At 36.7% G+C, this 144,179-nt stretch overlaps 1 protein-coding gene across 5 annotated transcripts; it reads left to right on the top strand.

The window, feature by feature from the left end:
* The first annotated feature begins 46,314 nt into the window (after nt 1-46,314).
* Nucleotides 46,315-117,181, top strand: GABRG2 (gamma-aminobutyric acid type A receptor subunit gamma2). Of its 5 annotated transcripts, XM_086471029.1 has the most exons (11): nt 71,451-71,592; nt 73,478-73,545; nt 74,511-74,731; nt 79,043-79,125; nt 79,828-79,965; nt 92,391-92,421; nt 99,988-99,998; nt 111,092-111,244; nt 113,349-113,554; nt 115,382-115,405; nt 116,906-117,181. In XM_086471029.1, exons 2-11 carry the CDS (start codon nt 73,504-73,506, stop codon nt 117,179-117,181), a joined length of 1,185 nt encoding a protein of 394 aa, XP_086327155.1. In that variant the 5' UTR covers nt 71,451-71,592; nt 73,478-73,503. The 5 variants fall into 5 exon arrangements, with proteins under 5 accessions (XP_086327153.1, XP_086327154.1, XP_086327155.1 ...); XM_086471027.1 differs by lacking the exons at nt 92,391-92,421; nt 99,988-99,998 and adding an exon at nt 46,315-46,421 and having other exon boundaries at nt 71,444-71,592; XM_086471028.1 differs by lacking the exons at nt 92,391-92,421; nt 99,988-99,998; nt 115,382-115,405 and adding an exon at nt 46,315-46,421 and having other exon boundaries at nt 71,444-71,592.
* The last annotated feature ends 26,998 nt before the right edge of the window (nt 117,182-144,179 follow it).

Here is a 144,179-nt window from a genome sequence, read left to right as displayed (position 1 = left end):
ATTCTCTGCTGATAGTGGATCTGCTCCCTGCAATCCCAATGCAGGGGAAGTTCCACTGACTTGACATCCTTTCTCAACTTTACCTCCTGAATTAATATAGCTGAACTCTGATTTTTCAGTGAATGGGACTTTTTGGAACCATGATTTACTGTCAGCCCTATTGAGGATGGAGGGACCTCATTGCATCTCCTTTCCAGCTTGCTCAAGCACACCAGCTTGCAAAGGCCATGTCAAACTTCATAATTACTATCCCCACACTCTCTGCTGATGAGAAGAGTGAAGAGGAGGAAGAGAAGAGAGTCAATACATGGTGGGGACAGATGAACTGGAAAACACAGTGGGAAACAGTCTGTGAGAAATTTGGCTAAGGAACTTTCAAAAAGCAGTAGAGTACATCTTATAAATGGGGAGTTTATTTGCACAGATCTACTTCAAGACAACTTACCTAATATTTGATGTATAACTGTTTTAAATTTGCCAACTATTTTCCTTGCAAAGAATTTTCTGAATTAAAAACAACCTTTCCAAATACCTGTGATCTCTGAAAGAACAGGACAAAACTCTCACTGTTTTCCCGATTTTAGGTGTTTCCTGCTCTGCGCCCCCCCCCCAGTTTTGAAAGGGTGATTTTGGGGTATGAAAGAAGGGAGGAAAAAATTATCTTACAAATATGTTTGCCAATGGTTAATAATTCACTTGAGTAGGTGACCCTGATAAATTTGAACTCCCTTTCAGAAGCAGGGAAAAATCCTTTAAGGTATGTCTGTGGATTTTGCTACTTTTACCATTCTCCAACCAGATGTGATGTTTCCCAATATAGATTTTTTTTTTCTTTTTAGCACCAATTTTATCTTGCGATACTACAGATACAGAGCAGAAAGCAGTTCATTGTTCATTAATCCCAGTTCACGTTGCCACATCCCTCAAACAGCTGTACTAGAAGAAAGATCCACCACTTCAGCATGGCAATCCTAAGAAATTCATCAGCTTATAAATAGCACCAGCAAAATGCCTTTTCAGTTTTAATCATTTTGAAGAAATGTAGCTAGCTCATCATTTGGCAACTCAAAATTACAAAAACACCAAAGCAGCCAAGACCCCAAACGATGTAGGTTTTATTTCTAAAATTTAAAATACTTAAATTATTCAGTTTCTTTAGGAAAAAAATGTTACTTAGTATGTTTACTTCCACACACAGAACTGAGGTGGACTTTCCCTTATTATCCCCATTTCACAGATTTTTTTCAACTAGAAAATCAAAAAAGTAGAGAAAATTGTGATTCTACTGAAGTCAGCTACAAATTGTCATTGACTTTGAGAAAATTTCATGCTTCAAAGATGATTACATGCATATAGGTGTAATGTTATTCCTGAATTTCCTGTATCTCTGTAGGAGTAGGAAGGAAGCATAAACAGGTAGATTGATCTTCACATTTCTTGGACGGTCCTTCTTCAAAGGTTCTTATATCTTTGAATTTTAACTTTGAAGTGTTTAGTTTCAAGGGAGAAAATATGATTATTCTCTGTGACACTTTAACCGTCTTAAGATTTTTTTCAGAAGTGTTCTACTTATAGCAGTAAACTAATTATATGCGATTAGAACATAGTAGAAGACGCAGAAAAAAAGCAGCTGATAGAAAGCTACAAAATCATAATAGAAAGAAAGCATAACTATTTTTAAATACAGAATTCCATCTTTCAGTCATGATTTTTTTAAACCCTGCATTGTATAAGACAATTAGATAATTTAAGGTTGCCAAATGAATATAAATGGATATTTATATTGGATATTTATTAATGGAGTTGTGGTCAAAGGAGTTGAATCCAGTTGGCAGCCGGTCACAAGTGGTGTCCCTCAGGGCTCAGTGCTGGGGCCACTCCTATTTAACATCTTTATCAATGATTTGGACGAGGGCATGGAGTGCACACTTAGTAAGTCTGCAGACGACACCAAGCTGGGTGGAAGTGACAATCTTGAGGGTAGGGAAACTCTACAGAGGGATCTAGATCGGCTGGATCGATGGGCCAAGGCCAATTCCATGAGTTTCAATAAGGCCAAGTGCCGGGTCCTGCATTTCAGCCACAACAACCCCCTGCAGTGATACAGGCTTGGGGAGCAGCGGCTGGAGAGCTGCCAGGCAGAGAGGGACCTGGGAGTATTGATGACAGCCGGCTGAACATGAGCCAGCATTGTGCTCAGGTGGCCAAGGTGGCTAGCGTCATCCTGGCCTGTATCAGGAATAGTGTTGTCAGCAGGAGCAGGGAGGCGATCACTCCCCTGTACTCTGCTTTAGTGAGGCTACACATCAAGTACTGTGTGCAGTTTTCCTCTCTACAAGAAGGACATTGAGGTGCTGGAGAAGGCACAGAGGCGGGCTACCAAGCTAGTAAAGGATTTGAAGCATGTTTCATACGAGGAACAGCTGAGGGTTCTGGGGCTGTTTAGCCTGGAGAAAAGAAGGCTGAGGGGAGACCTTATCACTCTCTGCAACTACCTGAAAGGAAGTTGTAGTGAGGTGGGGACTGGTCTCTTCTCCCTAGTAACAAGCGATAGAACAAAATGGCCTTAAGCTTCACCAGGGAAGGTTCAGGCTGGATATTATGAAGAATTTCTTTACTGAAAGGGCTGTCAGGCATTGGAACAGCCTGCCGAGGGAGGTGGTGGAATCACCATCCCTGGAGGTGTTTAAGAGATGGGTAGATGTTGTACTTAGGGACATAGTTTAGTGGTGTTGGTAAAGCTAGGACAACAGTTGGACTCAATGATCTTGAAGGTCTCTTCCAACCAGAACTGTTCTATGACTCTATGATATACATGTATATTTTAAATGAATTAACTTACAGCTTTGTCTTTGCTTTTCATTAATATTCTAGCAAATGGCTAATAGAAGAAAAGTTGCAGAAGCTGCAACAGTAATATGAACGTTACAGAATATTAATAAAAATGTGGTCATGAAAGCAAAGTCATGTATACAAACATCTATCAGAAAAAAATTCTTTGTATTTTCCCTATCTAAAGAGAAGTACATCTATATCTAAGTATTTGGGGTTGGATCAGTTAGACTAGAAACTAAGCAGAGCTGAAGCAACTTCAGCATGTTTGTGTCATTTTTTAGAAATTCACTATTTCTTTTTTCCTTTTGAAATGAATTCTAACACAGTTTGAGCCCAACTGAGGTAGTAGCAATGGGATACACACTGAGTGAGAGACCCAAATGACCTAGTTAAGTGGCCAATAGTGACATCCTGAAAATCACGTGTATTAATCCCCAAGCAATTTCCAGCCATTCACTTAAACCCCAAAGCCTCATGATGTTTGGTGTGCAAATACATACATGATGGCCTCCCTCGAAAAATTATTGGAGCCTACAGGAAAGGTGGGGAGGGACCCTTTATCAGGTAGTGATAGGACAAGGGGTAACAGTTTCAAACTGAAAGAGGGGAGATTTAGATCAGATATTGGGAAGAAGTTCTTCACTGTGAGGGTGGTGAGACACTGGCACAGGTTGCGCAGAGCAGCTATGGCTGCCCCCTCCCTGGCAGTGCGCAAGGCCAGGCTGGATGGGGCTGGGAGCAACCTGGTCTGGTGGGAGGTGTCCCTGCCTATGGCAGGGGTTTGGAACTAGTGATCTTTAAGGTCCCTTCCAACCCAAACCATTCTATGATTCGCATAAGAGAGAAGATTCCCATTTGTGTAGTTTCACCAATTTCAACGAAGCTAAGCTCATTTACCCTCTCAAGTCTCTACTCCACCACTGCATATCAAATAATGGCAGGACTCGTACAAGAAAGGAAAACATGGCATGGTAACATTCATTAGTTAGGCTGAACATGGCTGTTTTCAACATTGCATTTACAACTGATATTGTCCTTTAAAGTTCCTACAACACATACAATTATGGAAGCACAATTTTTCTATTACCATTAAGGAAGAACCTTGGGAAACAAGACAAAGACCCTGCTGTCAGCAGAGAATGTCTCTGCCACTCTTCACTCCTTGATGCGAAGGCTGGTATTGAAAAATGAAAACAGTAGCCCGAGGGCTGGGAACGTCATCTGTCTTCATTAACCACCATCTCTAGTGCTATGGACTCAAGATAGCCTGAGGGGAAACAAAGTGCCACAGAAAAATCTCTTCCAAATAAATCACATTTTTAAAGAAACAAGCCAAGCACTCAAACAAATGGCAGCCAGCTGCTAGTGTTAAAAAAAGAAATCCAGCCTTTACTTTATACGTGTACTTTTCAGCTTGTAATGGGAAATTATTGCCATTTGGAAGGAAAACCAACCAGCAATAACAACCCCATTCGGCCTCGTCATACACTATGTCACAAATCAGAGTTTCTGGGGACAGGTATATAGTTTATTGTTCTCATCCTGGACCAGTCAAAAAATTTTACACATAACCATAGGTGTGTGTGATAAAAGGATTTTAGCACTGTACAGTTTGGTGGTTGCTTTCCGATCTACATTCCTAGCAAATTTAAATGGTGATGTTAGGTTAGAAAATTATTCCTCTTAAAAATAGTTCATATTTTAATTGTAGGAAAGCTGAATGAATGAACGCTGCTAGATGATTTCACAGAGAGCAAAGGGACTACCATAACCTTCAAGTCTGACTTCATGCAAAGTGTGAGAGGGCTTTACTGAGGTTTCTCTGCTTCAAGCATACAATTTGTTTAGGAACACGGATATTTCTTCTGAATCTTCAAGTATTGATTTCTGATTTAAAAAAACGCCAGAAACTGTAAGATATGGAAAATCACCTTATCTTCCCAAGCTAGGTTCTCTAGAGAGTTAACTGGCTACCCTATTAAGACATTATCTCTGATTTGCAACCTAGGTTTATGCTGTTATATTTTCTGCATATAACCCCAGTGGATTAGTCCCCTAGTATTCAGATTTTTTATACATATGCTTAATGTTTCTACCATGACTATTTCCATCTACCTTTTGTTCTCAGAAATAACTCATAGCTTTCCTAACTCCTTTTAAGAAAAAAACCTGAGCTTTTTAGTGTATTAAAAAACCCAAGAAAAAACCCTCAAAAGTTCAATAAAGTGTGTTGAACAAGATTTAACAGAAGACTAAATACTGAAAAAATTTATTAGAATTTTTTTTCCCCATTCTGTTTGGTAAAACCCCTTTTCTAGATTATATAGATCTTGGTAGAGTGACTGGATTTTTGCCAGCTCAATATTAGCTGTCTAATCCCACTTAGCTGCCAAATCAAATGCCAAATATTTCTGCCTACTCATGACACCGATGATTCCTTTAGGATAGTTGACTGATCTTTCAGCTTCAAGTGCGTATGCTGTTTTCTCACTTTGAGGAAGTTACGGTAAAGACCAGAAAGGTATCTGAGCTGAAGTACTCCATTTAGAGAGAGATGCTGGCATGTTGCTCATGATGAAAAATCATTGTTCTTAGAACACATTCTTCTCTGGCATCCACCAGAAACATGACATCAACAACAAACAGCTGTTATCTCCTGGCCTCAGAAGAGAGTGAGCTGTGCTAAAAAAAAAATATATATATATATATTTAAAAATGACTAATTCTTAGTTTGTGGGTTTTAGCTGATGTGACAGTCACCTCCGTATGACTGTGTTTCAGTGCTCTGCGCAGACATACCACTTGCTCCCACACCCAGCGTGTGGCTGGGGAGATGGTTGCCTACTAGCTTAAACACTGCTTGTTGCAGAATTGTCCCTGAATATTTTCTAGTTTTCAAAAAAACACCGTACTGCCACTGGGCTATTAACTATCACCATCTTCAGATATTCAGTAAAGACACACCATCCTTACTGTGCTTCTAATTCCAGCTTAAAGTATTTGAAACAGCAAAAAACCAGCAGTTTCTTTTGCTGAATGTAGTCTTGAAATTAATTCTTAAAATAAGACTGGCTAACCTCCCTTAGCTTAATGAAATGAAAGCAGGATCTGATAAAAACACCGAATTTGGCAGGAAGATGAAGTTTTTACTTTGTAAAAAAAATTGTTTTCTGGCATTATGACAAACTGCCAAAGAACAGATGAGCTTCTAAAATATCAGTCTTTTTGGATCATATTTCCCAAAACCTCCAGATTAAACAAGGAATCTTACAGTGTGGCACTCCAAAAGTAGCTATTGCTATAGTTTGCCAAAGACTTTTCTGAAAAATACTTTTCTATATGTATGCCTGGTTCTTTTGTAAGCCTGTTGTTTCTAAAACTAAGGAAGCTGGTCTGAGAAGGGGTAAATCAATAATTTGACCACAGCTGCATTTATTTTACAAACAGAAGTATCTGCTAAATCATGTGTAAGCTGCTAACTAGCATCAGCACCAGAAACAGGTTTGCCCTGGCCAGGGACACTGCATAGAGCTGTTGGGAATGCCCAAGAATGAGGTCAAGACACAAATGACTATGACTTATTTCAAAATGACAACTTTTCATATTTTAATCTAAGGTTCAGTCATACTTAATCTAAAATCTTGCTTTGCAATTTAGGGTTTTTCTTCCCACTTAGATATTTTTTAAAAAATCTTCCCAACACCTAAGCAAACAATAAAAAAGAATTTCGTATTAACTAGCCCCAACATTTCTCATGGCACTGAGGAGCCTACATCTGGCATTACTTTGGCTATACTTGCTCTTCAATCACAAATTCCCACTGCATTTATAAAAACCTGGCAGCATCATGATCTCTATTCCCAGCCAAGTTGTAGGATGGGTGCAGGACTGGCATTGTGTCAGCTCACTTCCTAATACTCTTTTGACCTCTCAAGACTTAGTGAAATGGTTCAGCAAGCAAAAAAGCTCACTCTATGCCACAGAAAGAATAAAGCAGACATGAGGCCTGTCCTTAGAGGCTTATAATTTCCCTGGGGACCCAAGAGGAGACTAACAGAACTTGCCTTAACCAAGAAAGCCATTGACTTATCAGTCTGCATGTGAGTGAAGAAGACATACTCAAAAGATACAATGGATGGGTGTATGCAAAAAGATATGCCTTATATGTATTACGTCTCGTTCCAAGTTCTCTTTTTCTAAAAGTTTTGTCTGGTACTCTGATAAAATCTAGTTTTGAAGCCTACATACCTCTTTGGTCATTCTGAGTTGCTCACTGCAGAAGATAGAGTCTAGGGACTCCAACTCAGAGCTCTGCCCAAATTGAGTCTTAGCACAGACACTTTATCACAAAAACACGTCAATCTTGCAAAAATTCAGCATTGATAAGACTTTGTGCTGTGGAAAAACTGAGATATAAATCTGGAAATGTGAAGACAAGGCATGTTCATGAAAGCACACCACAAACATTTAGAGAATAAATCAGCTCCTAATAACTAAAGCAAACTGGAATGGTGTGCTACTTGCTAGATCAATACACAGTTAAAGAGTTCCAGCCTTAGACTGTCTAAAAAAGTGGAAGAAAAGGGTAGTGTGTGAATAGGTGAACAGAAAACTGAGTGATCTGGACAGGTCTCAGTAGATCAAGTGAAAAGCGAGAATTCAGTGCATGGTGCCGTCATCCTCATTCACTGCTCTTTAAACTAGGTTGCCTTTTACACTATGGACAAAACCCGACAATAAAACCAAGAAGTCTGACAGGCTGACTCAAGCAACAAGTTCAGCGGCTTTCCAGTATGTTTTCCATTCTCTATGTCTGGATCTATCTGCTATGGTCAGAAACAAAAAAAAATCAGCTGACAGTTATGTCAAAATTCTCTGTCCCATACGTCTCACATTTAGACACTTCAGGTGAAGTGGGAGTCCTTTAAAGGGGAGTGAGGTGCAAGGGGAAGTCATCTGCAAAAGTGACAAAAGTAGAACAAAAATGACATGAAATAAAAATGCAAATCTAATCACAGAAGTGGTACATGGTAAACTGCAGACTTGTGAAAAGAGTTGTTGATGCAGAGTTGGCGTCTTTAAAAGGTTCAACTGTTTCTGTCAAGCTAATGGCACAATTATTTTAAGTAAAAGTGTTTCTATAGATGTGAAACTTGCAATTCCATTAATCAGCTTATGATTTTTGGAGATTCAATCAGATAATTTGATCTTTGTTCATGTCTAAAACATAGTGTACCGCACTGTACTGCCTTTTATGAGCCAAGCCCACCTCCTCTTATTCTTGCAGATATTTCTACTAAATTAAATGAGGAGGAAAAAATGTTCAGTAGAAACCACACTGCACAAAACACTCTTTTGGCAAAAGGTTTGATCCGAAATACTCTGAGTCAAAGTTTGCAGTTTTATTTCTACCACATTGAAAACTGAAACTACAGCCAGCCTGATTCAGGCCACTATTTATAAAATCATACAGCAGTGACATTTAGACCTGAAATGTTGTTTATTGTCATGCAGGAAGTGATTATACAGCAAATACCTTGTCTTGACACTGCTTGTGGGACTTGGAAGATTTTGCTTGTCTCAGCTCCTTTCCAGTTGAATCCTGTTCTTTATAGAACAGAAAAGCCTAAAGCCAGTCTCACTGCAGTCAGGATGCTAGCTGAGGAAAGACACCATTACCTACAGGGTATACTGGAAAAGGTAGTATTTTATTTACAATATGTTAACTGTTGGAATGGTCATCAACAGCCATGATTTCTCATGACTGTGAAGTTCCAAATGCAAAGTCTGGAGTGACATTTGAGGAAAATAAAACCGTTTTCCCCCCAAACTACGCTGCAAGGTTCTGAGAATCAGTTGCATAAGTGCTTTGAAAAATTGGGAGAAATAACTGTTGCTTGGTGAAGACGAAGGTGACAAAGGGAGGAAAAAAAGACAGACTATCAAGTCAAAAGGGCAGACTAGGAAAAGGTTGCCCAAATGAAGAATGGAATAGCACAAAGGAAACTGTCTTAATAAGAAATTGTATATTAAAAAAACCCCTTCCTTTTCATGCTGCTCAATAGAAAATACAAAGATTGTCATAGGATGAACTGCCAAGTGAGAAGTACATTGTAATTAAATATTGATGGAAGTTTGTAATTAGTAGGTCCCACTCTATATGATTAGTTTTGAAATGAAAGTCATCTACTGCTTTGTCCTAGAATTTGTTGAAGTGACCCATTTCAGTAGTAAAAGTGGATAAGTTAATTGTAGCAAATATTAGTTTAGTACATTCTTTACAATTAATAGAGGAATTAAGTGAACTTACATCTAAGCTATATAAATTTGCTCATTTTAAATTATTTAGTGAATGGTTTATGAACCATAATTACACCGAATAAGAGGTAAATGTTTAAGCTGATCATCTAGACACCTTGGACATATTGACTATGTAAACAGAATGACACAAACGTACCCTAATTCTGTTGGAAGGGACTTCTCCCAAAATGACCAGAAAGGAAGCTTATGTGCCTTTCAAATGGAGATGGTTAAAATTAAACAAATTAATTCTACAGTAAGTCACTCTCTCCATGGACAGAGATTGAAGAATGGAGAGCCTTTCTCTTTGGGAGATGTAGTAAGTTGTAAGGCCTAAAACTTGATATGATTAAACATTAAGGAAATGCATGTTAGTTGTACCACACCCTTGTTTGATGCTAGAAAAAAAATACTTCATGACTATCCTTTACTGCATTTCTAATTCAGATCGTGAAGAACGTATTATCACTACTTCTCACAGACCCAGAGCTGTGGTTGCTGAAAAGCTATGTGCTGACGGAACGGTGTAATCAGCCTGGTCTGGATTTAGTCCTTCCTTCACCTTGTCCTCCAATTTATTTAAATATTAGACCACTAGAGAGCCAACTAGACTCTCATATACTGCTGTAGTTCAGTCAGTTCTCTGTATTTTAAAAGAAAAGTGAAAAATAGAATTGGGCCTACTGTGTCTTAGCTGAAAATCACCAGCTGTCTTCAAACTCTGACGTTAGCAACATATGCCATTTTTATTTATCACAGCCACCCTTCTGGAATATGCAAGAACCAAACATATGTACACATTTTAGCCAGGGAGATAAAAATACCCATGGAAAAAGTTAGTGAACAGATTTGGCTTGTGTTAAATCCGCTTTTCACCTTGCACAGCTCTCACTATGCAAATTAGATAGTGATTATCTAAATAATGATATACGTCACAGGATTCCAAAAGGGGTGGAGAATCTCAATATAAAGCCATACACAGTTCTTTTGACAGCCTTCAGCACAGAGACATCAGGTATGAGCAGCTTTGTGATGATGTCCATCTGTTAAAATAGCCCCTCAGAGATTATCACAGCTGGATGTGAAACAGCAGTCCCCAGGGAGCGCTTATTTACACCTGTGATTGAAGTGCCCAGCAGTAACATTGTGATAGAAAACTGCTTTTGCCGTAACTGCCATCTGTTTCTTTGCCAAGTGTAGTTCCACTGATTCAAATGGCCCCTAAAACTTACTGTACTTCTTTTGTACAAAATATGAAAGTCTTTAGTCACAGCTTGTAGAAATCACTTAATGATAATTCATTAGATTACAATAACTATTTATTTTAACAAGCTGTGATTATTTCAAATTTGTTTCAAGGTGACTTTGCTCTACATCAAAAAGAAAGAAAACAAAGAAATAGAATAAAAGCCTAACAGTCTCTCCCTATCAAACTGCTACAGGCTGCTGTACCCAGGCAGCCCATTCTTTTATCAGTGACAGCTCGAATTAAAACACGTTCATCTGTTTGTTGAGAACATTTTGTCATCTTAGATTAAGGTTCTGTTTTGTCATTCTTACCCAGACCAGTGAGTAGAGGCATGCATTCAGCTGAAGAGGTGAAATAGGACTGGGATCTATAGGACTGGAATCTATAAGACTTTATTATAAGCCAAATATTGAATTTAGCCCAGCCGTCTTTTCATTGTGTAAATGCTCAATGCATACAGATTTGACTTTGCAAAAAGAGTAGCTTTGCACTTAAGTTACTGCATGCTAGTGTAGTCAGAAAGAGGATGTGTTTGTGATCAGCTTACTGTGTCACTCACTCTTTCCAGGAAGACACCTACTCAAAGGAAAATCACCCCAGCTTTTCACACACCTGAAGAGCATTAGAACATTTTTCTCCAGGTATCCATGTATGTATTTCACTCTGTAAAAATCATTTGCAGAAGAAATTCATACTTTTCTCTGAAGCATTCCAAACAAAGCTCTTTCAGATAAATATGTACAAAAGCCTTTCAGTAACATGGTGAGACCATTCAAATTAGGAAACACAGAGTAATAAATACAGGGAAATATCATCTTTTTTTTCCCTTCTCCCCCCCCACTTCTTTTCTCTCTTTGTTAGCTCCATTAGGAGGAGCTCTTGCAGTATTTGGCCTAGATGGGATTCCAGTTTATCTAGTAACATTCGAGCTAATCATTACCCAGTAGAAAGAGGCATATTTAGCTTTAAAAGTCAGAGGGAATACATTTCAAGAAGTGTGACTTCAGCCATACAGCTTTCATTAATATTACCAGCAAACCAGTAAAAAACAAAAACCCACTACAACAAACAGCTCTGCAAATATTTTCGTGTTTCAGGGCATATGCACACCTTCAGACATTGCCACAACACACCAGCCTTAAAAAAGCATCGTGTACATACGTATGCCGGGAACGCAGAAAAATGCTAAATTATGAAATATAGGCAGAGTCACTCATAAACCAAACCCTTTGTGTGACTGCAGTGAAAGTGTATCTTCATAAAAAAAAGTAATGAAACACACTGGCATTGCAAAAAATTACTATGGTATTGCATGGTTCAGTTTCTGGTATGTTTGATAGTTCTATCATATTTTTGATGACATTGAACTGGCAAAGTTCAACGGACAACAATATAAAGGTGGTTCTGAGAGATGAAATGGAATTCATCCAACTCTTACCAAACAAAGCAGAGGAAAAATGTGCAAAGGCTAATTCCTGCACATGCTAGCAATAGCCCATGGGATCACTACACACTGGATGCAGTGATGAGATGACAATCAGTACCAGAACAGATGATTTCAGTACTACTAACTTCAGTAGACTTAAACTATTAAGAAATGAGTCCTGTTACCCAGCGTATTTTCTTCTATACACACAAAATCTGATTCCTCATGAAGAAGGAAACCCCCCCAAAATATTAAGCTTCTGATAAGTTGCTTCAGATGCACAAGTGTGTGTAAATCAAAGGACAAAAGCTGAACGTCTAAGTTCCTTGAAAAGTCAGAGATATGTAAGTGTCAAAACACATATTTTAATGCTATAAAATTACTTAAATTACATAAGGAAGGGTGAACTACAAAATTTCTAGATGCAGCAGAAGTTACTTAAATTTGATTTAATGTTTTAAAAATAATTTTCATAAATATTTCGGTTTTGGCAGTGGTTATGTTCAATGACATACTTATCTCCATCGTGGTTCTTTTTATGTAAACTCCGCTTGATGGCTATGCACCATTAGCTTTTTCAATAAAATAACATTTACTGTACTGTTTGAAGAAAAATAGGTTACAGTGCATCATAAACCTGTCCAGTGTGATGAAAATGTCTAATAAGGTGACATTTCAACTAGCGCTTGAGTTTTCAAAGTTTCTGATTTGAAGAAGCTTATATTTTAAGTTTGTCAGAATAAAGATCAATACTAAAAAAGAATGGTGTGAAAAAACATTTTTCAGTGCTGGAAGCTGTCACATAAATTTAACTTACTGATTTTTTTTTTTTTTTTTTTTTTTTTCTTTTTTAAAAGCTGATACTGTATCCAAGTCTGCAGAAAATTTTCAAGGCAATAGACAGTTTAATTTCAGTCTCAGGACCAGGGTTCTCTTTCCACATCATAAAGACTGAAACATAGACCTCAGCTAGATTAGCAGAATCCTGAATAAGTGGGGAAAAATGCAGGTGAAATTTGATTTAACAGTTCAGTAGCCTTAATGTGTGTGCTTTCCATAATTAACATCCAATTCATCCAATTCATTCACACAACCTAACTGGGGTTTTTTTGTAATTCTAGAGGAAAATTTTTCTAATATTAATCTTACTTTTCCCTAACTGCAAGGGTATAATTTGATAAAGAAAGAACTGACAACTTATGAATGGACAAATACCTAACAGCTACATGGTCTAGACATTTTCTTCTTCAAAATTACTGGCTTACCCATTGTGCAATACCACCTTGGGACATAGAAATCCTTCTTGGTGTGCAATGCAGCAAGGTCTATTGGCTGTTATTCTTTCCAACAGCCCTTCCACACCAAATCAAATGATGCCTCACACTGTTCCGGGGAAATATTGCCGGGCTCAGATGGAGAAAGAAAAATTAGATCAAGCATCTCTCAGCACTTTTCACCCTCTTCAGCTCCTGCCATCTGATGTATTTTACTAAATCTCCACAGATTTCACAAATTTCAATGATTTAATCCAAAAAAGAAAGGTGATGGAGAGCAAAATTTGTGTCAACAGCCTGTCCCAAACTCTGATTATGTTCTTTTTTTCGGATACGTATATGGGTACATTGTGAATAAGTTGCGGGATTTTTTCATATATATATACTTTTTTGAAAAGACATCTTAAATACATTTCTTCATCTTCTACAGCCTAAAGAGGAAGTGACATTTACAGCAAGGAAATTCTAAAAAATCAAGTGTGCAATACTGAACGTCTAATTTCAAAGGCAAGAATGTTCATGTTTTATCTGAAATATATATAAACAATCCTGCAGAATACATAGGAACAGTTTTACAAAAAATAAAACTAAATCCTTTTTAAAGGGCTTCAGTTACTATGCTAGCAAGGACAAACTAAGAATGAGTTAAATTTTAGCCCTGTTACTGAATTCATTTATTCTTGTTGGTTCATAGCAAATTTTTAGTGAAATTTTAACATAAGTATTTGTTGTCTAGTATATATAAACAACAACAATGTTAATTACTTTCTGATGACACATTCATTTTTAAAACTCCAAATATATTGGCTAGACATAAATTATTCATATAATTCAATAATCTCAACATCATTTCTTACATGACAAAGTTGTGAAGAATGGGAATTGCCTAGGTGCTGGTTTTCTACTTGACTCAGTACTATTCCTTTGAAACTCCTGGGTAATTTTATGCTTGATAATATTTTCAGAGCCACCGTTTTCATTAATTAAATAAATGTTTCACAAAGACAATTCTAATAAGAGATAGTATCTTGTGAAACAAGTTAAAAGCATAGGCTAGTCATTTCTGTAATCAAGACTCTTCTCTAATTAGATTTATATATAGTATATGTAGTGCCATTGTCAAACATCAAGTACTATGGAAGTAAAAGTTCCAGTCATAGGAGCATTAGAGCAATTACAGTGTTTTGATTTTTCAAAAGCTTCCAAAATTAAGAAGACAGTGATACACTGCTGCTACTCAACAATTAAAAGTCGTTGACAGAGAATGATAAAGTATAGTATCCTGAGAATCTCTACAGAGTCTTAGAATAAAAGAGTTTAGCAACTTACTGGAAATATTAGGACAATGCAATGACTGTCTCAAAGAGCAAAGGAGAAGACAGTTACAGATGATCTTTTAAAACTTAATTCAAAATAAGCTTACATCATGATGCTTCATATTTCATAGGTTCTGAGCCTGAAATGCTTGAAGACAAACTAACAGTGGGATAATATTACCCTGCAAGTTCATCAGTAGTCATAGTGTTTTAGGAAACCACCATTGTGTTCCTGTTAACCATTTTGTGAAATAAATTAAGGATATTTAACCATGACATTTTTCTCTACAGTAGTTTTCATACCTCAGAGTAGATTTAGTAAAAATTTAAAAGTAAACATTTTGACAGATAAATCTGTCTCCAAGTATGAAAGAATTTGAAAAGTCATGCAAATATGAAAATCTGAGTTTAGACAGAGGCGAGATCCCCAACGTGGTCTGCATGAAGAAGTAATTGTGCAGATAAGATTACACCAAACTAAATTGCAGGAAGGTGACAGTAGAAAGAAAGATGTCAGTGTCTTGTCTTCAAATAATGATATTCATTGCCGAAAGATTCCCCCCCAAAGACAATGATAGCCATACAACAGAGCATTTGTTTGTTCAAACAGGTAGGTTAGAGGCTGACATTATGGTGCAGGATCTCTTGGTTCTGACAGATTATGGAAAAGGTGACTGTAAAGTGAGACTAGAGACAAGTAACTTGTATTTGGTGAAACAAGGAAGAAAAAGCAGATCAAGAAAAACGCAAGGTAATGAAAGCAATTTGTGAGGCAAATGACTTTTTACAGTGGTGTTCTGGATAACTCAACCAAGTGTTTTAGGTCAAAGAAAAAGTAGATTACAGCCACCAGATGCCAGAAAGAGAGAGTGGAGAAGAGCCTTAATGATTGTACAGGTAAGAAAAGCCTATCTTACATAGCTCTGTTCACAATAACCATCGTGATAACTCATATATGAAGGTCTAGATACAAGTCTGAGCAAAAGTGACAGACAGAAGACAAATGAAGGAGCTGTAGTCTTTGAGAAAGGAGATAGCAAAATTGAAAACATGCATGTTTTTGCCTAAAGAGGAGATGGATTCATCTGTGAGGACAAGTCAGGAAAACATGTCATGATTTTACATTGAGCAGGTGGAATCATGTCGCACTGTCATTGCAGAGGTGGGCTGAAATGTTTGTGCTTGCAAATAAGAACCTCCACAAATATGGCATGAAGCTAGAAAAAATAAACCAGCAGAAGTTTGGGGACATATGAAAAAGGTGCTAAGGAAATGAGTGATAGCAGATTAAAAGTCAAGAGACAATGATAGTGACAAATAGCATGATAAATTTGTATTACGAGGAAACACAGAAGTAACTGTTTTGCTCTGTTACATTCCTATACTAATCTAGTAATTCCAAGCCAGACCATCTAATTTCTGAAAAAATCTAATCAAAGGCTTTGACCCAAAGTTCTTTTGTGATATAAAACATTTGACGCTGTTTTTTCATAGTAAATAGAGATGTAAAAATGCATCATCAGTCCCTGTGTGTACGTTGGCAGTATCAGAATTTATTCTGGTAGCCGTATATATGAGCTACTTACCTCTATACAAGATGAGCAGACTTGCTCATGATAAATACACAGAAAGCTTCAAATTAATTATTTTGAAATATTTAATTAATCCAAAATATTTATAAGAAATAACTGCCTGATTATTCTATTGAGTGTAATCTTCAAGTGCAACTGAAGGGACATTGCCCAAAGGACATTCATTGCAAACAAAATGGTAAAAGCTTGCAGTGTTAGGCCAGGCTTTCAAGAAAAAACCAAAACAAACCACAAACAGAGCCCCAAACAGATATTCACACAGGGTGTTAACACATACTCATATATTGTGATTTCACATTCCTGAAAAAAAACGGCAAAACCAACCCATATGACTACCTTAGCATTTGGTAGAAAGGTTTCCAGAATATTGTTAAAGCTGTAGGTCCAAAATATCCCTGATAAAATTTCCTTCATTAAATTAGTGGGAGGTTCCAGAAGACCAAACTGACAATAGTGGAAAGAGATTATTAGGCAAATTAAATGAGAACTGAAGAACGGAGTTTCATGAATGTCTGTTTGAACACTTACTTGATCCCTTGAAAAACATTTTGACATTCTGAGGGTTTTTTTTTTTTGCTATAAAAAACACGTTGGTAAATTCAATTGCTGGGTTAAGTTAAAATAAAAGAGAAACATTGAATCGATTTAATTATTGTAGCTTTGCTGGGTCATGCTGCTGGTGTACAGCCTTATAACAATTTTAAAGATTTAAATAGTCTTTTTTGGAGGCCTCAGAAAACCCTGGTAAGATGGACACTATCATGTTCACTTTATAGATGACTAAACTAAAGCAGTAGTTTTTCACTGTTTTATTGAAGTTAACCAGTGACTTGAAATTGGAGCTAAACCTGGACACAGTGATTTTAGTCCCACACCTCCACTGCCAACCACTCTCCCAGAAAACACATAACAGGAATGCAGATCAATGTTTCTTGTAGTGCTGTTTCATACATTTGAATACAATCACATACTTTTCCTTCAAACATCCTACTTAAGAGCTTGTTGCAATGAGGTTAGACCATTAAACACATTTCAGTGAGATACCTACTCTCAATTAAGTTATACTTGAAAGTGAGTGCAAAAACAGGAATGGGAGCAGAAAGGGTGTTGATTTAAAAGGAATTTTCATCTATGGTGTTCACAAGAGTGACAGCAAAATTACTGAGCAACATCAACGTTCATACATTTGGATAACTTGAGGGTAGTCAGTATAACAGAAACAGTGCTTGTGCTAGACAGTCAGTATACAGACATTAAAGTACAAATGATTCCTAAATCGACATCAGACCTGTTTTTTTTCTGTAATTAAATACATTTTTTTTAAGTAGAGGAGAATGGATTTATGATATAACACATTTTACAAGAGTCTGGAAAGTTTGATAAAACTCCAATTCTTATGGTCAGATCATAATATATATCAAACAAACCATGGTAAATCAATCTGCTATGAAACTCAGAAGTAAAATTTCCTTTATTTTTTGTTAAATTGTGCTGCTAAATCCTTGAAGTAATATCACAAGTCTAATTTGCATTTGTTTGCATGATATTTTTCCATTTCCCATCTCTTTAGCAAAAACATTTGGCCATTCTGTTTTCAAACCACCAGCTACAGAATTCTCCAAGATTATTTTTCTTATTAAGCATCCCTTGATTTACAGTATTGATGTTAAAACTAGGCTATTCTACTTTTTTAAAGATTTATAATCGTAAGCTTAAAGAGAAAATCATTTAAAAAGTATTACAGAGGGAGCTGCTATCCAGTGTTACTTAATTGTGTATTCCTTGCTGAGCAAAGGAGTTGGTATAAAAAAGTATCCTGAACTTAGGTACTGAGAACCACTTAGCCTATGCCCTGATCAAAAAAGGCCGCCTAATCTTCTTGTCTGAAGCTTCTCTGCATTATGTCAATGCCATGCAGGTGTACTGGGTGTAGATGCCAAGGGTGAAGATGCCTGGCATCTTCTCTGAGAAGAGGCCAGGCTTGCCCCGTGCTGGATACAGCCCGTTCTGCCTGGCTCCAGTAGACCCCTGTGGGACAGCGCTGAGCCAGCTGCAGAGCTCCGGGAGCGCACCGGGTGCCACAGCAGTGGCAGGCAGCAGCAGGCAGCGTTTTAATTTTTTTTTTTGTCTTTCTCACGACCTAAATCTATTTTAATTAGCAATACATTAACTTCCCCAAGTTGAGTCTGCTTCACCTGTGATAGTAACAGGTAAGCAGCCTCTGTGTCTTTATTCTGACCTATGAACTTTTCCATCCTATTTCTCCCTCTGGTCAGTTGATGAGGGGGAGCGAGTGAGCAGTTGGGTGAACACATGGCTGCTGGCCAAGGTCAGCCCACCGCAGGGAGTCAGACTTTCAACTGCTTGGTTGCACATAAGGGCTGTGGTTAGACACCCTAGCATAGCCACATGATGTGTTGTTCAGTCATTGAATCATTTTTACTCAGTCTTTTTTAATTCTGTCAGTGAGCATAAACTACTGGTCACAACAAGGAATGTTTTAACTATTACTATAAGCCTAACAAACAATAAAGAGTGAGGCTTTTTAGCAGGTCTAAATAATTCTACTTGCTTGCTATGGATCAAAGGAGTAGCCGTCATTTGGCCCTCATCTCAGAAGAGCAAGGAATACTAAAAATTCAGATATACTCTGAGTGCCTCCATATGAAGTCTGAGGAGCAAGAGAAGTCATAGTAGATTAGAGACAGTAGAGAAAGCTAAAAGATATTAGAGATATTTGAAAGAGAGTATTTGTGGAATTTTTTCATGGATCTTCAGTAGATGAAACACAGCTTTTTTAGTTTTTCTATCAGATTAGGTTTCAACATAAAAAAATAAGATGTAAACAAATATAACAAGCACAGAATTACCTCTGAAAATACGTAATGAATTTATTTCATTTTAAAAATACGTGAAAAGGCGCTTATGACTTCTGCTAATTTAATCAGCTTTTTTCCTGTAATAGTAGCTTCAAGGAAATAATTTTGCTGTAATTTAACATTGATCACACAGTTTGACTTTTCAAAATGGCAGATATTAACTACTTTCTGCATACTATCTATATTTTTCCTAAAAAAGCCCCTTTGCCACAAAGGCTATAGAAAGCAGTCCCAAGACCTGTTGTTAAGAGCTACAGTCAAACTTCTCATATAACATAGAACTGATTGGTTTCAACCATCTGTATAAGGTTTTTCAACTAATACCTGAACTATAATGTCTGTATGTCTTCTAAATGCATGTTATCAGGCTTTTTAACATGCAAATCTACTGCTATGATAAATAGTACTTCTGTTCAACAGGCTGGCTACTGCTCAAGTAAGTAGCCCTGGGTAGCCTCAGGTCCACAGAAAAACGTTACTTGCTCACACTGTGCTAGTTTCTCAAAATACCAGTTCAAAAAGCTACCAATAACATATTTTGCAAACTAACGCCAAGGAAACTAATTCTGCTGCCAGTTTTTTCAGAGACATGCTACTGCTGAACTTTCTTTCACCAAGAAGTCATAGTAAACCAAGCGATCATCTTTAGAAAGAAAATTAAAGACAATTTTTTGAGAAACTAGTGAAAATTAATACATCACTTTCTAAAAAAGCCAGTCCAGATTAGAAGTATTAGCTGCACTCTGTAGGAAAGGAAAGAATAGACCTGTATGTTATTTAAAGAATCATAAAATTAGAGTGAAACATATCAATGAAAAACTTTTTACTGTAGGCTCCTATAGTTTTTCCATCATGCTACTACCAACAAATACAGAACGACAACTGAAATTTGAACACTTGCTCCTTTTAACAGCCTCTAGCCAAGTTCCCCAAAGCCCCACATTGCATTCACAACACTTACCTCTCCCTCCTCTTAGCAATTAAACCCAGATGTCCATTTATTAACCAGTTTCTTCTGGTACCAGTCTTTTATAGACTCTGATGGTTTACCAAAGTGTCTACACCTGAGTATGCTCTCTCTTTCATTGAGGATACAGTCAACCGATTGCAGACATGAAGTTGACGAGACGCTGGCACAGGCTGCCCAGAGCAGCTGTGGCTGCCCCCTCCCTGGCAGTGCTCAAGGCCAGGCTGGATGGGGCTTGGAGCAACCTGGTCTGGTGGAAGGTGTCCCTGCCTGTGACAGGAGGGTTGGAACTGGATGATCTTTCAGGTCCTTTCCAACCCAAACGATTCTATGATCTCTTGATTAGAGACTACTGCTTAGAAGGCAGCCTCTGTCTTACCCACAGATATGTCTATAAACCAGTACTCTACAGAAATCAGTTCCATTGCAAATGACCAGAAGCTGGATTTCCAAGGTATTTAGGAGTCTGAATATAGATATATAATTAGTGCACTTTCCAAGGTACTTCCCCCACCTGCTGCATCATCAAGTTATCAGCAAAATCAAGGACTGATGTGTAGCTAAGTGCAAACAAGTGATACTAATGAAAGGTCCTTTTCAAGACCCCAGAAACAGAAAGAGCTCATATTTTATATTGACCTTATAATTCAACTTGAAGGAGAAGATACTCCATGACCTGAGCAGATTCAATTCATGAGACATCAAAAGGAAAGCAGTAGCTACAGTACAAATGAAACTGTGTCAATTTCTCTACTTTTCCTTTTGGTGAATTCTATTCCTCTTCTCCCTGTTTTGAATCTGAAAATCCCTATTCCCCTCTAATGACAGTTTGTCTAAATAACTTTTTTCTCCTTCTTCTTTAATCAAACTTGCACGCTAGAAACTAAAAAGAATTTCAGTTGGTCAAATTCAAGTCTTAAACATAGAAAAAAGAACTCTACTGATTTCACCATAGTTTTCCTTGCTTATAGTACTTCAGCATTTGGCTTGAGTAATTTTTCAGGGTAAAGCATACATGGAGAAAGGCCATATTATCCACCACCAAATTAAAAATCTCTGTTGTCTCTGTTTTAAGAGAGGATAAGATTATATGGTTGCTATTAACTTTGTCAGCATCAGCAGCCTCATGGTAAATGGCTGGAAATTTCCAGAGCTAATCTAAGAAGTTGCTAAACTTTCCACTGGTGAAAGAACATAAGGACCAATCTGAGGAGAGAGTTCATTCTGGTATTAAGTGAATACTACTACTGAAGATTCTTCACTGTTTCCACATTAGCACCAAATAAATAAATAAATAGAAACTGTAAATAGAGTAAAATCTATGTACTTCTGAAATTAAGAAATGACTTCCTGGGAAATGTGCAAGGGAGAATCCTGATATAACTAAGAGCAACTATTCAAACTTGCCTTGGCAATCAGGTGACCGGTAAATTGAAAGTGGAAGGCTTGAAAATTTATTTTCAGCACAATGTATCCAGTGCTGTGTGTTCTCATTCAAGGTATTTGTATTGCAAGCCTTTCAATGCACTCAGATCCAGAAGAGAGTTCACTCTAAGAAGAAGGCTATGCTCAACATATTTGTGTCCAGAATAAGGTTTCTCTCTTCTATGTGACTAGCATAGCAATAATAACTAAACAATGAAATTCTTGCATTCTGTTCATGACTGAAACTGACCATGAATTGAAATTGTAGACTTTAAAGAAAAAATTTTCACGACAAAATATTTTCTTCCTGTAATACTTAATCATTTATCCCTCCTTGAAGTTCTTTATTATTAAATATTATTTGTTAAATCAAATCCTTAGCCATAAAAATATTTCTTGAATGTTTCTCAGACTTACTGAACTTTTTCCTACCTTTTGATCATTTCCATGTTAAGTGGCAGACAAAAGGGTTTTTTTCCCCAAAGTCTGTTGACTAATTCAGTGAACAATTTCATCCAAAGTATCCTAGAAGAGCACTTATGCACATTGTCTTATAAATACGTACTATTTAGTTATCAGTACTTTTGGTCTATATATTACAAGAATTATCTGGAAAATTCCGGGGCACAAACAATCATTGGACAAAAACAATTCATCAGGAACTGACCTTTAGTATCTAGCAATAATCGCCCCAAAGGAAGCTAAACTTCAATTTAAATGTTAAAGAAAAATGGATTAAAATTCAAAGAATTGTCTCTTTGCATGCATGGCTTTATTCTACCAAGAACAAGTTTTGCCAAAGGAATGAATGAATCAGGCAGACACAGAAATCAAAATAATCTTTCGGATGTCTATTATTTAACAGTGTGGAATGTTCTTTTGTCAAGGTCACCTAGCTGTTGTATATCATTGCTGAAGGGGAACATTAATTAAAATCACTGATGATGAATACTGCATCTTTAGATGTTAATAAATGAAACTAAATGCTTGTTAGATATTCCAGAAGTCAATCACAGCTTTAAATTAAATATCATACTAAATACCCCAAACTGGCACACAGGGCTTTACTAAGACCACGACCGGAATACAAATTAAACAGAATGGTAGATTAATACATCATTCTGAGGAGAAATTTTTTACTTATTTTTCTCCCTTCATTGGGGTAACTCTATTTATTTTTTTTTTCCTTTTTTAAGATAGATTCATCAGCATTATCAACATTTCCCATTAGTCACATACCTAATGAATGAATGGTATGTCCCTGTTACCCTTGAGCATAATACTGTCGTGTGGGTTGTGATATTGCTATGGAACACCATTTATGCCCCCTGCCCTTATAAAAATTAATTTTAGAGCCAGCACATTTTTTTCTCTTATCTCTTTTTATTAGTGTCAAGGTTGTAGGATTCTTCTGGTGACTCGTATTTTTTTGCTAAAATATGAGACAGTCAATGGAGTTCATCTAATTCAACTATTCCACTTTTCATCCAGTACTCTATTGTGATAAGTGCAGGATTTAATATTCAAGAGCATAAAAAGAGCTTTCTTGCACTTACTGCCATATGTGCAAGCCCAACAACATTACCAGGGAATGACAACCACACTGATCTAAGCAACACGCTGTAACATAAAAAAAAAACCACCAGACCTGAATGCTACAAAGATTTAAAGGTTGTGTCTGTTCCCACTAATAATATGTAGTGTCTTTCTCTCATGCTAAGACTGCTTCACTCCAGTTTTGCTGTATAGGTTTCAGAGGAAAAGGCCAGCAGTTAGGTTATTAGTTTATGCCTTGAGGAGCCTGATTTTGATTACATACTCTGCTGTTGAGTTCCTGGTGTCTGAAGGCAAGACAATGGCCCCAGATATCCAATATTAGTCTGTTGTCTAGCTCCTATTGATTTCAACAGACTCTTAGATGATAGTATCTTCATGAATATGGAGATAAGCTTAAAAACATCCTGTTTTTCCTGTGATAGACAGTACATCCCATCTGCACATATAATTTATTAGAGTATTGGAGTCCCAGTGAATTTTGCAGGTAAGTTACTTTCCCAGTTCTTTATTTTTTCCATGTTATGTTAGTACCTGGGACCTAAAGTAAAATCTTAATCCCAAATCCAAATCAGCGAAAGAGCATTACAAAAGACAGATTTTGCCTTAACAGGGAGATATCATGCCCTGAAATGCTTTTACTAAGCTTTAAGAGCTTTAAGTGTCTCAAGTTCTTAGATTTCCTAAGTAATTTCCAGGGCATCGCTTTGTTCATTGAGGTTATTATGCAATGAAATAAAACCAGGGTCTATTTCTAATTTCCTTTCCCCCTCCAGCCCTAAATACTAGCTCTAAATCAGGCAGGTTCACCTTCTTCACTTAATATGCTTGGCTATTCAGCCTCCCTTCTTATTTTGTTAGTTGTTATTTTTGTTGGTTTTATCCTGATATAATTTTAGTCTTTTACTTTTTTTTCCCTCTTCTTCCTCTTAATGAGAAAAAGAAGTATCATTTACCTAGCAGTATCAAAGAGCCAACAGGTAAGAGAAATTACCTGCAATTTAAAGAACAGAGCAATTAATTACCTATCTCTATGTTTACCTCCTTGTACATCGCCTCCCAAGTTCAAGCACGACTGAAGATCATCTGAGTGCATTACAGCTGGGCAACAAGGGCATCACTGAAAGAGAGAACAGCTATAGAGGATGTGATGAAATTACGCTTTCTGTGGGCTGGATTTGTTTCAGGGCATTGTAAAAATAATTCTGTTTCAAAACCCATGGTTAAAGAAAATCTCAGCTAGAAAACCTCACTAATGTTCATTATTATAGAATGGGATTTTTAAGAAAGTACCGGGGAGTAAACTCTGAAGCAATTGAAGTTAATGAGTTTTGCTAATTCCTTCTATAGCTGTGCTCAATTCTTAAAAGTTATCCCTAGTCCAGGACATCAATTTTCAGCTTTCCACATTGCCACCTTTTACAACACCACTGTGTAAGACCTCTGGTGTCTGTGGCAATTAACAGTGCTGGTCCCACACAACTTAGAAATTGAAAAAACCTTTTTCAAAAACAAAAGTTAGGAAATTAAAAAAAGCAGGGAAGCCGGGGGGAGACAAAAGTAAGGACAGTTGTCAGATAGAGCCTCTTTGTTCCCTCCATCCTTCACACAGTCACCCAGACCACTGTTTGGGATACTGTAATTGCCCTTGCACAGACACATGTTTTCCTTGTTGAACCACAAACTTCTGATCTCTCAATATCCGCTGAATGATACACTATTGAATTTTGTACCAGCCAGGCCCAGCTCAACTCTTCCTTACTCCCAGCTAGATATCTCCTAATGACTAAGAAATGAAAATCATTGTGCATTCAGCATACCCTGTCTTGCTATCTACCAGAAGCTCAAACTACCCCCATGAATTCCTGCCCAAGGACTGGGCAAAGCAACAAGGACATGTCAAATCTCTTCATTTACTCGCTCACTGCATAGGAAGAAAGATAGTACGACAGAAAGACCTCAAATTGTTCATAAATAGAAATTTGATAGAAACGAATGAATGTGATTTTCAATAAATTATCTAAGCCCTCAGATAAGTCACTGACCATCTGGCACTTGGCAACATAACTCATGAAACTACTTTGGTGAAGCTGTGGATTGAAATATTACATTCTTTCTCTCTTTTGCTTTTAACTGACTCATAAAGCTGAACAGCTTACAAATTCCGTCACAACAAATGTAATAATGACTCCTATCCTCTTCACCTTCTTAAATTCATTTTTTTAATAGTACTTTTCAGCAATCCACAGTGACATGTTGTAGGTGGGCTAGTACCTCAGAATAACTTTTACATACCTTCTGATTTCATGAAGCATTTGAAATAGAAGACTGTAGGAGGGAAAACCCTTTGCTGATACATTATTTGCAGGTCATGCTGTATATGTTCCTATATAATTGCAAGACGACAATGTTAACAGTGCTAAAATTAGGGATAACATTTAGAAAAAAAAATGCATAAGAGATTTAGCAGTTTCAGCTTTCCAGAATATCATGTGCTTGGCAGTTGATACCAAGAATACAGCAGATAATTTTAAACATAATCTAAAATTGAATTTGAGCTACAAAAAGAACAATCAAGCAACGTACTGCTATAGACATTTCAACAATAATACTATGTTCCCAGCCAACAGAATATAAATTTTAATACGCATATATTTCTCTAATTTTTAAAAGAACCAATGAAGTTAGATATTGACTCGTCAGTTCTGAAGACATAGACTTAAGAAAGCACTTACAATTGATAGAAATTTTCTTTGATGAGTATGACAGCACTGGTAATTTTGGAAATTGCTTCCATCATTTTTGGAGTTTTCTAAAAGTTTGTGTTGAAATACATTTTTAAAAATAAAATAAAATTGTCAACAAAGTTGTGTAAGCAACAGAGAAACATATTGTATTTGAAATGTATAAACAGAAGTTAAGGTGTGCAGACTAATAGATAATTTAAGATTATGTGATATAAAAGAAAAATCTCACTGATAAGTAGAATACATCACTTGTTTTCTTATATTCATCAAATTTTATGTATTTATAGCATTATATACTTCTTTTCTTTCAATTCTTAATCAGGCTGGCTGAACTGCTCTCTCGTGTGCAACTTTGACCTAGTAAAGCTGGAATTCTGCCCTACTGTACTTCCGGGCTAGGAAAGCCCCACTTGTAGACTGCTAGTCCTGTTTGTCTGCTTGACAATTTGACTACTCTCCCCTAACAGTGAAGCATTTCATTCATCTTCCCTGAAGGATGCAAAATCTGATATGTTGTCACCTCTTTGGCTATCACCTGCATGACCGCAATTGTCTTTGTAAACATTCTTGTAACTTGACTGGTATGTTAGATATGTAGAAAAGGGGCAACAAATGCCATTGAAGTCAAACTCCTGCTAGTCCAGACAAGGCCAGAATGTTATTCCACATGTTCCACTGTGGGTTTTTTTTTTTTAATAGGAAGTACCTCATGTAAGCCTGACCTAAGTTTATGAATGTTGCAGATTTTATTGCTACAAGCACAAACAATTAGGATTTAGAGTTCTGAAAATCTAGTACAAACAGCTTCCTGACATTTTTGTAGGTAGGTTACCCTCATATGATAGCAATCAGTTTTCACATTGACTTGAAAATTTGAAATAACTTCCTTTTATAAAACCAGAAATTCTAGCCTTTCCAGCAGAGAACAAAATAAACATATACAAAACAGGAATATAGTGCTCAAAGATCATAAAATGTAAACAGATGAAGCTGTGAATATGGTTCCCTGCTAACAAACTACATCTCTGGTTTCCTTCCATCTATGATTAAGTCTCACCTGTCAAATTAATAAACAGAATCTATCACTGTAGTACCTAAAGCCCTTTATTTGCTGAAAGTAAAATTCAACACATGTGCATCAAAGGAAAACAAATAAACCCATGCTTGAAAAATCCTTCATAAACTGAGTTGCTGCCATTTCTTAGACATACCTATCATTAAGAGGGTTAAGAGACCACATATGCCGTGTTTAACAAAAATTAGTCATACAATGATTTATTAAAGATTTCATAATCAAGTACCTCTTATGTTTTCATAGTATCTTCAATCATATTGAACAAGAAGGGTAACAACTTTCCTTGCATTGAATGGCATTTAGATATAGCGTGAATAACATTTGAGTGGGAAGCCTAAGTGAAAAGAATAATGCTTCCATTTGCTCATATGAGGCTTGTAGAATACATTTTTTAAAACTGACATACCACCTGATGTCACTATGATGGTTCACAACTTCAAAAGAAAGCAACAGGACCAATTGAATCAACACATTCACACTCCTTTTCTTCCCATTGTAGTAGCAAAAAATAATTATTCACAGCTATTGTCAGGATTGCCTCTGGGAGCAAAATAATTCCTCACTATCAAATAAAAAAATGAAGAAAGATACACTACAAGTGATGGAAACATTTAAGAAGAAGGTAAAGAATGAAGTAAAACTCCAGCCCAATTTTCTTACACCTGGCATAGATGCACCAAGTACAGAATTTCTGTCATTATGTCTTGATTTGTACTCTTCACGGAAAACAGAAAATTACGTGCTTGTTGTGAAGAACAGCTCATTTAATCATCAAGATGGCTTCTAAGTGTCACTTAATAATGCTACCAAACTGACAGAGGAAATGATGACTTGATTATAAGTGGCAATTCTGCATACAGTAACTCCTATCATGATGTCATAGTTTTATTAAGAGGATCCAGCTTGATTTTGAGTTAAAGAGAGCACCACTGTGATCCTGTGCACAAGAGAAAATCACAAATGGTTGACTAAGATTGCTCTAGCACTCAGAAGCCTAATCTGATTTAAATTCTTGCTAGTTAATTTATGTGTATTACAATAGTGCTCACAGCTGAGAACAGAACTGGCACATGTAGTTCATGCGTACAAGAACTTGTTATTTCTTCTGAGATCTTACAGTAAACTTTGAAAAAATAAATAAAAACATGCTTTGTAACTGTGTTTTACAGACAGGGAAATGAGACATACAAAGTCTGTGGCAGGAGAGGTAGCACCCAAGTTACCTACCTACTTGTATGTTATTTCCTTCACCTGTTTGTCTTGGATCAAACCTGGAAGTTGAACATCTTTGTTCCTGTTGATTAATATAATAAACAGTATTTACCAGATATTTTCACAGAAGGTAGGTGATTCAAGTTCTATTATTTTTTCCAGCTTTATCTGATTCAGACTGGGGATTAGAAACAGACTGAGGGCAACACTACAGACCTGTTCTTCCTCAGTACAGAAAACCTTCATGGCATGCTTTTAACCTAGTTTTATTTCACCAGTTTTCTTGTAATGTCTGCTCAATCAAGGAAAACAGTTAAAATTGAAGAACAGAACGTATATCCTAAATTATAAGACAGTTTATAGAAGATCATTGGGTATTATTTTTGTGTCATGAACTGAATGGTCTGTTGCAATGAAGCACTCTTCTCAAAAAGCAAGATACAACTACAATAGTTAACATAATTTAGACAGTTACTGTATGGATGATAACTGACCATTTAAAGGCCTTTTTCCACTCGGATCCACTTCTAGCTTCAGTAATATAATGGTAGACACTTCACCTTGCCTTGAGGCTCGTTTATTGTATTTCCACAGGAGTTTCTCTCCCTCTGATAGGATTAACACACTTGCTGGTTCAGCAGAGCCTGAAATAAGTTTATGGGAACATTTCTATCAAAACCAGTTATATTAAACAGATAGTGTTATTTACAGTTGGTTCAATTGCTATGGGAAAATTATCAGTTGGCTCTTGACTTCAGTCTTTTCTCTCTACCACTAGCCTAAGTAAGAATTATTTTGCAACAAAATGAAATTGTCCTCCCTGGAAATACGAGGCCCACAATACTGTGGCCTTGTAGGAGGTGAGCATCTTACATAAAAGAATAGTTGAATATATATATTTGTCTTAATTATGGTACATCACTCCTTGTAGTGTTAGAACATCATCTCAAGAACAAAATAAAATAAATATTGCACAAAGACTAATAAATTAGGTCAGACGTGAAAATGCATTTCAGCTGTATACTAACTAATTATGTACAGATTTATTTATGGATTCATCTGGAATTTGATGAAATTCGATCACTCATTTGGTGCGCATACTTCTGGAATTGATACAAACATTTTTCAGCTAAACTAAGACCAGTTAACAATCACATGGAAAAACAACATCATTCCCTTTAATCTACTCTGAGACATCACTGATAAAGAAGACGTACTTCAGTGCTCAAGAGTACAGTATTGTTCAAGAAGTGAGGGTGCGTATAGGAAGAAAACTTTCCAAAAAGCTGCAGAGAGAAAAACCCACCTTGGTTGAGTCTAGACAGTAAGTTGTGTACCTTTTAAGTTCGTTTCCTGAGGTCTTTTTTCCTATTATGCCTCTGATGTAGCATAAAACCATCTAAAATTAATAGTGTGCTTGATTTTATCAGGGTGGCTACTTTTTGCAGATTCTTGCCTGGTTTTTAAATAGCAGACTATTCACAGCAACATTTAGGAAGAAAGTTAGAACCTATTGCAGGAATGTATCCCAGTAAGGCTAGACGAGTCATCAAATGCATGTGAAAGAATGGCTTTTAAACTGAATTTACCAGCAGTACTCTGTCAGTGAGTAAGCAAGTAGGCCAACGAAATGTCTACAAGAAAGATTATGGAGACTGTGGAAGACAACTGAAATCTGCTTGAAAATCTGAAAAAATCCTGCCATTACTGTTTTAAAGCTTATGAACACTAGAGGTTCGGCTGAAGTGAGGATCTGACTGCCGTCTGATCTTCTGATCTGAGTATAACACAGCTTTATTTTATAATGTACTTTATTTTAGTCCTTAATGTATCTATTAAATGAACCAATGAACTATTCTTCATCTAGATAAACCCCTTTGTCTATGTTTTGTCTGAAATATGCTCTCATCAATGTTTGCCTATGCTTTTAAACAAATATTGGTGGTATAAATGAAAGCAAATCCAGAGGAAACAAGTTGTTGGTTTTTTTTTTCTTGGTATCGACAAAGCTTCTGAAAGTAGAGAGAGAGTTTTTCAGGCAGCTAAATCTGTTTAAGATGAGCATCATTTACAGTACTCTTTAAAATCATCTTAAGAAATTATGTAATTTAATTATCCATTATCTATTTCAAAATACGTCTTTGAAGATATACAATAAGAACATGATATTAAACATAATTACAAAAACAAAATATAAAACTACATAAATCAATCATTTATGCATTCATTCTCATTGCACAGATGAACAAGGCCCACCATAGTTGCTCACAGAAGAACTTTGATTCCTATGACATTTTGACTAGCATATTGTAAACCACATATTCTTTGAACGGCAAAAACATCAAAAGGTAAAGGAAAATGACTATTTATAATGCAGGGGAGCATTATTTTGTTCAAAGCTGTGAATATAATGAAACTATCTGATTTTCCATATGAAATAGGCACAGTCATAAAGAGGTTTATGGCTGTATTCTGAACTGTTGCTCAGGTCTTATCTAAGTGGAAAGAGGCACTGTAGCCAAACTAAATGACTCAGTGAAATGTGTTTGATATTTGTACTAAAATTTACTTTAGACAGGAATGGAGAGATAACATGACTTAAATGAATAACTAAGAAAAGTTTCCTAATTAATAAATTAGTGAAGAACATCTGACTTCAATACTAAATTTTGCCATCTAAAGATGGTAACTCATATTGTGTTTTGGGCCTTAATGGATCCATTAAAATGCTCGATCTTTGATAGGTAAATGCATATTTTAGAAATCCTTTTTAATTTCACTCTTTCTTCATCCTCTTTTCTTATTTATATCTTCAGTGCATTTGTCCAAACTCAGAAAAGGAATCAAGGACCTGAAGGGAACTTTCATTTTAGGTGTAGGCACCTAGGTTTTGATGTATCTCTTGACATGAGTCATTCAGCTTCTGTGTGATCTTGATGGAATCTACATGCTGTCAGCAAGAGATTCCTGATGCTCTTGATTCTGCTTTTACTCCCTGTTTTGACCATGCTGATCAGTTCTGTACTTAGTCTTCCTAAACATCACAATCAGTAGTACAGTGTATGCTCTGCTCCCAGTCTCATCTCAGCTAATCAGGCTGGTAAATGTTTTTGGAGCATATGTAATGAAGAGTGTTTTGACAAATTTCAGATATGGCTGATTTCTCCTTTAAACCAGGCAGGCTTATATATTTCATTTAAAAACCAGCTTCAAAATATTAATTTCCGTTAAGGTTCAAGGCCCGCTTCTGCCTAAATAAGTTCAAATCTGTATTGCGTACCTCCAAAGAGCATATCCTAACCAATTGCCTAAAAGCTAGAGTACTTCAAAATACTTCAGTGTTCTGGATCACAACTTTCTCAGGCCTGATACAATGATTAACCACTATCCCAGATCATTTTCAGAATCATTGCATCTCTGGTACTACTCTTTGCATTTTAAACATGATCTACATTCTTTAATCTTACATGTATAACTGTTTTAATATGATGCCAGTAACAATGTGGCAATCACCTGAGGATCTGTCCAGCTCCCATTTTACATAAAATGAGACAAAAAAAATTTTTGTCTAGTCCCAGCCACTATGTTGAATAACCTTTCTCTGCGCAGAATATGTTTTTCTTTTCACGCAATAAAATAAGAAGTGCTGCCTGAATTCAGCTGGAAGTTTTCTGGCAATGTTACAAAATTTTGGTTAGTAACTGAACTCCTATATAGTTAGATATTGGAGAAATCAAGCATGAAGTGTCGTAGACAGCTTCAAGCCAGAAACTAGATACACTCCTGTTTCCTTTGGAGACACACTCTGGCAGAGTGTCTCTGACAGATATTACTGTGAACCAAATGTGCAAATGAGTCATGCAGATCTGATCATGTAAAATAATAAATATTTTCTTTCAAATAAATGCAAAAGTCTTAAAAAGCCACAAGAATCGGACACTAATAGCTATTGTAGGTAACCTTGCAATTCCAATTTATGCAATTAAACACTTTCATGTTGAAATTGGTACTATTTAGCAGTGTGATTTTCAGCTTTCATATCCATACAAGGCAGGAGAAAACCTTTTATTAAGCTATTTACTTCATTACTATAGCTGAGCTTGGATATGAAAGTATCAACAGAACATTTTTACTATTAAAAAGGTTGCTATTTACCTTTTAGTTTTCCTCCTACCACTTTATGTAATATAGTATCTAAAAATGCTATCTTGGGCCATCTGTTCTTATTCCTATTTCCAGCACACTTTTTTTTTTACTTTTTAATTCCCCTAGCTTAATTCATTTTAGCAGTACTGGAGCTCATTCTGTGACATTTTGCTACAGGGAAAATCCATGTTTATTTCTATACAATTTAATAGACCCAATCAAACAATGAATATGCAAATTCTGGAAATAGCAAGACTTTTGCAAAAGAGAGCTGTGAAAAAAAAGAAAACAGTCTACTTATAAATACAGAACCAAAATGTTAGAGAGCAGCTGTAATGAATGTTATGATGCAGAACAAGTAATATAATTAGCTTCTACGTACTACGGGACACTGCCCAGATCAACAAATAGAATAAAGAAAATATGATTTAATTACACTAAAAAATGAATGGGGACAGAACTAGAACTCTGTGAAGTTTCAAAGATTAATAGTTTATTTGCTGCCAAAAGGAGAACAGAAGTGATGAGAAACATTTGCCTATATGGATGGCATTTCAAGCAAAAAAAGAGAGAATTTTCTATTTCAACATTTTGCTTTCTGTGTTGGGGAGAAGGACAAGAATAAGTGGCAAAAAGCTGGCCTGAGCTTGGCTGTCATTACCTTTGGGATCCTGATGCCAAGAATTTCCCAGCTGCTTAAGCATATTTCTGTCCATACTCTGAAGCACTGTAAAAGAACTAGGGTTGGGAACGTGGTCTGACAGAACACATCTGAAAATTCAGTTAAACCATCCATAAACTAAATGGAAGAGAGTAACTAAGCAAACATGTTGTTATATATAAATAACTCTGGGTCCTTGTGCAGTCAATTGTCTGTTTAAAAGAGTCTAATTTATTTGTTTTCCCAGGATTTCCTTTCACAGATGTTGCAAAAGATTTTTATTTTTTTTTCTCCTCTTTCTTTCTGCGGGACTGTGACCGCAATGTCCATTAGGGAGGATTATTTCGAGAAATAGTCTCTCCATCTGTTGGCTCTTTGAAACAGTGTTAAGCAGTATTTTTCCTCCCTGTAAAAACTGTCCACCTATTCCATTACCGCTGTGCAGCAGTAGCCTAGAATGAACACCTAGGAAATGCAACTGAGTGGAGCAGTCTCAAAGAACAACTTGTGTTTAACTAAAAGTAAGGATGGTCTTATATTCAGAGAGAAAACTATACTCAAAAAACAAAGAGTGCATCTATTAACACACTGGAACATTTGGCCCTTCATATCTCAACAATGCACCCTGTCTGCAAGAAATGCCACTTCTTGTTCTCCTCTCTGGTGAAGTCTTACTGGAGAAAAGTGGGAGCTGGCAGGGTATGGGAACAGCAGTGCTCTTTCTCACCCTTCAGGGAGAATTTGCCCAAGCAGCACTGGGACAGCTGCATGTTTCCTTGCCTGGGTACTCCAAAGCCAAGAAAAAAATTTCACACGTAAAAAACTATTTCAGAGCCAACAGGATAATCAGCCTCAGAACAAGTTAAAATTTTTGAATTTTTGACTTCCCCTATCTTCACTGAGGTATGTGAAATTTCAATTTTGAATCTAAACTTGTGAGCTTTGCCACATCTCTTCTGTGTTTTTCCTAGAATCTGTTTCATAGACCCTGACGAATAATAAATAAATAAATGTTTTGCTGGTGGTTATGCAAATGTGTTATCTCAGAGGCATAAAAAGTTGCTTCTGTCATTCCTCAGTATTGCTCTGAAATGATACAAAACTCAGTTAAGAAGCATCTCTGAAAAAAATAACCATTTCATTTCCTTTTGAATTCTAGTTTAAATAATGGTGCAGGTGTGTACTACAAAACATTCAGATCTAAAAGCAGCAGGTTACCCTTTATTCCTGGATTCACTCTGACATCACTGTTGCTAACACTGACACTCTGACAAAGATGGAAGTGTACAGTCCATTAGTTTCTTGGCTAGTTCTTTGGGAAAAGTATGAAAAATTAAATCAATACTTGCTGAATGAGAAAGATCAAAAGTTTCAGGAATACAAATCTTGGTTTATAGCTTCGGAGATGCTATTCTAAAGAAAGATGAGTGTGCAACATTTAACCAGTAATTAAAAAGTACTTGAAAGCCTCCTTCCAATGGTTCCTAACAGTATCAATTCACTACTGCATTCACTACTGTGTCAGAGGACAGTAGACTTCATTTTCAAGTGGATAAAGATTCCCATTCTCCCATTTAAATTTCTGCCTGGTTCTATGTATCTGACAGTGACAGTAGACACAGGCATACAACTTTTCTCATAGTAGTTGTTTTAACTCCATTTTTCTTGTTTTGCTTTATTTTTTATTAATATTAATTTCAGTCCAAGCCCCTGGAATAATAGCACACACATCTCAAGATCTTCATCTTCAGCTTCTATAGAATCATAGAATACCAGGTCAGAAGGGACCTCAAGGATTGTCTGGTCCAACTTTTCAAGGTAAAAATATAGTTTAAATGATATGGCCCAGCACCCTGTCAAGCTGAGTCTTAAAACTGTCCAATGTAGGGGAATCCATCACTTCCCTTGGAAGATTATTCCAATGTCTAATTGTCCTCATGGTGAAAAAGTTTCTTCTGGAGTCCAGTCGGAATCTTCTCAGCCGCCCAATCACGATTATCACATGATCAATTTTAATAAAAGCACAATTGTTTAATGATTACCATTACTAATAATAATCAGTATCCTAACCTGACCTGACACTATAGTGTTTGGTATGTTCAAATTTATTTGAACTTACTTTTTTTTTTCCAGTTAGTTTTGCTTTAAAATACAGATTAATTTACTGAAGTTCTGATGGGATTGTGTTGAAACATGAACTCATTAGTTGTAACAGCCCCTCTGCTAATAAAGCCTTTACTGTAAGAGAACCGGGAAACTAAACTAGCTTCCTTTGAAGATAAAGGCAGTTTACAGATTATTTTGTTTTGGTTTGGTTTGGGTTTTTTTACCATGAGAAGAAGCCCAATGCACCTAGCATACAAAGTACACACTGATATGCACAGAAAAAAAAAAAGAAATATATCCCTGGGAAGCTGGCAGTTTTGATTTTTTTTTAACAATAAAGAAAATTTTTTATAGTTATTCTCAGTCTGCTTTAGCTAGCAATTTTACATTTTACATTTTGTTGTTAATAAAATTCTGTACCAGAGGAGGCTGGTTGCATCACTGTCAAGTTTCTGGACGACACCAAACTGGGGCATGCTGTCAATGTGCTTGAGGGCAGGGCTGCCACTCAGAGAGGCTTTAGTAAGCTGAACAAATGAGCCAACAGGAATATCATAAAATTAAGCAAGAAGAGATACAATCTACTGCATATGGGATGGATTAATCCCCCACTAAGGTAAGGGCTGGGGACCAGCTGGCAGGGAAGCAGGAAGAAATGGGACTACTGTGTCCTGGCAGTGATGAAGGCAAACAGTAAGGAGCTCATCATTCACCCTTACCTGGCCCTCATCAGACCACATCTGGAGCATTGTGTCCTTTTTGGGGGCCTCAATACAAGAAAGTTATTGATAAACTTCAGCAAGTCCCCAGAGGACCATGAAAGTGGCTGCACATAGAGCAGCTCCCCAGGACCCCCAGGGAGGTGGCTCAGAAGGTAGTGCCAGAGAAAAGGGTCATTAATCAGACCAGGGTAAAAAATAATTTACTATGGGCATAATTAAGGGTTGGAATGAATTACCCAGAGAGGTTGTGAAATCTTTATCCTTGAAGCTTTTCTAGACCTGGCCAGGCAGCCTGCTTTAAATTCAGTCAGTGCTGAGACTGCTTTTGAGTAAGAGGCTGGATGAGAGACCTCATGCAGTCCCTTCCTGCCTGTCATCCGATTCTTATGAGTACATCCCAGCGATGTAGCCAGGCCTCAGGCTTCAGCCTGACAACACGTTACATTTTGTTAATACAGCTTTTTAGAGAGTTTCTGTGTTCTCCGGCCCAGTTCTGAGAGCTTTATAGTGCTGAAAAGAGTCAAATACTGAATTCCTACAGTTTCTGTACTTCCTGTTACTGTACGGCCTGAAATGAGCTCCTGAAGCCTCAATTCATCTGAGAAAATAAACTGTGGAGCCAGTTAAGGACAAAGCTTTCACAGTAGAGGAAATGTTTCTCTCAGTATACACTTGGCTTACTAAGTGGCATATACGGATGATGTAGAACTATATCACTTCATTTTCCCTTGATGAGTCACTGTTTAAAATACATTAAGAAGTTTATATTTTGGGGCATTAGGCTTTTTTAAAACTTAAAACCACAGAGAAACATTGAAACAAAATCTGTTAATATAGGTAAAAGCTAGGATCTAGTCTGCAACTGAGTTCATCAAACAATCTATATTTCATCGGAGAAGGGATGAGTCAGACCTCATATTTTTATTATATGGTCCATGTCATTTATAGGTGCAAAACAGGACATTATAAGAGAACGCTGTGACTCTTTAATATTTACAAAACACACCCACCAAAAGGACAAGCAGACAAACAAAAAGGAAAGAGGAATAAAAGCCTTACATGTCTCTTGCAGTCCCAGCAATTTGAAGCGATTTTCAATGCAGCTACTGTTCTACGTATGTTGTAAGTAATACAAGACGAAATAACATGAAAAGTAATAATGTTCAGGTTTTTCTTAGGACTATTGTCCTGAAAGTCATTACTTAGCAGTGGACTTTCATGTCAGAAAACTGAACTTGAGAGACAGAGATGAAAAGAGGCTATAAACTTTATAAAATATACTTGGAAATCATGTTTTTTCCGTCATTTTCTTTTGATCTTGTAAGCAATACTTCTAATTTCCCATTACTTTCTCTTCATTTGCTTTTTAACTCATATGCCTGATTTCTCATAACCTTTAATATGTGTGGTTTTCTTCATTATTTTTTTCTCATCTAAACCATGAAAAAAGCATGACTTTTTTTTTGTGGCATCAAATGTTTTCATGCCCTTTAACCTACTAAACTGATTAATTTCTATCAGTTCTTACAGATAAAAAGATACGTAGGAGACCACCTTTTTACTTTTGTGTTTAAAAGCTTAACTGAACAATTCCCTGTTTGCTGAATTTCAGCCCATTATTTAACTTATACATAGCACTTCTCTATCAGTCATAGAAAGCAACATTGAAGAGATCTCATATACATATTTGACCTCAGCAAACTCTTCCAGTGTTCTGGCGTTCCTACCATAGGAAGGTTTTTTTGAGTTATCCAAAGATAATTAATCTAAGAAGCTGTGATAAATCTCTATCATCTCACAAAACAGAAATACCAGCTATTCCCTTCCTCATTCCACCAGTACATATTTGAAAATTTGGCATAATTCCTTTCAGACTAAACCGCATTTACCCCATTTTTTCCACTTTATTTTTGTAAAATTTTTTCAAGACTTCTGGCCATTCTGAATGTTCTGAAATTCATCATATTTTTTCAAATCCACTTCTATTTTTTTAAGATCTAACCCTAATTCCTACCATGCCCAACCTCTTCCTGTCTCTGGCTTGGCATCCTTACTGAATATAGCAAGGATATTTTTCATACTAGCATTCGGATCATTAGTTAATATATTTAGTAATGAAAAGTCCAATATAAACACACGATTAATCCTACTCACCACCCACCTGCATTTTAAAATCAAACCATTGAAAATAACAGAACAAATTTCTAGAACTAGGTCATATATCCCTAGTTTGCTCGTGAGACTATCACGCACAATATCGAATGTCCAGAGTCAAAATGTGTAGTCCTTGCTGGCTAGCACATGTGGACTGTTAGCAGGTATCATTACTAATGTGTATTTGTATCCACTGTATGGATGTGATTCTTCAAAATGCCGAAAATTTGTTTATAGATGTCAAAAGAGCTTACCCTGAACAGAAAACATGATCATACTGAGACTTCTTCAGCATTATCTAAAGGCAAAAACATAAACAAAAATAAGCCAACCTTATAACTCATAGACATGAAAAAGAGATGTTGAATACTGTACTGATTTATACTGTTGTGTATCCTTACTCTTGCATAATTAATATAACACTTTAGTCCAGATTTTTTTCTGTTTTTTCTTCTTCCTTAAAAACAGAGAATGGACTGCTTCCTTTCTGCAGGAAAAAAACATTCTTTATAGCCTACTACTTCCATTAATGTTTTGGAGGAAGATATCAAAAGCCATATGTAATGACTATACAGAATGGACATAATCTCTTGGCGAGGCTGCCTGTAAGACTTTCATAGCATAGGCTGCACAGACCTCAATACTCTGGATCCATTCCTGATGTAGGCATTCCCACTCCACTCAACCTGCATAAAAATATATTTGTGCCCAAATGTGTCCTCAGACAAACGGCAAGAAGTTTTTCTTCACATTACTTGGGGAGGAGATACTGCCTTGCTGATGGACATAGACTTTGAATATTGCAGTCATAGGAAATAATGATACATCAAAACAGATCTTAAGATTATGTAAACTGTTACAGGAAATGCTGAATCTAGCATGGAAATACAGACTTTTTGGTCTGTGTAAGAGAACACTGAGTAAAATGTCAAAGCTACAGTGTATGTCAAATCAGATTTTCGATACAAAAGGGATGACAACCCCAGAAAAAGTCAATGAGGCTGGATCTAATAGAAAAAGTGGCATGCTCTGAAAGTTTGCTGTAATACAGATGTTAGAGACCAGTGTCTTATAATACTCCCTGATGAACAAAGTCAGGTTCCATATTTGTAAATCTCACATTTTTACTTTTAGATCTCAGTTTTCTGGTATGAGAAAATCAGAAACAACAAAAATATCTTTACTGAGAAAACAGTGATTACAATTTTGAAAACTGACATTCTGAGGTGGAGCTGTTTTCTGTCAAGTAGTGGCCTTTTTTTGCATTAATGATAAAAAAGGCTACACCTCCTTGTGCAAAGATCTGGACTTAGACAACCATGAGACAGCAGTTAAACAAGCTCTTAATTATCATTAAAGTTGGAGAGACTTGAGCTAGGGCTTTATCCTAGGCATGCATTTCAAGCTGCTTCCTGTGGCCTCTTGTCAGGAATTCGTAAACTTTGCTCTTGTGAAAAATATGTATATTTGTGGAAAAGCTGATAAAATACTTCTTTCTGAAATAAGCAATCACTCCTAAGATAGATGAGGTCTTTTTCTTATGTGGAAACCAAGTGTTGATGTTGTTCTTATTGCATCATAGATTGAGAAAAACTAGTAAACGAATGAACCATGTTCTCCTGGTCTATGAAAATTTTCATTCTTCATCTAGGAATAAAAATAATATTGTAGATGTACACAGTTTAAATGAGCAGATTTGACATCCTCAAGAGTGCTATTTTTTTTGTGAGACTAAATAAGAAGAAAATCTTCATTTTTTTAATTTTCCTAAAACATAAAATTCACACTTTATAAAGACTATTGAAAGACAGAATCGAACAACTAAAGAAAAAATGCACTAGGCTATTCTTCACTTTATCATTCACCTTCATTCACCTATACCTTAACCTTAAATAGAGTGATAGTGAATGCTTCTAATATAATGGCAAACTGGCCATTGGCAGTATGAAATAACTTGAGTGTTGATAGCTCCCTGTTATATATACAGTGCTTTAGAACATTAACAAATCATTTACAGAACACACTAATCCTGCGCATTGTGAGTATACACAGACAAAAACAGGTTTGCAAGCATATTGGTCCATCAAATGTGCTGTTTCTTAGATGGTTTCAAGAACACCTGTTTGGTTTCATTCTAATACACACATATTCAAGTATCAGAACGTAGTTATTGAAAAGCTCCCTTTCAAATTTCTAATGTGCCTTTCTCTTTGGTATTCAGTGCTGCTTCTGTACACATTGTATTTCTTCCTTTCTTGTTCCTAAATAGAGAATATATGCAGTTACAGGTTTACTTATGGCATGCAGACACTGAAAGTTACCTTCCAAAAGAAGCATGCAAGTAGGTTGGACGATCACTGGTCACAATCATACTTGAAACGGTTGAACTAAACTCGTCCTACTGAAAGAACATGTTATGTGAATAGGGCTCCCTCATTCCTCCATGTACAGATTCTGGCATCATCCCAGAAGTGACGAAAGCATTGCCTGTCTGCTATCCCTCACTCTTTACTCTCAGGAGTGAGAGGAGGACAACTCTAGCATTCTCCTTTCCTCTCCAGTTCACTTATTGACTATAGGAAGGAGAGACTGCCTTCCTGGGATGGTTTCAAAAGCCATTGGTCTTAAGCATAGAGATTTAGCACAAGGTATGGGGAGAAGGCTATAGTTTGAACACAAGCGTTTTGACCTAAGCTCTTTATACAGTATAAACGCTCTCAAAATACTGTGTGCAAGAAGCCCTGCTAAAGACTAATATATATGGATATCTATCAATCTGTGACTCCTGAAAATAATGCTTATTTGAAACTCTTGTGGAGCAGAGTCTTCTTGTATGCATTAATAAAACTGTTCAGAAAACAACCATTATTGTATTCCTTAGAAAGTATGGTGATTCTTCACATGAGAATTTAGTGTAATGGAACTGGTTATATTACAGGATAAGGTTATAACTCCAGGTTATACTACAGAATAAGAAAGCTTCCTCACGTCAGTGGCAGGGAGATGAGGAATGCAGTTTGCCAAAAGAGTTTTATGATAAGAGAATCTTAGAAGTTTACAGCACAAAATAGCATTTGTTAAGTCTGTTGCTGTCAGGAGCTTGTAAATTCAAGTACAGGGAGAGAGCCAAAAACTTGTTTTCTTTACCATTTTAACACAAGATCAAAGCATATAAACAAACACAGTATTTTAGGTTTGTCTTTTGGTTGTATTTAGGCTACCAGCATTTTTTCTTGTAAGTCAAATACTCGGAAAGCGATTGCTTGGAGTAGAAACCTGATAAAACAGCTTAAACAAATATCTTTCTGAAAAGATGTTCACTTTCCATAAAACCTGAAACACCACTGCATACGTATTTTAGAATTCCCATTTTTTTAATTGATAAGCTCTAAAATATTTTTTAAAAAAAAAATTTCCCAAGCAGCAAAAGATTTTAGCTTTTTTAAAAAATGCAGTATGTTGAATTCTCTAAGAAGGTGGCTTTAGCTTGATGGCTTTCTTGAAAGAATAGTTATTCTTGCATTTTTCAGTCTTATTTTTTCTTTATTCTACAGCTCAAGTAAATCATCTTAATTCTAATAAATAGCACTGAAACAATTCTTAAATGATACTTTTTCAGTTAAATAATAAAATCCATCTGGAATCCTACTTTGCTGATGTAGGATATCCATCTCCCACACAATGATATGCTACTTGTCCAACTCCCTTCATCCAATATTTACCAGGGAAAAGTAGCAGTGAGATATCAAGAAGTGACTATTTTTAGTTACGTAACAACACATAATTAGATTTAAGTTACATTTGCCAAACCAGGCAGATTTGTATTTGGATACATGATGCAATACAGTTCTGAGTTCATCTACTTAGTACTGATATGAATGTATAGATTTGTGCAGTTGCAGTAACGTTCAGTTAGACTTGACTAAAAAAACTCTTTGAAAGGCCCAGATTTCGTGTCCATTAAGAAGTCAATAATCATCTCTAAACTAAATTATGATTTTAGTCTAGCACTAAAGAGTGCACTTTCACTTCAGTCCACCTCCATACCACTCCTTCCCAGAATATCTGTATTTTGTGCACACGAATTAAAAGAGAACTAGATGTCTAGGTCTTCTAAATGAAATGGCCACCACAGTCCCTTGACTTGGCAGTAAGTAGTCAGACCTGGCAGTTCCTGCTCTAGTACTGAATTTTTTTTATCAGTGAGATAATAAATTAATAAGCTAATAGGAAAACACACACACTCTCCCATACATAACCACAAACACCTAAGTACATTAATAAATGTAGAAAAACACGAGCTACTTTTCTTCTAGGAGTTTTGCAAGGTTCATTTTTAGTTGTTTCCATTTCTTAATATGCATTTACACTCCTATTGATAAGCAGAAAATGTATTAGAAGATAGACCACAGGAAAAACAGAGAGATTGTATCAAATCTTAGAATTCTATCAAAGAAATGTTTTATGTTGGATGCTATTTTCCTCAGGAATGCAGTATAATATATTTCCCCAGGGCTAGAATATGCTAGGAGAATCTTGGAGGAAACCAAAATGTTATCAATGTTATTACTACTACTATAAAATATGTATTTACATAGATTTAAAGAAGTTAATTTTTAAAATATGTGGATTCATGCAGTTGAAAAGACTTTTTTTTTTTTTGTAACCAGGATATTTTATTTCTAGAAAAAAAGAATTTGAAATATCTAATGTATTTTTCTAAGCATCAAAACGTTACTTGATATGTAACCAACAGTCTCCTAAATCATCGCTAGACCATGTAGCTACTTAGATATTTCCTTCTTTTGCTTTAAAGGAACTATCTTTAACATGACCCATAAAAACCAGCTACCTCTTAGCCAAATATTATGCCATTTGAGAGAGAGTGAAATTAGCTTTTTATTTTTTGGTGGTGGTGGCGGTTGTGGTTTTTTGTTTGGTGTTTGTTTTTTTGTCTAAAATCACAAGGAATCACAAGGTGAAACAGAAAGAACTTTCAGGTACAGACATGAGAAAAGAAAAAAGTAATTTTTTTGTGGATGACTTGGCAATATATTGACATTGACACTTTCTTTCTTTTTATTTTATCTTTTATAATATTTTTATTTTTCTTGTGCTTTTTCCACTTGTATCTTTTGTTGTCTTTGTTCATATATGATTTCATATTTGATACACACGGAAAAATAATTTTAGAGTAAGGAAGTGCCATGTTTTCTTTCGGTTTAAAGATACAGACACCTAGGGAACTCAATGGGAGCTGAGAACCTCCTTGAAAATGGACAACCTGTCTGCCAGAGTATAGTAAGATACCCTTGTGAATATTATTCTGGTCTGATATAGAATGCATGTTTTTGGAACAATCACTTCTGTGTTTAATTATTCTTCATAACAACTTTTTTCCATAAAAACTTTAAATAATTTGTTGTGAAGATTCCACATTTGTGCTCACGAGCAAAATACTGCGTGGGATTGGTTTATCACACAAAAGGTGTCAGGAAAACATTTCACACTAGGCAGTGTCCTCATGTAAATTTGGTCCTTTGTAATAATTTATTATAATGGAATTCTAAAGCATCACTGTCCGATCCGAGCTCGTGGGTGCAAAAAGAAAAGAACTCTGTGCTTCAAAGACAACATGTATTCAAGTAGAAAACAGCCTATTAGGTATTTTTTTCTGTAGCAGTTATATCTGCTACAGATAAACAACTTTTTTCCCAGCAAAAGTTATCATCATAACGAGGGTTTATAATATTGAAATGTATTAAGCATAAAACCTAGTTTTGCTTTCTCTTCCTTCAGACCAAGGTTGCAAAGAATTGCAAGGACGATTTTGTATTTGAAATTACTTAAAGCCAAAATTGTTATTGCTTGATTGTTGGTGGGTAAATTTTATGTATCTTGGTCAATGATGTTAGCTCTGATATCTAATATCTGGGAGCACTGAAAAAACTGACTTAGCCTTTGTGTGGTCCATTGACTCTATCAGAGGCTGAAGACCCTAATTGCCACTACATAAGTTGGTGCCTAAATGTCAACTGAACACATCTGAAAACAAAATTCAAGTAGATGCATCTGAGATGAAAAATTGATCATAAAATGTTGATGAAAGTTTTAATATGCAGACACAATCTTCAGTGTACGCTTGTCCATCAAAACCCATTGCTATTCAGTTAACAATGTTAATAGAAGGTACACCTAATAAAATACCTACAGGAATAATCAACGGGCTATGTCTCTGTACATCTTGATGAACTCTAAGAAGTCAAGGACTGGTACTACAGTATCTAACTCCTTTTGATGTACCCTCTGTGTGATGGAAAGCCTGGAAAAAGACTCTTAAGATTTGACACCTGCAGGTTTTTCTTCTGTTGCAGACCTCTTGCCTCTCTCAACAGGAATAATGAACCTCTGGATTGAAACTGCATAACAATTTTGTAGGAAGTCCAGGAACTATTTTCAGATAAGAAGAATACGAAACATTTTGTTGTGGGACAAATTTTGGTAAATAAATTGCAGTGTGAAGCTAACATTCCCTAAGTTACAGCGGATATAGCTTCTGTAGCTAAGACAATAACTACTTGCACAGCTCAGATTCTTAGCTATCAACAGTTGTGATTCCCTCATCAAAATATACACAGCATTGTTAACCTTCAAAGGAATGTTTTGATAACTGACGAGAGAGATTACAGCAATAAAATCACAAAAGTGTCATTTCACAGGTAACTGAGTGAACCACAAGCAAATGCTGATATTTGAATATGTGTACAGATATACACACACACACACTGTGAGAGAGAGCAAGAGATACAGAGAAAACATTTGGAATACTTTATAGGTTTTTATCTCTAAAGTGGCTGTATTCCACAATTTGGTGAAGTGACTTAATTAAGAACAGGACCACTGACTGGAAATAGTAAGAACCAGGTTCATTACCTGTTACTTTGGAAACACTAATAAAAACACAGTGACAGTGTTAGATACGGGCTCAAATTACCATGGAACTATCCAGGGGTCAAGATGTATTTCATTCAACTAATAACATTGATCTATCATTGTTGTAGCTAAATATATCCTGTTTGGAAACAAAAAAAAATTTGCTTCATGGCTGAAGGCCTTATCTATGTTTTTTGAGAATGTGGGACGGCAACTACTTTAACTGGTTTTGCTGGTTACATTTCATTCTGCATTTGCACATTGGGAATAACCAGATTGGCCTGTGTAATGGCACGTTTGAGCAGGATCCAAGTGCAAATTTGGTTCAGACTAGACTCAGTCCAGAGAGAAGTTTTGAAGCTTTTATTCTACTAGGAGCATTTCACTTCCTCTCCATTTAGTGTTCTTTAGAATAATTATTTCTTTATTTCTCTCTTGAGTCTTAGAGAGATGGGCTTTGAACTGAAACAGTATCAGGTCACATCTCCCAGTTCCTGATGATTGTTTGCACATCAGTCTCCCAGTTTATAAACAGCATTGAGGAGGCTCGATGCTGTGTATATCTGCTTTGGGTTTAGGCAGAAAAAATTGGGGAGATAAGAAATTTTTTATTGTAGGTCATGGTCCAAGTACTTGTTTTAGACTGAGGTGCTCTTACTCTAGGAAATCATGAAATTCCCTGAATTTTTTACTTCACTAGGAGCTGCTAAATTGCATTTTTGGACAATGGAACTTGGGATTCTGGTTCCAAAATTTGGCAAAGTCGAGCTTTTGTAGCCATCCAGTGTTTCCCCTTTGGCCAGGAAGCATTTCCTGTGTCTGTGTAGCCTGATTTTATTAGGGGGAGGGGAGATAAAAACCTTGCATATTCCCCCTAATCCTATCACACACTGTATCACCTCATTCATAATGACTCCACCAATGCTGCTTTCCCCATTTCCTGAGTTACTTAGCAACAACCACCCCTCCCTTTTCCACTCCCCCATCCATCCTTTCATTTTTTTCCCCCCTTTGCCATCATGATTTCCAGGCTGTTTAGAAAAATGAGAATGCTCAGCAGCATAGAGCAAGCTTTTCCTTCCAACCTCCCTTTTTATGCCTGCCAAATCCTTCTTGCCTCCAAAATGAAAATCCAGGCTGCCTGCATATGTGTAATCAAAGGTTAAAAAGCACCCTGGCTGGCACCACGCATGTGTTAATCTGTGCTGCAGCAGAGTGCATCATTTCCACTTTGACCTCAGAGTTAATCTGCATTCAGGCAGAAGCTCCATTGCTTTATTCTTTCTTTCATTCTTTTTTTTTTTTTTCTCATTTACTCTTTCTATTGCTTCATCAGATTTTGCTGCATGTGTGTGAGTGGTTCTGTAAATGTGTGCATGTGTACATGTTTCTTCTTTCCTTGACTGTTTTTATTCTATAAGTGTCTGTGGTTTTGTTTTGTTTTGTTTTTTTTTCCTCCCAATTACATTATTCCCCTAGATTTGGAAGCTGCTGCCTGCTGCCTGAGCTGACGTTTTCTGATTATATCTGCAAACGGCTTGTGCAGATCTAATTTCTGTCCCCCTGCATATTAATTCCCGCAGCTGGGCGCAATGTATCATCCCACTGACGGGACCTGGTAGGGAGGGGGGGAGAACCACTACCAAAAAAAAATTAAAGAAGGGGACGGATCCATCTGCAACCAAGAGGAAAGGGGAAAAAAACCTAGGGGGGGGGGGGGGGGGGGGAGAGAGAAAAAGAGATGATTCCTCCAAATCCAACAAGCCTGGGGAGCACTGCATTCTTGAATCCTGCATTTTCTCTCAAAATGATGGTGTGGGCACTTCTGTTCCTCTCTCTCATCCAGTGGTAAGATGTGCTTTCTGATTCTGTTGGGGGGGGGGGGGGTGGGGGGGGGAGAGGGAGGGCTGTGGGGTGAAGAATCTATTTGCAAATTTGCAGAGCTCTGGTGAGAATGCCGGAGGTTTGGATAGTGGCATTACATTCATCTATCTCCTAGCAGCTGAGATCTTACAATGTTTTATTTCTCTTACAATTGTTGTCGCTCTGAAATGGACAGGGAGGGTAAGCAGCGGGTGCGTATGACGGTGGTACATGCCGGGTGTTCCATAGAATTTGATGTCATGTTAATGGAGCCTTTTATCTCCGAATTATTGTTCGCTACGGTGCATGGAGTTATAGTACAGCTGTGTTTTGTGGGCAGAATGTCAGCATTCGTGCTTGTTTTCACCTAAGCAGCCACATCATGGCTGTGCCTGGGCGGTGGGCTCCAGAGCGCCGCACATTTGCTCCCTCTGGAAGGAGCTGGTGCAAGGACTGAGGACCAAGGACAGAGCTGCAGCTCTCCCCCAGCCCTCCCGAGGCGGGCAGCCAGGGCTGCCTGCATTCCCCGGTTACCCAAAGGCTTTTCACCTGATGGAACAAGCAAGGGGATGTATTAGTGTTCGCTGATCGTACTAGATGAATGTTGACAATAGCATTTACCCCCCCACCCTGGCACATGTACTGTTTGAAGATAACCTGTGCATGCTGCATTGCATACACAAACGTAAAGAGGTAAAATCTTAACAGCAGAGGAAGGAGTTTATATGTGGATGAGTAGAAAGTGGAGGGGGGGAAGTGAGTATTGCTGCAGAGCCAAGCATTCTGCTGAACCAGACATTCTTGCAAAAATTTGTGGACTGTGCATTTAATAGGTTAGACGAGAAAGTAGCACTGCATTGCAAAGTACCTGGCCTTTCAAGTGGTAATAGACTTTTCCTCAGAGCTCCATAAGCTGTGTTGTCATTGATACATTAGAGAAGTTAGTGCCCACTCTCTTTTCTACTATCAATGCTGTATTCATACAGGCTCCTCATTCAAATTTACCTTCTTTCTTCTCCCCTCCTTTTACCTGGACACTAACATACTAAAAAGCAGATTGTTCTGTTTGCTTTTTTTGTCTATTTGTTTAAGAAAAATCAGACTTTGTAGCTGCAGTGGTAGGATTGTATTTCTAAGCAAAATAAAAGGCAAAAATTATTGGCCAGGGAAATTAAAAGTTACTGGGTTTTGGAGTAACTTTCTTCAAACAAAAAAGGACTTTGTGAAGAATTCCTATGAAAAGCAACTTAAAATAGTTGAAAATGGAGTAGAAAGTGAAATAAAACTCGGTGAGCCTACCATGAGGGATATTTTGTTACTGGGAGTAAGGCAGGTGTAAGGTATCTCTGACTCTTACAGAATTGTTAGTGATTACTGAGTGAATATAGCAGTGGAAAATGAGCTTTTACAGGATTTCATGAACACAGGGTCTAAGATTATTTTGACATAAGACTTCCACTAAAATAATCCCAGATATTTATTTTAACACACTTCCTTCTTTTCACTCATCTTTCAGAATAACATAGCCTGAGAGGAATTTTGCCAAAATTATTTCATAAGCTTTAAAAGAAACTACATAATGTAAATTAAAGTTTTATCTCATCAAAAGGCTCTATTTTCTGTTCATAGCCATTTGATAGCCAAGATGGCTTCCTCTGACAACTTCCTGACCTCATAATATTAAAGAACACATAATAGACAGAGAAACAATACAAAAAAGCTACAAGTAAAGGGGAAAATTATCCTTAGTGCTTTATGAATATATTTTAAATGAGTCAACACGCAAATATGATTTTAACTCTAATACTCAAGACACTTTTCTCCTGGTGTGAAAGAAACCTTACTATTAGTTTTGGAAACTATAGACCAAGACAAAGTTGCAAAAGTTGAGCTTAGATATGGTCTATTTATAGCCAGGATGAAAGTTTTTCTTTGTTGAAAACTCATCCAAAAAATTCATAAAAACTTCAGAAAGAGGGGAATAGCATTGGAATAGCATTATCTTATGTGTTGCTTGTCTTGGACACAGAAATTCTGAAAGGCCAGTGCAACTAAACACTAATGTACATGCTCCATGTTATGCATGTGAATAAATGTGTTGACATCAGTCAGAATACGCTCAAAAGTTTCGGTATTTGCATAATCTGATCAAAGTAATTGAACACATAGAAATTGACTACCAGTATAATGGAGAAATTTTTCCCCTAGTAATACAAAAAATTACTATATAGAGAAAATAATTGTTGCACAATTGTTGATATTTAGAAGACTGGAGAAATAAGAGGAAAGTTAAGGCATCATTCAGGCATTTATGGAAGTCACTAAAATTCTGACATTGACTTCAACAAACCATGGTTTGAATAAATTCAGAACAAATGTTATATTACAGCACTGCAGTATTTTACCTTTACAATAATTTTATGTATTATTTTTATTACATGCACAGAATACATCCTTATAATTGTGCACACTAAAGTTTTAGGTAGTGCTTTCTTCCAATTTGTTTCTTGACACTCATAACTGTACTGCAAACTTCTTGCATAAAGTTCCACCATCGTCTTATCACTCAGACTGGTGTAACAGTATTGTGCAGTCCATCATATTGACTGAATCTATGTTTTAGTGAAAATGAATCAAAGCAAATTCCAAATTTCTGAAAATTGTGCATCAAAATCTTGGGGTTTAGAAACACTTTAAAAATTTAAATAAAATAGTTTAATATTTGCACACCTCAATATGGGGTTTAACGGGTATTAATTATTTGATTACACTTATTGAACATATAATAGGTAATTAACATGTTACATGTAATAAGCCTCACTCACCAGCAAAGTTTTGATAGATTTCATAGAATAATAGAATCATAGAAGGTATTGGGTTGGAAGGGACCTCTAAAGGTCATCTAGTCCAACCCCCCCTACAATAAGTAGGGACATCTCTAACTAGGTCAGGTTGCTCAGAGCCCCATCAAGCCTCACCTTGAATGTCACCAGGGATGGGGCTTCCACTGCCTTTCTGGGCCACTTGTTCCAGTGATCCACTACCCTTGTATTAGAGAACTTTTTCCTCATGTCCAACCTAAAGCTACCCTTTTCTAGCTTAAAACCCTTACCCCTCGTCCTATCACTACAGACCCTTGTGAACAGTTCTTGCCTTCTTGTAGGACAATCTCAGGTGCTGGAAGGCTGCTATAAGGTCACCCCGGAGCCTTCTTTTCTCCAGGCTGAACAACCCCAACTCTCTCAGCCTGTCCTCATTGAAGACGTGCTCCAGTCCTCTGGTCATTCTCATGACCCTCCTCTGAACACGCTCCAAGAGGTCCACGTCCTTCTTGTGTTGGGGGCTCCAGAGCTGGACACAGTACTCCAGGTGGGGTCTCACCAGGGCAGAGTAGAGGGGCAGAATCACCTCTCTTGATCCACTGGCCACAGTTCTCTTGATGCAGCCCAGGATACACTTGGCCACCTGGGCTGCAACTGTGCACTGGTGGCTCACGTCCAGCTTTTTATCCACTAGCACCCCCCAAGTCTTTTTCCACAGGGCTGCTCTCTAGCCTGTCTTCTCCCAGCCTGTACTGATACCAGCAGTTGCCCCAGCCCAGGTGCAGGACCCTGCACTTGGCCTTGTTGAACCTCATGAGGGTTACCTGGGCCCATCTCTCCAGCTTGTCCAGGTCCCTCTGGATGGCCTCCCTTCTCTCTGGCATATCGACTGTACCACCCAGTTTGGTGTCACCTGCAGACTTGCTGAGGGTCCAGTGGTATAGATTTAAGGCTATACTCTGTACACTATTTACATACAGGTTTTGTTAGTTATTTTTGCATAGTCCTTAGCTTTAAGAAATTGTCAGCAACAATCACATGGACACAGCACAAAGCAATGTCCAGATGTGAAATGTTGGACACTAGTTACTTTTATTTTTTTCACTCATTAGTGCCCAAGTAGTGTCACAACAATGTTTTATGCTGCAGCTAGATACCTAAATCTGAAAACTATCAAGTCTGATCAGAAAAAAGCATAAATAAAGCAATCATTTGAGCACCAAAATAGTTTGGTGCATATGTGAACATATGTATTTTACTAGTAAATTACTGAACACAGAAGTAAATAAAACTGTTTTGTTCTTGTAAAGCACTAGCAGTGTCAGTTGGGTTCCTGCACTGTATGATAAGTGATATAATAACAATGATTAAAAGGGGTATGAATATCTTTGAGCTGAATAGTCATTTAGAATTACTGTAAAGGTTGCTAACATTGGTTTGGTACTCCTGCAGCTGTAGTTATTTGTACACTAGCTTCCAATACTTTCACACAGTGTGTAGCACTAAGTCAGAGGTCCCACTGAAGTCACTTGGAGCATTATTGGAATAAGATGTTGCTCAGCAAGAGACAGTTTCTTAACTAAGGAATGGTCCCTTTTAAAGAAGTGTGATGACAGAAGAACCTAGGTGCTGTTAAATGAGGACTTCATCCTTGTCTATGATACTATGAAATTTAATATTTAGTGCTGACTGGCCTATATACTATAGTGTTTGTTTCAGCAGAGCTGAGGGTGTAGGCACACAGGACCTGCACTCTACTTGAACGTTTCAGGGGTAGCAAGGAGAGCGAGACTGCTTTTGAGTTTTTCCACAGCTGTGCTGCATTCCTGACTGCTATTATCGGTAAAGCTGGTATACAATCTTAGAACCGCTATTATTGTAATAAAAAGACTACCAAAACCACTACTCTGAAGTAGATTTGAACAACTAAGTAAAATTCTCACTATCTCATTATTAATAACTTCATGAGGCAAAAAAGATTGCAGATACTGTTTCCCTACTTGCAAGTATATATTGATTTGAAGGCGTGGGTTAAGCCCTTTAACTTTACTTCTGCTTTAGTGACTATACCACCTAACCATAACCTGCATGCCAAAATTCATGTATTCCAAAATACTGTAATGAATATGCAAAGTGACGTTAGGAAAGTTTGTATGCTTGAAAATCTGACAAGTGAAACTTGTTAATAAAAAACTATAGAAATTAACTACAGAAAAAATAACTTAGGAGATTAATCTACTCTTTTAATGTAGTATTTCCCATATGATTCATATTATATATCTTCTTCATGGCCATCCACATCATGCTTTTGGTCTTAAGTCTAAACCGTCCTTGATTAGTGCTGATCTGGAAAAAATATCTTGTTGATTTGGATTGTGGTTGCATTATTTTCCTCTTTATGCTCCATTTGCTCTGTTGGTATATGTAAAGAAATTCTGTAACAGTTGCACAAAAATTTAAATGGTAAGAAGACTCTGATAGGAGTGAATAGACAAAGAGAAAAGAAACAAATGTCTGGTCAAAGAAAACTCATTCCAAGTCTCAGTCCCAGTACAATTACATTCTTACATACTTAAGAAATTACCTTCACTTTCTCCAACAAAGAACTCAATTGTAAATTGAAGGCAGGAATTATTGAAGGATTAGATAAAGTATTAGATACAGGTGAGCAATAACAGATGCACATGCTTATAGGAAGGTTGTTTTTTTTCATATTCTGCCTCTTATGCCTGCTTAGAGTATAGCTGTACTGATCAGTATAGTACCTTGTAAAGATACGTTCAGGAAAGCTCCAAAGCAGAGGCAGTTTTAGGATCAATCCCTTTGACTGGCACTGTCCCACAATGTGGAGATGCACTAGTTCATTTGAAGCTAGCTCAGTACCCTGTAGCCTTTCCCTTGTTATGTTCAGCCACTGTAGCTATAAGTTTATATATTCCTAGATGCAAAGATTCTATTAGGGTAATCATTTGAATATTTTTTTTAAAGATTCAGCAGAATAACTAGAGCGTACCACAGTTCTCTGCTTCATTGGTACAGTTTGAACTGCTGCTTTACAAACTATTGTACCCGCAGCCCCACTCACAGCCTTATACAGAAAAAGAGGTAGATGATGTGAGAATGCAGTGAAGAACACAATGCAAGCCAGGGGCTTGCTTAATATGAATTCAGTTTTAAAAAATACACACATTAAAAAAATTCTTGACATAGGGATGTTGGAACTGAAGGAGCCTTTTAATTTTCATGCTTCATAGACTACCTACTGTTGTACTTTTTAACAGACATTTATTGCAATATAAATTCCCTTTAACACAGATGGTAAGGTTTGATTGTCCATTTTCCCAGTTATGTCTGCTAAGAAATCAACACCCTATCCTATACCTAATACTGAAAACCTCAGCAGTTTTAGGAATCTCCTCACATGACAGGCCAAGTTTCATCCTCTCAGTAATCCCTGACCCATTGAAGTCAGTCTGTTGCTGAGGGAAAAGCCAGGACCTACACAGTATAAATTCTTACAGGTAGTTATGTGTTCATAAGTAAGAACTGGGAAAAAAAACAAAGTTAAATTATAACTGAGTGAGAATCTCCAAGAAGTGTTTCTCACACTGCATAATGCTTTTATTTTTGCAGAAAGCTCTCAACCTACATTCCAGCTAACAGATTTACAATATCTCTAAACACTTCTTTTCATCATTCCTTCTTTTTTATTCTGTATAGAAGATCAGCTTAAACTTTACAGTCCACTTCAGCCCACAGACTGTAATGTAAATTGATTTTAAGTGGCACATAGGTCTTGCCCTGGCCCTCTGGACATAAAGAAATTTCTCCATTCAAGAGCAGAGCTTGTCTTCTGTGAATGGAAGTTCTGAACAAGAACTAGGGAGACTTTGTGATGGTATAAGAGAAAGAGACATATTTATTTATCTCTTTTTAGAAAAGATATGATATCTGTGATAAAAATGATGTCCAGGTAACTTCACTGGAAGCAGAGGTATGCTTCTGGGCTCTAAGGTGGAGGCTGTTTACTTAGAACAAGATACATTCACTATATGATGAATAAAAAGACTGCAGAAAGTACCAGGAAAGAACCATGAATTGCAGAAAAAAGTTATAGTCAGGTAACAATTATTATTAGGTAACGAAGAGCCTATTTCATAGAACGAAATGGGAAAAAAAACTTCTTGAGCACTAAATTAGTGAATTAGAGAATTAGAAATTAGGCAATACAATTTCACCTAGTGAATATATCCAAAGCACAAAAAAAGGGTGAAGAGCTATTTTAGCTGAAGGAGAGATCAGAAAGGAACAGCAATAAAGTGTCCATTCTAAGTGCACTGCTTTTCTTGGACTTTAGAGTCCATACCATGAGTGACTTCCGATGACTTAAAACTTAACATTCATTACACTCCTCTTGATACAGGGTTATGCTGCTAATAAAAAGCATACCATGAGAGTCTGAATTCACCTAGTGTGTACACCTATAGAGGTATATCGTCTTTATAGGCCTTTTAGTTAGGTGAGCTTCGGGCTCAGAAGAGTTCCGATGCAGGAAGTAGGAGTTCTGCTATTGTTTGAATTGGGTCTAGTTTTCTATTTGTGATGTCCAGAAGTAACCTGCTTGTTTGATTCTTCCAATCAAGAAGAAATTCAGCTTTGCACTAAGCCAGAGGGTGGAGAAAACAGCATTTAATTTTATCTTTGGAAACAAGAAAATATGACTTGCTTTTAAACTTGTCATATGAAGTGATTAGACATTCATTTATATCAGAATGCATAACCATCTCCTTCAATGTGAGAAAATTACAAAAAACTATCTCTTTTTTTTTTTTTCTATCCATATGAAAAAAGAGTGGGAAGAGGGAGATAGTGGGTACATACTTTCACAAGTCCCAGCACCTGCCAACTGGCTGAGACAAACTGAGGTAAGAGTGGCGAAGGTGGTAGATTGAAGGAAGCTATTGAGAGAACAGTGAGGATTTCATCTAGTGTGATTCTGGGGTATTTGTATAGCTGTGACAGGAAATTAATATGCAAGTCTTGTCAGACTGAATATTGGGTATTCAGTCTGACACACAGAGATATCCTCTTATTTATTTAACTGGGTAATATTTTTAACACTACTGTCAAAAAAGGGAGGCTTTAATGCTGCTGAAAACCACTAGTGACTGCATAAGCAGAAGAGAAATGTAGCAAACACCTTCCCATGTAAATGACTACCTCAGCTGCATGTTTTTTTCATGTGACGTCTTAAGCAACATGGAAAAAGTTAAGTAGAGAAGCATTACTTATTTTCTGTTATATAAAGGACACAGAGCACCCAATGAAATTATCATTGGCTGCCTGAAAACTTTTGAAAACGGTTTGCTTCCTAATCAGTGAGGTAATGCAGAGCCTGAAGATTTATACAGATTCAAAAAGAAAAAAAAAATGCTTCAAAGTCCATTAAATATTTTGTTACAGGAAATATCTAGCTGACTGTTTCTAGAAGCAGAGAGATTTTACCAGGGAAGCATCATTATATTTTTGCCCTGATCTTTTGCTTGTAGCTTCTGCTATTGGTATCTGCCAGATGCAAAATTCATGGCACGATATACAGCTGATCTGACCCAGAGTAATCATTACAAGTACCGCAAAGTGATAGCAAGTAATAGAACTTCAGTAATTTGTATAAGAATTTCAATGCAACAAATGATTATCATTAAGGAAGAAAATCACTAATGTGTAAGTCAGATTTTCTTATCTACAGCTTCAGTTTTGGGTTTTTTTCCAATTTAGTGGAAGGACATTTTCACACATATTCGGTAAAGTACAACACAATGCGTAGGCCTAGCTGTGAAATCTGGCCATTGTATATGAAACTAAATATTACCCTTACAAGACAGAACTTTTATCTGTTCACAGACAGCCAGCAAAACATTAAAGAAACAGCATTTTTACAAAACCTAAACTAAAATATACAGATTATTACCAGAACTAAAACATCAATATATGGAAAAAGAACTATTTAAAAGAAATGAAAGATAATAATGATCATTTGGAAGGAATGGAATGAGAAGACATCTATTTTTTATGCTTGCATTAGCTTTTTCCAAATGATGCAGGTAATCAAGTCTGAAATGGTATTGTTTACTGAATGTCATCTTGCACTTTGGTGTGAACCCTTGAGATAAAAGGCTAGCTTTTTTCTGAGCTATTTACCATCTAAGCTTTTTGAACTCTCCATGTTCTACAGAAAAATATCTATGTTCTATACATTGATGAGAAATGCATCCTAAAGAGGATCTCATGCATACCCAAAATAACGTTCTGACAGAATTCCCTGGAAAACAGTGGGTGATAGGAGAAAATGAATGTTTTCCTTCAATAGTGATTCAATGTTATATTGTGTTACACAAATAGCATGTTCTGGTTATATGAAGCTTTTTGTTAATCAGAGTAAGATATCTCCAGATCTAAACAGAAATCTGCCTGCTGCAACAGATTGAGGATTATTTACTGAATTCCACTTTCATTTAACTCCCTTAGATTATTTTTCAAGAGAGAGAAAAATAGATAGGAGAAAGAGAACAATAAAGAACAATTAGTATTAGTGAGATAATGCTAGAAAACCTTACTAAACTAATCAATGTATTATTCAATATATTATTAAGTGATAGTGCACTTCCAGAACCTACTGATCCATGCATATGTTTAATAAAGCTGGAGAAAGTGTATCACAAAACCAGAATGAATTATACTCACAATGGTCAGATAAAGAGATCAGTCACCTCTTGGCCATTTCGGTACATCCTGTGAAAGGGTGATACAGGATGTACTCTGCTTTTCCTCTCCAAAAACTGATGAAGACACAAAAGACTTCACACTGTAGATTAACAGTGAAAAGTCTTCAATCATGTTTCCTCTTCTGCTATCCTGAACAACGTTTCTACTTTTATAGGCCTAAGAACCATTTCTACAAAATTTAGGCATTCAAGCTTCCTCTGTGTGCAGAAAAGTAATCACCTGACCCCCAAAAATCAACGATACAGTTCTATATGCAGATCATTAGTTCATGCTTATTTGTGGCAATGACCAGTATTTTCAAAACAATTGCAAAACCATTGCCCAGACAGCTAGCACACCAAAGGTAAATAAGCACACAAACGTCAGCAAATTAAGAATGCCACCAAATAACTGACATATCATTAAAATTACAGTCAGCTTGACCTTCTACAGATGAATCAGTGATAGGTCTTAGTTACTTAATACAGAGAGTAAGGACTTCAGCTATGAGCCCAGAAAGGCTGCATAGTTGCTGCAAACAGGAGGCAGACCTGAAGGAGATATGGAAGAGAATTATACAGCACTTTTAACACAGTGACAAGAAGCTTGGTATTACTTCAGATGGAAAACCAGTGAAGGGGTTCAGAAAGATAGGTTACAACCAAATTAACAAAGAGGGCAAATGCAGGGCAACCTTTTGCATGAAGCGAAGACCACCTGTGTATGTGTTTTGGAAGTTAAGAGGCCAGGGAAATGCCACACTCAAATAAGAACACAAGCAAGAAAGCTAGTGGTAGCTCTCACTTATGCAGTAAAAGGAGAGAGAAGCAGAGAAGGTAACTCCCTTACTACAATAAGTATCTTTGGTTGGAGGACTGGTCATGCTCTAAGACAGCTTGGAAGAGAAGGTGAGGCATGTGATCCATGTAATAATATCTACAATGCCAAGAAGTGTTGTAGTAGCTAAACTTGAAGACTGAAAAGATACCTTTTGGCTTCCGTATACATAGTCAAAATTATGCATTTTGCTCCTACAGTCTGAGGGCTGTGAACCCAAATATGTTTGAGCATTACAATTTTATTTTGTAACATAGTAAAGGCATCACTATTTTCTTGGAAGGGAAGGATTTGGAAGAGAGGAAGGTTACAAGCGGTAGGAGGACCTACAATCACAAATATTGCTGCTCTTTTATTGGACCAAAATAATTAACTAGTATCGAAGACTGCATTGTATTGAATAAACATATTGGATATTTGTAAGCTCTTTGGGGCAAGGACAATCAACATTACATTCATAATGGCTTTTTTTCATTATATTTCCCTGGTTTCTAAAGGAAATACTAAAAAAAAAAAACAAAACAACCCTCACTAAGCTGCTTTAAAGACATAAACTCGCCCTTAAAATTACTTAAAACCTTAATAAAGCTCTAATGCAGCACATGAGATTAAAGTCACCACAAATCTTTAGGGCCAAATCCTTAACTTCCAAGTCCAGCATAACTAACGAGGCTCTGAACACCATGTTTAAGAGGCATGGGTGAGCAACATGAAAATATTCCTCTCTGCCACTGGTTATTGTGATAAAGATCAAAAATTCTGCCTCCTTGACGTCAAAAGGTTGTAAAACTACATTACCTCTATTTCGTCCCAGTGAGGATAGTGTTTCTTTACTCTCACAACATGCTACCACTGCCTCTAGAGTTCATTTTTCAGAAATTAAATTAAGCAATTCCAAATTATTTGCTATTAATATCCAACCACTTTTATACCCACTTAATGCACTTTAACCACTTAATATCCAATCACTTTTACTCTGGGTATACTTAGTAAGTATTATTTCCATAATGAGTTCCAGAATTTACTATTCAGTCATCCAGGGATTATATGTGTGAAAGCAAACACTATATAGGTTTGATTTTAAAAGGAAATAGAAATAATTTTAGCCTTACAGACTTCAAAAAGTACATTTTATTTTAAGCTTTGAAATAAAATTAATCTTTGGCCAGAAACCAAGAATTTTAGCTCACATGGTAACTTTGAAAAAGATCTAGTATCTGAAGGTTTTTGGAGAGTGTTAGAAGAAAAAATTGTTTGCAGCTTTAATAATGCAATTTGTTAAGGAAGAAAAAATAATAAAAAAAAACCAAGCATGCTATATCTGTAAAATCAATTCTCCTGTATGGTCCCCAAAGCACTATGTCTTTTTATCTCTCTATAGCAGATAAGCAGCAGAGATGATTAAATTCAATGCAATATATATTCCTATTAAAAAATAAGAATCATTTGTTATCTGTAATTGTTACCTGAATATGCAATGTTCTCAGCTCCTCAACAAAATAGTAATGAAAGAATTTAATGAAAAAACCAGAAGCTTAATAGTCAAATTATGTCCAATCGTAAATAGTACATATTTTAATTTACCCGCAAGAACTCCAAACAGCATGTCAAGAACGTATTTCTTTAACAGAGATGTCATGTAACTGGCTGAGGCAGATAAACTGGGGTTCAATTCTGCAAGATTTTAAGCTTTCAAGCCTTCATCCAGCAAAGTATTTTCACTTGTGTTTACATGTTTACCAACATGGTTTTCTGCACCAGGATCAGAATACTGAGCAATTGGCAGTATGATAAGCACAATCATGGAAAATCTGAGTGATGTAAGCTAAAAACGCCAGCATTACCAGCAAGTGTGTTCCCATCACGTCCTCTTTTCTAATGTCCAGATAATGTCTCCTGGAGAACTGTAGGGCTTGGAATAGCACCTCTTCTTTATTTAAGAAATTATTTTGAAGTATGTTTGCCAAATTCCCCAGGGATTCAGGAGGATAAATTGCTTATAGAAGCTTCAGTGACGTCCAGTGGAATTTCTTCTCATCCATACTTTGCCAGTTACTCTGCATAAAAAGCTGATGGGCCTGTAGCAAGGGAAAATGAAAATTAATTCATCCATGTGAGAGATACGCTACAACTAGTACAACAACTTCCGTAGCTTCTGCTCATGTTCCATTAATTTCAGAGGTTTGCCTTCTTTTCAGGTCTCCATCCTCACCTGACCCCATCTGGCATCTGCTCCAGTCATGAAAAGACTCTTCCTGGTTTTAAAAAGTTCCTGATCATGCAGTTTACATAAGATCCACAAAGGACCAACAAAATCTCTGAAGCATCATGGTACCTTCTCTGTACCCATAGCAAATGGGGTCTGAATCCATCTGCATTTTGGCAGTTAGCTTACTCTTAGTTGCCATGACGCTTGATGCTTTCTGTGGCTCACTTAAATATATTCATGGATCTTGCCTCAGTGCTCACAAACAGTACAATCTCCATAAATGACACCACATGTTGCTGATGCTTATATGTCTTAAATGGAACCCCACAGCTGAGAATGGACTAGTCCAAGATGACTTTATAATGTCAGATGGTAGCAGCTGCCTGTCACTTCTTGGTTTTATATTGATTCACCTTTGAAGCTTATTGCTGTTACACCAAGGTGGATGCTCCGTAGAGTTCTGAGAAAGGGCCAGGAAAACCTGCTTGGGATCTAGCCATTGTGGCCTGAATAGATGGACATTTTGGTTTACATCTGAAACAGTCTCTGCAGCACATTTAGTGGATTTAGCCACAGTATAGAGCTGCAGTGAAGACGAGGGGGGGAAAAAAATCCTCTTATATAATCTTTCAAGCTGAAGGAAACATTTTCACCTCTATATGTCTTTCTATACTTTCTCTGTAGTATTTTCTGCACTCTGTATTATTCCATTGCTAAATCTACTTGGATGTTACATGAGTCTACATCTCCTAGACCTTCATGTGGTTTCTCCCCTCTAGGAATTACAGAAATAAATCAGTAATAGCTGTACCTTATAAACTTGGCTCCCAATTCATTTTTTCAAAATAATGTCTTTGGAGTATGTTTATGGCTACATCTACTGCTATTTCTGACCCTTGTAGCCAGTTTCACACATTAATCAAACCTACTCTTACCTTCTGCTTGGTTATTCTGATTCTTGCTCTCTTTCTGAGTTATGAGGCATCCATCTTTCTCTATCCCTAAATACCATCTACTTATAAGTTTCTAGTAGCTTTCTCTTTAAAAGATTCTTTCCTTTTACAAGGACAAACTTGTCTGATCATAATCAGAACAATGACAATTTATAAAATAAGATACTATTATATTGATGAAAGTCAAAAAGGGGATGCCAAAATATTTCTGGAGGAAAAAGAAAAATCTAGGAGATATATGTTTGTATGTGTGTGAAATAGAAATTGCTTCTGTTCTCCTGGTGTTTTGACTAGCCTTAACAGTCACATTTAAACATAAGGGATGGGAAGATAGGCTTTGCAGTGATCATTATGCCTAGCCCACTCAAATGTCAAAAATTTCAGAACTAGGTAGAATTTGCTTGTTATGTGCCTTACATTTCACTTATCAGAGACTGATAGAAAGGCCAAAAAGAGAGAAATAAGACACTGAGTGAACCCATACATACTTTCTTCTCCTTAAAATAAAGTTACAGACTCACAAAATCACAGAATGTGAGGGGTTGGAAGGGACCTTGAAAGATCATCTAGTCCAACTCCCCTGCCAGAGCAGGACCACCTAGAGCAGATCACACATGAACGCATCCAGGCGGGTTTTGAATGTCTCCAGAGAAGGAGACTCCACAACCTCTCTGGGCAGCCTGTGCCAGTGCTCTGTCACCCTCACAGTGAAAAAGTTCTTCCTGATGTTAATGTGGAACCTCCTGTGCTCCAGTTTGCACCCATTGCCCCTTGTCCTGTCACAGGACATCACTGAGAAGAGCCCGGCTCCATCCTCCTGACACTTGTACTTTACATACTTATAAGCATTAATGAGGTCACCCCTTTTATTTATTAGTTAGCACCATTAAAACAATTTACCTATTTTTCAGAAAAAAACTTTGAAGTTCTTCCACAAAAAGCTGAACATACGTAATAGTAAGATTTTCTTTCTGTAAAATAAACATCCAAAGTACGCATTTTACATCTTTTTCTGTACTGCAGCATTTCTTTTTGAAATTGTGTTCCAAAACATTTGTCATAGTGGGGCATAAACAGGAAAGGAAGATGTAGCAGCTTTGCATCAATATTTACCTTGGAAGGAACATTTGTGAATTGTAGCATGTAGCCCTGCAATACAACATTGCCATTGCTAATGACAGGCTGTAATTTTTTCACTGAGGTTCAAGGACTCAGGACAGAGGCTTGTCAGGCCTTCTGGGTCTGAACTTTTCCTGGCCTGCCCACAGCTTTGTTTTACTTGGTTTAGCTGCCACAGCAACTTCGCTAATTGACCAGGCGTCTATGGCTACCTTGGTTTACTTTTTGTATGGTAAAACCATAGTTTTATGTAGACAACAGTAACAAGCAGTGACTCTATGAAGAATGAGTTATTACGTAGTTATGTAATGCGGAGAAATACAAGCCGAGTACGACAGCAAAGGCCTTGAGAAGTGGACACGGGATGCAGCATAGAGGGATACAGGCATGGGGTGACATTACCATATCCAGAAGCTAGGATGTTCATATGCCCCACCGAATTAAGAAGACCCTGACATGAAGCCATCCCGATAGTACCAACCATTACTGAAAGTCCATCAGAATTCCACAACAAAACCAATATAGGCCATTTCATCAAAATAAATAAATTCAAGAGGGGAAATTCAGTCACACTTGTTGACAATTTTCCTACTCAGCTGACACAGGGACATTACTTGCCACTTACATTCTTAATGTATCTCACATCTACCCTGTCATCAGAACTAAATTCCACATCCACCCTTGCACAGTCTGTTTTATGAGCATGAGCGCAAACAGCGTCTTGCATGATATAAGTTGGTTTATGTGGGAACACATGGTTACTATTGGTTACCGTGTATTAAAAATTAAGTTAAATCAGAAGCATTGTTTTAAAAAACCCAACAAAAAACAGTTTAATTTTCAGCATTTGCTTACACTAATTTTGTGAATGAGTTAGCTTCATGATGAGTTAATTAAGCAACTATTTTCTGTTCGTTCAGGTCTTTCTTCAAGATACATTTCTATCTAATAAACACTTCAGTAATGATACTTCTGTGATCCAAAAGAAGAAAGAATTAAGAATATACTCAGAATAAACCTATACTGGTTTTAAATTTATTTTTGACTTGCTCCCTAATCATTCAGGGTTTATCCAACCCACTTGGTTTACCAAAGATATGGGCTATAATGTTGCTAATAAGTGTGATGGGAGTGTGATTCCCAGCAATGCAATATCATTTCCTAAGGCATGGTGAGTGATTGTTTCTTCCTCCATAATGAGATGGTTTACCATCATGTCTAGCTTCACAAAACACATATAATAAGGCACATTTATGTCCTTATTTATATTGTAAAAATACTTTACACTTACATGCAAAGATGATATAACTTGGCTTATCATAGCAAGTAGAAGGATACTAGTCATTTAACAGGAGTAAGCATTCAGTGCTCCTGACTCCCAGCCCAACACTGGGAACACCACATTATAGTGCTTTGCTGTGTACTGAGACACAGAAGACGAGAATAAAAACATTCCCTGACAGATTTAATACTAATGAGGATTTATATTCAGTTTAACTTCAATTTTAAATCTCACATCTGTAGACAAAAAAAAAAAAAACAAAAACCAAATGGTATTCTGTAAGAGGGTTACCCAATAAGCAAAACCGTTGACATTTCTAGCACCTCACATATTTATATTTAAGCATTGACAAATAATGCTACGAAGACTACATCATGAATGATTGATTCCAGAAGTGACTTCCTTCTGGGTGAAATTACCATGCTGACAAAATACAGAAAAAAGTTGTGAAAGTATTCTGAAAAGCCATGAATATCAGAACCTCACAGGGTATTACAGAACAAGAATCTTCATTCTTTCATTTTTCAAATCTAATTGAGCAATAGGACTGGGGATTTTTGAGCTAATGTTGTTTAAATAGATGGCTGGAGGGCATCCATGTTTTCCTAATCTCTCTCACTGAGAACAGAATTAAGCTTTTTGCTGCTCTTGTTAATTTATAGTGAGATTTTAGAGCAGTCTTTTCTAAAGGCAATGTAACTTATTGGGGAAGAGAAATTACATATACTAGTAGCAGATGACAATAACATACAATAAAACACAGCTAGAAAAAAATGAAGAGAGCTCACGCTAAAAAAAACCCTAGCTGGATCACATTTCAGTAATGGCCATTAACTTAACTTCTCTTTAGATGTCCCAGCTATAGTGGAAATTGGCAGAAGCTGAGTAACAGTAACAGGCAAAAATCATGACCCAAGTGCCTTAGATTTCACAAGCAGAGATACATAACAACAGTTTTAAAAGAAATGAAAAAAGAAGGCAGAAGAGGATGGGAGGGGACGAGACAGAAGTGGAGAGGAAGGTAGAAAAAAAACCTTCTGAGGTACACCTTTACAATTAGATATAGCTAGATATTTCCAAATAAAGTAGAAGATCAACTCAAGGTAACCCTATGATGCAGAAGAATATCTGAACCTTTTTCCCCCTTTCCTGTTTGTTTCTATCTAATGCCTTCCTTCATCGCCACTAGAATGAGTAGCTATAACCTCAGTAAAAAGAGATACACTAGTAGATTATATAACCTCCAGTAAACAAAATGTAAGAAAACATATTCATACAAAATTCCAGCTCAAAAAAATTTAAAATAATTATCTTCAGTTATGGAGGCTTATCTGAATCATCTGATCACATCTTAGACTCCTCCAGAGTTTTCATAAGTATAAATGCTGCACTTCAAGCTCATGTTGTTCAAAATGAATGATGCGTGCTGGTTTCTATAATTATATCTTGTTTCTTACTAGATATACAAGTTTGTTTCATCCCTCTACATATTGCTGTCCTCCCTGAGGGTAGCATATATTCCCTCTCCCTGCCCACAATTTTTATACTGTGGTGTGATTTGGTTTGGGTCAATTACATTGTTCTGTTTTGATAGATCTGAAGATGGAAACCCTTTATCAACTTATTTAATCAATAAGCCTCAACTTTCTGCTGGAGAAACTGATCCTAGACCGAATGCTAAATTTCAGGTTTTGGTTCTTTAGCAGGACTGCTAACACTGGTCCCTGTTTCTAGTAATTTTGGTGACAATTTGCCATAAGCCCATTTTGTTGGTACTAGAAAGAAATATTTAAAAACGGACAATAATCCTCACGTTCACTCACGACCTGAATCCAATCAGTTGTGCAATGCAAAAATTCCACTGCAATTTTTCAGTACAGTGAACTAGAAAATAAAGTAAATACTACAAACCAGAAGTTTTATTGGTAGCACTCTCAATAAACGCACTCCAAATGGCTTTTTAAAAAAGCATTTTCACAAACTTACAGGAAGGAAACAAAAAACTCAAATCAAATTAAATTTTTCATTTTGAATCTTTCCATGTAAACCCTTGCTGTACCCACATTCAGCTGAATCGGCAAACATGGAAAGTAGATGCTTTAACTATAACTACGAAGGTGCTTTAACTATATGGAAAGAAGATGCTTTAACTATAACTAAAATTCACAATGTGATTAGGTGCAGCAGCTAGTGTGAGTTCGCATCTTGGGAAAGATCTAGAATGACTGTAAGATAAACCAATCTGCTATGACTGCCAGTTTTACAGCAACTAATACAAAAACATCATTGCCATGTAAAATTTTAGAAGTCTGTGAAGTGGTTTAAGAATTGAACTGCTTTACTCAAAATGGCTGACAAGTACCGTTGAGGATACTGTGAGCTGCTGAATGACTAGAAGGCCTGTAAAATCCATAGCACGATACTTAGGTGCTACGTTGCCAGGTATCATCTCATTCAGTGGAAAACTGTAAATGTTCACAAAATTCTAGTCAGCCTTTCAATCTCGATGTAGGCATAGTTTTCAGAAATGACTGTTTTGATTACTGGCAATCTAGGGTCTTCATGTGCTGTAAAGAGGACTGAAGTCATCTGCTGGGAGTACTCATCTGTGCTACTGCAGTGATTCCTGGGTTGAACGTCCCTTCTGAGACTTGTGTGCTCAATCCCTGCTTAATCTTAGTGTTTCAGCAATTTATTTATAAGAATTGTATTAATTTATTTTTTTTTTCTTGTACACTTCAGTACCTCTGTGACTTAGGAATGACAGAAAAACTCAGCTTTGTTTTCTTTTTAAGCAGTGATCATTTCATGACAAGTTTTTTAATGCTTTACATGATTTGAATAGTTCATGGAAAGATAGCTGTAGCAGTAGCTGTCGTCTAGGAAATAAACTGTCTTCCACCTAAAATCCAACCTATCCAAACCATTAAGTAGAGGTAAAAACTATTTTCTTTCTGCTTGTGAACTTCCCCGGCCTCCCTTGTGATATGACTATGTCAAGTGGCCAAAATACAGCTAATACTCCCCAGTGGCCTAGTCCGAAGCAAGCTTTTCTGGAGACACTGTGAATCTAGTATTTCATGCTCTTCTGGAACAAAGCTCCATCCAGGTACCAGAATTGCAGTCCCACCAGCACCAGAGCTCTAGGTGGAGGGAGCAGGACAACAAGACACTTTCTCTGTGATTTCTTAGCCCAAATCTCTCCACACAGTCTCCATTTCCTTTTATAGAACTACTTATAACTGACTGAATCTCCTTTTCTTCTCTAAGCAAAGCATTATTCTGAGTTTCTGTCTCTGATGTGGGAACTGACTTGTGACAAGATTAACCTTCACATTATATGATTTGCAATCCTGAGAAAAGGGAAGGTTAGCTACTGTGATGAATATTTGTAGTAAAAGAGAAAATAGGTACAATTTTTATGGTAAAGATAGGAGCATGGTACTGGGCACAGCCTTAGGACTTAAACAATACAAACGGACAGAATAGAAACATGAAGAGGGAGAAAGAATTCAGCATACAGCTTTGTATAAACATTCTCTATTTCAATTAAGACAGATTTACTTAAAATATGATTGGCAGTCAACAAGAGAGAATATAGATGCAGATAGATTTCCACAGACACTGTAATCTCCTGCAAATATGCTATTCTATACCTACTCATACGTCACATCTGCATACAGCATCTCTGCATCCACAGGGGGAATTCGGAATATGTCTGTCCCTTACAGTGACCATTTTATCACCATGAATAAATGTATCATCTATAGATTAGGGTATTTTTTATGCATATCAGTGAATGAATTAAGCTTGACTATTCATTAAGTTAAACAGTGCTGTTAGGTAAAACAGCAAGCCTTGTTTCAGTCCTTCACTAAGAGGTAGAAGAAGTCGGTGCTTTAAGTGGAAGACTCACTGTATGCGTGAATAGTTTATTTAACCTTTGCTGTAGAGTCTGTAGCTTCTATAGCCTGCTTCGTATAAAAGATGAAATTGGTCAGATTCTTTTGACAAATAAACAAGTTTTTAATCAGAGTTAAACTAATTAGTTGTTGGCTATTCAGTACCGCTACAGGTTTTTTTCTTTAGGCACTTTGTGGCTACTCTGGTTCTGCTTGTACACAGCAAGGCAATAACAGGCAGATTCCGGCAGGGATAATTGACTCTTGTGTGAGGTTTCTTAATAGAACACCTGGAAATAGTTAAAATTCATTTTATATATTTAGAAAAGTTAAACGACAGAGCCACAGCAGGTAAAAATTGGCATATCTTATTTAAAGTCACTGGAATTACAGAGATATTGACCAGCAAAATATGACCTCACATCTGAATGTTGAAAGACTGAGTAGTCATGGTTGTTTTTTGCATCAGAGAAGAGTATCACTTCCCTTCTACTACTTGTAACAAGTTGTGAAGATCATGTCCCTGTGGATTAGGAAATATTTATTTTATTTCAAAGGGACATCCTTTGTCAGTTAGTGCTCACTAAAGAAATAAGATGTGTTCCTCAGTTTAGATTTAATAATTTTTGCTGCTGTCAGTGATTTTTAAATAACGTATAGCATATCTTCACCAACATATGGTAGTGTCAAGGAACGCTACGTATGATTCTTCTGAAAGTTCTATTAGAATATCTCTGATATACAGATGTCATGGAACAGCAGAGATCGCCAAATGTTATAATGCTAAATTTACATTAGCAAATAACTATAACACTGTAGTTTTGAAAGAGATAATCTGCCCTTTATTTTGAATTTTGGACTAAAGAATTTAAGCCAAAGGGCTTGAAAGGATAATAATGTAAGACAGCTAAATACCTTTAATATAATTACTTGTTAAATTTTACTGAAGTGATGATTAATTTTATGTAGGTATCAATCTTACTTCCATGGAAATGAAAGCAAAAAATAAAAGAAATCATACAGAATCTATTAAGAAGAGGAACGGATTCCCAAACTGTAAAGTGAACTTCCATGGGTTTGGACTGCTAAGAGCATAGTGTATCAGCACATTAACAAAAAATTTGACTATTAGGCTTTGCTGCGTCTTCGGGACAAGGTTCAGAGAAGATGATGGGGAAAAAAATTCTTTTCCTAATGCATCAGCGATTTCTCAGCAGAGATATCCTCTGGGACTGACTGAACTAATCTTCTACTATTTCAATATATTTCCAGTATAGAAATAATGTCTTTAGCACTAAAGGTCTGTAAAAGAGGCTATACCAATGAAACAAAGCATCTTTCCATTAGCTCTTTATCCCTTGGTTGGTAAACCCGGTTCTACCTGCAGTAGGTACCTCTGCCCACATGGGCTACACTTGCTCCATGAATGATTAAACGTTGCTCAGACGGTAACTGCAAAAAAATTATGGATGAAATGCACTAGCAAAGGTCTGGAGAATTCAGTCCTGAACATTTAGTTTGTGTAATCTAAGTTTGTGCTAAAGTTACACCTCACCAATGAGCACTCGAAAGAGCTATGTAAACGTTATAAAACAAGTAACAACTTCTTTAATGCAGAATTAGGATTAGTATGTGTACTTTATAGTGAGGAAGATAAGAAACGTGAGTTAAAATTCTTTTTAGCCCCTGACATGGTAAAAACCTCACTGGCAGAATGAGCTTTGTATGTAACTGTAGACTGAGATACCAGTTCATAGATCTTCGCACATTTTGTCAAAAAAAATTAAAAAATATGACACAATATCATGCTGCCATCCCCTCCCCCAATATTTCCTGTAGTCCAAAATCATTGCACTTTCTGATCTAAATTAATAAATGTTTATTAGCATGTAGTGATTTCTGCCCTCAGTCTGCTTTCTGAAGATGTATTTCAAGTAATTTTAAACACAGAAAAAAGTTCCCCTGAATGTTAGGCACACTCATAGTTACAGGTATATGTATGTAAGTAATTAGAACCATAGCCACCTCACGCAGGCTTAGCTAGCAAACTGAGCAGGGACTGGACCAGATGACCTCCAAAAGCACCTTCTAACTTTAGTTACTCTATGACTTGAAGTTTCAAGTTTGGGTTCTAACCCTCTTAAGCTCTTTTACAAACAGGGAAACTGTCTTGCACACATTTTGCAATGGCATTAATGTCAGAAGTGGGAATATCTCAAACAGTGAGCATTTTTATCAGTGTCTGAAACACTAACTTTCAAAAAACTATACTGTAATCTGCAATTAAGTAAATATCTGTTTCTTTGCATACCTATATTACTAGATTTGAAAACTTCTAGCAGTCATACAAATAAAAACAGATTTCAGTATGCATTTGGGTATTATCTGGGCTTTGTCGAATTTGTTCTGGACATTAAAAGCACTTGCAAAATTTAGGCCATATAATCAGAAGGACTGATCTGAAAGTCTTAAGGAGACAAAAAGGGTTTTATCATTACAACTTTCGTTAGCATTAATGGCATTGCACAACTAAAGCCCTGCTTATATGGGCAGAGATGCACCTCTGATTGTGCTGGCTGGTATGCAGTTTTTCACAGACAGATATTTAGACAATTGGATACCCATGTTAACTTGTGATCCACTTGGAATTCAGATAAAAGATGGAATTCAGTGGCCTTTTTCCCTAGTTACATTGGCTGTGTTCCCTCTCCTCTTGCTCACACTAATCTCAAAGCATTTGCTGGTTTTTGATATTTGGAGTGCCAAAATGCCTTGAAATGGTAGACGAGCAGATAAATAGCTATTTCTTTCCTACAAATAATTACGAAGAGGAAATGGAAGGTTTAGTGACTGTGGGCAGCTGTCCAACAAGGTTGTTCTAGATTTGAGACCAGTCCTAGACAAACATAGTTTTCATCTTCTAATCTTGCACTGTCCAGTGCACCAGACTCTCCTAACTAGCTGTTGGACTTTGGAAGCTTTCTCATCACATTAATATTCAGGAACACATTGCCTCTGTGAAAGAATTTATTTGATTTACTTTTTGATTCAGAAAAAACTATTCTTTTCACAGAATGGATGTTTAATTGGTTATAAAACAGGAGTATGGCTTTTTGCACATAAAGTCAGGTTTGTTCATTCGCTTTGCACAGACTGAAAACACACAATCTAGTGCCTTCTGTTTGCAAAGACTTGATTTAGAAGGATTTCCTTTCCTTCAGGAGGGAGAACTTTGCTTCAGCTACATTCCTTTGAATTACAATTAGATCTTTCAACTCCAGTCAGCTGAATAAATAAATTTCCCCTACCAATTTATTCTGGCCTATTTGTCAGTACCAGCAGAACACTATGCAACATGTCAATTAAAACTCTGCCTTTGATTGCCAGTAAAACATTACAGGTTAAGGCCTGTGTAGCCAGAGGAAGGAGGTTGGGTTGCCTATTCTTGGTCTGGGAAGCTAAAGCTCCCAGATGCATGTTGCTGGTGCAGGGTGGGTTAGGTGGTGCCTGGAGGCCGTGGTCAGTGTTACTTGGTACATGTAATGAAGGCACAGATTAATTTAACTTCCCCAGCAGCTTCCAACCTCAATTCAATACAATGCAAGACTGGTTCTATTGTGTGTGCTGCATTCCTAGTTACTACAGCCCTACACGTGGCCTCAGGCTGCTTCAAATTTCACTGTACCTTCAGCACCTCCTGGGAAGCAGAGTCTTGTACAGAGAGGCATAGATGTGCTGTGGCTCTTTCCTGTTAGGCTGTGCCCATGGGGAAGAAAGAAGCTAAAGCCTCTTTCATGGTTAAGTTGTATTTGTGCAGTTGGCTTACAGCTCCCAAATGCCCAACACAGCAAAGCCTTCAGGCCAGCAGGATGCAGCAGAATACGACTGCAGGGAGTAGGAGGCAAGACCTCAGGTGAACAAAGATCTGTGTTAACAGAATGGCACTCTCAGACTCTGGGACTAGTCATCCCTTCACTATTGCACCTATGACCAAGGTCAGCTGCATCTGCCTTCAATCTTGTGTACGAAGCATGAGTTCCACCCCCCATGAGAATCTACTTCTCTGTGCTCTTTCCCACTTCTGTACAGATTTTGGCTGAAACAGGAAAATAATTAAATTTTCTGGTTTTGATCCATTCATATTGAAACTCCAACCACTGGCTGAAGACATTCCTACTATCATCACGATTTTTCATGTCCACCAGTGTTCGAACTTTGTTACAGAAGCAGCTCAGGAAAGAAGGGCACTGGCATATTATGCAAAAAACCCTTGCAGTTGCCTAGCACCATTCAGCTGATTACCACTGACATTCCAAAATGAAAATATCTGATGATGTCATATTCTAAAGTAGTTTCTATTTCTCCTCTAGAACTAGGGGCACAGATTTTAAGAAAACAAACCATCCATTAAGGCTAGTCTACACTTTTCTGATTCCTAACTTGTCCTTTTTACTGTGCTAAGTAGGTTGAATTACACTAGATCTGCTGTCATAATGCTCAGTAGCAGAAAAAAAAAAAAAAAGGTAGACAGACCTTTTTATCCTCCCTGGGTTCTGGTTAACAAAAGTGAAAATGAAAACCATTGGCAAAAATTTGTGCTGAACTTTCCAAATGCACAATAAGCTCAAGTTCATCAGAGTGGAGAACAGCTGTGTGACAGCTTGTTTGAATGAGTCTAATTATTGGTCTTGTCAGTAATGTGTTACATCAAACCATTCTCTCAGAGAAGTAATGCAACAACTCTGTGTACATACCAAATGATATTTTGGTGGAGAGTTGCATAAGCTAAGTGACAATTAGATTTGTTTCATAACAGTCCCCACCTGAGTCAGTGAGAGAAAAAATACGCATGTCAAAGGTGATAAGCACTGATTTTTGTTTGAATAGACAGAATATAATCTTAACTATACTAAAAAGAAATGGTGCTAAAGTGAACTGTAACTGCAACTGTCGTGTGACAACTTTACTGTGAGTCTCCTTTTATAAAGCAGGCAATTTTTCAATGTTTTGTACAGGACTATTAAAACCCGAATCGTGTGTGTACTGTTTTCAAAGCGGTTGCCTACACATTCATATTTTTCAAGGCTTTCCATGTCTTCATTTTTATTTCTTTAACAGTTCCATCCAAAAGGGAGATGATGATTATGAAGATTACACTTCAAATAAGACTTGGGTTTTGACTCCCAAAGTCCATGAGAGTGACGTCACTCTTATTTTAAATGGCTTGCTGGAAGGATATGACAACAAGTTGAGACCTGACATCGGAGGTATGTTAGTTTTCTTTTTAGACCACTTTTGATTAAGCAGTGAAGAGAAAGAATTTTCATACCATATTATGCTACACAAGAAGCAGAATCCATTCAAAGTAGTTATAAAAACAAAATACAATGTAGTAAAACAGGGACACAAAAATTACTCATGATTTTAGAAGCTGGTGTAAATTAAGATTGCTACATGTATCTTGAGACATCTAAGAAGACTGTTGTGATTTGCTGAATCAGGCTGCTTGTTATGATGAACCTGCATAGGAAAGCCAGAATTTGACTTCTGGGGAATGAAAAAGCAAGGTTTCATCTCCTTTGTATATCTAAATGAGGGGCAACGGGCACAAACTGGAGCACAGGAAGTTCCGTCTCAACATGGGGAAAAACTTCTTTACTCTGAGGGTGACAGAACAGGCTGCCCAGGGAGGTTGTGGAGCCTCCATCCCTGGAGATATTCAAAACCTGCCTGGACATGATCCTGGACAACCTGCTCCAGGTGAACCTGCTTTAGCAGGGGGGTTGGACTAGGTGATCTCCAGAGGTCCCTTCCAACCCCTACTATTCTGTGATTCTGTATTAGAGAACCACAAATAATATATTGGAAAGGAAGGCCAAAGTGATGATAACGCAGCCTGATCCTTCCATGATGTGATGAACATAGACAGAGCCTCTAACAGCAGCAGATCTGTGTTGACTGATATGGCACAGGCCCTCATTTGCACAGCAGGGCAAGAAGTGACTGGGAAATGGGACACAAAGGAAGAGGTTCACAAAAGATAACTGGAGTCAAGTAAGACCAACCTCCCTAGATTTCCTACACAGTCAATGTAAGCATAAAGATCCAAGCTTGGACTCATAATGGAAGTCTTATTTCACTGAATCACCTTTTGCAGGAATCTTCCTCTCCACTGATTATTGAGAGAGCTTGAAGAGAAAAATCTCCCTGAGTTGCTGAAAGTCAGTTTGAGAAGGCCCCATGTGTGCACAGAACAGGCAGACAATACCTCTGTAGAAGAGGATACATCAGTAATAAGATTATAGAAAAACACAAAGAGAATTCCTGGATGAGGCAGGCAGAGGAAAGCAGAGAGCAGCAAGGTTAATGAAGGAAGCTGTTTCTAACAAGTTTATAGAGGCTTATAAACTAAGGAATTTTTCACAGTGAGGGATAACATGAATATTTAACCTTCAATATATGTATATAGTGTAAATCAGCAGAGGAATTTGTCTTATTCTCCCAATCCAAGACTCCAGAGAACAGAAAGGAATTAAGCATTCATAAAATCATCTGGGGAAAAAAATACAATGTTTTAGTCAAGGGGTATAAGAATAATAAAGCTACAATAGAGTAATTTAAAAATAAATTAATCTAACGACTGTTTTTCATTCTTGTTTTAAAGCTCTGAGTATTATTTTTACTCTGGGCTCATTAAATTGTTACTTACCTACAGCCATCTCTGCAGGCACAACAGTCATGTTGCATTTGGCATAATGTAAAATGAGTGATGCAAGGCATCATAAGAAGAATAAGTTTGCTTTCATTGACAGTGTTTTGTCAGATATATTGCTGTGACCTGATACAAAATACATATACTCTCAGTCAGATATGACTCACTCTAAGGTAACACTCGTTTCAGTATTTGTTCTCATAGCATAAGTAAATTTGTTCTGATATAATAAAGAATATAAGAATTTGTCTCAAAGTGTCAGCAATTAATTTGAAATCAGAGACATCGCTGCAAATTTATGTTTATTGTCTATGCACATTTAAATGTGAGGCATCCATAGCCCTGCATGAGAGGTACTTTAATAAACTTTTGCTTGTTTGACTCATGTAGCTGATTTTGACCTTTATTCATGTTACTGATTCTTATTATTTCTCTTACAGTAAAACCAACAGTAATTCACACTGACATGTATGTAAATAGCATTGGGCCTGTGAATGCTATCAATATGGTAGGTAAATGAATGCCAATTTTCCTACAATGTTCACTTTGTTACAAAGCCTCCATCGTTTTTGACGTTACAAATCTTCCATTAGTTTTAATGTTGTGCTATATCTACGTTATTTTTAAAATCTCATTATTATTATGCATGTGAGGACTATATGAGCTATGAATCTCTACAAAACAGTGAAACTGAGCTTCATGGTGAAAAAATGTAATATTAGTCATTTTAACATACCCTCACACTTTTACGTGCTCTACTTTCAAGTGCTTTGTGACAGTTTAACTCCCGTAAAACTGAGCTTCTATATTGCCACAAAATAAGGAAAACCATTCACCAGTGATATTACCACTCTTGCCACCAAGTGATAAACAGAAAGAAGCCTAGATCCTCTCCCCTCTCCTCTTTCCAAAGTTTCTACAGAAAAATTTAATTATATCTTCGTACAGGTGAGAGGAAGTGGTCTAGTCTTAGCACAATGCCTACTTCATTCTTGTAGCTTTGATGTGTAGAAGGAAATATCAGATTGCTCTTTTCTATAATTCCCTTTGCAGCTTCTGGCTGCCCAGCGGAAAGTGAGATTTCACCACTTCTGATATTAACTGGGGGGCACAGGCAATTAAGGCAGCCAAGTCAGCTCAAATTTTTCCCGTCCCAGATACAAAGGAATAAGTAATTGTTCTCTGACCTGATCAGGCATGGGTTGAGATATGGGGACACAGAATTAGAAAGGTGCATATAACACAATTGCATCTTAGTTTCACCTGTCAATGGGAAAATAACAGAATAAATTGTTTTTAAACAATATTCTTTGGTAAACTATACCCTTAAAAATTGACAAAAAAATTGGTTTTCTCATTTCTAGTACCATCTGTAGTTCACTTTTTTTCATATAAAATTAAGGAAAGCATATCAGGAGTTATGTGAAATGCTGAGTGCTATGTTTTCATCAGTATTTCTGGTTAACACAACAGGAATACACAATTGATATATTTTTCGCCCAAACGTGGTATGACAGACGTCTGAAGTTCAACAGCACTATAAAAGTGCTCAGATTAAACAGCAACATGGTTGGGAAGATCTGGATACCAGATACATTTTTCCGAAATTCCAAGAAAGCTGATGCTCATTGGATAACAACTCCTAATAGGATGCTCAGGATCTGGAATGACGGCAGAGTGTTGTACACATTGAGGTATTTATACCTGACTTTAATTTCAGTTTCTTTAGGGAAAGCCAAAGAGAAAGGTCCTGTGATTTCAGGTCATTTGACATTAACCTGAAGGAAAAAAACCTTTGTTTTTTTTCCTACTTACTTATGCACACAACCCTGAAAAATGGAAATATTTAGAAGACATTATTTGCATGCAATTTATTTTATATTGGCACACTAAGGAGTTTTATTTCTTCCTATAGATTGTATTGTCTTTCTACACAGTAGTCACATTCCTATACTAAAATGAATATAAGCATTGTTGTAGTAACTAATCTTCATTTTCAGGTATGTTTTATAGTTTGCCACTGGTTTGGTCCATATTTCATTTTAACTTTTTATTGCGTTAAACTGATGAACTCAAAATATCCTTGAATCAAGTAGATGGTATAAAAGGACGTATTTTATATATCACAGGCCTCTTATTCTGAACTGATTACAATTTAGCTAGATGAAGCTCCACCCTGCAAAAGCATTTCATTCCTCAAATATCTTACAAAAATAAGGATTATCATTTCATCATTGGTCATTTAAGGTTTAATCCAAAACCTACAAATATGCCCTGTTCCTCTAAAATTTTCATGAATCTGAACTTGGTATGTTCATCTCCAGATTTCTCAGTCACTTGTACAGCTTTTCCTTTGAGATAGATTACCTTTAGAAACTATCTTTTCAATAATTACATTAAGCAAAATGTAACAACTCAAATATCATATTCCCAAAGACCAAAAGATACTTCCTGAATGTGAAAAATCCAGTGTATTTTTTTCACTTTTTCTTACATGTGATATAACACTTGGTTTATGTAAAATGTAGATAAAGACAGCATTTGTTCAAGAGCATTTATAATTTAAAATGAGAGTATAGAATCAACGATGTTAAACATAAGACCATCTGAGTTTAAGACTGCATTTTTTTCAAAGTGTTTTTTCTGCTTTTTCTTTATTAGGTGCCAAAATTAAATTTTTGAAGAAAAGTACACTCATTATAATTTTAATAAATAGATCTGAATCTCTGGTTAAGACAACCTTTTAATATTGCAACTGTCTGAATTACAAAAAGGAGTTTTATTTCATAGTTATTTTACATTCATTACATATTGCGTCACCAGAAGAGGCGAGACAATAATCAGAATCGAAATCTAGTGCAAATCAAAGTTAGCCTCATAAAGAACAACCTAGGTCCACTTTTGAAATGTTAAATTTGGACTTAGCTACACTACTTTCTCTTTGTATTTTGTTACCTTGCTCTTCAAACTCCTCATTTTTCTCATTAGAAGGAGAAACATCTGATAGAACTTAGAAACACTTACCTGTTACTGATAGTACACTTAGTTGTTCTAGTGAGTCACAGCAAGCACCAGTAAGGATTCAACCTGGATTAACCCAGAAGTGAAATGTGATAGTATCATCACAGACCTGTGATTCTGTCCTGAAGAGTCCTCCGGAGAAGCCGGTTGATTTTCTCAATCACCTCCCCCCAGGCTCAAAACCAGTCCATCCTGACCAGCAGGAAATCAAGCAAAGTTAGCAGGCAGACTGCATGGATCAACACAAAGATACTGACAAAACTCAAAGGTCAAAAGAAAATGTACTAGAAATGGAAGCAGGGACAGGTGACCAAGGAGGAATACAGACATGCTATCCAAGCACTCAGGGACAGGACTAAAAAAGCCCAAATTCATCTGGAGTCAAATCTGACTAGGGACATGAAACCATGAAGGGTTTCTACACATATATCCTCAGCAAAAGGAAGAGTAGGGAAAATGCGGGTGCACTGCTGAACTGGAATGGGGACCTCATCACAAAGGACACTAAAAAGGCCAAGGTATACAACGTGTTCTTTGCCTCAGTCCTTACTGATAAAACCCGGCCTTTAGCAACCCCAGGTTCCTGAGACCAGTAGGAGAGTGGAGCAAGGAAGACTTAACCTTTGGTGGAGGAGGATCAGATATGAGCTAAATAAGTGGACATTGAAGTGGATTGAATATGCCTTAACTGCCAGGCTCTAAGGGCTAGGATCAATGGCATGAAGGCCAACTGGAAAGCAGTCACTAGTGGTGTACTAGGCCAGTACAGTTTGACACATTCATTAATAACCTGGACAAGGGGACAGAGTGCACCCTCAGCATGTCTGCAGATAATACAAAAATGGGAGGAGAGATTGGTATATCATAGGGTTGTGCTACCATTCAGAGGGACTGCAACATGCTGAAGAAATGGGCCACAGGAATCTCATGTAGTTCAACAAAGGAAAATGTCATACTGAACAAAAGAAGGAACAACCCCATGCAGCCATACAGAGTGGGGGCCAAACAGCTGAAAAGCACCTTGCAGAGAAAGACCTGGGCATCCTGGTGGACATTCACCATGAGCCAGCAAAGTGCCCTTGAAGTAAAGGCAAACAGCATCCTGGACTGCATTAGGAAGACAGTTGCCAGCAGGTTGATGGAGATGATCCTTCTCCTCTGCCCAGTGCTAGTAAGATACATCTGGAGTGCTGGGTCCAGTGGTAGGCTTCCCAGTACAAAAGGGATATGAACTTACTGGAGCAAGTACAGTGAAGGCCCACTAAGATGCTGAAGGGCTGGGACCATCTGAAGTGCAGGGAGAGGCTGAGGGATCTGGGAGTGCTCAGCCTAGAGAAGAGAAGGCTCAGGGGATCTCATCAATCTATGTAATGGGGGTGGGAGTAAAGAAAGCAGGTGATGGAAGGGGTAAAGAAAGCAGAGACATAATCTTCTCAATGGCATCCAGTGATAGGACAGGAGGCAATGAGCACAACAAATTCTGTTTAAACACAAGAAGAATTTTTTTTACTGTGAGAACGGTCAAACAATGGAACAAGTTGCCCAGAAAACTCCATGCTTGGAGATGTTCAAAGCCTGGACTGTGCTTTGTGCTGGGGAATGAAATCTACTCAGTTTCACAAGAGAAAAGAAATAAAAAACAGCAGTAAATCTGAGCCTATCCCAAACTCAAACAGCATTAAAGATTTTCACTAGAGAAAAGGCACTACCAAAGAAAGAACCTAATAATTCTTTGGATCCACATTATGATTATCTTGAAATGAAACTGAAGATGTGGAAAAAAGAAGAGAAAGAAAGGGCAATAACATTAGCACATAGAACTGGCTCTCCTTCTGTGTCACAAACAGAACTTCCCTTAGTTGCAAAAAAAAAAAAAAAAAGATTTGTTCCTAAATCTCTAATGTAGAAAAGTTTCCATTTGACTTCATTAACTTGGTGGCTAGTGGTCGTAACATCCCTCTGCATCACACAGTATGAGACTCGGGGTTATTTGCATTCAACACCTACATGCAGGAGTCAGGAAACAAATCTAGCTCACAGGGCTGCTCATTTGGACAGCAAGGACCAGAAATCTACAGTTTTCCTAGAGACTCATGGAACAAATAAACATCACTCTGCTCTTTTTTTTGGTCTCCTTTTCCTTTTTCCCTTCCTCACCCCACCTTGTCCCTCCTTTCTAAAGTCCAAGTATCATGCAGCTCATGGCAGGGCTGTGGCTATGTATAGGCTAGGAACAATTAAGAGACTGAATGAAAAATTATAAGAGTTTTTAAGCAGGCACATCAGATGATACATCTCATCTAATTTTTGATTTCTAAAAGTACATGTCTCTATCTGGTCTATTGCACCTACTCCACCTGAGTTATCATGGAGACTCTCTTGATATTCAGTGGAAATACTTGGTACATTCTTCTTTTGATTTAATTCAAATGTGTTATTCTGGAACGAAATTAAGTATATCCTCAGAGTGCCTTTGCACTAGCTATGAACGTCTTGGATGCAGATATCTAAATTTGGACTCCCATTCATCATTTCTGAAATAGAATTTTTGTCACGTAACATACATTTCCCAAGTACATTACGGTATGCTGTGACACAGAGATTTGTCAGTGCTCATGAGATGACCTGTATATCTACTTATGGATTTGCCAGTCATGTGTAATACTGCCATTTTAGATGCATAGGAACAGAGCTTTAATATCTCATTCATTACACAGTCCAGAAAGTAGATGATCAGGGCCTATGTAGCCAAAAAAGAAACACAGCTTATCAGCAACCATAATGTCTTCCTATGTTTGGAACATCCAAATTACTACATACATATCAATAGTTTACTTTTGCTTTCTATATATACATATTATATATATATGCATATTTCATTGTCAGGTTCCATATTAATAAGAATCTCATTTTGCTTGCCATGATGTAGCTTTCAGGACAAACTTCACATTTATACCTGTATACCCTCATCTCTTTCTCCTCAGGCTGACAATTGATGCTGAGTGTCAGCTACAGTTACACAACTTCCCAATGGATGCCCATTCCTGCCCCCTGGAATTTTCAAGCTGTAAGTAACACACTTAGAAATATCCCTTTTCTGACCCACACTGAACCACTTATTATAAATTTCTATTTACATACTTAGAGCTAGTGAGGGTTATGTTCTTAACTAGACATAGTCCAATAGCTTTCAGTTCTATTTTGACCTTATTTTCAAGTACATGAATCATATATGTTCACAAATATACGTGAGGAATACTATATTAAAAAATTATAGAATTCCTGGGACCTATTTGATTAATTTATGCTTATATCTTATCATAACACTAGGAATTTTTACTTTCAGTATCAAGGTCTCACGGCCTGATACTTTTTCTCTGTGTATGGGTGTTTTACTATTGCAATAGTTGCAGTCAGGAGTTTGACATTTTGCAGTCAGGTCAAAGTGTGAATTCCTGGTCCAGCTGCAGACTTTTTGGCCATAATTGAAGGATGGGCAAAATTGCATCCTATTGGGTCCATAAAAGTGGAAAACTCATTTTTGAAAAATTTATCTCAAGTGCTATTTTAATTTATAATAAATAAGATAAAATGTGACGTTAAGTAAAAGGCACTACTAAGTAACTTGAGAACATATACATAATTTATTTCCAATATGCTTCTCCAGTTTTTTTCAGATGTAGAAAATAGTACTTTTACTCCACAAAGTTCACTAAAACCCTAGCAATGACTATGAAACAAAGCATTCTGTATTTTTCATTGCATTAAGATGGCTACCCAAGAGAAGAGATCATTTACCAATGGAAGCGCAGCTCAGTGGAGGTGGGGGACACCAGGTCCTGGAGGCTTTATCAGTTCTCCTTTACAGGATTAAGAAACACAACTGAGGTAGTGAAGACTACTTCAGGTAAGAAAACTGAAACATTTACCTTCAGATTAATTTTGGATTTTACTAACAGAAAGAAAAAAAAAAAGAACAATATCTCTGTTTAGAACTTAGCATTGTCACTTCACTGAACTATTACAGGCTTTTAAACACCTATGGAACCACCCAGGCTTTAGTATTTCTGAAGAATTCCTCACAGGAAGAAAAACAAATTGCTGTCTACTGTCCATTCCTGTCCTCTGAGAAACACCTAGAATTGTCAGGAGAAAGCCACTACTACAAGGGGTGGGTGAGCAAGGGAACTTCCTATCTTGCTTCAGTGTAGAAAACAGCACAGCTGAGCCATTATATGATAATTTGATACTGACTTGAATATTTTACAAGCCCCTTCCAACTTCCAAAAGCAGAGAACAGTCATGCACAGAAATTAAATTTGAAGTCCCAACCCCTTTATTACAGCATCTCCAAGTTTATTTTGTTCATTAAAACAACACATTCAACTCTCATTAAAGAGAACAACCTTACAACTCAGAGTCTCAGATGATTTTCCTGCATATTTCTATCTCCTTGGAAACAAGTAATAGAATTTAAAATGATAAATGATGAAAGTACTCAGCATTTAATAAAAATAGAATTTTTATCCCTACTAATAAAGCAGGAAAATACATTCTTCTAGACATACATATCATTTTATTTCTCAGTGGAAAGAAAATCAGCGAATATGAGAAAGGATATAAAGAGGAATTGCATACTAGTGTTCTCATATGTGCATGATATCCCTTGTCTTTGATTTCTTACTTTCAAAAAGAACAGTGAAATGAAAGCAGTTTTTCTTTTTAGGTTCCTTCTGATTTTTACCTTATTTTATTGTTCTGGCACATACGTTGATTTAAATTCAGACATCTGTGCTAATTCTGACTTCAGAAATATCCCCATCCATTTTATTTCTAAAAGGTCAACATTGCTGTTATATTCAAAAGGAGAGTGAGACACGCTAGAGTTGAGAGGAGCCTGCTGTGCATTACACTGAAATGCAAACAAAGACGTTGAGAATTAATTCAAGTTCTAACTCCTGAATTACTGGACATTAAGCACCAATGACATGTTTAGTCTTATAAGCAGGGCAAAAATGGAATGAAGCCTCCCAGCTGTGGCTGCATTTGCCTTATGGCATCTTCTGCCATTTTAGCTGAGGAAGATATTTCATCAGCTATTCAAGAAAGCATTTGACCTTTCTCATTTTCCCAGGAAAATAAAAATAAAGGTGCAAAAGAGGACAGAGAGCAGTGTGTGTGCAAGCTGTAGCTGCTAATAACCACCGTTAGCCATGACATAGCAGAACTGCTCTCAAAGCAAAAATATAAACAGCAATACATCTCACCTCAGACTGACCCTGCAACAGGCAAAGTGCAAAAGGCAGCAGTGTACCCAAGCATGGTCTAAGGTCTCATCCTGCCCAGGCTGAAAAATAACACTCTTTCAGCCTTAATTCAAATTTCTTTTATTTAATCTTTTTCTTTCCTTTTCTGCTTGAGTCATACTCTAGTAAACTTTTTGTTGGATAGAGATAGAAATTAATCAATTCTTAACATGCTTCAGATCCACTGATTCAGCACTTCTCACACTGGTGAATCAAAAGCACTCTCTAATTTTCTGCTAATGTGAAGAGTGCATGCTGGGAAACAAACAGTAAAAAACAGAAAGCAAAAAGGTACTTTCCCATGCAAAGAAAACCTTTTCTATTTTCAGGGGATAGCCATTCAAGCTTGTAGTACTCACCTGGAGTACTACCTTAACGTTGCATCAGTAGTTTTCAATATGATGACACACATCAGCCCTTTTAACTTGCCTTTTTTAATAAACAAAATGTTATTAGCAGCTAGCATGCACTTTAAAGCAACAAAGAACCGTTCTAGTCATCACTTAATCCCTAAGAAGTGCTCCTGAAAGTTACTCAGCCGGCTGAGCTGCTTTCAAAGACCTGCTGTACAGCTTGGAAAAATGTCCTATGTATATATTTCTTCTGCTGCAGTTATCTTATGTTTGATTTTCCTTGCTTCTCTTGTTTTTATGACCACAGATATGCAAGATTTGATTTTGATCTAGGTGCAGTATTGTAAATAATTAGAAACAAAATAACGTGAAACCAAACAAAATAGGGATTGTCATGAATCTGGTCTATCTCCTTTGAACTCTTTGCTAAAGCTGGCAGAACCTAAAGAGTGTTCACTGCTTACCTAAGTGCCTTATTAGCATGCTGAGAACTACATTAAGTCCAATATTCCTCAGCCAGACCCATACTTTACTATAATTACTCTCTTACACGCACACATTTTCAATAGAGTTTCCCCAGAAGAAAAGACAAGAAAAATATTCCAAGTGTATAGATTTATTAGCAATCTATGTGCAGTCTGAGTACACAAGTTAAATGTTTGAATGCCCATATACCCAAAATAAGTCTCGAGACTTTATGCAACTAATTGCAGTGCTGCGTATAATAGAATTTAGGTACAAACTAATGACAGTGCCACTGCCAATGCTTCAGTAGGGACATGAGCTGAGGTACAGCAGAGGAGGCCATGGAAAGATTAATGAGACCTTAGAAAGAGGACTATACTATAACTCCAAGAAGTCTTCCCCAAAACTAAATTTAGATGACAACAGAAACCAGAGAAACCTGAACACAAGAAGGGAGAATTACAGAATATGAGATTGAACAGTTACAGAACAGAAGGAGCCTGGGAGTAGTGTTAAGGCATTTAAAATGGGAGTAAACTTTCCCTACCTTCATTTACTCCATTTCAAAACAAATGCTTGTTTCCAGCTTCATGCCTCCCAGTGACTAACACATTCTAGTCCTTGAGGGCTATGCTTGCTTGGTGACTGGAGCAGAGAACCTGGTCACTACAAACTCTCTTTTTGTCCTGCCCTAGCTGAATGTTGAGATCTGGGCTGAGCTACGGGCAAGGACAAAGATTCTTTGAGTCTAAGTTTCATAAAATCTGACGGACTTCCTGAAGTGACTACATTTATCTGCTGCTCTTCCTTTGCATGCACTGCAGAAATACAAGATGGGGATGTCAGAATTCTGTCCCTGATCAGCTAGTAAATCCAGATAATAGCAGAAAAAAAGCAACAGGAATATTACAAACCATCCTGACTGTTTCTCTTATCTGAAGTGAGTCATCCTGAATTATCAGCTTGTTTCTCTCCAAACTGAACATTCACATGTCACTAATTTTCTTCAAAAGTCACAGACCAAAAAATAAGAAATTACTTAGTTAATAGAATCCACTGTCCATTAATAGCAGGGACTGTTGAGAAAAGTTAACTCTGAACCTTCTGCCCTATGAATGTTTCATTAAAATGACTGAATAGTCTGTACTTTTAATAATATATTACCTGTGTATATTTTTTGCTTTTTCTCTACAACCTATGGCTGTGTAAACAGCAGTGGTTCAGGTTAGACTAGTTGCAATAAAGGGCATGCTAAGACATGATATCATCTGAGTTATACGATCTACTACAGTTGACCTCACACACTTACAAATTGAGGTGGGGTTAAGACTTATTGTATTATTGAAGTGTGTTCGTAATCACTGCCCAAACAGTGCATATCTCGGTCCTTGATTAAGAAACAACCATTTCTCTTGTGTGATGTTTTTGCTCGCAGTGTAAGGCCTCATCCACTGAAAGGTAGTGAGATTCTCCAAATAAAAAAGGGATGAACTAATGGAAAAGTCTAGAGAATAGAAATTCACTAACTTCTCAAATTTGGATGGATGCTGCCATAAGTAGTCCTCACAAAGAAAGCATCAGATTTACAAAATCCTACTTCAAACCTAATGCTGAGGTTGCATAGCAAAGCCAGTTGCTTTACTAACGTGTTCAGAATTTATGTTATGCTTACAATGTCTTCAATTATTTAAGGGGGTGTGATTTATTAGATATACGATCTATACAAGGGACAAATGTAAAACTAGCTGGCAAATGTGGCAAAGTGGACACTTGGCATACGAAGAAAAAGAGTTGTATCACACAATAAGCGGCAATAATAAAGAGAAGAAAATCAAAAATTACTGTTCTAGCACAGAACTTGCTTTTCCATCCTCCATATTCTCATTTAGTGTTTCAGAATACATTTAATTAAAATGAATGTCGGTTCTTTTTTGCTTTAAAAACTATTCTATACCTAATTCATGACCTTTTATATTCACTGTGGATTAAAAATAAGAAACAAATTAGGTGAGAAAACAGTCCAGCAAGTCCACCTCTTGTGAATGATATCAGCAAATGCTGTTGTTCTTCACATTTTGGATATAAAAATGAAAATATTATAGAGCTTAGCTAGAATCACTGTATATAACAAAAGGTGTCTATTGCTTAGGAGGGACTACAGGGAAGTTTTTCTAGAGAACTCTCTCAACTCAGATTTGACTAGCGAGAAAGATAAGCTGTGGAAATGTTTGGAAGTATGGAAATAGTCTGGAAGAAAATATAATTAGTGATCAAAGGAGCAAAATAAACATACTGTTTTTAAACCATAACAATAATCAGCACTGGCACATACTATTTAGGGAGACTGTAGAAACCCTAAAATCAGAGGTTTTATGAAATCATACCTCAGACCAGGAAGAAAGGACTAGCTTATATCTTGAAATTCTTTCCATCAATAAGTTTCTATGAGTTTCATAAAATTACCAGACAAACTGCATTTCTACTCACTATTCCAGTGTTTCTGAATGTACAAAATATTGTATTGTATGCAAAACTGTTTGTGAACGTGTAATTATTCAGGACAGAGGGAGCTTCCAGTATTCCCAGTTCATTTCTGTGACTGTGTAGTTCCTCTTTTAGACCAGACATTGTCTATTTCTTACTCACAGAGCCTATCCTGAATTTTTAATTAGATACAAAGGCCTTATAAGGCTAATCAAAAAATAGCAATTCAACAAGCTGCACAGGATCCACGAGTCTGGTGAGCCAATATCTGTAAATTCCTTTTTATTTCCTTCTTGTTCTGTGTTTTACAGAGCTAATCAGAACTGTGCAGTAGAGACGGTGTATTGCTCCTAATTGATAAACAGTGTCAAATTGTTAATTAAATATTTACCTTGCTATGCATCTATTAAGATACATACATAGATCCAGGCCTGTTTTATCAAGAAAACGTGGTCAAGGCTATCATTTTTTGAAAAAGGACATATTTGCAGACTTTCATACTTTATTGTAATGCTGTATCATAATGAATTGAACTGTTGGTAGGCATGCAGTCCCCAGAGGTTTCATAATGCTCAAAAAAACCCCAGAAGTCTTCTCCCTATGCTTCTTTATTAAGTCAAAATATGATACGACAGGTGCATATCACAATTGAAGATCTGTGTTGGGAAATAGCCCTGACATTAAAAAATGGCCATCGGTGGATTACCACTGTGCCTAGAAATCCCTGACAGTCCCATGCACACCTTTAGGTTCTAGTATGGGTTGATAATAGCATATGGCATTGTCAGGGAGATCCCTCTGAGAATTGAAAACATCCTCTGTCTGAAGTTTTTGAGCTAGTGAATAGGTACAAGATACTAGTACCTGCATTTTGCTTTTGGCAGAATTTAAACATACTTTGTATCCACTTTGTGGAGGAGCAAATGATGACATAAGCTTTAAGTCAGGAAACTCATCCTGCTATTAAATTGTTCTGTGTATCTTTATTGTTCTCTTTATGGTTTAGGAGGGTATTTATCTCAATATCCTTGTTTTTTGAAAAGCTATAAAAAATTATTACCTTAAATATATTTCCTAAAAGAATACTGTCTCTGTAGGACAGTGAAACATTTCAAGCAGTAGGAAGACACAATGGACTGAAAGAATTATTTTTATATTTGCTGCTTCAAAGGAAATCCTCAGCTCTAAGCTAATATCCTTAAGATAACCTTAAAATATCTTAACAGCTATACCTTGAGATTTTACTTCTAATATAAATATTCTTATCACCCGTCCAGAAAAAGAGCACCAGGGAATATTTTTGCTTATAAACTACTCTTTTTTCATTTAAACTCTCCCTTATTTTAACTCACATGAACCACTGTTTAACATTACCATACCCAACATATAATTATTTGAAAGAAAATACAAGAGAAGATGAGTTATTTAAATTTCATATACCACCATCATGAAGGGTTACAGACAATTCTGTGAGCAGGAGCAGGATTTTTGTTATGGTGGTAGCCTACAACAGTTTGATATCGCTGTCGGGGAAAAAAAACAGTCTAAGGTAACTACTCCTGCATATTTTTTGAAGGATAATGAATAACAAACATTTATCGAATATGAACAACAAACTTTTCTCAAATAATCTAGATACTCATATCTGTTCAGTCATTCAGCAAACCACAGCAATTAACGAACGGTTGCTAAAGTTATAACTACCGAAAAGTCTGTTCATTGAAAATAATTAGTCTACATTTTAGGATCATGTCTTCAAAGAGTAAAGATGTAGTACAATTCCCTCCCTCCCATACCTATTGTACACTCCACATTTTCTCATCCAAGTTGGTTAATTGTGTGGCAAATGAGTACTTATAGGTGAATTCACATGGCTGCATAAGTGAACTAATTCAGTAAGCAGGCTTTTTGGATCCTCCCCATCACACAGACATCCAAGATCTATGTACATGCACTTTACCAGAACACTTTCAAACCATTCACCTTTATATAATCCCTGTGAAGCAGACAAGATGACAGAAACAAGCTGAAGGCTTCCTGAGAAACCAGACAATGAGGTGCAGGTAAGCAGGACAGAGGCCTCTCCTGGAACGCCTTGGGAGGACTCGAGTCAACTGCATTCAGGTGTCTCCTGTACTGGCTGCTTCAGCCCTTGGCAGCAAATCAAAAGACCTGAGAAAATCTGCACAGTTGCCTTCCCACTTTCTTTATTCATCCAAACACCTCTCTCTTCATCATCTGGTCTGCAGTTGTTTTTGAAATCACTATGGACCCATTCCTGTGACAGCAGAGCAACAGAAAAATCCATGCCACCTTAACCATATAGGCTGAGCAGCAGGGAATTTACCACAAATGACATATCCAACAAGAAAGCCTGTGGGTCCAAGTAATACACACAATTAATAGCTAGTTTTGGCCTGTTTTTCTGCCCTGTGCTCAGTTATGACCACAATAAAAAGGATCTTCCCAGTTTATGTGGCAAGCATAGCTGCACCCATGTGAAATACGTTTCCATACTGCTGTTAGCTGCTGTAAGACTCCTTGGAAAGAGCTTGACCGTAAGCAGCGAGAACCACCAAGCCGTGGCAGTAGCATCAGATCTGTGATTGTGGATTGAACGGTCATCACCACTTTGGTGTTAACACAAAAAAGCATACAGAGCACAAAGACTCTTCAACTTTGTTCTCTCTTTCACAGTGACAGGCTAGGTCTTTCTTGTTTAATGGGCAGGAAAAAATCCCACTATTCCTGTGGAATTATATATTTAAAATTATTATAAATTGAAAGAATCTGACTTTTCTGTTCAGGTTTGTATGTGTATAGCTTCAGGTGTAGGCATTCAAATTCACCTGCTTCTAACTGATCATATAAGGAGTTGAAAGGCACTTTGATGATTATTTTTTATCTTTTGAAAGGGGTTAAAGGCTTTCTTAAGATTCCAGAGACAGTAATTCAGCCTTTTTTTTACTCTCAGTTTTTCCTAGACTCAATGCCAACTGAGTAATCCCAGAAAAATGCAATCAGGACTGTCCTTGAAGAAAAGGGTTGTTGGGTCCTGAAATCTCTTTCAACCCACCCCAGTACAACTTCCCAATGGAACAGACACTCTTGAGGGTCAAGTTTATTTTTCTGAGTTTGTCTTTCTGAAGGTTTGCCATATCTGAAAGCACTGCTCACTACAGCTCAAACTGAGCTTTAGAAAGGTCAGGTAAGGATAAAAAGGATTAATACACAAGTAACCAGAGAATAAGGTAAGGATGAAAAGGATTACTATACAAGTAACTAGAGAATAAGGGATAATGTGGAATCTCACAAGCATTTCCACCGAACCTAATGCAGGGTAATTGCAAAAGCACAGACGTTAAAGGCAAGATTTTTTTTGTAATAAATATAGTTTTGTGGATATAACAGAACAGTGGCTTTAAGAAATAAGATTTGTCATTTAATAGCAAGAAAATAATTAGACCTTTTAGGAAATTTAAACTATTAAAAATAAAGAAATAACATAATTTTGAATTTTTAAAATTTTATAAAATCAGCAAATTAAGAGAGTGATTCTATGTCCTAAAGCCTTTCCTGCAAATACATGTACAATTATTTGTGATGCCTCTAATGCCCCTATGAATATATCTTCATAAGTACTGATGACTCTAAGACAAAGCATACTAACCTCCCAACTCCCTTTTTTAATTCCTGTTAATGAAATCATCATACTGCATCCACTGATTGACTTTCACAGAAGCTGTTCAATATCACAGAGAAAATCACTATAATTCCACTCTTTGCAACTGAAGCTAGATCTAACTATAATGAATTATGGTGAGAAATCTTTGCTTGAATACGATTCATAACAATGCCTTAGTAGTTAAAGAATAATGTATATTCGCAATTATTTTAGCATTAAAATAACTCTGAATATTAAGCATTTTCAGAAGTGTTTTCTGCATAGTGAATAAGTATGTTTAAATTACTTATTTAAATAAATAAATGTTTTATTGTGCTGTTTAAATAATTAACTGTAAAGCAATTCTGTGATAAACTGGAGGGTTCCTGAGTATTTCAGCCTTTCAGCTGTAGAGTCACAAGGTAATGTCCCTTACCTGTAAATTGATTAGCATAGCACTGATGGTCAATTTCCTCAACTGATGTTTCACTTCCAGACCGTTTTTGTGTTAAAAAAATAAAAAATGTTTGTACCACAATGACTTTAAGATAATTTCTTTCACTTTTTTTTCACTGGTCTTACCTTACTCATCATCTTCCTGCTCTTTCAAATGGAGAAAACCAAATTTCTTAAGGATGTTTGAAGGTGATGACAGCTTAATGTTCACGGTGTGTATAGTGTAGGGATAGTTAATTTGAAATAAGTTTGGATTTGCCTGGGGCACATATATGTCCTAAATAATAAACATATGCCTCCAAGGCTGTTCTTACACAGTTAAATCCCTTCAGTTTCCAAGTGCAATTTCTAGCTTCTCAATCTCATGTCATTGCATAGCATTTTTAGTAACCTACTTATCTAAGATGCTGTTTTGTTGGAGGAGGCTGTCACTGTATTTGAATAGACATAATTGAAAGGCTGAGTGGAAGTAAGACATATAAGTCTGTGTAACAAGAGTATCTGAGTTAGGCAGCGTTGATGGGAGCTATTAATACTCAAATCCAGCCAAACATCCCATGGAAAAAGCAAATTATACTTAACACTACTAAGTTTAAAGAGACCTTCCCAATGAGCTCTGATTTTTAATTTTTTGTATTGAAGGAAGAGAAACAAAAAGAAAATAGACTAGGGTGTTAAATGAAAACATGTACAGTATGTACAAACTTCTAAAACTCTCTGCAGTACCTAATGATTATAAAATGTTCCTCTTACATTTTTAGATATGTGTTATCTAAAATTCCATAAAACCATCCTATAATGTCGGCAAAACATTCTCACAGAGGAATATAGTAGCATAATGTTAAGCATGGCAGTAATGTTCAAATATTTGTCATCATCATTTTATGTTTCACAAACATTAACTCCTTCATTTTCATTGTTAAAACCAATTCTTAATTGTAAATAGTGTGTGTTTTAACATCGCCGTTTTAAACAAGGCATAATCGTCCTCATTTTGATGTACATTATAGAAGCTATAAATATGCCACTTATCTCAAAAAGTGATCCAGTCTATTAAGTGAGTTCTTTGCTGCTCTCAAGAAGCCTGCATAATTAAGGCTAAAGAGCTGCAGGATAAAATTTATGTAATAATACTTTCTTGTATCATGCCCTACATAACAATTTTAAAATATTTTTCAAGATTTAATGCATAAAGTACCACAGCACCCTTTGTGTGTCTTAACGCTAGCAACTAGAAATGATCATGAAACCAGTCAGCAAATTGCTATTTTTTCTTTCTTGTATACAGTTCTAAGAATCGAGAAAATGACAAAAAAGCTTCACTATCTCAAATAGTGTGTTCTTGTTGAATGTAGTTCAATTCCTTTTTTTAGTCTTGAGAATATGAGTTTGAAGAGTAAGTAGAGTCATACTGTGTAGGTAACAGTCATACAAGGTTGCTTCTGTTCTGTGAGTGTATAGGTTAAAAAAACCCCAAACAATTCTCTTCCCTTGCCCTCCTCCAAAAGCCCTAAAATGAGTTCACACCCTGTCCATTCAGCATCCCTTTTCTAGTTATGCAAAATACAAAAATATATAGCCAGTAGAGATTTCTTAGGTCATATTCTATTGTTATTCAAACATTTAAAAACAAAATACAACATGTTTGAATACTGACAACCACCCTTGTAGTTTACCAAAATTTCCTTTCTTGTATCACTGTAGCAAACTACTGGTCTGGAACCGAGCTATTCGATTGCTCCTGCTGCAAAATCATAAAGTGAAACAGCAATGTCTTGGAACTGCGTATCTTAACTTTGGTTGTATAAGTGCAATAGCCATAACCAGAGCAATTCATGACAGTATACTGTCACTCTGGGTATGTTTGCTCTGTTGCTAAGGCTTTGAGTATGAAATAAGAGTTCTTGAATAACTCTCACCATTTGTTGTCATCCTGGGAAAAACAAGAATATTATTGAATACGAAGAAAATAAATTACTCTATTATTTTTTAAAAATAATTGTCAAAACCTATATGACTACATTTAACAATACTGCAGAAAAAAAGAAGTCATCTTTCAAGTATAGGTATAGGAAATCTATGATATCCTTCCGTTCTGAGAGAGACACTCTATCTCTGTTGACAAGAAAAGCAAAGAATTTCACTGGGAGAATTTATTACTAGCAAATAGTGCAAATATTAAAAACCCATAATGGCTCTGTAAGTCAGAGAAGAAAAGTGAAGGAAGAAAAGATCAACCCTCTGAATACTGGAATATGGAAACAAAACATTTCTCCGAAGTCATGAAATGGTTCATTTTATATGCAAGAGCAAATCCCACCAGTGCCCCTGGGAGGAAAGGTACCACAGTATCCTCCCACAGAGGGTATGGCAATTTGTGTTAGAACATAGTCTCGTCGGTTGTGGTAGCATTATTTCAGGTAATGACTAAGACTTTTGATGTTGAACTTCCTACCAGCCAGCTGATCTAGGATAAGCCGGCTGGCACGTCATTAGATGTAGTAGTGCCTATCCTGTGCAGGAAGATGAATCATTTTATATTCTCAGTTGTTACCACAGCTCAGGTTATGTTCTGAAACAAGTAGAAAGCAAGCACAAGCAGACATTCCCCCACTGAGTTTGCCAGCTTTGGTACCCACCTCTTCTCCATTAGGTAGCTTTACAGCTAACTGTACCCACTAAACATAATACTGTGCTGACGAGGCTGCTCAGTTGAGAGGAAAAAAATCTCCACCTCTTATCTCTTTCTTTCTGGCCCACCCAATTCCTAACGCCATGTCCTTAAAAGTTTAAAATGGATTTTTGTTTCCTGGTGTGGTAAAAGATTTTCTCTAGGGAGAATCAAGAAAAATAAATAGTTCTGTGAGCAGAAGGGCTGATTTCTCACAGATTTGTATCTCATGGCAGAATTCCCCACTGTCTAATGAACATGTAAATGCCAATTTAAGCTTTTTCAACAGCTGAAGCATTCCTCGCAGGTGTTCTCTAAGTCATTTCTCTGGAGTCTAAAAAGAACCAAACTCATGCCTTAACCTTTCTTGGAAAGAAGAGTGGATGATGTTGTGGAAAGCAGAAGGGCAGCATTGTAGAAGTCCCTCAAATCCCTCTGCCTGTCTTTTTGAGATTTGTAACATCTGTTTTAACAGTTATAATTGATCAGTATTCTCAGAATTATAAACAAGGAGGGCCTGAAATAATATAACCTTGATTTCTCTTGGAGGAACAGGATAAAAAGCAATATGCTTCCCTAAGTTTTAACCAAAGTGTAAACAAGTACAGGTTTTCAGGCTTATAAAAAAGGGCTATTCATTATTTGTTTCACTTCTAATTACATTTCACAACCCATTGTAATTCCAGCCTCTGGATGGGACTCAAGCTCTACAAGCCAAAATATCCCAATGAGAATATTGGGAATGAAACTGAAATCAGGAAACAACTGAAATAATCTGAAAAGTGTTCAGCCTAATATTTGCAGGTTGAAGAACGGCAATTATTTTATGCACGGCTCAGATAAATAGTTTGGATTTGGTGTGTGGAATTAAAGAGATGGTAATTTTCTAATATATACTGAACTTTTGTATGAAGGTTCTCTAGCACACTCGAGAACAAAAATTGTACATAGAAATGTTCTTAAAGTAATATTTTATTCTAGCACCTCTGAAAATGAGGAAATTCAGCCCAAGCTAAAGTTCTTCATATATAAAGCCTACGCTTTAGACTAGGTTAGTTAAATGAGAGCACTTTATTCCACCTGTACTACCTAAAATCAAAGATAAATGTATTATAATTGTTAATATGCCTATTTGAATTCAGTGCCACAGGTACAACCCATGTACAAAGCTTAAAATACAATGTAAATATAAATTTAAAGGAAAAAGTAGCCTTTCAGAAAAGGGCAATAAGGAATATTATTTTTGAAATGGCAAAGCTGTAATTCTACAATTCAATAATTGGGGAACGCAAACTTGGGGGATACAAACTCTTTATTCTTCTAGATATAATTTCTATGATAGTGGAATTTTAAGCCAAGATCAGGGTTGCTAGCTCATAGTAATACAACTAAACAACAAATAAGTTGTTGCATGTTGAAAGCTGCTTGGAGAACTTTGTTTACACTTGTGTTCATTTTTTCAAACATTTCCTTTGCTGAAAAAGGTGTTCACATAGAGTTGTTAGGATCAAGAACCAGGGAGGAAACTATATCAGTAAATCATGTATTTTTCAAAACCCACCATCTGTCATCTTCTTTTGAACTTATTCAACTTCTAGAACTAATAAAATGTTTAAAATCCAACTGTCTGGGAACTGTTGGGATGCAATTGGAGAACACTGCTGTCATTTCGATGGTAAAAACCAAAATTATGACAAAAACAACCAACCTCTGATTTCTCTTTTTCACCTTACTGAAGTATTTTAACACAGTGAAGTATTTTAAATCTCTTGGCTCTGGCTACTCCTTCTCTCCCACCTGCCGTATGGCATATGAATGGCAAAGTACTTGCTAGGGAGCGGGGCCAGCAGAGCTGAACCAGAAGGGAGGCCTGCTGCTGGGCACAGCGCCGTGGAGGAGTGCTGCATTTGCCTGGTAGGATTGATGGTTTCTTGAAGGAAACTGGATGGCATTTCCATATCCACATCCCTTCCAGGAAATTCATGAGCCCCTTCAAAGCAAATATAGTTTCATTTGGTGTAAGAAGTTATTGCTTGCAATTTTATTGCTTTGCCTCTTTGGTTTTGAGTATCCTTCTCTCGTATGGCATCTGAGGTAACATCACGACTAACTTTGTGTCACAGAGAATCTCTATAACAAGCTACACCTGCAAGATACGAATGACCACTGCATCATTTCTGCATCCAACCTATCATCTCAGGCCTTTTTTATGGCAGCAACTTCCACAGAAAGATAAATGCAAAAAGCATTGGATGACTCTGTCAAGCATATTGACCTTTTCTGGTACCTAGTATCAGTTGTAGTCTTGTCTCTCTGTGGAGTTACAAACGCAGCAGTTGAATTTCTTAAAAGCAATGCAGGAAACCTTACAGAGATCTAGCTTTCAGTGACTCCGTATTAAATCACCAATGTGTAGTGTACACTCCAGCCTACAAGTTAAAGCACAATCCACAGTTCCCTCACCACAGTCCTGTGGGACTCCAAATGCATCCTTCTCTGTATGCCACACAGTGTTTCAGATCCAGAATTGCCAGTTCATTTTTAAAAGCTTTCCAGGACATAACATTTTCAAAGGTTAAAAGAGGAAAGTCTTAAAAAGATATTACCCATGGGATTCGCAGTGTTATAACCTCACTTTTAAGAAAAGATTAAGAGGTTGCACTTCCTGGTCTGAAAACATATGATGTGATGGTATTCACACTGCAATGTGGGATGGAGACAAGGGAAACTGTTTTGTAGTAGCTGTGAACGTTACCCTGAATATGTCTATTTGAGAATTAAATAGTTCTTCAAAGGTCTGATCTTGAAAAGGGCAAGCCATTTAAATACCTTGTAGGCTTTGGACTAGGGTGATTACATACCCCTAGAAGATCTACCTTTATTCCTGTGAAGCTGGTAACTGAAAATTCAAGATGGTATCTGTAGTCTTTAAAGAATTTTTTTTACATCCATTTGACTTCAAATAGCATAACTGGTTATAAATTATTCATGATTCATAGCTGTCTCCTCTGAGACATGATCTTCAAACTAAGCATCCTCTTCACCTCTATTCTTCCCTTCAGGCCTGTTGAATGCAGGCCTATGGCCCGTCTTACTCTTGCTTTTGGTATTAAATATAACTTTAGAAAATCACCTCATTGTTCACCATTTTGCATAGTTTCTCACTATCTCAACACCTTCTACTCTTTTAACTCTACATTTACTATTTAACTATAATGCAGTTCCTTCTGCTTCAGTGTCTTTATTTCTTCTTGTTCTCTGATTTAAAAAAAAAAACATTTCCCCCCCTTCTAATAGCTAAAGAAATTCTGGGTTTCACAGCTTCTTCTTTCCTCCAACAATTTTACTTTCTACCTGATGTCAATAATATCCTCCTAGAAAGCTCAAGAGGTTAAAAATACACCCAAACACATTTGCCATCTCCTTTCTTAGCATACAAATAACTGTTCTATTAGAGCTAGTTTTTTTGTCCATTTCATTTCCTCACCAATCACACCTTAGACTATTTTGCAACACCTGTTTTTGCCAGTGGATGTTTCTGCTGTTACATGTTAGCTGTGATTGTGAACAAGATTAATTTGCACATTGCTGAAGATTTGCACCTGGCTTCTGCAAGACAAAACGCTTAAGAAACAATTTGGAATCTGCATGCAGAGCGGCCGTTGTCCTCAAGGAAACCAACAGCAGGGGAATGAGGATACTGTTTACTTCTCACACATTGGTCCACAACAGCCTTTTCTAGAGGAATGTCTTGAGTTGGAAAAGAAATACCTCTGTGATATTTTTATTTAAAATTGTTCTAAGTAGTTATAAAACCCCACAAGTATGATACAGAACATCTTATTTTTAATAGTGATAGATATGAACTCTGAAGCACTTTTTTCCAGGTAATTTGGCAATCTTTTATAACAATATAATAGACATCTACTGAAGAATATTTCTTATTTGAAAAACTGAAACAAAATTTCTCATTTGAAAAATACAGTTTTTAGAAGTAAATGACTTGCCTAGATGTTATGGTTTAAAAGTACAGTTCTAATAAATTTTAGAGGTTTTCAAAATTTTGACAATAAAAAAGTTACACTCAAACAAGAGAACCTAAATACAGATCCAGATTCTTCTCATGAAAATCATTCTAAGCTTTTGTGTGTAGGATTTATGATATTTTAAAAGCTTTCAAAAAGTCGTGTATGTATGATATGTAATATAGACAGTATGTAATACATTGCTTATTTATGTAATATACAACACTTCATGTCATGTAATATTACACAAATAAATGATCTTTTATTAAGGTCACTTCACGGAAAACTGTAACTGTAGAGCTCTAAATCCTAGTAGTCACCAACTATCTTAAGGCAGATGCAGCTTCCTGAAACATATACATTAACAGGAGCAACCTGCTCCCATATAGCCATTTGCCCGTACAGCAAGAGAAAAGTACAGCTCACATGGGAGAAAATGTACTTGTGTGAGACAGCACGTACAGCTCAGAAAGTAGGTAGACAACAGATATACATTCAGTGAGACATGCTCTTCCCATGCCTTGATCAGACCATGCAAGATAAAGAAAAATATCCTGTTCTTTTGAGCAATATAGACCTCTGTAATAGCCAAACACAGCGTATTTTTCAGGATTCCTGTATTTCAGATTAGAAAACTGATTTCTTTTGTGTCACACTCATTCTTTTAGGTCAAAAGGTGCTCTTCCAACCAGTTGAAACTGGGTTTACCCTGCTATTGAGGAATTTTACAAAACAAAATTCTGGTTAGGACCTACAAAATAGGCTTAAATACATATATGCAGGCATGCATAAATTGGCAAAATAGAATATATGTTCTCCAGAATGACCAAACTCTGAGCATGGACTTTTTAATTCCTGCTTTTATTTGTGAGGGTTAAATGCAACTGAACTCAACTTATTTGTAGAAGTTAAATGCAACCATCTCAGCTTCAATTCTAGGCAGCCACATATTAACAGTTAGATGAAAACAACAAGTAGACTTTCGTCCACCTTTGCCATGGTAATTGCTATAGAAAAACAACCATCGATGAATACTAAAACTTCACAAATAGTTACAAAAAGTGTATTATTCTTCTTCCTTCTTACTTTCACCTTATGTACGATACACATACATAGACATGTTCAAGATTCGTTCAAACAGCAGCTCCTGGTGTAACCAATTTACATGTTCATCTGCTAATGCAGGCGAATACTAGGATATGCACTGAAATTCCTACACAAGTACAGTAAATCTTACACAAGAAGTTAACATTAGAGCTCAGTTTAACAAGGTGTGTGAACATCCTGTCTTCCTGCCTGTGTATCTAGCTAAACAACAGGTTTCTGAAGAACTTAATACATCAACAAGCAGAAGTGGGAAGCTGATTGGGAGGATTCTCCGCAGAATTCTGCAAGCTTTTCAACACTGAAAGCCTTTATGATAAAATAATGAATTTTTAAGAAACAGAATTCTCTTTTGCTATGTAATTTCATTTTAAGTCACTATTCAACAGAGGCAAATAACGGAAGTTTGAACTGCACTTACGTATTGCTGCCAGCTATGTCTGTCATAGATAACAGAAACAGAAAACTGTCAACTGTCTCTCTCAATGGCATAATCACTACATGGTTTATGCATTTACTTACATTTTCATTAACTACTAAATGAATTACTTCATTACCCTTCAAATACATAGGGATATCCTGCAAGAATCCGGAGTACCAGGAACTTCAGAATTACCATAAGCATTCAAGAACCCATATCATTTAGTGGTTAGCCAGTTTCTGAGTATGGACAAGTTTTTCAGTGGAAGGTGCAGGAATCCAACCCTAGACGACAACAAAATCTCTCATGCATATGTCACCTTTAATATTCCTATTTTTTTGTAAACCCCAGTGCATGACGGGTTTTATTCTTTTCCAAAATTCTGTTTTCTGAATTTTCTTATCATCTATAGACATCACCTTCTTTCCATGTTGTACAAAAAACTTTTTCAAAGCATACAACCTGCTTTTTTCTGGCAACCCAGAAACATGACAAGACATGAATATGAGAAAACTGAATGAAGTTCATTTTTTTTCTTTGTATTTTAAGAAAAAAATGTTTGGGAAAATGCAGAAAGTTTCAGACCAATCCTTATAGCACTGATTACAGGCTCTGATTTTAAATAGGAATATTTTTAAGTTTAGTTTATTTTGCTTCCTTGTATGAACATGCCTACTTTGGTACTTTTTAGTATCACCAGAAACAGAATAATAGTAATAATCAAACATTTTCAAGTTTTCTTTCGTGTGACCAACCAAAGAAAAATATTATATAAGTATAAACGTAAATAATAAATGTTATAAAATTACATAAAACATTATGTTTTTCTTTTTCAACCACTCCCATTAAAGATTTCCATGTAAGTTTAGAGCAGAATCTGCCAGATGTTGTTGAAGCACATAGTATGCATGTGCTCCAAAGAACCTCCATGGAAGGAAAGATGGGTTGAGATAAGAGAAATAGCTGTCCTACAGCGCTGCAGCTGTTCAGTGAGAGAGCTGGGACTAGACCAGAGATATCTTGCCTGCTGCTTCAGTGTCCTAATCAATAATCCACACTGCTTCTTTGAGATACTTTTGGGCTATGCTGTTTTCCAACAAGCCAATTGACTTTTTACTATATATCTTTGTTGGGTTCTTGTGCTCAAAGACATCTTCTTTTATTACTGAGCTGCCCTAGCTCTCTGATGCCCATGACATTTGGCAGCCAATCACACTGAGCTGTGAAGAAAGTTGGGTTTGATCTGTACTATTTTTGCTCCTTGATGTTTTGCCTTCCAGGATCTCATACCCGGGTGAGCTTTAGTCTTTTCTTGGTTACTTAGATTGGTTTCCTGGGGGTTTAAAACTAAATATTCGTTGATGAAATCTTTTAAAATATTTAAAGGAAGCCAAAAAAAAATGGAATTGAAGTCCTAAAAGAAAAAAAAAAAAGCACTGGAAGTCAAGCAATAAAGCATGTTGTATTCCTCCCAGCATCTCTCAGGCTTTTTGTTTACAGTACTGTCTTTCCAGTAATCTCCCTGTGCATTCAGTGGAAGCGAGATGCTGGTGTTCAAGTGGTACTTTCTTGTATAAATATTTCTTCTGCTGGGGGGTTCAGACAGAATGAATCTGTGAAATCTGTAGCTCCCCTGCAGAACATTGCCTCCATGCAGTCATGCTTTATCTCCTCTGGAGAGGAAGTAGAAGAAAACATCAAGTTTTATTGCAGCCTCAGGTTATGTAATACTGTCTCCTGGCTCTGAAAATAACTGGAAACATCAAGATCAAAGATTAAGTGTACCATATCCTCAAATTCCTCTTCTCTCAGAATGAAAGGCTTTCAGAGGAATTCCAGAATGACCTTTGCCATGCAAGATAATATATAAAGACGTAAAAGCAAATCTGAGAAGTGGTGGTTTATGAATTGCATTAATCCTGTGCAGTCATTTCAGCAACGAGAACATGCACAAAGCTCCTTAAACATCACTAATTTCAAGTGAGTTTTCAAGTATGCTTATAAGTCTGTCGTTATTTACACAGACAATATTAAACACTTTCTTTTCTTCTATTGTGGTGTTCACCAAATAGGCCTGTACCTAATTTTCAACCACTTCTGAAATTTCAGAAAACCTACGGTAGAGTAGACAGATGGCATGTGGGTCTCTTGTTCAGCCAGTACGGGAGCAGTTCAGTCCGCAGACTCATCTATTGACCACAAACAGAGCCCTGATGTCTAATATCAGATTAGCTGAGATGACACCATGAAGAGAATTAGTCCACCTAAGATCTGACTCCTTTTGGGAGTTGTCTGTCCCTTTTGATTGACCATTTGCTTTTAACTTTGTTATTTCAGGTACTTAATGCTAGCAGTTTTTAACCCAGGCCTCAAAGTGCCACCTTTAACTTCATTCCCATTTTTACACCTTACATTTATCTTACTACCCCTGGAGTTGCCCACACTCCCTTTTCACACACATCCTTTGCACAGTTGTCTAGGAAGCCCAAATATGTAGACCCATGATACAGTATAAATGCTGTGCTTTATGATCACTGTGAAACAAAAACAACCACCATTTTGTGGTTTATTTTCCTTGATGCAAACTGCTGAAAATTTCAACATGATAAAATTTACATAGTTTTGACGATTCTTTTTTTCATGACATTTCATGATCCTGATAGTGTGTTTGATCTAAAGTACCAGGGATGTGGTGTATTCACGCTTTGAAGTATGGAAACAAACCCGTTATTTCCAGTTCTCCCTGTGTGTAAGAGCAGGCCGGGCTGGATGTTGCCAGGAAGCGAGTGTACCATCTGGATACCTTGAAATGAATGAAATATAATAAAGCATATCTCTTACTTGCTTATATTGTTGATTTCCCTGTATCCCAAAACCTTTATTATTACAAAGATAATAGGCCAAATAAAATAAATCAAGTCATTGCTTTAAACATGCACTGAGCCCTTAGCTATAATATAATTTTTTTTTAAGCAAACAGCTTTTCCTTAGGTATTCAGATAACATCCAAAACAGCCAAGGACACAGGATGCCTGACTGTGTCAGGCACAGCAAGGTTTCTAACAGAACAGCACCCCAGCTGCTTGTGTTGTCTGGAAATTGTGGCTCTCTACTTTCTCATGTTACTGGAGATTTCTGTCATCCTCACATTTTCCCAACTCTTTGTTCCAATTTTCTATCACAGTAAGTCAAACAGGTTATTTAGTAACCTAACCACTCATAACCATTCAGAGATGAGACACTGAGCTTTCATCCTGGGTTGTTGCTTCCTAGGTGGGAGGGGAGTGGGAAAGGGAGCAGAAGGTTCTATAATTTGCAGATTATTTACACACTAGAGCATAATGGTTCACTCACAGCAGTTGCAACCTATTACATCATGCTGCTGCCACATCTGAACTCTAATCCTGCACACTAAAAATCCTCCTGTGTTTGCTAATGCCAGTGTAGTAGCTTATCTGCCTTCAAAAACAAACAAAAAAGATGAGTTGTTTGTAATTGCCTCCCAAACCAGGAAAAAATTCTATGTAAATACGTACAGTCACTAACATTCATTTTCCATTTGAACTTGTTAGTACTCACAGATGGAACCTTAGAAACACACACACCTAAGTTCACCTTCACTCCCTCAATACATTTCCACATACTGACATTTTTCAGCAACAAAAAATTCTTAGGGTGAATCTTGTCTCTGTGAATTCAAAGAGAAGGTGGGAACAACAGTAATAGATTTTAATTACTGTCTAGTGTCATTACATTCTTTCCTCCTATAATTAGAAACTAATGAGAAGTGGAATGCATTCTGTCAAATGAACTGAGAAAACAGCCCTTCAAGTGGAATGAGTGGCCAAGGACCAAACAAAATCCAGAACTGTCAGGCAGAAAGTCATGTCATACATAAAGAAATTTCATTTGCTTGGATGGCTGTAATGATTCATCTAATTTTGCAGGAGTTTCATCAGCTGGGGTTGTCATTTCACACAAACATAAACTAATTCCAGTTCTCTTTTCTCTGCTCCCTCAGGAAATCAAGGTGTTTGATGTCAGACACATTTGCACACAGACATAAACGTTACTCTTTAAAACAGAAAAAAAAAAAAGACAAAATCTCCTCCCATCCCCTGCCCTCCACCCTGCTGTGCAATGTAGTTAGGATTCATCCTTTGGAACGTAAATTGAAAATCAGACTTGCAGCTATCTGAATCCCAGAGATAATCTTATATAAATGGACTACAGTGCAAGCTTTGTCAAAGTCCTAATATTGTTTTACCTCATTACATAATCAACCTATAATCACGGCTTAGCAATGGATATTTAGAATTGGGGCGAAATCACTTAGTACAGTTGCTGTGCTGTATCAGCAATGACCATGAATTGCCCCATTCTTTATGTAATGCTCAGACAGAGTGAGTGCCAATAGTCAGGTAGAGAATGGCACTGCTTCCAAAGTGCTTCAAGTCAATTGCAAGCAAGTACCTACAATGCTATGGCAGATTTTCTTTCTTTGCCCTAAAGGCTAAACATTCACTGCATTTTATTTCACATCATGACTTTCCTATGACACAATAGTGGTATTTTGCTGCTAAACCTTGGAGGGAAAGAAGCTGTCAAGCATTTTTGAAAAAGAAGAGACTTAATTATTTTTTGAAACTGTCTGGCCCTTATGCAGTCTAAAAAATGAGTCAATGAAAGAACAAACACCTGGGAAAGACAGAAGCAATGAAAAGGGCATTTGGCAAAGGATGAGATAACAAGAAGGTCTCAAGGTGAGATATCTAGGGGACAGTGCTCTTTCTAATTTTGCCTTTTCCCCAGACTTTTCTTTACTGTCTGTGGACACCAATATATATCACAAATATCAGCTTATGATCAGCACTATGATCAAATTCCTGTCCTATCTCCATGAAAATTCACTGATGTGCTTCAGTCAAAATTATTTTCCTGTGATATAGTAAAAACATACTGCACTGGAGGAGCTAATATAATCTCTTCATGTGATAAATGACCCATTTTAGAAATACTGTTTCACTAGTGCTAACTAGACAGACTCAAGAACATTCTGATCTGTTGGAAGAAGAAAAAACCATCAACAATAGGTCACTTCAGGTTTTATACAAGAGAATAATTTGAATAGGTTAAATCTGAATCCTCATAGAAAATCATGTTTAGAAAAAAAATACTATGTTTTCCTCATACCACCATAACAGTGCAAGACATCTCACTGAACTGCATTTTCAGGCTGACTCAGTACCATCACCAAGACATTAAATGCCAGCAAAATTCCAAATATAGACCCTGTCAAGGCAAGAAAAGAGATGGGTACAAAAGCCAGATGAAGATGCATCAGGAAAAATACACCAATCTTAAACTATTTACATGAGTTTTCATCCTATATTAGAGCTTCTATGTACAATGTAGTCCACAGAATGACACTGGCCTGATTTGGGAGAGAGAGGTCTAACTCCAGTCCCCCATTCTCCCCTTTACCTGCCTTTTCTGGGGTCAGTAATCTGCATCCAGCCACTGCAATACACCAGAGCTCTGGTACCATCACCTGTTCAGATACGAAAGAGAAAAGGCTTCGTCCATATAATTTTTATTTTTTTTTTTTTTTTAAATAATTTCTCAGGTTGTAGCAGTTTTGAGGTAACCCTGCTGCCCTCCAGTGTGCCAGAAGTGGAATAATCATAGAATCACAGAATGGTTTGGGTTGGAAGGGACCTTGAAGATCACCTAGTTCCAACCCCCCTGCCAGGGGCAGGGACACCTTCCACTAGACCAGGTTGCTCCAAGCCCCATCCAGCCTGGCCTTGAGCACTGCCAGGGAGGGGGCAGCCACAGCTGCTCTGGGCAGCCTGTGCCAGTGTCTCACCACCCTCACAGTGAAGAACTTCTTCCCAATATCTAATCTAAATCTCCCCTCTTTCATTTTGAAGAAGGGCACAAAATTCGAAGGAAATTGGTTGTTTTACAAGCAATGCCCCACAAGCTTACCAACTAGTTATTATTTATTATTATAGAATATCCATATAAAAATGGTCCAAACCTGACTCTCTTTTTAAAGAAGAAAGATGCATTTAGGATCCTTTTGGTCCTATTTGCTATTATTTTTGTAGACAGTACTGATTCAGAAGGCTGGCATTTTTAGAGCAAGGGAGAATTAGAAGCTCATCTGGATTTGGTAGGATTTGGGTATGTAGCTCCAGCCTAGAAATGCAAGGCACTGAACTAATACACAGCAAGATGCAAGAACGCCAGCTCTAGAAAAATAACAGAAGTTTTTCACATGTTCTAGAAATCTGAATATTGCAGACTTAGCCAGTAAACCCTTTGGGTTTGGGATCACTTTGGTTTATGTGTGGGTACATCATGAAACAAACTGGTCAATGATCAAATCTTTTCAGTTCTGTTAAAATATTCTAGATATTTTTTAAAACTTTTTTTTTTTCAAATTCATCATGAGTGTCGTCTTTTTTTTTTAAATACAATTAATACAGAGCGAGAGTTTACTTACAGTATTGACCGCAATGAACTTACAAAGCTCCTACCTTAAAGGAGATATTTATAGAATTCCTATGTTACTACTCTAATGGTATTTCCATGTACCATGATTAAAACCAAGAAAAACCATCATTTCCATTAAAATATTATTTACCTGTTCATTCTTTTTGAAAAACCAAACACCAGTGCTAGCTGTGATCTCTGCCTAACAGAAAATGAGACTGTTGGCTATGTTAACAGTAAAAGAGAGAGAGAACAAGGATGTATCTATTAGTAATTTATGAGGAAAAGAAGATAAATTCTGCTGCCACAGTTGTTCTTCATTAAAGATTTATGCAGTTTAGACTCATTACTTGTGGCACAAAGGTGATGTTACTTCGGTAATATTTCTATCATGCAAGAATTGGTTTAGTTCTTACAAGTGCTCCTCTTTTAACAGAGCCACAGAAGTCAGTTATGTCATTTGAGTGTTTGTATAAACACGCAATGGAGAGAATAATTAGAAATTTTTAAGATTTGGTTTTCCACTGGCAAACTTGCAATAGTTTCTCATTTCTATTCTGAGGTGGCAGTGCCCTCCTGTGGCATGATTTTTTTAATTTGCTTTTTTCCTGTGTATACTGCATCCAGAAAGATGAATTGGGTATGGTTTCCCATATACAAACAAGTAATTTATTTATGTACTTGTTTACATAAGTTAATTCTGAGAAAAGGTTCCACTTCTATCTATATTTTCATACGTTTCTCTAAACAAATCTTTTACAAGTTCTTGCTCTTTTCTGTATGGTTTCTGTGTAAAACTAGGAGAGAAAAATCCATTGGAAATCTGGACAGCTGGTGCATGTCTGGGTCTGTACGAAGCATGTGGCTGCTATTGGCCATACCAACAAAATTGTGCCTATTAGTTACCATATAAACAGTGACCTACATTAACCTGAGTTGCTAGCCATTTGAAAAGTTCTTTCTGGGAGAGTTTTGTTCATACATTACTCTTCTCCTGCCTTTTTAAAATTTTTTTCACGGCAGTTTTGCAAATCCATCTCGTAGAGGAAAACTTCAAGCTCTAAAAAGATACAATAAAAATACTTCGTAGTGTTTTTCTGCCAATTATTGATTCATCATGAATGTTCTCCTATATAATTTATTTCCTCCACAGATTTTTACATTTTAGGCACAAAAAGCACTAAATTATAAAGATTATCAGAATTACTAAAACTCACATTGATTTTCACGCTACTAAACACTGGCAAAAATATTTTAGATAACAGAATAATCAGGGAAAATCCTGTTTAACCCTGGGATAGAACACATCCAGTTTCCGGGGAAGAAGATCTCCACGATGAAGCTCCCTGACACTATAGAGTCAGCATCAGGTGAGGAGTTTGTGTGCTATATACTTTCAGCACACAGAAAGATTCTGGAGATTCTAGGTAGTGGACTTGTATAATGGAACAAACAAAGTTTGAGAAGAACAGAGGCACCTCTACTATCCATCTGTTTTTGCTGTCCCCTTCAGAACAGTGCATAGCTTTGTAAGAAACAGAGATAGCACAGGGCTAGTCAAAATAAAGTCATCTTATAAACTCTCAAAAAATTTTTACGTCTATGGACATCTGTCTATGCACACAATGGTTGTTTTCCAAAACTTTTAGCTTAGCCATGAAAGATTTTCACAGAAATGCCAACATATAAGAAGGCCAGCCCTTCAGCTACTTGAATTTCCCATTCAAAACTCTATAAATTTAACAGAAATGAAACACTGAATTTTCTCCACTCCAAAACCATCTATGAGAATGAACTGAAATGACTCACATGAATAACCTGACCAGGTGGCAAACATGTAATTTTTGAAGCTCTTCTGCAGTTCTTTTAATAATTGAAATCTAGGAGTGTTATAAACAGAAATCAGAATCTTATAATAGTAAGGGTGAGACAATCTGATCTATAAGTGTTGCTACTTGAACTATAATTAAGACACCAATTTCCTGTGATGTTAGAAAGCTGTTCTTTTCTCTAGCTTTTGTACAGGCTTCCAAATCACTTCTGAGTACAATTTAAAGGCTTGTTTCCCCAGTACCTTACACTTTGCACAGTCACTTAAACATGCATAAAGAGAGTACTAATGGGTATAATTTCCCATTCACTTCACACAGGTATAAATGATTCCACAACCAGGAAGCAATGAAGGATCACACCCACTGTGCTGATTAAATCACTTAAGTGCAATGTACGTTCCCTCTGGCTATGCTTCCTGGCACAACTAATTCCTTCTATTGAACCTTTGGGACTTAGGCCAGGACGTATGCACAGATGGTTCCTCAAATCAGGAATTTACTTCGCCTATGGTCTAACAGAGGTGTCTGAATCCTGGTATTCAAAGTACTATATCACACAAGTGTACAGTAGGAAGAGCTTCCTAGTTTCCTGCTTTGTGTCCATGTAAATTAGGATGGCACAGGACTTTTAGAAAGAAAACCTTTTGTAAGGACTTACTAAGGTCATGATCACTGGATACTGATGGCATGCATCTCCTTTTCAGAGAATCTCCTACTCTAGAAGTGACTTAAGGGCCATGCACTTTCCCTGTGTGCAGCAGGGATTATAGCCACCAAAAGAAATCTTCAACTTCCCATTCAGAGTGGCAGTATGAAGATGCTGTCATTCAAGTCAGAATCCTGCCTCTCTTGTGATATTCCAAGCATAATTGGCAGGAATATGCATTTAGTAGAAAGCATGATGTGAGTATTTATATGTGACGATAAAACATGACCTGGATAGCATTTTCCCAAGGTGCTGCATTCTGGTTTAAATATATGTCACTGAAGAAACTGATTAACTGGTTATCGTATCTTGAGATGAAGAAGACTATCTTCATCTCTATATACAAACAGAGATGAATACAGAGGGAGAGGAGAAATACATTTATTCATACAGAGAGAGGGAGATGAGGTTTAAATATATTAAGGATTACTTATTATGCTCTTCAATGTAATAAGATTATTTTTTCCAGCAAAAATTTGTATTTCTTCAAAAATTGAAAATTATCTAGGTATTATTTTCTAGACATATGTAATAGTTATATATACCTTAAAATGGGCAGCAGGACTGTAAGGTGTCTGGTGAAAGGCTAAGTAATCCAAAAATCTTCTAATTAGGGTGCCAAACGTTAAGTACTTAAGTATGTTGTCTTACAAAGATACTGCCAGGTCGCATTATCATTCATTTCTAGAAAAATCCAAAAGTATATTAGCCCTCCAAACAGCAATCTGGCAGTCTGAGAAGCTTTGTTGCTGTAGTAGACAATATTGGATAAATAAAAGCCAGAGCTCAGGGAAAGAGGATGAAGTAATAATGAAAAGATTATCAATTTGCCAAGCAGGGGCTAATGAATGACACTGTGCTAAGGATCAAGTCTAGTCATTTTTTACTAAAATAATGTCTTAGTTTGACAGCTTCATGCAGGCATCACACCAGGAGTGAAAAATCACCTCAGGCACAGAGATAATCTGAAAATAACAGCGAATATTTAAGCTGGTGCCAGCTGAAGAGCAGATAAGTCCACGAAAGTCCAGAGTCAGAAAAAAACAAATGTGGATAAAAACAGGGCTGGGGCAAGATTCCATCAGGAAAGGTGTGGCTAAAGCAAAGTATTGTCAAATCCATGTTCCACAGAGGACTTAGTGCAGTTTACATTTTTGGATGTACACGTTATGACCGCTGATACTAGGTCCTAAATTGCACATCTTTGGTCTTGTGTTACCTTGTATGCTCAGAGTACTTTCCAGAGTACTTTTCTTAGTCAAAATCTCAGGCAGCCTGCTGTTATATCATTCCAACATCACTGACATAAACTAGGCGATACCAGCAAGATGCTTCTCTGGAGCATCCCACCACTTAGGCCTGTTTTCCTTAATGCTTTATTTACAATTGTTCATATTACTTCAAGACTAGAAGAGATATTCAAAACATGACAGGATTATTGGCTGGCCTTGTCTTGGCATTTCTCGGCTTATATTGGTTATTCTCACTCTAACCTTGAAAAAAACCATCAGTACATCCCGCTTCCCAAAATCCCAACCAAGCAAAGTAAGAAATAAACAAAACACCTCTCTGTGGTATTAACATTGTTCTTTTCTTTAGTAAGATACTCTGAAGTAGTGGAATTTACTCCACGACACAACAGCGTCTGCAGCACCAGCAGGCTTTCAGATTAGAAAGTACATGTAATTTAAAAGAATTCATGCACCGTTGAATGGTTCTTCAGACTGGTCAATTCCACACTGCCTGGCAAGTTATAGTTGACACTGAAGTTTTTACTTCCTCTGATTTATCTTATCCATTAGTAGAAACCTTAAAGCCCCTACAAAGTATATATGGTCTCTCATTTCCTTGAGCTTTCATTAAATGTTTCCCGTTCGACAAGGCATGAGAAGTAACATCTGCCAAAATAATTCTGTGGACTTTGTCTATAACTATGAGGAGCTGAAACAGTGTTTCCTTTAGATATCATTCTGGAGTGTTTGGGATTTTTTTTACACATATATTCATTAGGAAAGGAAGTTTTTGCATAAAGGAAGGTGCAATAACATTTGAGAGGGTTGAACAGAATCTAGAACAATTACATCAGTTTTTAAATTTTTGGAACATGTTAGCAGAGATATGCTATTTCTAAACAAAATCGGTTAAGAAGTCCAGAATTAAAAAAAAAAAAAAAAAAAAAGGCAGAGGGAATTGTGTTCAACTAGGTCTAAAACACTTCCACCTGAAGTGTCTGCAGTTTGTGTAGCAAATGCTCTGTGACAGAACACTGCTGTTGGTATATGGATAAGGATTGTCCTCTGAAGTGCATCTTTGATATGACAGAGGATTCAAATATTTTATTGCTGCTGAATGGACCGAGGCCTTTATATGTTAGTTAACATTTTAAAAGCTCTTATGCATTGCATTTTGGAAAAAAAAATAATCTAAAACTGTGCAAAAAATATTGTAAAATATTCTTGTAATAGCTTATGTATAAAAAACGTTCCTTGCATTAAGGGAAAACTCTAAAAACAACTCTCCCTGGAGACCAGATGATCATGACTGAGCTTTCCAGAAAACACACAGTAAAACAATGTATGTGGAAATGGTCTATAAAATGGAAGGACTGAGGCTACTCTCTCTATATAGACATATATGCATATTCATATGTTGTCCACACAACCTTTTGGCTTGGTTTGCACACACTTACTGAACAAGGACAATGCATGAAATCTTTGCAGTATGCCTTGGTCAAGGTTATCTGGATTCATCTGTTTGCTTTCTCAGCATAGGTGCTGAGTTTTGGATTTGACTCTAATACCTGTAAGAAAGTGCTGGCTTGTGTACTAAATTCTAGTATTTTGTTCTAGTATTGAGGGGTAATGGTTGGAAGCTGGGAGAGGACAGGTTTAGACTAGATACAAGGAAGAAGTTCTTCACCCTGAGGGTGGTGAGACACTGGAACAGGTTGCCTAAGGAAGTTGTTGATGCTCCATCCCTGGAAGTGTTCAAGACCAGGCTGGATGGAGCCTTGAGCAACCTGGTCTAGTGGGAGGTGTCCCTGGCAGGGGGGTTGGAACTAGATGGTATTTGACGTCCCTTCCAACCTAAAGCATTCTATGATTCTATGATTTTCTGTGCTTTTGAATAAAAGATCCTACAAGGTAAGAGTGCTAGAACTACCAAAACAATTGGTCAAAAAGACCTGTCCAAATACAGGACAAAAAATATGGAGAAAGTAGTTACCTAGGATCTGATATGCATGTTTAGCTACTACATACTGAAGTAGTTGCAGCTTCAGAAAAAGAAGCAATAACAGAAAGAAAGCATCCAATTTTTTAACTTCAATTCTGAGCTAATCTTTTGTACCTTTTTACATTCTCATCTATATTCGGGTTTATAATTCACCTCTTCCGGTAATTTTTTGTCTTATTAAAGCAATATAATAACACTGAGCATGAAAACAGCCTTCTCCTTAAAACTGTTTGCATAGAAATAATACAGCTACTACCACAGTACAGCAGGAAATAAAAAAACAAATACCAATGTTATTAATAGCATATATGAAGGTGAATGAATAAAAAACTAACTTCTCAAAATTGACAAAATAATCACTTCTCAGGAAGTTAATGCATGATCCAGAGAGACGAAGAATGAGTCATACTGTAATTTCATGGTTTCAGTTTTAGTGTGTTCCTGGTCAGTGGTGGTTTTTTTAGGTTTGGGGGCGGCTTTTTGGTATGTGAAGGACATATACATATAATGTAAACTTAGCTGAGAATTAAAGGGATAGTCAGACTGTAGTTATTAAAATTGACTGCTCATATTCAGTCATATCTCCTTGTAAACCACACACGTATAACTTGTTTTTTAAGTTTTTAGTTTAATTATGACATAAAATAATTGAATTAAAACCAGTTAATCCCTGGGATATGGACATTCACATTGAAAAAAAATAATACAACAACGAAGCACCAGCTGAAAAATGATCTCTGAAGTTTCTTATGTGACCAGGTTCAAAGGGATTATTGTGGGGGAAATTAAAATTTTAATTATGCCTGAAAACAGAGAACTCCGCATTAACTAAAGGTACTGATCTAAGCAGAATATACATTAGCCGCAAAGTCTCTTTGATAACACCAAAAAACCATCTCACTCTAAATTTACAAATCGTATTCTGTTTCAGTTTGAGACTTCTCTGGACTGCATTTCACTGAATTGCAATGAAGTCTTTTGTAGCCTGGGGTTCTATAGTTCTTTTGCAATCAAGATTTCCCAGGAGTACTGTAATCTGAAGTAAAGATGAGAACTAGGGTTTTTTTAGTTTAGAAAAAACACATCAAAAACTGAAGCTTTGCTGTATTCCTGAATCCAGATGGAATTTACTTAATAGTTTGAGAGGGGAAAAAAATTGGAAAAAGAATCACAAAACTGTTGAATGGGAATGATGTGTTATGCACACCAGAGTAACATATAGCCTGATTTTTTTGTGCACTTACGAGAGGGGGGTTCAAATCCTTTTAGAGGAGATAATACAACAGAAGATCTGCAGGCAAAAAAAATTAATTATTGACACAGCCTAGCCCTGAAGAATAGTTGAGAACATGAATAATTTAGAAAGTACATCTGAAAGCATGCATTATTTGAGAGCAGAGCTGAGAGCATGCTAACAGGGACATCATGGTGACTGGAGGTTTGCTGGACCACCACCACTCACTCCATTACTGTAAGAGGACTATACCAGGCATTTGCAAGTTATGAGAAATGACTTGGGTAGAAAGAAGCACGCTGTGCTATACAAGGGAGGTTACCCTTGAAATCTTAAAGTACAAGTTACCTAAGTGAACCTGCAAGACTGTTTACTTTCATGATGTGGAAAACCCACCAGTTCTTGAGCTATATCGGTGTTGAAGAAAAGGTATGCTTGTATTTGCCATCATTGTACCTTGTGAATTGGTTCGATATATATATCCCAAGCACAGAATAGGAAAAACTTAGCTATTATATAGAAAATCTGTGTCAGGTTTTAACACATTATTCTATCTCAGTATGCTTTTATTTTACAGGTGACTATGTAGTCATGTCTGTTTACTTTAACCTGAGCAGGAGAATGGGTTATTTCACCATTCAGACCTACATCCCCTGCACACTTATTGTTGTGTTGTCCTGGGTCTCTTTCTGGATTAACAAGGATGCAGTTCCAGCCAGAACATCACTGGGTGAGTTGTTTTTTATTCCTGCTTTTATTCAAGCTTTATGATGTTTAATTGACACCTCTGTGGATCACCAGTTTGTAACTGTAAGAGGAGAGACAGTTTCACATGAGCTCTCCGCATTCAGAGGGATGTAGTAATTTCCAAAGAATAACACAGCCTAAACCATACTTTCATCTCTTCCTTTTTACTATGTTAGATCCTAACTCTGAGTATTGCAGACTGCCTACAATAAAAACTTTTGCATCTTTTCTGACAACAGCAGTATTTTTTATAAACATCAAGAGGATGGGAAACACTGCTGGATTAGAGGCAGGGACATATTAGTTTTATCTGCTCTACTTCCATATCACAGTGACTAGCAATACAAATGAAATAAATACAAAGAAGGAATCAATCTTTCTGGCTGTCTGTGTGTCGTAGCGGTAAAAAGGGGAGAATGTAGTACCCTGACTTTAAACTTTAGGGACCAACAATCAAATGTAGCATTCAGGCCACAAAATCAACTGAATTTGGTGGTATCTAAAAACCTATACATGAAAATATGACATGCAAATTAATTAGAATTAGCAATTTCTACACATTTAGCAACTTCTACACATTTAGCAACTGTTCCACAAATAAACCGAGACCAAATTAACCTTGCTTGTGCAAAGCAGCTGTAGCTGTAAGAATTAGCAAAGTAGAAACATTCAACTAGAGAAAGAGAACTAGTTTCTCAACTAGAGAAACACGTTTTCTACTTCTGCATTAAATCCACACAAGTGAGAATCATTTCAGTTTTTCCTTCCGCATTTTCATTTCTTCACAGAACTACAGCACAGAGCACTGGAGTGCAAAATGAGGGACAGCATTTTCATTCCACAACTCCCTCAAAAGAAACACAGGAATAGAGGACCAGTGGATTCCATGACAGAAAGTTCTAAGGATTTTATTGCCTTTTTCACGTCCTCTCTAAAAAGAGGTTACAAAATCTGCTTTAAAAAAGTATAAAATTAATAAAGGTGCTCAGCTGCTATTTTAAATTTTACTTAGGTATAAAAACCAGACCAGTCCCTCTCTTGAGAATTAGTCTACCTGTACCACCGAGGAGGTAACGTCAGTGGTATGAAATTTGCCATACAAATGTGACTGATTTTAACTGCTTTGATGGATTTTCAATGTTCTTTACATCATAGTACAGGGAATAATGTTCCAAAAGAAGAAGAGATAGTGAGGCATGTCACTACTTCTCAGTGATAGACTACAGCCACTTATGAAGGCCAGAACAGATACTGCTCTGGGACAGAGAGAAATCTGACCTCACAGTATTACAATTCTAAGAAGCCCCAAGTGACTCTCCCTTCCAGCTTTATATGCAAGAAATCACTTAAATAATGAGCAGCAGATAATTTGCTGTGGGCTAGCATCTTTTGCATACAACTAGACTGCATTTAGGCAGGAGAGAGTAAAACCAGTTTTATTTCTTTATGTAGCACACATATAAATCTACACATGATTTGTCCTGAAGTTCTTGCTGGATTACATGCTTTCTTAAGAATTTTCATTAATTTCTACCTCATATAATGGCTGCAAGTGTGTCTCTTACTGACACTGGTATCATTACCCTGTAAACCAGAAATAAGCAAAACTTATCCCAACAGCTCAAAAATTTTGAGATTGGTCTTGAGGTTTCTTTGAAGAATGAAGTAAAGTGATTTTTATTCTCTGACATGATTTTCTCACTCTGACACAAATTCTCTTCTCTCTAGCTCTGCTTAAGGGTTCACATTAAGCCTAAAAATAAATTTCTCAATGAAAAATAAAGACCCCCTAGAAGTAAACTACAAAACTAAGTACTAAATTAAATTTCTTAGAACCTGAATCCATCTAACCAAAATAAACTGCAGAGCAGCACTTGCAGTGACCATGGAAAAATATTTCATACCCCATGTTAATCCTTGAAGCGCTTATTGAAGCCACATTTCACTGCTGGGATGTGCTGTTTAATATCTTTGTTATATGTTTGAACTCCAGGCATACTTCCAAACCCGTTAGAGACAGATAACTGGCAAAATCAGTTTGTTATTTGAAGTAATGATATTTCTCTTGTCTTTTATCTATCTACCAGGTATTACAACTGTCCTGACAATGACCACTCTAAGCACAATTGCTCGTAAATCTCTTCCCAAAGTCTCCTATGTGACAGCAATGGATCTTTTTGTGTCAGTATGCTTTATTTTTGTTTTCTCTGCACTGGTGGAATATGGAACTTTGCACTACTTTGTCAGCAACAGAAAGCCAAGCAAGGACAAAGACAAAAAGAAGAAAAATCCAGTATGTATCTTTTTACCAGCAAGGTCTAAAATTCAATCAGTTTTTCTGAGAGAGCATTTACATCCCTCTTCATGCTAGTACTTTCTTTCCAGACTTTGCTATTACATACACACTCTTCCTTTTTATTAATAGGAATGCAAACATTCACCTTGAGAATGAAAAGCTCATATATTACAGTTGTCTGGGTGCCAGAGAATGTAATTTCTTAGAATAAGGATCATTTTAACCAAAGTGTTCTGCAAATGGCAGCTATGACCAAAGCCATTATATATGTTATCAATAGAGCTCTTGCTGTGACCTTTACGGAAGAACTGTCAGTTTCTCTCTTAGCTTTAGCAATACTCTCTGCCATTAACTTATGTCCGCATTATTGACATGACTTTGTTTTCCTTATTATCAGGACTACAGTTAAACTTCTATATTCAAACTACAGTGTTCTTTTTCTAATTTCCCCTTTAGTATCTGTTTCCTTTTCATTGTTTCCTTATCTCGTTTTTCTTGTATTTCTTCCCTCCTTTATCTACTTCTCTCCCTCAGAAAGTGACTTTGCTAGCAGTTTATAATGTTACATACGGTGCATGCTACACAATAATAAAAAAATGTATGAAATAGCCAAAATAAGAAAATCCTTGAAATATCCTCAGTAGGAGTTTGGGGCTTTGCCCAGACAGTGAAAGAGTTTGTGCTTATTTTGTCCAGGACAGATTTCTTGCCTTTTGCAACTGAGCTGAAAAGTCTGTGATCTGGACTCTCTTAGGTGAAAAGAACTATCGCAAAAACCTAGAGGGAAAAGTAGCCCAATTGCCTACAAAAAACCATCCCAAATGTGAAGAACAAGTGTTTTACATTAATAGAGAGTATTTTCAAATCCATTTCAGGCATCTAGGAAACAATGAAATCACTTGGATTTGCTCTGCTAAAATCTTCAAGGACTTTGAAGACGCTCTCTTTTTGTTATAATTTACAGTACAAGAAGAATATAGAAAATACAGTAATTAAAGAACCTTTTATTACACATTACTGCTATTTAACTTTAAAACCTGTTGAGAAGTAGACTCTAAAAAATATATATATATGAACTCTTTAGTGGATAAACAGCCAGGAAAACATCTATAAGACTATAAAGGAAGAATTCTCACCTAACTTAGGTACGCTAAAGTTGGATTTGATCATAGGCCTCTCTATTGGTCCAAAGAAAGAAAGAGTCACTTCCGGATGATGTGTCCTGTCCTAGGCCAGATAAAAGGCTGTCTGTGTTCATGTGTGTCTTTCACAGACAATTAAAGGAGTAAAGATTAACTACCTCAAATTTAGTCGTCTCACTTAAAGATGTCCCTTATAAGGGCAGATTACTTGTTCTTTACATTACTTATCTGTGAGCATTTGGGGACAAACAGAACTGTAAAAGATTGCCTGTATCCTAATCACAGTCTAAAAAACTTAGAAGTTCAGAACCCAGTCTGCAGGTAAACAGAATTTTTGTCTAAAAAGAGTTTTTATAAAAACTCTGTGGATGATCTCTTTCAAAACAGTTCAACATAAAAGATTGGAATCCCCTCAGTATATGAGAAGATCTAAATGGAGTTTGATATGTGATTGGCCCAGATGTAGACAAGACAGCGACAAGTCAAAAATGTGGGGGTTTTATATTATAGATACTTGTTTAAATTGCTATTGTCCCACCCCTTCTGTAAATTTAGTTCTTTTTGACTTACTATGTTTTATAAACATATTTTTAATTTACATTATTTTTGTCTCTTTCTTTCCTTTCTTTCTTTAATTTAAAACAAAACCCTCTGATTCTCTTTTCTGTCTACAAAATGAAAGCTTCTTCGGATGTTTTCCTTCAAGGTATAATGTTTTTTGGAATGGAAATTCACTGCATGCAACTGCTGAATTTAACTATTAGAGCTTATATGACAGTGGTGTTTGGGTTGTTTTTTTTTGTTGGGGGGGGGGGTTGGGGTTTTTTTTGTTGTTTGTTTTTTTTTAATGAGACATCTAAGCATTCTACTCAAGATAACTTCCTAATTAAGTAGAATGGTTACATATTTCTAAACATTTGTAGAGTTGATTCAGCAGCCCAAATAATGATTCACTATGTCTCTGAGTTCAAGAGTGACCAACATTTGGATCACATGAATTAAGAGAGTTTAATGTTAAAACATTTCTGCTCCACTTTCTCAATTTGCCATGGGATCCAATAGCACCAGCTACACCAGAAACCTACAATACACCCTTTTAGAACTCAGCTCTGACCCTGCTTTTTAACCTTTGTGATTTCACTCCAAATTATAAAAACAAATCTGTTCTGATGTTGACCTGAACAAAATTCAATGTCATCATCAGTTACTTAAATGCTGTTCTTTATGCACAGAAGTCAGAGTTTTAAAAGGGTTTAAGATGCATATATATATTTTAACACTGCCACTGGATCAACACACTCTAAGCAAATTAGCAAATATGTTTAGCTATGTTTCACGTTTAAACTTTATCTCCATTCAGAAATGCAGAGATTTCATTTAAAACAAAAATAGGGTAAAGAAAGAAACCACATAAAATAAAAGCCAAGAAATTTACATACATATAGAATGGAACTGTTGCTATTTTACCCTAATAACTATCAGCTGGAAATTTCAATGCCTGTCATCCTCGTGTTCGCCAAGTGCTCAAATGTGTTTTAAATGCTTAATTTGCTCAATTAATTCCAAATATGTATGTGTGTATATATATGTACAGCTACCACATAAAAGTTGGTGCATGTTGAACCTTCTAGCTGGTGAACATTAGTAGATGGTAAACTGCATATACTTAAACAACTGGAGAGTCTTCTAGAGATTCTCCTAACCTTATTCAAAAGACTCAGTTTTTGCCTTTTTTCCTGTATATATATTTGCTCCTATTTCAACACAAACCAGCCCTTTATTAAAATCCTGCATTTCCGATTGATTATTTCCGTTTCTTCCACGTGCAATAAACAAATTGCCTTCAGATATCAAGTAGCTACGTAAAACATAAAACACAAAAGAAATTCAAAATACCATCAGTTACATTCCTGAATGTTTCCTTTAACCTTTAATGTTTACTTAGTTTGGCATTAAAGCTAATTGTCTACAGCTGTTAACTTTATATTGATTTGTGCTGCTTTCCTGTAAAGTTAGTGTACGATGCAACGGATTTTAATAAGTTCAAGGTAATATTGCCATTAGAACTCCTCAGCAATTTCCCATGTACCCCACACAGAACCATCATTCACATGTTAACCATTAGTCTCCGTCTCCCTGTTGGTCTGGTGATAACAGAGTCTCTCTCTCCTGCTACCTTTTTTTTTTTTTTTCCACTCCACCTTAGGCACCTACAATTGACATCCGTCCTCGATCAGCTACTATTCAAATGAACAATGCTACACACCTCCAAGAAAGGGATGAAGAATATGGGTATGAGTGTCTTGATGGCAAGGACTGTGCCAGTTTTTTTTGCTGCTTTGAGGATTGTCGAACAGGAGCATGGAGACATGGAAGAATACATATCCGCATTGCCAAAATGGACTCCTATGCCCGCATCTTCTTCCCAACTGCCTTCTGTTTGTTTAACCTGGTGTATTGGGTATCATATCTTTACCTTTAAAGCAGAAGGAAATCAGTGATATGAGCCTTATTCACTGAATTTCTTAGAGAGATGGTTTCCTAAGTCCACTTAAAGTATTTATGATGCGCTTTATAGTGGTCTGAATTCTTTAGTGCCATAACCCAGTAAATATCAATCATACCATTTGTCCAAAAATAGACATCAGGTTATTGTGAATTAAATGTCCATTCAACATGCCAAAATAATCTGAAATAAAAATCATATAAACAGGTAATATACAGCTATACCTGCTGAAATAGAGAGAAACAGAGCAGACAGAGCAACGGCAGCATGGCAACATCACTTAATAGTTGGCACTGCTATTTCAAACTGGAGAGGGAGGGAGAGAGAGAGAGGAGAATTCCCAGGTAAAGTGCTGCACAGTTTGATAACATTGGCTATAATTATGCTATAGCTTTACTCTCTGTGGGCTTTTCTTTTTGGAAGAGTCATCTCTCACTTTGAATAGGTATTATTAAGCTAGGAAAGTTAACTTCTACTCCCACCAAGATAAAAATAGACTTCTCCTTTTGCCATCCCTTTAAGAGCACATGTACAATGCTGTAAATATTTCAATACCTTGTAGTACATAAAGTCTAGTGCATGCATCTATTGGGGGCCAAAATAAATGAAACAAAGGTACCATAAAGTTTTGTCTTTTATTTTGTGTCTCTGGATGTGCTGTTGTAATTGAAATGTGGATAACTTTTTTTTTTCCTTGAAAAATTACCCCTTTCCCTCATGCATGGAAGATCCAAGCAGACAGCACTTTCATGTAAGACATTAGAGAAGCCTTAAGGATTCAAATAAATAATGTAGACAAACTGTATGGCCAATATAATAGCTCATAAAGTATACTGTATGTGTCTGCTGCAGTTGTAGCCTTCATCTTCCATTGACAAGGTGGCTATATTTCAACTGAATTTCCAGTAATTATTATACATGGCAAGATCAGCTTCCGAATTTAATCCATGTGCTTCTATTGTTCTTTTCCCATGTTGAGCTCTACTTTTTTCCTTACACAAGTGTTTGTGGGGTTCGTTTTATTCTTTATTCCAGTCCAGGAAATAGCTTTTATTCTAGACATTATTTTTACATAAAAGCTTCAAGTTGATTTTGAAACATTAGATTTTGTATTATATATACACATACAATTCTCTGCCCATTCACATCCTTGATCAGCAATAGTTGTTGTCAGTGCTGCTTTTCACTCGGTGAGTACCTTTACTACAACAAACCTTTACCACGGCTAGCACACAGTTTATAGATAGCCTTGAAAATAAAAGGGAACAAAGGGTGTCTTGGCTACTAGATCACATGTATGCAGTTTATGTGTATTTAAAACCTTCAACGCACCTGGGTGAATCTTGAAAACCATTTACCCACTGGTTTTCAGAACCCATATGATGCTCAATTATGCAACCTTAAGCACATGTAAATATGACTGACCTTTTTTTTTTAATTGTCAAAGATGTAAAATGTCACCTCCAGGAAAACAGGCTTGCATATTAAAAAGGGAGATATATAACTTATCATTACAGAAGTATTAATAGCTAAAATGGAGGAAAAGAAAAGTTTTCCAATGTTTGTATAGTTTTGGAAATAAAAAATGTATAAAAAAGGAATAATTCTTGGTCACCAATTGCTCCTCGTCCAATGTATTTGAAAACATTTTAATAAAGGAATTGCACACACCTGTGGACTTTTTCAATAAAACTGCTGCACTCCATTCCAACTGTCTTGTGATTAGTTTGTTAAAAGCATGCTTCAAGAACTAGACTGCTTGACTAGTTTGATTCATCAGCTGCCTAAATACAAGTGATTGTAATCCTCATAACCCTCTGTGTTGCCTCATTTTGTAGTCAAATGGTTCACCCACATAACTTTCAAGGATGGAGACTAAATCTTTAAAACCATTTTGAAGACTACCTTATTCTTAAAAAAAAAAAAAAAATAAAAATCACTGAATAGAAGTATCCTAATGAAGAGAGATAACCTTTCTTTATCTACTTAAAGTACAGAGTGTCTCCACTCCATGACTGAGTGTCATTCACCTTTTACATGGAAATGTATTTCAGCTGGTGCCAGACAGATCGCTAACTTTTTCTTTTTTTGCAGTGGTCAGTGACTTACCAGGTTTCTGTTAATTCATTGCAGTTAATAAGAGTGGCTAACGTTTTACATTAAAGATTTCAGTTTTTAGCTGGATCTTTTCCCCGCTACCAAATAGGTTTTATACTGATTATTATGAATCTCAGTCCAAACCAGCCCTTTAATTCCCTCAGCCCAAGTGCATTCCAGTTAATATATTTACTTTTTTTTGTCAAGGTCTGCGAAATTAAGGATTTGGTGACAGTAAGTACTTTACCCTAGCTCAGCCATCAGATTACGTATGCCTATAGAAAGCCTGCAACACTGAAGAAATGGATGTAATAATGTGGAACAAACGATCAGATCCCTCACTTGTGCAAGTTGGCCTTCTTCTTCCAGCAAGGGAGGAGTTTAGTTAAAGATTGATATAGCCCTATCTCAATAGTGCAAACTACACAACATGGAGGAGCATGCCACACCTGCAGTTAAGGAGTTGAGTGAACTTTTCTCACCATGTATCACTACACAATGCAAAGGAAATAAGCCCTTAATCAGTCACTAGCAAACACCTCGGTTCCTGCCACACTTATTTAGGTGATTTGACATTTACTCCTCAGGAAAATGGATGTGATTGATAAGGACAGTTCATGGAGAAATACGTAATTCCCAGTGGGAAAATGACACCAAAGCACAATCTAGTGCTAACTAAACAAAAAGTATAGCGTTCCTCCGAATAGAGATTATATTAGCTATTCAGCACAGAATCAAAAGATGACCTTCGTATTGTAAAGCCAGAGACTGCCACCACAGCAAACAAAATAGTAAGCAAACCAGCATTTGGGTATGGTGAGGGTTATTATTCAGAAGAAATCCGCTCAGAAATCTATCTATATAGACATATTCACACATACATATTACATAAAATATTATGTTAATATATACATTATACATACTAACTCTCCCAGTTGTATCCTAGAGAAGAAACTCACTCCTGATGCAACAGATGTGCTAAAATGTTTTCAAGCTCATCACAGTGCAGATAGCTATTACTACTCTGGTATATATCTGAGGATGTTCAGATGGTCATTAAGAGTTTTGTCAAGTACACACTAGTGGCACAATTATTTGCTTGCTATTTGTATTCCAAGAGTATGTAGATGTCCTGATCGAGACAAGGCATTGTTGTCCCAGGGATTATGCCATATATACATATCACATGAGAACACCTTCAAAGCATTTGTAAGTTTTTATACATTTATCACATTTACAAACCCCAGTTTTTAAATAAAGAGCTTGTGTTCAGAGAGATAACGTGACTCAACAATAGTTTTCCTATTTTCAATATTAAGCAACCACAAAAGACTATATTTTAACTATCCAGTATTGAATGATTCTAGCCTCTGTACAATACAAAATGCTAAAGCTCCTGTAATTTTAAGCTAAGGGAAACAAGGCAGAATCCAATAGTAGGTATAAAGACAAGAAGAAAAGTAAAAATGTAAAGGAGCCATCTACATGAAATGTAATTACAGCCCAGGGGGAAAAGTGACGTTTTAAAATGCAAGTGTTGTCTTTCAAAAAAAAATTCAGTTGCTTTGCAATGAGAATTTCATTAAATCTTATGAAAAGCTTTACAGGTAAATCAGTTTATTATACCCATGAGAGATCTATTGCTCCATTTATAAAAATTAAAAGACAATCCATTTTCCCTTCTTATTTACAATGATCCTGTAGATGAAAAGTTTTAGACTTCCTACTTGCACATTACTGTATTCTTCCTTTTAAAGTCAAGATTTACAACAAAAAACATATCTGTTGAATATGCAAAAGTTCATGACCTTTGAAAGTTCTTAAATAACAGACATGAACTAAAAGCTTTGCTTACAAGTCAACAAACCCATTGGAACGATTCATTCCAGAATGTTGAATTAGTTCAGAAAAACATATTAAAAAGGTTGTTTTTCTTGTAGGGGGGAAAAAAAAAAAGCACAGTATGATAAGACTGAATAAGTTTCTCATTTGGACTCACACAAAATTCATATTGATTATCAAAATGAGAAAAGGAAAAATAAGAAATAAGAATTAATATAGCTTTAATTCAAGCAGTATGTAAAACATTAGAAATATTGTTCTTTCCACCAGACACATGCTTTTTGATATTGGCATATTGAAATCTATATCTGATGAGGTTTAATCAGCCATCACTCTCTTTAGAATTTTCAGGTATATACTATAAGCCCAACTATAGATGCAGCTAATTTGCTACGAGAAGCCTAATCTTAATTCACCCGCAGGAAATAAAAAAATAACAAAGAAAACCCTCCCCCAAAAAAACCTTCTAAGACTTCTTATTTAATACCTGAAGGAAGACACAAGCACATAGAGACATCTATCCAGCTAATATATTTACAAGATGTCTATAAAAATAGTCAATGAGGCTATAAACTACTTGAAAGTCAGACCTGCTAGACAGGATTTAGCATAGCTGGATACTCTCCTGTATTAAAGAAGTAAAAAAGAAAAAAAACAACATGTAAATTTACGATGCTTTTACTAAAAAAAGATAAATGTCTGCATGTTTGTATCGACAAAACAATGCATATTCATAAATTCTCAGAACTCATTTCAGTGTTTCCCTTAAGACTAGAAGTGAAAGACTAGACTGACAACTTCAGCACTTCTATAATCTCACAAATCTATTCAGATTTCACAGGGTTTTCTGCTTCTTATTCTTTTTCTACTTATATCAGTGCTCTTTAATCTGCTGCCACAGTAAGATTTCTTGTAGAAAAAGGCATTTTCCTTTTGCTCTTTCCAATTCCTTTGCCCTCACCAAACATTCACCTGAATTTGGTATCTTTTCTGCTGATCTAGCAGCTCTGGATCTTTCTTGCATGTATAATGCTTCTGTCCCATAAATTATTGTCCTCACAGCTTCACCCAAATTTGTGATTCCATTTCAACTCTCAAAAATTCTTGTAACTTGAAAACTACCACTTTTAAAGAAACTGCAGGTGAAGTTGTAAAGTTAATGGACTCAATACTAGAAAGCTAAAAAGCGATAAGACAGATCGACTGCTAACCTCAAGTTTGCCTTTTTTTTACTTGTTTTCAGGAGAGCTGGTGCCAGCTCTTGTTAAGGCCCAGTCTCTCTATCCTGAATTGTAATAGCCCAGACAGTACCCATATTTGCACAATCTGCAAACCCTGACAACATTTAGGTGTGGCATAAGTCTCACCAAAGCTGTACCCACCCCGTATAGCAGCACTCCTGCTGGTATCAAGCATCTGAGGATGCCGTCTACAGATGCTGAAGCTCCTCAAATATTTCTGAGAAGCAAAGACAATGGTCACACAAACAGCTGTCATTAATTCCTTCATGAACATTTTTTGGCTGCCCTCCCTGGTTCCAGTAGCTTTGCTGGTTTCTTAGGACCCTTCAGTGGTTCTTTTTGAAAGATATGCACTAGCTAGGCATACCCTGGATGGCCCTTGGGAGAGTCTCAATGTCAGAGAATCACAGGTACAGACTATACAGGGATGACAGAAGGTAGTTTACTAAATGTCATAATATTTGGATCAAAATAAAAGATTTGTTCTTCAGCTCAAACACTTGGGATATAGATGAAACATCAAGTCTAAAGTATAAAAACAACAAAATGAAATTGCAAGAGCATCTTAAGTAATGGTCATGAAGGTTTTTCTCCCTTTATTTCTACAGATTATTTTGCAAAAATACCAAAGTAAAAAGAAAAGAAAAAAACACAACTGTATTAAAACAAGCTACAAAGACTATCAAGTATAGTCTAATTTTGATTTGTGAGAATAATTTGTTTACTTGTAAATTTACTGTAGAAACATCCTAAGTTAGACTTTGTTACAAAGATGAGTGAGCAACAGGGAGTGTGACTGTCTATTTGTCCTGCTCCTTTGTAGGTCCCATGGAGCATTCGGACAGCCAGGTCCAAATCACCAAAACAGGTGGTTTCCCTGAGAGAATGCTATATGGGAAAACACATTACCTCAAATCACAAACCTATCCAAAATCTGCACAGTAGAAAGCAAAACTTGTCAAACCACCTTGCAAACTCCTAATACACATGGAGAGATTTGTTTCAAACTACTCTGTATGATCTGCCATAGTTGATCAGAACTTTCTCTATTTGAAGAGTCATCTTGTTCTAGTACATTAGTCTGTGTTTTAATAAAATAACATTTTTAGGCATTGGAAGTCTTTTTTGTCCCTTGGAGCAACTACTTTAAATAAAAGACAGGGCAGTTCCTCCTTCCAGCTGTTGTTGACCTCATACCCTATGACTTGTGTGCAAAGAAACAAACCCAAGTCCCAAATATATCCAATTGTATTTTTCCTCATGTTCAGGTAGAACTTCCTGTGCTCCAGTTTGTGCCAGTGCCCCTTGTCCTGTCACTGGGCACCACTGAGAAGAGCCTGGCCTCATCTTCTTGACACCCGCCCTTTAGATATTTATAAGCATTGATAAGGTCCCCTCTCAGTCTTGTCTTCTCCAGGCTCACAGCCGCACGTGTCTCAGCCTTTCCCTGTAGGAGAGATGCCCCAGTCCCGTAATCATCTTTATAACCCTCCACTGGACTCTCTCCAGTAGTTCCATGTCCCTCCTGAACTGGAGTGCCCAGAACTGGACACAGTACTCCAGGTGTGGCCTCACCACAGCACAGTAGAGGGTGAAGAGAACCACACTCTTAATGCACCCCAGGATATCACTGGCCTTCTTGGCAGTGCAGAACCCTACACCTGCCGTTGGTGAACCTCATTGTGTTCCTCTGCCCAGCTCTCCAGCCCGTCCAGGTCTCTGAATGGCAGCACAGCCTCCTCCCAGTTTTGTATCGTCACCAAACTTGCTGACAGTGCACTTGGTCCCTTCATCCAGGTCACTGATGAATATATTGGATAAGACTGGACCCAGTACTGACCCCTGGGGAACGCCACTAGTTACGGACCTCCAACTGGACTCAGCACCATTGATCACAACTCTCAGATCTGTTCTTCAGCCAGTTAATCCCCACGTCACTGCCCATTCATCTATCCCACACTTCCTAAGCTTAGAGGTACCAAAGAAATCCCTGCTGAGATCTACCATACAAGCACCCAACTGCAAAAGAATATTGTAACCTCTGTTACCAAAATGTCCCCCAAAACTAAAGAACCATCTGTTTGTTGTCACTTGTTGCATTTTGTCAGGGACTTTGCTGACTACATCCAAGATCACAGAGAGACATAGAGGGCCACAGAGATACACAGTTTAGCATAAAAAAAGAAACGTAGGAAACAGTTACAAGGGTTTTTATAAGTGTAATGAGTATTTTTTCCTTTTCTGAGATTGTTGGACAGGTACACACAGAATTAAAAAATTATCAGTTCAGCGATACATTCTGTCTTTGCCACAATTCCTTATATAAAGATAAATATTAAGGTGCACAAAAAGGCAATATTCATTAGTGTGTGTCTCACTCATACCTTTAAAGTGTTTCCTCTACTACTTCACATTAAAAATGCCTTTTGGGTATACCAACTCCTTAAGCAATCTTCAGTTTTATCATAGTACATATTTTGTAGTAAATATTGAAAAGGTTCCATTTTATGAGATTCATAAACATTACCCACATATTCTTTGTGAAATATCATGCTACCTGGATATGTTCTGAGAGTAGGTGAAGCATTGCTTTGCATTTTCAAACTGTCTAGCAAACTGCCTAACTCCATTAAGGAAGAGAGCACTATGAATGTCACCTCAAGACAGCACCAGCCCTACTTGTCTCAAGTGATTGCTGGTTTGGGTTTTTTTTGCAGGTTGAGGGATGACATATAAAGATACACTGCATTGTTCCTTCTCTTTTGAATCTAAAAAACCCCTTTACGTCACGTTAACAAAACCTATAGCAACCTATAGCCTACGTCCAGGCTCTTTCAGCTTATTTATTACTCTTATAAAACGCATTATCTTAATTTTTGGCTGCTAGGGGGCAAGTATTGTCTTGCATGTCAGAGTAACACACCCATGGGCAGTGAAAATACCAGGGTTTAGTCTCTATGATCCCCTAATGATTCCCTAACCATTGACTAATATTGTTACATAAAATTAAGATTTTTCTGTTTCAAGAAAAAACAGCTAAAATCAGAGTCCTCTTCTAAGCAATCACACTCAGCTAATAACACCAATTGTACCTTGAATTAACTTGTGCAAGCAGTCTTCTAAGAAATTCCTTTTGCTACCATAAAAACCAAGAATGCATACTCTACAGCTGATCTGGAATTTTTTATTCACATCATTTTAAGACTGAAATGCATATATGGAGGCAATGATAAACACAAAATGTATTTCTGAAAGCTTTTTTTCAGGGAGACAGAGCAATTGCAGCAATGCTGGATACCAGCATAGAACTTTCCTCCTGTATTTTTATATAGACTCCACGAGCTGCAAGCAACAAGTGGATAAATTGATTCACATTGCAAAGCAATTCTTCCAAACAAGAGCTCTTCTGATCATACTGCTCTTGGGGGAAGTGGTAAATGAATGGCCATTCATTCAAGCCTCCTCTTGCTTCTCTTTTACCATTCTTTCGGTCGATTTTTTTCCACCTGGGCCTATTTTATAGACTTGGGATAAAGTGAAAAGTCAGCTTGAGAGCCAGCTCCTATAGATATTAAAATTGTAAGCATGTGATATCAGATGGCTTCAAGGAGCAATTTAAGGTTGGCTAATGTGTAATCAAAACCCAACTTCCTAGCTGCAGAAGTTGGGAAAAAAAAAAAAAAGTCTGTTTGCCAAACCATCACCAATCCACTTTTGGATGGGGCTTTGAGCAACCTGGTCTAGCGGAAGGTGTCTCTGCCCATGGCAGGGGGGGCTGGAACTAGATGATCTTTAAGGTCCCTCTCAACCCAAACTATTCTATGATTTACTGGTGCAGAATTCTTCACTTGATGGATACAGTAAGTCTAGACAACTAAGTACCATGTGAGTGCTTGCATAGCTTCCCAATGAACAAAAATTAGGCTAAAATAAAACAAGGCATATTACTCTTAGCTGAAAAGAAACCTGTTTCACAATGTGTTGAACAGCATAAAAATCAGATGAAATATAAAGCCACAACAACTAAATGTGAACATCAAAATTAATTGCCTTTCTTTGTGTCAGATAACTTGAGTAAAAAATAACAGCTTCCAATAAGTGTTTTAAAGTGTTGATATCCATTTCAAATTCTCCTGAAGTTGCCCTTGAAATGTCCACTGCTGTCTGTGTAGCATCAAAAAGATGAATATTCATTTGTGCTTATAGTTCAGACTTAGCAACACATTGAAATATAAACATATCCCCATCCTTCTCACATCACTGAAGAGAAATTTGCTTAATGTTTGTCCTACACAGACTGCATATTGCTAATAAACACATTGTTTGGTACATTTAATTTCTCTAAAAACTACTGTACGTTCTTTTTCTTTGGCATCAGTTCATGTGAGTGTATGGAGACGTACACTGAGTATGCTTTCAGTCTGACTTTCCAAAGGGATGTGCATAACAGCATCCCTGAACCAGAGTTATTGCATAACATTTATCAGGCCTAAATTTCTGATTATAGCAAAGTTAGTTCTAGTGCAAAGGACAGCATTTTTGAGATTACATCTAAATAGACAGAGGAATGTTGTCATTACAGAGAAGAGGAAAAGAAAAGGCAGGAAGAAAGAAAAGGCAGGAAGAAAGAAAAGGCAGGAAGAAAGAAAAGGCAGGAAGAAAGAAAAGGCAGGAAGAAAGAAAAGGCAGGAAGAAAGAAAAGGCAGGAAGAAAGAAAAGGCAGGAAGAAAGAAAAGGCAGGAAGAAAGAAAAGGCAGGAAGAAAGAAAAGGCAGGAAGAAAGAAAAGGCAGGAAGAAAGAAAAGGCAGGAAGAAAGAAAAGGCAGGAAGAAAGAAAAGGCAGGAAGAAAGAAAAGGCAGGAAGAAAGAAAAGGCAGGAAGAAAGAAAAGGCAGGAAGAAAGAAAAGGCAGGAAGAAAGAAAAGGCAGGAAGAAAGAAAAGGCAGGAAGAAAGAAAAGGCAGGAAGAAAGAAAAGGCAGGAAGAAAGAAAAGGCAGGAAGAAAGAAAAGGCAGGAAGAAAGAAAAGGCAGGAAAGGCACTGCGAAGCCTAAACCAACACCTGTACAAAGTTTATATCAAAAGATGTAAACTGAACTAGAATCCTTTGAGACCCACTCTATGCCTTAATCACAAATCTGTGCTTTTTGTGCCATAATATGAAAATTCCCTCCACCTGCCTGTCAGCCAGTGACAGCGTTATAAGAGGATTAAAGATGAAAGGTTCTACAGAGGTTTTTAAACTGCAGATCTCTCAGATTCTTTGCTTTCTTTCTCATGAAGATTTTATATTTGTTCTCACTTTGTATTTCAGTTTTCCTAATCTAAAATGAAAGTCATTGAGACCAAAATGTGTGTTTTGCTCTTTATGCACTGAACACACAGCAAAGAAAGCTGTCAGTGAAGATCAAACTGTGAAAACAACAAACTGCTTAGAGAGAGCAAAAAGAAGGTGTGAAGAGTTTGTTGCATAAGAAATAGAAATAATTAAAAAGAGCCAAAAGAGTATGCAACCAAGCAAGGAAGCAAACCAGCCTATTATGCAAACATGTAAGTTTTAAGTTTAATTAAAAATATTGGAAAATATTGTTATCCCTCACAGAGGAGCAGTTAATATTTTCTGCTTCTGAATAAACGAGAACTTTTTAGCAGATTCTGCAGCCCTTGTAATTTTCCCTGGGACTACTCATGGAGTAAAGAACGACACAGTGCGAGTCCTAAAATTATTCACAATTATATCAATTAGGCAGTGCAAGTTCATTTCCCTTTTCTTGGTATCTTAAAGTTATACAGAGCTTTAATAAAGTTCATAGGATGGGGGAAGAGAGATAAACAAAACTTTATGGTGGATAAAATCATGTTAGGACACCCCATGGCTGAATGTGCAAATCTGGAGAGGAAGCATCTTGAAGGCAATGTGAAACAGAGACTTGTACCTCAACTAATGCACTTAAAAAATATGAGGAGCTCCCACATGTGTTAGACCATAACAGTGGTCTGTCACAATGCATGGAAACCCAAGAGTTCCCACTTCCACCACAAGTTATACCCTTACCAGACTTACTGATAGTATACTTCAACCTCTAGGTCAGAACAGAATCATATTAAGTCTCACTAATAGTAGAAAACAGAGCAGATTGTGTCATACGTTCACCAGCCAAAATCCCTGATCCGTTTTCTACTCAAATCGCCGTGAAGCTAGGAAGATGCAGTGGAACATCAGCAGTTGTGTGCTGCAGCCATGCAGCAGAAAAGGTGAGCTATCTCCTGCCAACATTTCCTGTTTGTTTACAGTGATTTCAGTCGTTTGGTTTCCAAGTGGTAGATCTTGTTGGTTGCTTCTCCACTTTACAGTATTGGTGCTTAAAAACCCTAGGGGTGCTGAGAGATGGCAAGACCATCTGCTTTGATTCTTCTGGATGCCATGGCTCTATTTTCTTAACATACCATAGCTGCTGCCTGACATTGGATGGAATATTTCCTTCTATTTCTTCCACTGAGATTTAGAAAAGATGTTGCACTATGATATTCATCTACTTGGGCTGACAAACTCCTACAACTGGGAGGAAACCTCATGTTCCCCACCACTGTCTCAAGTACTGTTTCCTTTTGCAGAAACACGAAGTATCATTTTGACAGTGATAGTTCCAAAGACCCCAAGATCATACTGTGGTTTTGTTTTACATCTTTCTCTCTATATTTCCGCAACTCCCTGAAGCTTTGACATCAGTTTCTAACATTGCAAACATACTTGTTTTCAGTCTTCTCTTGAACAAAATGTCAGCAGGTTATAACCATTGCTCTACAGTGTTGTAATTTAACAGTGCTAAATATAGAGTGGTCTGACTCTAACATGTCTTTCTACTCCAAGGTCTCTGGCTGAAGTAGTATCCTGGATCGTCACCCTGCACACAGAACACCCTAACAGTCTAAGATGTCTTAAGTTTATCATGGGCTAACTTGAATCAAACTAAACAACCACATACATCTGAAAGTTCTTAGCATAGACAGCAATCTGATCTATTATTAGGAATATTGAAATTTGCAAAACTTTTTCTAATTCCCCAGTTTGGAGGATTAGTGGGTTGCTCTTTATCTGCTTCCCCTTTTTGAGCCTCCAGCTCTGGTAGGAGTCTAAACTTTTGAATCACTTAAATACACAAGTCCCCAAGGAAAAATATTACAATAAATATAAACAGATTTTCAAGATTATAACGGGTTATATCTATATTACACAGGATCAATGATGCAACTAAAGAGCATCGGTTGCCGCTATAGATGTAAATTAATAAAATAATTTGATAAATTTTCATTAATTACTGTGTTAATTTTCAATATCCAGCACTAACAAGAAATTGTTGGGTGTTGTAGCAGCAAACTCACACTGAAGCATCCATATTGCTTATTCCAGCATCAGGAAACATTCTGCTCACCATTTACCTTCTCTAACTTTCTTGATTAACCTAAAATTCTATGTGCACTGCACATTAATTGCTTCCTTTGGCCTCTTAAATAAGTTAATTTAGTAAGTTCATGACAGCTTACTTTTTTTCTAGCTTCTCCAATCTTGAAGGTAACCTTATCTAAAAATCACAACTGAAAAAAAAACCAAAAATCTCTTTACTTTAATGATGCGTATTTAATAAATTCTGTGTTGACATTATGAATAGAACACCCATACACAAACATTAATTTAATTGATTTACCCATTTTCTCTCTCAAAACTATCTATATCTTACCAATTTTTTACAAGTTGTGAATTTCAACCTGTAGAGAACTCTAAAAATGTATATTGGACAACTCAAGTATTCAGTCTTTGCACTGTGATCATCAAACTCAAGATTAGTTTCTGTTCCTGATTGTGTGACCTGACCTTTGTAAACTATTTCTACTTGTTAAAACCATGTTTTGATTATACAAATCCTAGTACTATGTCAAATTTTCATTTACTTGGCATTCACACAAGCCAAATCACATTTGCAAAAGAGATTATGAAGAGGCAGTACGTGAGAGGCATAGTATTCTAGTTAAAAGTCAAAATATTTATAAATTATTTTCTCCCACTATATATTAACTGTACACATGAAGCTCCAGGTTCCCTTTTTCTGAAAAGGGAAATGACAACATATAGCCCTATTATTTCACTACCCTTAGGCTAGTGCCTCTTTCAGGATAGTAGCTGTTATGCTAGAGAAAGGAAGACAATCAGTTGATATTTTACATTCCTCTCTACTCTACAAAGGAGTTGTTAATACTTTCGTTATAAATACGAGAAATACAAAAATTTATCTAGACTGGGGAATAGCATATCCCAATACAGAAACACAATACCTATTAAATTCAGGATCAGGACCTCATTATCCATCCCCAAACTGTAATTCAGCTACTAACATTCCTAGTCCTTCTATTGTAACAGTTGTTTGGAAACTTAAGAAGAGGAGGTAAGGCTGCAGGGACTCTAAGCAGCCTTGAAACAAAAACTTCATTTTTAACATTTAATTTTTAAAGAATAACAGAAAAAGCATTTCCTAAAAGACAACAGGGAACCTTTCACAACTTTTGTAACAAAGCAGTTTGTCCAAATCCCAAAGATTAACTTTTTTTCCTTACGATTATTCAGGATGAAAGTATGCAAATTGTATTCACAGACAAATGCAACAGGTAGACAAGTATTGTCTCTGTTCATGATTTGTAAATTATTTACAGTAGATCCTTTCACATAATGCGTGTGATCTTAGACCTCTGGTGTGTGCAAGTATTAAATATTTTGCACACATTTTTATTTGTTTAAAAAAACTAACAAAAATAAACAAATTTAAAAGTTCATTTTAATGGTCTTTGGAACAAAACTTTGTAATGCTTCATTTTGAATATGTTATGGTTTTATATTTTCTATAAATTTTTACTTTCCTTAAGCCAGAACAATAGGACATCTTTTTTTTTTTTTTCTCTTGAAGAAATTGTTATCCCAAATTTATTCATGAATTAATTTAGGAAAAGCATTTGATCTCATTCATAGGCTCGCTGTAGTCCCTTTTGCTCTTAAAATCTGGTAATCTCAAATTAATTGGAAAAAACTCCTAAATATCAGGGACTGACTTAGAGTGGAGAAGTGTAAGACCTGGATTTACCAAGAATTCATAATTCACAGCCTCACAGTAGCAGCATTGACTTACACCAAAATCATAAGGTTATTCAAGGATTTAACTCATCAGTGAGGAATAGCTTATCCAGGGAAATTCTCCTTTCTGGTTGTCTCTACCTATCTCTGAAAATTTCTTTTTCCCACTGCAGAGATTTTTCAGCTGTTTCTGAAGTAACTGTTGAATCATCACACAGTAAATGGGCAGTGACTTAGGCTATATCAATGTGCTGTGCTGCAAACAGTGGTAATAGTTTAGTCCCCTCAGTACAATAGAGATGAGAATCAGCAGTGGTAAATGGTAATGCAACACAAGACGAAAACATCTTACAGCCATCATAAGATGAGCCATCTCATAAGACTGAGCTCCCCCCCAAAAACAAGCAGGCTATGATGGGTTACAACTTTTACCAAAACTTATGGTTTAGAAACTTGCTTTCATTTCCATTGATGTCAGAGCAAAACCTTCCCAATATTTCCAGAAGAAAAATGGTCAGATATCTCAGCTGTGTCCCCATACTCCCAATCCCATCATCGTGCATTGAGTCTGCCGCAGGTCTTTCAAAGGCTTATTGCTAAAAGCTTAATCAACTATTATAACTGCTGTCAGAAGCTTTAGCCTCAGTGAACAAGCATTATGTCTAAATAAAAAACAAATTATAGGGAGTAGCCAGTTAAGCCTCCTTTCTCCAAAATACTACCGTAGTATTTTGTAAGTGAATACAACTGAACACAAATATACTATGCTTTTCTTCTCCATTTTCAAGCCAAAAATTATACTCAAAAAGGTTTTAACTATATTTTCTCCTTAATTCTTACTACAGACAAAGCATTTTGCTGACATAAGACATGCCTCTATTATCACCACTGGCCCCAAGTTGCCTCACACAGTGTGAATATTTCAAACTCGAAGACTACTTTTCACTAGAAGATAGAATAAAATAGGTTTAGCTGAATTGCACAGTCTGGCGCAGACATCTGAAAGATAACGGAGATACATAGTAAGTGCTGCTGCAGGAAAGCTGGCTTTATTCGAATTTGCACTGAGACTAAATCATCACTATCATTAGAAAAAAATAGGACTCGAAAGTATAAGACATTTAATTAACCTTTCATTCCAAAGGACTGATCCTCCATGTCAGGGTGCATGTAAGTTGGTCCTATAGAAATAGGCACTGCTACCATCTGCTCTGTGGATGAACAGCAAACTTCACAGTGCTCACCTTTTAGGAGCAAAAAGTTCAGATGCATATAGAAAAGTGGTTTTCAGAAAGCTTTACACTCTGGCTGTACTCCAGGAAAACGACCCTTTGTAATTAACTGTGTACAAATCCATTAGAGGGGGACTGAAAATAAGTTACTGGGCTGTCAGTGACCTAGAAAGGTCAGGAGAGTATTGACAGGTCTGCTGGTGTCTTGCCTGGAATTCACTCTGCAAAACAGACTGTAGTCAAGAGACTAGTCACTGCAGTGTTTTTTGGGGACAAAATTGAAATTCCTTTTTTCAGATGAGAGCCGAAGACGACTATGTTCAAGCTAGCTAATTTTGTCTTTAGTTTTCATAGCTTCTGAGCCCCACAACTTCTACTGCCTTCAGATTTGAAATTCAGGTCACTGAAAGTAACCAAAAGAAGTTTTGGGCCAAGTGCCCAGTAACAGTTAGGTACTAAAAATTATTACTGATTCAGGATAGAAGACAGGGACCCGCTGGAGAAATTATCATTAATAAGCACTGCCAAAAAAATCTAAAAGATTTCTGAAAAATTGCCTAAAATAATTTTATAATGGAATGGCTATGAATGAAAAACTATTGGATGAATAGAATGTGATTTTGGGGGGAAAAGAAAAGAAGCAATGAGAATATTTAAAGAAAAAATGTTCTAAAATGCCAGAAGATTAGGTTTGAATCATGATGCCTTAACAGATTAAGTACAATGCTCTTACATGCAAGCACAAACACACTGAAGATTATACATTGCTGTCAAGAGAAGAGCTTGTAGATCTAAATGGAAGAAGCTCAGCAAAATATGCTGGATTAATAAAGACACAGTTTTCCTGTTTGCTTCTCCACAGCCAGAACTAGCGTAAATAACATAGCAAGTCAGTTTTCTAAATTGTTTTTCAAGTTCTTTCTATATTCATTGTCCCAGAACTAGCACAAACAAATGACACAGAGATTTAAAACCAAGTCCTTTGGCATATATATTTTTTAATGTTTAATTTTGAGGAAGAAGGTATATTTAAATGTCTCCCTCACCACACTACTACTGTTTGAATATTTTCAGTGCAAGCACTGCTTCTTACTTCTACTTTCACAAACGAAAACACTGTGGTGTGACCCAAAACTGATACTAAGTTTAACTCCTTGACCAAAATTCTGATGATTTTAGTAGAGCTACCTTCTAAAAAAAAACCAAACAAAAAAAAAAAAAAAAAAAAACCAAAAAAAAAACAAACCACCAAAACCCCCCCCCCACAACTGTCTTTTGCTGCCCCTGGACATTTTCCTACCAGTTTCTTTGCCCATTTATGCCTGCTGTTTTTGAAGTGTCCTAAGGAAACAACAAATAAGAAAAAGAAACCAGCTTCCAGACTCCAAGCCTTCATCCTTTATTACTTTTCCTGACACATGAAAAGATTTTCTTCTCTTGAAGGTGACAAACTATACAAGCCAGCCTAATTCTCAAAAGGTATTTTCAAAGAGATTCATTAAAACCAGAAATAGAGAGAAAGTAGCAGCTGTGTAGGAGGAATGGTTGACAGAAAATATCAATACTGAAACCCCTCTAAGAGAAAACATTCAGTAAAGCAGTAACAGAATTCTAGAAGGAGGTGTTCATTCTCAAACATTTTGGGTTTTGGACATGATTTGTTAGACTTCCATTCGCTTCCAGGTTCTTGTTCCTCTATGTGCCTAGACCTATTTTTCAAACCCCTTGTCAGGGATTTAGTTCCTTTGATGTGTCTGGCTTGTTTTCAGTCCAGACAACTCCACAGAAAAGAATTTTCCCAAGCTGTCACACTTCATTATCATAAAAGACAGCTTTTTTTGCTAGCCCACTCGTACATCTTCCCACATAGTGCCAAGATGACCATAGCTGGTACAGTATATGGATAGACAGATGTAGCTACCAACTTCAGAGCAGTTATGTTCGCACTAAAATTCTCTTACTGGCAAAGAGACATATCAGGAAGAAAGTCTAAGCATCTTTACTCCCATTGCCTCATAAATATCACTACCCTTTTGGGAGAAAGAGTGTCTTTGGCAATACTAATCGTCTCCTTTCAAACCATCTACATCTTCATACAATGTATAACCTGTTCAGCAGCATGCATTTGAACAAATACAAGTTTTCACAACTTTCTGTAAAGTTATCCTTTGATATTAGATCACTTCTGCTGACAGATACCAAACCTCTGTTAAAGTTTATTAGAAACATTCCTCCTTTCAGACACAGAGAAAGTATTTCACTGTTTTGGTAAAGAATAAAGCAAAGCAAAGTAGGAAAATGCCCCAATGTCTTTCCCCTCATTTGGGCTGACCAAAACAATGACTTCAAAAATCAGTATTAGAGTCATAACATAGTAAAATTGTAAGGGAGAAAGGGATTCCTTTCAGTTATATAATCTATTCTCCTGCCCCAAAGCAGGCTCAGCTATGCTTACCTACATACTTCCAAGAAACTTTTATCTAATTTGTTCTTAAATATTGGCAGTGATGAAAAATCCAAAGACACTGCACTTCTATGCTTCATTTTTTTGGTCTTAAAAAATTTTCTCTCATCAAATCTGAAACTTCTGTATTTTCAGCTCATAACGCCTTGTGACCTTGGACACTTTCTCATAATCATTAGGTTTCATTTAGTCACTCCCAACTGTAGGGGTGAGGTTTTTAAGTTTTGGGTTTCTTGAGGTCTAAGATCTCTCCTAGATGTCTGCACTTGCTCTGTGTCTTCCCTGATGGACAATAACTAAATGTGGATATGGTCTTCCAACTGAGACTGACACCTAGCTATAATACAGGCTGCCTGGACGCAGAAAAGACCAACTCTTTCCCTATTCCTAATCACTGCTCAAATTCCAAATCAGTTCTCAGAGCTTCAAGCATGAGGATAGAGAAAAAGGATGGAAGGACAGACAGAAGGAAGGAAAAGAAAGAAAGAAAGTTACTTTCCTACCTACCAAGAGCAAACAAGTGGCTTCTGCTTGTCTCTTTTCTTATCAAGACAAAAGGCATGGTCACTAGCAGTGTTTTGGGTGGCTGTCTTCTCCTCCCTCCTCTGAATGCATTTCCTATAACTGTACTTAGTGCCTAACAACGGCAAAAAAAGTTGCTAGCAGCCACCCCAGCCTAATGTGGGGCTTGAAGTCCTATTGCCAATTTTAGTTTGATGTTTGCTGTTCTCCTACTGAACAAGCATAGTTAGCCAACATCTAGCTTATAAATTCTTAATCATTTTCTTATGAGCTGTTATGAACTATAGTCTGTTACTTTTTCCTCTTTTCATTCTCAAGATGCTTGTGATCTCCTTGATCAACTGAAATGTTCGATCCTATCCCTTAGCAAACAATTCTGAGTCCATGAATCTCATTTGGAGTAGTTATTACAAGTGTTTCATGTTCAAAATATGTATGAGGTGTTAATAAACTAAGTAATATAATGTCATTTTTTTAGTTTCTGATTAGGTGCTTCATATAAATAACCAATGCTGCTTAAAGTGAGAGTGTTCTCTGCCGCAAATTACATTTCAATTGCAAATGCATTTCTGTGGACTTTTGGCTTCACATTTAAATCTAATGAGTATACATTAAGTAAGTTTCTTATCTTGATCATTAGGGAAAAGTTATCAGCAAAAAGAAACAGTAGGCAAGCATTAAAAATATGAGAAAGTATTTCTGGTTTTATTTCTCTTTTAAGACAAGTTCCCAATTCTTCATATTCAGGAACACAAAATGGTTAAAATTCAATGGTTTGTTTCTTAACATTCAGTTAGCTTAGCAGGAAGGCGAGGATAGCTCACTCCCAGGTATGACAATGCCCTGAATCTCCTCACAGGAACTATATTTATATGTCAGGGCAAAGTTCTGGGCATCCTCTGTTAACACAAAGTAACAGTGAAACAGGGAGTACTGTGACAAATTCCCAGTTGCTAATATCTGTTCAGTCACTGCCTTCAGTACTGACTTATCTCTGCCACTGATTACTTCTGTTCCTGAGGTAGATAAAAGTAATTCTAAAGTGTAATGATTTTGCCTCTGGAAAATGCCATGTGTCAGGCAATTTCCAGGGGAGAATGATGTTAAATTACAGAAGTTGAGCCAGGATTTTATTTTTCAATAACAAAGCATAAATATTTCTAGCAAGTAGCTACTAATATTAGTTTAAATGCCATCTGGTGCACCTTCTCTTTAGTTTTTTTGGTTATGAGAAAGCTTATCAACATACTTAGGAAGTCAAATCAAACTGAGTCTCCAGTCGCCCTGTCACAATATAAACTTCTATCCTATTACATGAGAGATTAAGACAGCCTAAGGAGACTTTCCTGCTAGGAATCTCCCATTTAAATGTGAACAGTACCAACAGTACTAACGAGGTGCTGAGTTTAGCAGGGCAGAGTAGCATTAGATAGCTTGTATTATTAAAAGCCATGTCATGATTAGAATAAATCTTTTCAATATACTGTTTCACATCCTTCACCTTTCATTCCTTCTTAGTGCAATGGTATTGCATTTCTTCCTTCCCACTACCTGCTCCCTTACCTTCAGCCCAATAACAAAGATGAGGTTTTCCGTCTTTCCTTATCTCCGCATTTTTGTTAATGCACTATAATGGGAAAGGACACCTCTGTACTCTCCTCTAGAGACTGGTATCATGAATGGATTTCAGAAACTTCCTACACTGCATATTTGAAGAATCTGAGGAAATTTCTTTTACTTTGGGAGGACCTATATAAAAATATTAATAAGAACATCTGCCTGTTCTATAAACCAATCTTAATTAAATGCAATAGAATAAAATAAAGCATTTATAATATATATCATGGGCAATGGCATAAACCCAAGCAGATTTTATCATTAATAGTACATTCAGCTAAGGTATTAAAAAAAAAAAAATTAGAGAAAGAAAATAAAAAGAGGAGCTTCCTGTTCCTGGAAAGGTATTAACTATTGTACCAGTGTAGCTTTCCAGTTAAGAACATTTTTTTTTTTTTTTAAATCGAGACAGTAACAAAAATATAATCCCTAATCCCATATAGAATTGCATTATTATAACATGTCATATGACTTATTCCCCTTCCTCCTCTTTTTATTCATAGCTGCTGGTTTTCACTCTTTTACTGAAGTGGTGCAACAGCCTCCCACTAAAATGAATGACCTACGTGTTTTCTTGCCTATAAGTGCTCATAGATCTGATTTCTATCTTAGCTTGCAGAAACAGCATGGCATTACCTCTAAATCACAAAATGACTTATTCCTCCTACTTATGTAATGTAGGTTAAGAAGAGACTCCAATCCCTCTATCAGTCTCTTCAGGATGCAGTTTGGGGTTTTTTTCTGTTTTTTTTTCTCAGTCAGAAACCTACTTCCACTTGAAACCCAGCCATATAGTAGTACCATAGCACTCTTACTGCACATCATTGTGTTTTCTTTATCCTATTCATTTGCTCTGCTTTTTCCTTATACTCTGTAGTTTATGAATCAGCTCAAGTTTCTACGTACTTCAGAATAATCTTCAGTTCTGTGCCACGAAAACACTAGACTTGGTCTGCCACTGTTACTGATACCCATTATGAAAATAATATAGCCAATCTATTCACCACCAAACATTTACTCTGACACAAAGTCAGTAAGTTTCTAAATCTCTGTACATAGGAGGGTCCTGGTAGAGCAGTATTGGCATAAACATTACAAAATGATAAAATTAACAGTCAAGAAATATTTTATAACAACATTAAACTTTTTTGGCTTGTTTAGGTATTACTATCTTCATAAAACGTATATCCTCTGAAACAGTTTTACAGTTAAATAGATTTGTGCCGATACTAAAGGACTTTTATGAAAACTGCCCTAAATAGGGTGCAGGATTCACAACTCAATAAACCTTCACCTTCAAAATATGGAATGAAATATAAAGATATTTCTCTATAACTTGTTCTGACATTTCTCCGGGATCAGAGCAAAACATAATACCGAAGTGTTCTCATGTACTGTCCCCTATTCAATAAAAATTAGGACAGAAAACTTTCCACGGATTAATGCCTCTTGTAAGTAGATTTTGTCCAAATCTACCTAATATTCTACATGCACTTTACATCAAGACTCCTTGGATGTTCTTTGTTTTTTTACTTCTGAACTGCCTTGCAACAATCTAGCCCATGTGACTCAATAACCCACTACCCCATTGCTCAAAATCCTGTATTTTGCCTGTGCCATTTGGGAAAATAATATTAGGAAAGTAGGTATTGCATTTTATTTTTGTTATTGCAATCTATAAAATTTTATACTTCCTCAGTACTATCACTTCTAGCCCACCAGTTCTAACTTCTTCTCCCTTTCTGCTTTGCTAAACATTGGGAACAATATTTTCTGAATACTGGGAAAAATAACAGTTCTTTCAAAGTACACAGAAATATATAAGATATAATTATATATTATTATAATAATATATAATTAGCAGCTAGTAGAGGTGGAACTATACTTAAGGAAATGTTCTTCTACTTTTCCATTTTTTTCTCATCTTCATTACTGAGCTGCAGCTTCTCCCCATATGACAAATGACGGTTTCCTTCACAGCTGTAGTTCAGTCTGTTCCATAATCAGAGCAGCAACTCAGACTGTAATAGCGAGTAGATGCAAATTCTTCATATTACTAACTGGGAGCAGACAAACAACTCTTCTATCACACAAAGAAAGACTGTGTTTGGAAAACAGGCCAATAAAATTCAAATTCCAGCATTCTCTTCCATTTTATGAATCACAACCCTTAAACACAGCATATTGTTGAATCCCTATGGTGCCATCCTTTCATAAAATAAGAGAGAAAACACGCAAGAAAAAGTTGGGAGAGTAAAGAGACATCTCCCCTATGTTGGGCAGGAGCCAATGTTTATTTTTAATAAAAACTGATTGCTAAAACTGACTTGTAGGTCTAATTGTTGCAATTTTCATTATTCCCTGTAAATTTCCATACAGTTTGCACTTCAGCAAACCAAAGAAGTTTACAAAGCTTGGTATTCTTGTCATAAAAATGTCAGAAAGACACATACATAATATGATACAATTTTTACAAATCGTGACATTTGCCATGAATCTGTATTCAGAAAGTTTCTAATTACCTAATTTCAAATATTATCAAAACATCTTGAGTTTATTTGGATATTGAATAAAGCTACCGAAAAGAGCTATTGACTAATCCTAAAATCTCCTCAATCTTTGAGGCAATAGACAACCCGTCTGAAAGACATTTTTTTACAAACAAGCATCATTCTATTGCTAAGTCCTTGAAGGCATCTTTGACCATTTTAGGAGTAGGCTACATAAAAAGCAGAAAATGGGCCAGAAAGCAGATAAGTTCCATGAGGCAACAGCAACTCTATTGGTTCCAGGTGATCGCCCAGTTCTCACCTTAGTAGGCTGTTTAGTAATGTGTTTTTCTGGACTGCTGTGAAATGGCATGCTCTCCGAGGTATTCTTTGTGAGGATGTGTGATTCATTTAGTTTTATGCTGTTTATTCAACATAATTTAATAAAACCTTTGATCTGAGTAACCAGCCAAATACTTGGAGTCTTGGAGGTTTTTTCTAAATTAATCTATTTCCAGTGTTTAAAAATGCAGCATCAAGTCTAAGTGTTTCTTGCTTCGTTTTCTTTAGATGGCGCACAACAGAAAACAGCTCTGTTGCCATCCCAGTGCCATACCTGAGGGACTGTTAAAGACTGTGTAATTGCTAGACCTACTAGAATAACATATGATGTGGTATTTTAATATCTCCCTTATTTGTCCTATTTATAAATGATATGTCTGAGAATTTACAGGAGGCCCATGAGTTTTTCTATATGACCTGATCGTAACTTTTATAGTTTTTCCCAATAATAAAAACTGTTTCTGTCTTTAAATTCATCCTGTTACATTTTCCAAATAGCAAAAAAGGTCATCGTTATCTACACTTACCAGACTGCTAGGTTAAACCTGAGAAGTTTGGATTCCGTTTTCAAGTGTTTATATTATGCAGTGCAATTCCCCAGAAATCTAAGCAGATCTTGCTCCTAAAAGCTGCAGCATGGCTCGTGTGCTGTCAGGCTCTGAATGTCATCATAATTCTCCTAGTCATTGCCAGCAAAAGTCAATGTAATAGCACTTATTTCCACTCAGAATCCCCAGAAAGAGCTGCACAATGTGGCTACCTGCACAATTGTTGTGGTGTAACCCCAGTTGGCAACTCAGCCCCACGCAGCTGCTCGCTCACTCCCCTCTGGTGAGACAGAGGAGAGAATCAGAAGGGTAAAAGCGAGAAAACTCATAGGTTGAGTTTAATAGGTAAACAGTTTAATAGGTAAAACAAAAGCCATGTGCACAAGCAAAGCAAAACAAGGAATTCATTCAGCACTTCCCATCGGCAGGTGGGTGTTCAGCCACCTCCAGGAAAGCCGGACTCCATCCTGTGTAGGGGTTACTTGGGAAGACAAACGCCATCACTCTGAACGTGTGTGTCACACACACACACACCCCCCCCTCTTCTTCTCCCAGCTTTTATTACTGAGTGTGATGTCATATGGTATTGAGTATCTCTTTCATCAGTTGGAGTCAGCTATCCCAGCTGTGTCCCCTCCCAACTCCTTGTGCACCCCCAGACTGCTCGCTGGTGGGGTGGCGTGAGTGGCAGAAAAGGCCTTGACTCTGTAAGCGCTGCTCAGCAGTAACAAAAACATCTCTGCATTATCAACACTGTTCTCAGCACAAATCCAAAACATAGCCCCATGCTAGCTACTGTGAAGAAAACTAACTCTGTCCCAGCCAAAGCAAATACAATAATCCACACTATTTCTGATCCATAAGGGGCAGCGGTGCCAGGAGACAGTTTCAGCTCATACGAAAGCAATTCACTAAGAGAGGCAATACAGAGTAGCCTACAATTCCTTAACTGTTTTCTGAGACTCCATAACAAAGCCATTGTGATTATGAACAGATAATATCTGGACATGCTAGACGAATTTTATGAGGTTACAAAATACCTCATGATTTAACAATATGCAAATTAGTTGCAGCTCTCAGATATTAGTGATGCCCTGCATTAGAATATATGGGTGCTCATTGTTACAGAAACAGTCACTTGCAAGTCCTTTTATGATGAGTACGATATGCAAATTCACATCCAGATGCATCAGTCACAGATAATTGATTCGATATTTTTCTCTAACTAAATTGTCTGGGGCAACAGAACTAGAGACTCTGGTTGCCTGGGAGAAACCTGGTTGCCAACAAGGCTACCAATTGCAAAAGCATTATAAAACATATTCAAACATCAAGTCAATGCATCTTTACCCTCCTATTCTTTCTGCTGTCAGTGAAAAGAGTACCTTCTTGATCTGTATTTGAACTGATGAGGAAGGGAATTCTGGAATCAATGCTCTTTGATACTGATCTTTTAATAGTTTTACACCTCTACTAATTACATTAGAGTAACCTAAGAGGTAATGTGCATTACAAACTGTGAGAACATCTGTACACTACCACTTACAATCCATCTGGAAGTAAGAGCAACCTAGATAAGCACAATAAATTTCAAATTAGAGAGAAACTATTACGAAGTTTGCTGACCTTCACAGTCATAAATCCTGTTTGGTCAGGACCATGCCCATTTTGTAATATATCTGTCACATAAAAACTCTGCTGTGCAGTTTGAGGCCATTTATAACCCAGCCCATTACTTTTGTAAATAATTTTTTTAAATTTTACTCTAGACAAATGTAAGATGATCTTATTTTTAAAATACAATACAGCCTATATAAGTATATATATGCCACTTATAATTAACTCCCTAACAGAACTTCTATCACTACCAGATAATATTAGCTGCATTACAGAGCAGTGTAGTTTTCTTTTATTTTTGACATTGTAAGTTTTAAGGGCTTTTTTTTTTAAAAAAATCTTCTGTGAACAAATAAAAGCTTCCATCACTTTTCTAGCACATTAGACTAACATAAATTAAAATACGATGTTTATGTTATATTTTCTAGTTTACCTTACACATGCATCATTCTTAGTTCTGTGATGGTACAGTTGGAATGTTGATCTAAATCTATGCCTTGTGTAGTGCCCATAGCCATCACAAATTCAAGAGAAACCTTACTGTAAGCCTTACTTGTACGACTCCTGTGTTAGAAGTAGATTAAATTAAAATGTTTCAAAATAAAACTAAATAAATATTCAAAACAATTCCCGTTTAAGAGAATTAAAATGGAATAATCTAATTTGAAGTGGATAAATCCACCTGCAGATACTTCATATTAGCGCACAAGAAAACTACTTAAAAATTTATTTTAACTTTCTTTAAAAGTCTTTCACCAGATCAGGGGGCCAGTGCTAAAGTCACCACGATTTGATTGCAGAGCAAAGTTCTCATTCTCTCAGTAATGGGAATGAACTGTGCCATTATAAAAATCTCTTTGGTGCTTACAGCTGTTTGCCTGCTTAAAGGAATCTATCTTGTAGTAAATTTGTGTCCAAGATGATTATGAAAGAGGAAATGTTTTATAAAAATGTTGAAGCCCTCCTTTCAAGGTCCCTTCCAATCCCTAACATTCTGTGATTCCGCAGTTCTGTGATTTCACCTTGAATTGAAAAATTTATTTGTTTAAAAATGATGATGCTTTAGAATATTTCGATGCATACATTTTTTTCTCATCTACCCCTATGTAGCCCAACTATCTATAAAGCACTTACAGACAAGACTGCATACTTCCAGCTGTAAGACTTCTTACAAGTTAAAGTTATTTCATTATGTGCGCAGGAGAATGCAGATGACTGTTACTCACAGATTATGCTATTTATAACAGAACAGTACAGTTCTTGCTGGTGGGTTTTCTCATCTATACTTAGTTTACATTTTCAAATGTACTTGCTGCTATCAATGTTGTGTCTCAGTATCTGACTATTCGTCATTAGTTATTCCAACCTGCACTCCTATTTATTTGCAAGGCAGAGTTCACCTTATTCTCTGTCAAGAACCTCCAGATAAAAACATGTACCTACCATCAAACGATAGCAAGTATGTACATAAAAAATACCACCAGTCTCTCAATTGGGAATTCAACTTCTCACAGACATGAAGCTGGCATCCATATGCTATTTATTAAATTATAAAGTCAACTTCACTCACTTCTGGGCTGCTCTTTATGTCAAGTGACTTGCTTTACCATACATAATAAGCTATCATAAAGGACACAGACTAGGAAAACACAACAAAAAATTGTCAGGGTTTGCTATAGTCATTCTCAAATCTAACAATTATGAATCATTGAATCCTAGAATTATTAAGGTTGGAAGAGACCTCCAAGATCAAGTCCAACCCTCAACCCAGCACCACTACGCCCACAAAACCATGTCACATGTGTACATATCTTTTGAACACCTCCAGGGGTGGTGACTCCACCAC

This window comes from Leptosomus discolor, chromosome 10 (genome assembly GCF_034619465.1).
Source record: "Leptosomus discolor isolate bLepDis1 chromosome 10, bLepDis1.hap2, whole genome shotgun sequence".
Taxonomy (NCBI): domain Eukaryota; kingdom Metazoa; phylum Chordata; class Aves; order Leptosomiformes; family Leptosomidae; genus Leptosomus; species Leptosomus discolor.
This window is presented reverse-complemented; position numbering and strand designations above follow the sequence as displayed.

Excerpts from the sequence above, each read along its gene's own strand:
- GABRG2 (XM_086471027.1), top strand. The coding sequence starts at position 46,315 with ATGATTCCTCCAAATCCAACAAGCCTGGGGAGCACTGCATTCTTGAAT. Across the intron at positions 71,593-73,477 it reads GTTGAGACCTGACATCGGAG|TAAAACCAACAGTAATTCAC; the intron begins GTATGTTAGTTT and ends TTTCTCTTACAG. Across the intron at positions 73,546-74,510 it reads CTGTGAATGCTATCAATATG|GAATACACAATTGATATATT; the intron begins GTAGGTAAATGA and ends TTAACACAACAG.